At 42.0% G+C, this 144,179-nt stretch overlaps 3 protein-coding genes across 6 annotated transcripts; 1 reads left to right on the top strand and 2 right to left on the bottom strand.

The window, feature by feature from the left end:
* Positions 1-49,027: 49,027 nt before the first annotated feature.
* LOC130355960 (uncharacterized) lies at positions 49,028-100,305 on the bottom strand. Of its 4 annotated transcripts, XM_056556896.1 has the most exons (8): positions 99,770-100,305; positions 93,990-94,047; positions 92,390-92,466; positions 80,280-80,335; positions 79,941-80,069; positions 57,392-57,452; positions 50,926-51,063; positions 49,313-49,436 (listed from the first exon to the last, which is right to left on the bottom strand). In XM_056556896.1, the coding sequence occupies exons 1-7, from the start codon at positions 100,036-100,038 to the stop codon at positions 50,967-50,969; spliced, it is 747 nt and encodes a 248-aa protein (XP_056412871.1). In that variant the 5' UTR covers positions 100,039-100,305; the 3' UTR covers positions 49,313-49,436; positions 50,926-50,966. The 4 variants fall into 4 exon arrangements, with proteins under 4 accessions (XP_056412873.1, XP_056412871.1, XP_056412870.1 ...); XM_056556895.1 differs by lacking the exon at positions 49,313-49,436 and having other exon boundaries at positions 50,576-51,063; XM_056556897.1 differs by lacking the exon at positions 49,313-49,436 and having other exon boundaries at positions 50,576-51,063; positions 57,412-57,452.
* RFLNB (refilin B) lies at positions 66,455-98,210 on the top strand. The gene is made up of 3 exons (XM_056556899.1): positions 66,455-66,859; positions 88,320-88,426; positions 96,474-98,210. Exons 1-3 carry the CDS (start codon positions 66,674-66,676, stop codon positions 96,802-96,804), a joined length of 624 nt encoding a protein of 207 aa, XP_056412874.1. The 5' UTR covers positions 66,455-66,673; the 3' UTR covers positions 96,805-98,210.
* A 17,191-nt stretch (positions 100,306-117,496) lies between the features above and the next one.
* LIAT1 (ligand of ATE1) lies at positions 117,497-143,868 on the bottom strand. The gene is made up of 2 exons (XM_056556900.1): positions 143,321-143,868; positions 117,497-121,943 (listed from the first exon to the last, which is right to left on the bottom strand). Exons 1-2 carry the CDS (start codon positions 143,511-143,513, stop codon positions 121,522-121,524), a joined length of 615 nt encoding a protein of 204 aa, XP_056412875.1. The 5' UTR covers positions 143,514-143,868; the 3' UTR covers positions 117,497-121,521.
* Between the last annotated feature and the right edge of the window lie 311 nt (positions 143,869-144,179).

Here is a 144,179-nt window from a genome sequence, read left to right as displayed (position 1 = left end):
GATGTCACAGTTTATTATGAAGCACAGTGATGTCACAGTTTATTATGAAGCACAGTGATGTCACAGTTTATTATGAAGCACAGTGATGTCACAGTTTATTATGAAGCACAGTGACGTCACAGTTTATTATGAAGCACAGTGACGTCACAGTTTATTATGAAGCACAGTGATGACAGTGATGTCACAGTTTATTATGAAGCACAGTGATGTCACAGTTTATTATGAAGCACAGTGATGTCACAGTTTATTATGAAGCACAGTGATGTCACAGTTTATTATGAAGCACAGTGATGTCACAGTTTATTATGAAGCACAGTGATGTCACAGTTTATTACGAAGCACAGTGACGTCACAGTTTATTACGAAGCACAGTGACGTCACAGTTTATTACGAAGCATAGTGACGTCACAGTTTATTACTAAGCACAGTGACGTCACAGTTTATTATGAAGCACAGTGACGTCACAGTTTATTATGAAGCACAGTGACGTCACAGTTTATTATGAAGCACAGTGACGTCACAGTTTATTATGAAGCACAGTGACGTCACAGTTTATTATGAAGCACAGTGATGACAGTGATGTCACAGTTTATTATGAAGCACAGTGATGTCACAGTTTATTATGAAGCACAGTGATGTCACAGTTTATTATGAAGCACAGTGATGTCACAGTTTATTATGAAGCACAGTGATGTCACAGTTTATTATGAAGCACAGTGATGTCACAGTTTATTACGAAGCACAGTGACGTCACAGTTTATTACGAAGCACAGTGACGTCACAGTTTATTACGAAGCACAGTGACGTCACAGTTTATTACGAAGCACAGTGACGTCACAGTTTATTATGAAGCACAGTGACGTCACAGTTTATTATGAAGCACAGTGACGTCACAGTTTATTATGAAGCACAGTGACGTCACAGTTTATTATGAAGCACAGTGACGTCACAGTTTATTATGAAGCACAGTGATGACAGTGATGTCACAGTTTATTATGAAGCACAGTGATGTCAGTTTATTATGAAGCACAGTGATGTCACAGTTTATTATGAAGCACAGTGATGTCACAGTTTATTATGAAGCACAGTGATGTCAGTTTATGATGAAGCACAGTGATGTCACAGTTTATGATGAAGCACAGTGATGTCACAGTTTATTATGAAGCACAGTGATGTCACAGTTTATTATAAAGCACGGTGATGTCACCGTTTATTATGAAGCACAGTGATGTCACAGTTTATTATGAAGCACAGTGATGTCACAGTTTATTAGGAAGCACAGTGATGTCACAGTTTATTATGAAGCACAGTGACGTCACAGTTTATTACGAAGCACAGTGACGTCACAGTTTATTACGAAGCACAGTGACGTCACAGTTTATTATGAAGCACAGTGACGTCACAGTTTATTATGAAGCACAGTGACGTCACAGTTTATTACGAAGCACAGTGACGTCACAGTTTATTATGAAGCACAGTGATGACAGTGATGTCACAGTTTATTATGAAGCACAGTGATGTCACAGTTTATTATGAAGCACAGTGATGTCACAGTTTATTATGAAGCACAGTGATGTCACAGTTTATTATGAAGCACAGTGATGTCACAGTTTATTATGAAGCACAGTGATGTCACAGTTTATTACGAAGCACAGTGACGTCACAGTTTATTACGAAGCACAGTGACGTCACAGTTTATTACGAAGCACAGTGACGTCACAGTTTATTACGAAGCACAGTGACGTCACAGTTTATTATGAAGCACAGTGACGTCACAGTTTATTATGAAGCACAGTGACGTCACAGTTTATTATGAAGCACAGTGACGTCACAGTTTATTATGAAGCACAGTGACGTCACAGTTTATTATGAAGCACAGTGATGACAGTGATGTCACAGTTTATTATGAAGCACAGTGATGTCAGTTTATTATGAAGCACAGTGATGTCACAGTTTATTATGAAGCACAGTGATGTCACAGTTTATTATGAAGCACAGTGATGTCAGTTTATGATGAAGCACAGTGATGTCACAGTTTATGATGAAGCACAGTGATGTCACAGTTTATTATGAAGCACAGTGATGTCACAGTTTATTATAAAGCACGGTGATGTCACCGTTTATTATGAAGCACAGTGATGTCACAGTTTATTATGAAGCACAGTGATGTCACAGTTTATTAGGAAGCACAGTGATGTCACAGTTTATTATGAAGCACAATGATGTCACAGTTTATTATGAAGCAGAGTGATGTCACAGTTTATTATGAAGCAGAGTGATGTCACAGTTTATTATGAAGCACAGTGATGTCACAGTTTATTATGAAGCACAGTGATGTCACAGTTTATTATGAAGCAGAGTGATGTCACAGTTTATTATGAAGCACAGTGATGTCACAGTTTATTATGAAGCACAGTGATGTCACAGTTTATTATGAAGCACAGTGATGTCACAGTTTATTATGAAGCACAGTGATGTCACAGTTTATTATGAAGCACAGTGATGTCACAGTTTATTATGAAGCACAGTGATGTCACAGTTTATTATGAAGCACAGTGATGTCACAGTTTATTATGAAGCACAGTGATGTCACAGTTTATTATGAAACACAGTGATGTCACAGTTTATTATGAAGCAGTGATGTCACAGTTTATTATGAAGCACAGTGATGTCACAGTTTATTATGAAGCACAGTGATGTCACAGTTTATTATGAAGCACAGTGATGACAGTGACGTCACAGTTTATTATGAAGCACAGTGACGTCAGTTTATTATGAAGCACAGTGACGTCACAGTTTATTATGAAGCACAGTGATGTCACAGTTTATTATGAAGCACAGTGATGTCACAGTTTATTATGAAGCACAGTGATGACAGTGATGATTATGAAGCACAGTGATGTCACACTTTATTATGAAGCACAGTGATGTCACACTTTATTATGAAGCACAGTGATGTCACACTTTATTATGAAGCACAGTGATGTCACAGTTTATTATGAAGCACAGTGATGTCACAGTTTATTATGAAGCACAGTGATGTCAGTTTATTATGAAGCGCAGTAATGTCACAGTTTATTATGAAGCACAGTGACGTCACAGTTTATTATGAAGCACAGTGACGTCACAGTTTATTATGAAGCACAGTGATGTCACAGTTTATTATGAAGCACAGTGATGTCACAGTTTATTATGAAGCACAGTGATGACAGTGATGTCACAGTTTATTATGAAGCACAGTGATGTCACAGTTTATTATGAAGCACAGTGATGTCACACTTTATTATGAAGCACAGTGATGTCTCAGTTTATTATGAAGCACAGTGATGTCACAGTTTATTATGAAGCACAGTGATGTCACAGTTTATTATGAAGCACAGTGATGTCACAGTTTATTATGAAGCGCAGTGATGTCACAGTTTATTATGAAGCGCAGTGATGTCACAGTTTATTATGAAGCGCAGTGATGTCACAGTTTATTATGAAGCACAGTGATGTCACAGTTTATTATGAAGCACAGTGATGTCACAGTTTATTATGAAGCGCAGTGATGTCACAGTTTATTATGAAGCGCAGTGATGTCACAGTTTATTATGAAGCGCAGTGATGTCACAGTTTATTATGAAGCGCAGTGATGTCACAGTTTATTATGAAGCGCAGTGATGTCACAGTTTATTATGAAGCGCAGTGATGTCACAGTTTATTATGAAGCACAGTGATGTCACAGTTTATTATGAAGCACAGTGATGTCACAGTTTATTATGAAGCACAGTGATGTCACAGTTTATTATGAAGCACAGTGATGTCACAGTTTATTATGAAGCACAGTGATGTCACAGTTTACTATGAAGCACAGTGATGACAGTGATGTCACAGTTTATTATGAAGCACAGTGATGTCACAGTTTATTATGAAGCACAGTGATGTCACACTTTATTATGAAGCACAGTGATGTCACAGTTTATTATGAAGCACAGTGATGTCACAGTTTATTATGAAGCACAGTGACGTCACAGTTTATTATGAAGCACAGTGACGTCACAGTTTATTATGAAGCACAGTGATGACAGTGATGTCACAGTTTATTATGAAGCACAGTGATGTCACAGTTTATTATGAAGCACAGTGATGTCACAGTTTATTATGAAGCACAGTGATGTCACAGTTTATTATGAAGCACAGTGATGTCACAGTTTATTATGAAGCACAGTGATGTCACAGTTTATTACGAAGCACAGTGACGTCACAGTTTATTACGAAGCACAGTGACGTCACAGTTTATTACGAAGCACAGTGACGTCACAGTTTATTACGAAGCACAGTGACGTCACAGTTTATTATGAAGCACAGTGACGTCACAGTTTATTATGAAGCACAGTGACGTCACAGTTTATTATGAAGCACAGTGATGACAGTGATGTCACAGTTTATTATGAAGCACAGTGATGTCAGTTTATGATGAAGCACAGTGATGTCACAGTTTATGATGAAGCACAGTGATGTCACAGTTTATTATGAAGCACAGTGATGTCAGTTTATTATGAAGCACAGTGATGTCACACTTTATTATGAAGCACAGTGACGTCACAGTTTATTATGAAGCACAGTGATGTCACAGTTTATTATGAAGCACAGTGACGTCACAGTTTATTATGAAGCACAGTGACGTCACAGTTTATTATGAAGCACAGTGATGACAGTGATGTCACAGTTTATTATGAAGCACAGTGATGTCACAGTTTATTATGAAGCACAGTGATGTCACAGTTTATTATGAAGCACAGTGATGTCACAGTTTATTATGAAGCACAGTGATGTCACAGTTTATTATGAAGCACAGTGATGTCACAGTTTATTACGAAGCACAGTGACGTCACAGTTTATTACGAAGCACAGTGACGTCACAGTTTATTACGAAGCACAGTGACGTCACAGTTTATTACGAAGCACAGTGACGTCACAGTTTATTACGAAGCACAGTGACGTCACAGTTTATTATGAAGCACAGTGACGTCACAGTTTATTATGAAGCACAGTGACGTCACAGTTTATTATGAAGCACAGTGACGTCACAGTTTATTATGAAGCACAGTGATGACAGTGATGTCACAGTTTATTATGAAGCACAGTGATGTCACAGTTTATTATGAAGCACAGTGATGTCACAGTTTATTATGAAGCACAGTGATGTCAGTTTATGATGAAGCACAGTGATGTCACAGTTTATGATGAAGCACAGTGATGTCACAGTTTATTATGAAGCACAGTGATGTCACAGTTTATTATAAAGCACGGTGATGTCACTGTTTATAATGAAGCACAGTGATGTCACACTTTATTATGAAGCACAGTGATGTCAGTTTATGATGAAGCACAGTGATGTCACAGTTTATTATGAAGCACAGTGATGTCAGTTTATTATGAAGCACAGTGATGTCAGTTTATGATGAAGCACAGTGATGTCACAGTTTATGATGAAGCACAGTGATGTCACAGTTTATTATGAAGCACAGTGATGTCAGTTTATTATGAAGCACAGTGATGTCACAGTTTATTATGAAGCACAGTGATGTCACACTTTATTATGAAGCACAGTGATGTCACAGTTTATTATGAAGCACAGTGATGTCAGTTTATTATGAAGCACAGTGATGTCACACTTTATTATGAAGCACAGTGATGTCACACTTTATTATGAAGCACAGTGATGTCACAGTTTATTATGAAGCACAGTGATGTCACAGTTTATTATGAAGCACAGTGATGTCACAGTTTATTATGAAGCACAGTGATGTCACAGTTTATTATGAAGCACAGTGATGTCACAGTTTATTATGAAGCACAGTGATGTCATAGAGACTACAGAATGTACAACTGTACGTATGATGAAGATGGCGGGATGCTATCGAAACGTCACACATACATGGGGGAATAAAACACTTTGTTTTTGCACCTTATCTGGGAGTGCCGCTGGATCTTTAGTTTTGTAGATAGATAGATACATAGATAGATATGAGATATGAGATAGATAGATAGATAGATATGAGATAGATAGATAGATAGATCAGTGTATCCCAACCAGGGGGCCTTTAGCTATTCCAAAACGACAACTCCCAGCATGTCTTTGGCTTTATGAGCATACTGGGAGTTGTAGTTTTGCATCAGCTGGAGGCCCCCTGGTTGGGAAACACTGCTCTATCTATCTTTCAATCATCTATCTATCCATCTATATCCTATCTATCTATCTATCTATCTATATCATATCTATCTATCATCTATCTATCTATCTCATATCTACCTATCATCTATTAATCTATCTTTCTATCTATCTCGTGTCTATCTCATATCTATCTATATATCATCTATCTATCATCTATTAATCTCTCTTTCTATCTATCTCATATCTATCTATATCCATCTATTTATGTATCTATCTATCTATCTCTCATATCTGTCTATCTTTCATCTCTCTCTCATCTATCTGAGATAGATATAAGATAGATAGATAAATAGAAAGATACATAAATAGATGGATATAGATAGATGGATAGATATATAGATATGAGATAGATAGATATGAGATAGATAGATATGAGATAGATAGATAGATATGAGATAGATAGATATGAGATAGATAGATAGATAGATATGAGATAGATAGATATGAGATAGATAGATATGAGATAGATAGATATGAGATAGATAGATATGAGATAGATAGATATGAGATAGATAGATAGATATGAGATAGATAGATATGAGATAGATAGATAGATAGATAGATATGAGATAGATAGATAGATATGAGATAGATAGATAGATAGATAGATAGATATGAGATAGATAGATAGGAGATAGATGGATAGATAGATAATTAAAAAAAAACTCCAGAAGAGCAGCACAACAAAACTAAGAAAACCAATGCAATGGTGCACGCTGGGTATGGACCTTGGTGAGAGCTTCACTTGTACTAGAAAAAATCAAGAGACCAGCAGCACACAGAAAAATTACTGCAAAAAAGGTGGAGATTTATTGCATTATCCCAGTGTACAAGCTCCTTGAGAACGGCGACGAGAGGTCGCTGAAACGTCGCTTCTCTTGTACACTGGGATAATGCAATAAATCTCCACCTTTTTTGCACTAATTTTTCTGTGTGCTGCTGGTCTCTTGATTTTTTTTTTTTTTTTGATAGATAATAGATAGATGATTGATATAGATCAGTGTTTCCCAACTAGGGGGGCCTCCAGCTGTTGCAAAACTACAACTCCCAGTATGCTCATAAAGCCAAAGGAATGCTGAGAGTTGTAGTTTTGCAACAGCTGGAGGCCCCCTGGTTGGGAAACTGATCTATCTATCTATATCATATAAATGTATCTATATCATATCCATCTATCTCCTATCTATCTATCTATCTATCTATCTATCTAATCTATCTATCTGTCTATATCATATCTATCTATCATCTATCTATCTATATCATATCTATGTATCTATCATCTATCTATTGATCTGTCTATCATCTATCTATTTATGTATCTTTCTATATATCATCTCTCTATCTATATATCATCTATTTATCTATCTTTCTATCTATCTCATATCTATATATATATATATATATATATATATATATATATATATATATGTATCTATCTATATATCATCCATCTACCTATCTATCTCTCATATCTATTTATCTATCTATCTCTCATCTATCTGAGTTAGATAGATAGATAGATAGATAGATATGAGATAGATAGATATGAGATAGATAGATAGATATGAGATAGATAGATAGATAGATAGATAGATAGATAGATATGAGATAGATCGATAGATAGATATGAGATAGATCGATAGATAGATATGAGAGATAGATAGATAGATAGATATGAGATAGATAGATAGATAGATAGATGTGAGATAGATAAATATATAGATAGATATGAGATAGATATGAGATAGATAGATAGATATGAGATAGATAGATAGATATGAGATAGATAGATAGATATGAGAGAGATAGATAGGTAGATAGATAGATATGAGATAGATATGAGGATAGATAGATAGATATGAGATAGATAGATGCATAAATAGATGGATATAGATAGATGGATGGATGGATAGATATGAGATAGATAGATAGATAGATAGGAGATAGATATATAATAGATAGATAGATAGATAGATAGATCAGTGTTTCCCAACCTGGGGGCCTCCAGCTGTTGCAAAACTACAACTCCCAGTATGCTCATAAAGCCAAAGGAATGCTGGGAGTTGTAGTTTTGCAACAGCTGGAGGCCCCCTGGTTGGGAAATACTGAACTACCTCCCACTGTCTCCTACAACTTCCCCCCTCTCCCCCAAGCAAGTTACTTACTTTAAAAGGGCAGCATCAGCAGTGGGCACTGGGCAGGTAAGTCTTCCATACTGGTGGTGTCCGGGCCTGTATACACACAGCGGGCCTGCTCCACAAGGTCCAGCATACAGGGGAGTGAGAGAGGGGGAGGAGCTTCCTGTCTGCTCTTCCCAGTCTGCATAGCGCGGCCCCTGCGTGGTGACAGGGCTACAGGCTGAAGATTTATTTAAAAAAAGGCCGGAGTAGATGGCTCCGGGGGGCGGGGGGTGCAGCGGGGGCTCGGGCCCCTTACTGGTGGCAATGAGATGTGCTAGTGACCTACTGCTGCTAGGGGGGCACAAGGGGGGTGGGGCAATCATGATGTAGGGGGGCCCTCCGTGGCCCCCCTAACACCGCCCCCCCCCCCCCCCCCCCAGAGACGTCATTGGCTGCAGGGGTGGTTGAACGCAGCGTCCATCCGGGTGCTGTCAAACTTGCTGTGGTCGGGGAGTATGCGGTGGTATGTGGCCTAATGCTCGCCTCTGGGGCCAGACCTGGAGAGGGCAGCGGGCCCCCTCTCACGCTGGGCCCCTGTGCAGCTGAACCGGCTGCACAGGCGATATGTCCGCCCCTGGTTGGCACCCCTGAAATTTTTCGAGAAAATTAAGTATTTCTCTCAGAGAAGGATTGCAGTAACACATGTTTTGCTATACACATGTTTATTCCCTTTGTGTGTATTGGAACTAAATCAAAAAAGGGAGAAAAAAAAAGCTAATTGGACATAATGTCACATCAAACTCAAAAAATGGGTTGGACAAAAATCTTGGCACCCTTTCAAAATTGTGGAAAAATAAGATTGTTTCAAGCATGTGATGCTCCTTTAAACTCACCTGGTGCAAGTAACAGGTGTGGGCAATATAAAAATAACACCTGAAAGCAGATAAAAAAGGAGAGAAGTTCACTTAGTCTTTGCTTTGTGTGTCTGTGTGTGCCACAGTAAGCATGGACAACAGAAAGAGGAGAAGTGAACTGTCTGAGGACTTGAGAACCAAAATTTTGAAAAAATATCAACAATCTCAAGGTTACAAGTCCATCTCCAGAGATCTAGATTTGCCTTTGTCCACAGTGTGCAACATTATCAAGAAGTTTGCAACCCATGGCACTGTAGCTAATCTCCCTGGGCGTGGGTGGGAGAGAAAAATTTATGAAAGGTGTCAATGCAGGATAGTCCAGATGGTGGATAAGCAGCCCCAAACAAAGTTCCAAAGATATTCAAGCTGTCCTGCAGTCTCAGGGAGCATCAGTGTCAGCGCGAACTATCTGTCGACATTTAAATGAAATAAAAACCCTATGGCAGGAGACCCAGGAGGACCCCATTGCTAACACAGAGACATAAAAAGCAAGACTACATTTTGCCAAAATGAACTTGAGTAAGCCAAAATCCTTCTGGAAAAACATCTTGTGGACAGATGAGACCAAGATAGAGCTTTTTGGTAAAGCACATCATTCTACTGTATACTGAAAAAGGAATGAGTCCTACAAAGAAAAGAACACAGTACCTACAGTGAAATATGGTGGAGGTTCAATGATGTTTTGGGGTTGTTTTGTTGCCTCTGGCACTGGGTGCCTTGAATGTGTGCAAGGCATCATGAAATCTGAGGATTACCAACGGATTTTGGGTCGCACTGTACAGCCCAGTGTCAGAAAGCTGGGTTTGCATCTGAGATCTTGGGTCTTCCAGCAGAACAATGACCCTAAACATACGTCAAAAAGCACCAGAAATGGATGGCAACAAAGCGCTGGAGAGTTCTGAAGTGGCCAACAATGAGCCCAGATCTAAATCCCATTGAACATCTGTGGAGAGATCTTAAAATTGTTGTTGGGAAAAGGCGAGCTGGAGCAGTTTTCAAAGGAAGAGTGGTCCAACATTCTGGCTGAGAGGTGTAAGAAGCTTATTGATGGTTATAGGAAGTGACTGATTTAAGTTATTAAGTTAAGGGTGCCAATAATTTTGTCCACACTATTATTGGACATTATGTCTAATTAGCTTTTTTTCCTAACTTTTTTCGTTTAGTTCCAAAACACAAAGGGGGAGATCTGTACAGAAGAAAAGTTGCCCAGTTGCCCATAACAACCAATCAGATCACTTCTTTCATTTTTTAACAAGGCCTATGCAAAATGAAAGAAGCGATCTGATTGGTTGCTATGGGCAACTGGGCAACTTTTACTCTGCACAGGTTTTGATAAATCTTCCCCAAAAGGATTAAACATGTGTATAGCAAAACATGTGTGTCACGATGCCGGCTGGCAGGAGGTGGATCCTCTGTGCCAGAGAGGGATTGGCGTGGACCGTGCTAGTGGACCGGTTCTAAGTTACTACTGGTGTTCACCAGAGCCCGCCGCAAAGCGGGATGGTCTTGCTGCGGCGGTAGTAACCAGGTCGTATCCACTAGCAACGGCTCAACCTCTCTGACTGCTGAAGATAGGCGCGGTACAAGGGAGTAGACAAAAGCAAGGTCGGACGTAGCAGAAGGTCGGGGCAGGCAGCAAGGATCGTAGTCAGGGGCAACGGCAGGAGGTCTGGAACACAGGCTAGGAACACACAAGGGAACGCTTTCACTAGGCACAAGGGCAACAAGATCCGGCGAGGGAGTGCAGGGGAAGTGAGGTATACATAGGGAGTGCACAGGTGAAGACACTAATTGGAACCACTGCGCCAATCAGTGGCGCAGTGGCCCTTTAAATCGCAGAGACCCGGCGCGCGCGCGCCCTAGGGAGCGGGGCCGCGCGCGCCGGGACAGGACCGAGGGAGAGCGAGTCAGGTACGGAAGCCGGGGTGCGCATCGCGAGCGGGCGCCACCCGCATCGCGAATCGCATCCCGGCTGGAGGCGGTATCGCAGCGCACCCGGTCAGTGGATCTGACCGGGGCGCTGCCGTAGCGAGGATGTTGCGAGCGCTCCGGGGAGGAGCGGGGACCCGGAGCGCTCGGCGTAACAATGTGTTACTGCAATCCTTTTCTGTGAGAAATACTTAATTTTCTAGAAAAATTTCAGGGGTGCCAACATTTACGGCCATGACTGTATATATATATATATATATATAAATATATATATATATATATATATATATATATATATATTAAATTTCTAAAGAAAAAATATATAAAATACAGTGCATTTTAAGTAACCATTCATTATGTGTTTTAGAATTTTAAATTCCAAGATGTAGGTAAAATTAGGAAGACAGAATATAAAGAAGAGAGTAACCATGTGTTTAACTGCTTCAATTGAACTTGAACTACGCAAAGTTACTTTAGTTTCCTAGCAATTATCCAAATCCAAAGGGAACTAAATTCCCTAAGGCAAAGAGCTGTTACAGCTCTACAGGAAAGCTGACCATTTGGAGGAGATTTACCACGGTTCTCAGATAGCAACTATTGGTTTCTAAATTTAAATTCAAGAAGTTCACAGCAGATTAATATCAATGAACTATTGTTTGCTGTGAGGAGTGGGCATTTGTGAAGCTAATAATAATGGTAATCCAGCAGCTCCGCTCCATCTCAACACTCATCAGATAGTAGTAAAACAGAAGTTCAGTGCTTGTAAATCACATCAATGATCATCTGTTAGGCTAATTGTTGGATGACTCCGAGCAAAAGGGGAATAATAAGAAGTTCTCTGTGAAATCAGCTAAATAACACCAATCTGAATCATCAAAGTAATAGAAACAGACTCACTGACAAACAGCTCAACACATGTGACTGAGCAATACACTAACCATATATTTATACTCATCGCAACAGATCTATAGAACTTCTGCAATTCAGATATAAGCTACATTACAATAGCCACATTTTTCAAAAACTTTTATTCAACAATATCACAAAGGGGTTTCCAAAGAAAAACATTTTTTATCATTTTATTGAGCAGCCCAGGCACAATAGTGAAAAAACATTAAACTCCCCTTCCTCACTCCCTTGTAGCCTCTGATATCCGGACGCTCTGTCTGTGGCCGGTGACACTGGCTTTCCCTGAGCTGCAGATCCCCGCTGTGGTCAGTGATTGGCAATGCAAAGCTGTGACATCACATTACAACTTTGGGAAGCCAAAGACAAACAGAGACATGGCCACAGACAGATAGCTCTGATACAGGATACCATGCTACTCTAACACTCAGCTCAATCCTGTAATAGAAGGGCACAAGAGATCGAACAACAAAACAATACAATCTGTGATCGGGATAGGGCTGTGGGTGACTATGTGGGGATGGGGAGGGGGTGGATCACAGGGCCAAACTGCTGGGCTGTATCTTCAGGGAGACATGGGAGAAGGAGAGGGGTCTTCACTCCTCTTCTTCCTCATCAACGGCCGGGCTGTCCAAGATGGAATAGTCTCTAAGCAGGTTCTTGATTAACCTGCGGCAGTCCCGGACGGACATGTTTTCCCTGTTGATCACGAGGCGGTTCCTGGCAAGCCACACTGCATCCTTAAAACAGTTCATAAGGCGCCAGGCCTCCTGAATGGCCTCCACGTCGTGGGTCCCAGGGAACAGACCGTAAAGCACCGAATGGCACGATAGGCAGCTCCTGGGTACAGAGTCTCTGAGTTCATGTTCTAGTGCATCCAACAGACCCTGTGCAAAGGGGCACTGCCAAAACACGTGAAAAGATGTTTCCTCCACGTAGGGGCACCGGGGGCAGTACCGGGTTTTGCACAGGTTGCGGGCATGCATGAATGACCTGAGTGAGAGACCTCCCTTGATGGCCATCCACGACAAGTCCTTGTGTCCATTGGTAAGCCGCTTTGAGGCCACATTATTCCAAACTGTCTCTGCAGTGGCTGCGGGGAGTCCCGGAACCAGCTCGGTCAAGTCCTTAGCTCGGATGAGCTTGTGGATTGTCTTCGGCTTCCATAGGTCGGGTTTCAGACCTTCCAGCTGGTGCTCCCTCACAAACCGGACAACATCCCCATAGAACCAGGGAGTGCTCCAGTTGTAAGGGATGGAGCTGTCCCACTTGTCCCAGCCCAGCTGTCTCCAGAGGGGCATGAGAAACAAGCGAGACATGGACTTGCCCGCTGAGCCAGTCTTTTCAACAAGAGTCCGCTGCACGATGACACATGCAAAGGAGGCCCTCAGCAGAGTGGGGATATCGGGTATTCCCTTCCCACCCTTGCGGGGCTCCTTGTACATCACAGTCGTCTTGACTCTGTCCATTTTGCCCCAGATGAAGCAAAACACTGTCCGGGTGATGGTCTTGCAAACGGTGGTATGGGGAGGCCAGGCCTGTGCGGTGTATTGGAGCACAGGCAAAACTTCACTCCGCAGGACAAGTGCCTTAAAGGAAAACGGTCATATTTTTCACCCACGCTAAACCCAATACACTGGGTTATAGTGTTGACCAGCAACAATGAATATACAAATTAGGCTGACGGGGCCCGTCTCTAGCACACAATTCAGAGAAGATAGAAGTAGATCTTCGATGGGACAAATCTCTGGTCCTAAGGTACGTATTTTAGTCAGTGACCCCTCATCAGACTCCTGTTCACCCACTCTATATCCCAGTGTATTGGGTTTAGTGTGGGTGAACAGGATGACCGTTTTGCTTTAAGGACTCTTTTACACACATTTTTCCAAATCTGCATAACATGATTTTGCCTATGTTTCAATGCACAGGACAAGCCTGGCCCCTTACATCATTGTCCGCCGGGGCCATTAAAAGAACCAGATTTCCCTTTATCTGGGGCATCATCAATGCATCCAAAATAGAGTAAAGTGTTTGGTCGTGTACAAGCCCCTGCTGTATCCCCATTCAGTAGTAGGCCCCTCACACTACCTCATATAGTAGTAGGCCCCCCTCTCACAGCCCCAGAGAATGTCTGTGCATGACTGTCGTAGGATGGTCTGATGGACAGTCCAGATGTTGATGAAGAAGAGAAACAAAGCCGTCTCTTCCCCCGAATTGTCTTTCTTTCTTTCAATAAAGCTTCGGGTCCCTCTCTTTTCCACTACCCTTCTCCTTATGGCCAGTCAATTATGCTTGTTGTTTGACATGAGCTTTATTAGAATGTTGTAGGGCAGTGTGTGGTGTTGTAGTGCAGCTTGTGTTGCTATTTATTGCACTGTTTTATTAGCCTTTTTGTTACAGTTCACAGTATGTATATATTTTTTAAACAACTTGTAAATAAAGCTATTTTCAGCTAAAATATAGAGGACCTGAACATCCATTCAATACATGGCCAATGCCAGTGATTGTTGTGTAATATTGTACTGCAGCCTTACTTCTTCCTGTCATAGCATTGGGTTTGTCTGTCTACCCTAAGGAGATTTGAAAAAGATTTCAAAAACAAATATAAAATGACCTTCCCTAAAAAAAAAAAATATATATATATATATATATATCAATAAATTCTCCCCTCATCTTTTTCCCATTTTATAAATGATAAAAATCTAACTTAAAAAAACAAAACAACATATGTGATTTTACTGTGTGAAATGTCCAAACTATTATCACATAATGTTACTGATGGTGGTTGCCATAAATGGAAAAAATGCCAGAATTGCCAATATTTTTTGTCACATCACATACCAAATTTTTTTTTATAAATAGCGATCAAAAAGTCACATCTATCCCAAAATGGTACAGATAAAAACCTCACAAGCACAAGAAAGAGCCCTCACACAGCTCAGTAGAAAAAAAAAAATAAAGTTATACGGGTAGGAACATAGAAATGCAAAGATTTTATTTATTTTAATATTTTTTAAAAGTAGTAAAACATAAAAAGTATCAAAATGTTGTATTGTTGTAAGTGAACTGACCAAAAGAATAAAGTTCACAAAGTACTGTATAGAAATTTTGTATCGCTGTAAGGGAACTGTTTTACCATATGGGGAATTTAGAAAAAATGATTGCCCTCCAAAATTGAGCATTTTTTTAATTTTATTTAACAATTTTTTAAAAAGTTAAATAAAGGGTGCCAATGAAAAGTATATCTTAATATGACAGGAGTGCTTTAATGATAGATTGGCGTCTGACATACCCCTTCCTGCAGATAGGAGATCCATTTTAGATTGCAGGGGTCCGACCGCTGGAACCCCACGCCAGCTTCATATATCTCTATGGGAGAGCCATCGGCTATCTTCAGCTCTCCCATTGAGATATCTGGAGGGGGCGTGTCGGCCAACGCATCGTGCAGGGGTGGACACGTCCCATTTCCGGAGATAGCTGGGCCCCGTACAGGAGTTTGCAGGGGTCCCAGCGGCAGGACCCCCTGCATTTTAAAATGTATCCCCTCTCTTGCGGATAGGAAATACGTTTTTGGGCATGATACTTCTCCTTTAACTGTATGATATTATGATTTTCATTATTATTATTGTTATTATTTTTATCTTATTTTAGCCTCGTGGCCATTTCTGCTCATCTGTGCAGTAATTCACAGCTGACACTAGGACAACATTACAGAACAAGTTGGCATATGCCCCTTAACTTAAAAGCCTTTATATTCAAGACATCTTAAAAAAATAAAACCTTTCAGAATCAATTATGCAACCAAAATTCTGCACACAGCCACATGTGTATGAATGAATGCTCCCTTGTGTTATATGGAGGGAAACAACAAAACAAGCAAAGAAAATGTCCTTAGAGCAGTGCATGATGAGTTACTCATGTCAATGTCTGTATAGGAAATACAAAATAAACACATTACAGCTATATTAATATGCATATGGGAGTAAAAATCAGACGCATGCTTTTACCAAAGTGGAAAGTAACATTCCAAGGTCCCTTTTTCATTGAAAATTTATAAAGTGTACAAACTCTAAAAAAGTAATAGTAAATAACATCTGGATGTGAGGTAGCCATATGACTTTGTTACCAAGTCTTAAGAACTAACCTCAATTAAGTTAAACTTAACTAAGAATTGGCACAAGTGATGTGCGCCAAATTTATAAAAGATGTGCACCATTTTTAATCCAGTACTGTAGCATTCCAACAGATTTGAAAAAAGATTCATTAAAGGATTGTAGAAAATACTTATGAACTAGCATCATTTTTTGGGGTAAAATACTAGCATACATGTACAGTGCTTTTGTAAAGTCTTTAGACCTGTTTACTTTAGCACAAGCTGGCAACGTAACAAATTGTGAACAAACTAAATAAAAAATCTAATATTCTTACATAATTCTTTTCTCAAAACCCCACAATGACAACGTGAAAACAGAATGTTACAAATTTGTGCTAATTTATTGAAAAGGAAAACTTAAAATAGTGCAGTGACATAAGTATTCAGGTCCTAAATTCAGTACTTAGTTAAAGGGGTACTCCATTTTTTTTAAATCAACTGGCTCCAGTAAGTTAAACAGAATTGTATATTACTTCTACTTAAAAATCTTAATCCTTCCAGTACTTATCAGCTGTTGTATGCTCCACAGGAAGTTATTTTCTTTTTGAATTTATTTTCTGTCTGACCACAGTGCTCTCTGCTGACACCTCTGTCCCTGTCAGGAACTGTCCAGAGCAGGATAGGTTTTCTATGAGGATTTGCTCCTGCTCTGGACAATTCCTGACATGGACAGAGGTGTCAGCAGAGAGTGGTCAGACTGAAAAGAAATTCAAAAAGAAAAGAACATCCTCTGTAGTATACAGCAGCTGAGAAGTACTGGAAGGATTAAGATTTTTTAAATAGAAGCAATTTACAAACCTGTTTACATTTCTGGCACCAGTTGAATTTAAAACATTTTTATCCACTGGAGCCTCCAGTCCTCTTGAGTATGATAACACAAGGTTTTCACAACTGGATTTGGAGATTTTCAAAGCCAGTATACTGAGACCAATATTGCCAATAATACTAGTATACAAGGAGGAATATTATCATCATATATATTACCATCATACTGTTACTGACCAAATCCTATATATTTAGACCAATAATACCAGTATACAAAGAGGAGGAATATTATCATCATACATATTACCATCATACTGTTACTGACCAAATCCTGTATAATGAGACTGATATTACCAATAATACCAGCAAACAAGGAGAAATATTATTACTATAAATATTACCATCATATTGTAACTGACCAAATCCTGTATACTGACACCAATATTAACAATAATCCCAGTATACAATAAGAAATATTATTACCATACCTATTACCATCATACTGGTACTGAACAAATCCTGTATACTGAGACCAATATTACAAATGAAGTTAGTATACAAGAAATATTAACACCATACATATTACCATCATACTGTTACTAAACAAATCCTGTATACTGAGAGAGATATTACCAATAATACCAGCATACAAGGAGAAATATTATCACTATAAATATTACCATCATACTGTAACTGACCAAATCCTGTATACTGAGACTAATATTACCAATAATCCCATTATACAATAAGAAATATTATCACCATACATATTACCATCCTACCATTACTGACCAAATCCTGCATACTGAGACCAACATCACCAATAATCCCAGTGTACAATGAGGAATAATATTACCATACATATTACTATCATACTGTTACTGACCAAACCCTGTATACTGAGACTAATATTACCAATAATACCAGTATATAAGGAGGAATATTATCACCATACATATTACCATCATACTGTTACTGAACAAATTCTGTATACTGAGACTAATATTACCAATAATACCAGTATACAAGAAGGAATATTATTACCATACATATTACTATCATACTGTTACTGACCAAACCCTGTATACTGAGACCAATATTACAATATACATGGAAGAATAATGTCGCCATACATATTACTATCATGCTGTTACTGACCAAATCCTGTATACTAAGGCAATATTACCAAAAATAACAGTATACAAGAAGGAATATTATTACCATATACCGTATATTACCATCATACTGTCCCTGACCAAACCCTGTATACTGGGACTAATATTACCAATAATATCAGTATACTAGGAGGAATATTATCACCATACATATTACCATCATACTGTTACTGAACAATCCTGTATACTGAGACCAATATTACCAATTATATTAGTATACAAGAAGGAATATTAACACCAAACATATTACCATCATACTGTTACTGACCAAACCCTGTATACTGAGACCAATACTTCAATATACATGGAGGAATATTATTGCCATACATATTACCAACATATTGTTACTGAACAAATTGTGTGTACTGAGACCAATAACACCCCTCATACAGTGACCATATAGTGGTAAATACTAGCACTGCCCAAGCTCTGCAGACCATATAAGTGACTACAGTGCAGTTACATCTGGTCAAATACAGTCAACAATTCTCCCATTTCTCCTTCATCCAGCATCATAATGATTACTTCCAGCTACAACTCATCTCCACAGAACCTGCCAGATAAATATTTTAGTCTCCACACTTTTCCAATACCAAACATTTTAGTCTCCACACTTTTCCAATACCTATAACACTGGAGAAAAGTAGGTTGTAACCAGGGGCGGACTGACCAGCTGGTCCAATCGGACGTGGTCTGAGGGCTCGGCTAGGGAAAGCGCCCACTGCTGCTATTGGGGAACCAGGACACCTGTCCTGGATCCCCAGGCAGGTGAGCACTGCTTTAAGCTGTATGCGCAGCTAAATAGCTACCTATCTACTTACATACCTGGCTACCTAACTACCTAGCTACCTGGATACCTACATACCTGGCTACCTAACTACCTAATTACATACCTACATGCCTGGCTACCTAATTACCCAGCTAGCTACCTACCTACATGACTTGCTACCTACCTACCTACCTACCTGGCTTGTTACCTACCAAGATAACTGGCTACCTAACTACCTAGTCAGCTACCTACCTGGCTAACAACCTACCTGCCCTTTTACTGTGCAGGACACCAAGGGGGGGGGGGGGTCAATATTGCAGTTTGGAGGCCTATAGATGGGGATATTGTTTAGAGGAGGGGAGGGCACTGGAAAAATGTGGAATCTCACATGTTTTTCCTGCAGATGTTTTGGATGATGAGTTTTGGCTGGAAGAAGTGAACATGGCGGTCTGATCCAGACAGAGAAGAAAAGGAAAGAGGACACCACCGATCAGAAAATAATTGTAATCCGGGTGCTGGAAATATGGTGAACCTGGTGCTGGATCATGTGCACGAACTGGAGCAGGAGCAGGAAAGGCAGATAAGAGTAATTGGAAGACATCGACAAGTTTCTTGAGGTATTTGAGCCATAATGTAGAAAAGGGGATGAGTCTGGAGCTGGATGAGTGAATGTCAATGCTAGTGAGAAAGCTTGCCTTCCTAGCATGGACTGCCTATCTTTCGGTTATTTTTGAAAAGAGACACATAAGGTGCAGTATTGCAGTTATAACATCTGGACTGTGCTTGGTTTTACTGAAGACAGATTTGCAGGAAATGCTGGAAGTTGTAGTTTCACCACATATCACTGCTTTCCACAATATGTACAAAACTGGGTTTACAGCCTTTCCTTAATTCTGATTAGCTCCTTGGAGGTCAGACGATGGAAATGATGGTTTTGATTGGTCTTGATATACAGCAGCTTAAACCTACATCTGCTCTAAAACCAATCATTTTAGTGAAAGTCCTAAAAAATAAACATGTGCATTTTCTTCCGTTCTTGAAAAATCAAAGTGAATCCCATTTCCTCTAATTTTAGGAACCAATAAAGATGATTTTGTTTACCATACCATAGATTTCCACATATGATTACAAATGGAGGAAACCAGTAATCAGTATATATAAGTATATATAAAAAAGCATTAAAGGGGTTGCCCGAGAAGGTCAACCTTCTCTATATACCCAATTAAGGCATATGGATGTGAAAAAAACAGACGCATCTTACAGATACTGCTAATAAGACACATCTCTTGCACGAACAACTGAAGTCTGGATTGATAAGATGTAATACTACATTTCTCGGAGACTTTCTACTCAGTATATCTGCTGCAAAAGCAACTCTTAAAGGGACAGTGACCAAATATTTACTCTGCTTAAAAAGTATAACATTCCACGCTGTGCTGAGTTATAATTGGATTTGTACATTCTGGTAAAATAAAGGTGTCATTATAAGGTACAATTGGTCGCACAAAAAAAACAAGCCCTCATATGTGTCTGTAGAAAAAAATTTGAAAAAGTTATGTTAAAAGTATAGGAGGAAAAAAATTAAATGCAAAAATGAAAATTGGCTGGGTCCTTAACCTCTTAGACGGAGCCCATTATGACCCTAAGGACGGGAGAATTTTTTTTCCAATCTGACCTCTATCACTTTATGCATTAATAACTCAGGGATGCTTTTACTCATAAATTTGATTCAGAGATTGTTTTTTCATGACATATTCTACTTTATGTTAGTGGTAAATTTTCGTCGATACTTGCATAATTTCTTGGTGAAAAATTCCAAAATTTCAGGAAAAATTAGAATATTTTGCATTTGTCTATCTTTGAAGCTCTCTGCTTGAAAGGAAAAGGGAGACTGGAGGGCTCAGAAAGGAAGGAGCGACATTTGGCTTTTGGAGAGCGAATTTTGCTGAAATTTTGCCTTTGGCTGTCTGGGCATGCTTGGAGTTGTAGTTTAGCAACTTTTAGAAGGCCACAGTGAAGCTCAGTTACTGGTCATCTTCACTGCAGCCTCCTCCACCCGATGGTCTCTCCCGCCGCCAATGATGCCGCTTCGGTAAGCCAATGACCCCCCCCTTGTTTCTCCCCCACTCTGCCCAAACTTCGATCGGTGGGCAGACCAGGGGGAAATGAACTTTAACCCTCCCCCCCTCAACTGCCATTGGTCGTCAGCCTGATTGACTAATGGCAGGGGATAGGAGGAGGTGGCAGCACTGCAACCTTGCTCCTATCCTTTAGCATGGTCGGAGCTGTCTGTGACAGCTCCGATCACTGTTATTTTCCGGGCGATGGGGCCAGTGACTCCATTGGCCCGGAATGGCCGCAAATCGCCTGTCTGTCTCAGGACCGCCCTAAGCCTTGACACAGGGCGTACCTGTACACCCTTTGTCCCATACAGATTAAGGGGTTTAACTGTACCTATTGTTTAAAAAAAAGTGTAAGACCCTGCATGGTATTATCAGATTAACCCTTTGAAGTGGTAACATGGTGATTTTAGTGCTCTCTCTGCTATTTTTGGGCCCCCGGAGAGTCCGCCATTGTGCATTGCCATTGTGCATTGCTATTTCTTATTCTCTCTATTTTAGGGGCAAGAGCTGAGCTGTTTACCAGCAGTATTCACAGACCCTTCCTTTCCCTTGCTTTTCTAGGCAACATTAAAACACATACTTCTCTCTGCTATGCCAGAACATAATGCTAAGTTTAAGAAAGCTGTGATTGAGTCTAACAGAATGGGTCCTATAAAATAGATCATTATAGATCCGGCCGGATGACCGAGCAGTATATCTGCATTCACTTATTTATTTTTTTTGTCACTGTATCATTTTACGTGTTTGCTTTTGTACACAGGATTGGCAGGATGCGGTAGCCCTTCTGGGTGTCCCTCCTGGCGGTCTAGGGGAGGTGTGTGTGGCCATTAGGTTCCTCACCTCCCTGCAACCCCATGGCACCTTGGCTTCGGTCGAGATGCCATCAGTATGCGGCTCCTTGGCTGATAACTTGGTTAAAGCCTAGGTTGAAGCCAAGTGCATTTATGGCCCCTGAGTAGCTTCAGCAAAAAGGGGCATCGAACCTGGATCCTTGCAGGTGCCTTTTGGCCTGGAGGTGAAGGGCAAGTTTTTTGGTTGCTCTCTCCTGTTGAATCACAACAACAAAATTTCCCCAGGGATTCCAGGGCAAATTATATATAACAACAACCTTTAGGGGTCGCCCCCAAGGGGTTAACCCTAAACTAGAAACCCCCCTTAAAACTAAATTTTATTAAATCATTTAAAATATGTGAGCTCCGGTGTTGTAATCTAAAAACACAGCTAGTAGTTGCTTGAATGATATGTTAGCATCCTATAACTTCTTTGGTAGTGATATTGTGCTTTTATAGCACTAATCTACGGATGCCACTATATTAATGGAAAAGCACTGATAGCTGCTAGTTAAAATGTGAATAGCCCTCCGCTTCCCGACGTTTCGTTGGATAAACCAACTTTATCAAGGTACGTCGGGAAGCGGAGGGCTATTCACATTTTAACTAGCAGCTATCAGTGCTTTTCCATTAATATAGTGGCATCCGTAGATTAGTGCTATAAAAGCACAATATCACTACCAAAGAAGTTATAGGATGCTAACATATCATTCAAGCAACTACTAGCTGTGTTTTTAGATTACAACACATATTTTAAATGATTTAATAAAATTTAGTTTTAAGGGGGGTTTCTAGTTTAGGGTTAACCCCTTGGGGGGCGACCCCTAAAGGTTGTTGTTATATGCTCTCTCCTGTTGGACATAAAAGCATCATTTTATTAGTATATAATTTAAAAAGTTAGCACATATTTAGTAGTGATAAACGAGATTCAAGAATTATACAGTTTAATCAAACACAGCTATTCCTAGGTGCTAGGTAGGTCACCAGGGTTTGGGCTGCACCTGCCCTTCTAGTCCACTAGGACCCCCTACCTGTTACTGCGGGGAGGTCCTCCTAGAGAGTGCCAACCTGCAACAGGAACCTCCTATCTCTCCCTGATGCTGGAGGCACCGAGTACAGTAGGTACAGCAAGCCACCAGTAACAAACTAGCTGGTTTGCAAAGCCTCCGCAATTAATTCGGTGAGTATATAGTTTGCAAGTACATAGGTATCAGTAAAACACTTGCATACAATATTGATACAAATCAAGCCACATATTTCCAACGCGTTTTGTTGTGACGCATTTTTTATGGCGGCACAACTCTTCAGGGACAAGTGTATTTAGGCAGGAACGTAGTATTTCCTGTCACTTATCTCACTGAATACATATATCTAATCGTGATACGACGAACAGAGGTATAAATAATATGTAGATGTGCTAGGATAAATATTTATCTTTTTCTTGCACTTTGGGTGATAGAGAGCACTTGCCTTGGCTCATATAAAGACTCAAAACACAAATTCAAAAACACATAAGAAAGGTTAAGAGGGAAACCCAGTATAAAATGATCATGCGCTGGTATCACACTCCTGAGCTCCTAAATAGATTGAACCCTAACATTCCTCCCCAATGCTGGCGTTGTGGGGTGGGCTTGGGTACGGTGTTTCACATTTTTTGGTCCTGCCCTTTTATAGGGGACTACTGGAAACTGGTTCAGGGACTGATATCTGAAGCCCTAGCTTGTTTCGATCCCTCTGGACCCCCGTGTATACCTTCTTCATCTTTCCTACCCCGCCCCATCTAAAAAACATTTTGGTATAGGTTGTTGTGGATACCTGTTTGCCTATCTTGCTTTTATATGGATGTTATTTTGGTGGAATTTGCCCATACCTGGTATTGTAGGCACATGTCTTGTTGGGTTGCTTCCCTGACTTCGTGCCTCCCCTTCCCTACTCCCCTTCCTCCCCCCCCCCCCCCCCTTGATTACTTGTACCTTTGTTCTTGATTATTACCGGTTAGGTCCTGACCCTTCCCACTGTTATTCACTTGCTATGTTATGGTTTTTGACTTGTATTTTTGAAAAATCTTCAATAAAAAAATAAATAAATAAAAAAAGAAAGGTTAAGAAGGAAAATATGGATTGTTTTAAAGTTGGCAATAATGAGTCCTGATTGCATTTTAACTGAAAATCTTTTGTAAAATGTTGAAATTTGCTATTTTGTTAAACAGCCATTATGTTTCTTAGGCACCTAGATTAACCCCTGAAGGACATTGGACATAAATGTACATCCTGACGCACTGGGACTTAGCTGTGATAGCTATAAATAGTCCCCTATGGGGACATAAAAAGTGTGAAAAAAAGTTTAAAAAAAAACAAAACAAACATATTTGGTATCACTGTGTGCGTAAATGTCCGAACTATCAAAATATAAAAGATCCCGTGCAGTGAACAGTGTAAACGTTAAAAAAAAGTCCAAAATAGCTGCGTTTTGGTCACATAACATTCCAAATAAAAATAATAAAATGCGATCAAATAGTAACATATATGCAAAAGTGGTACTGAAAAAACTACAGATCACGGTGCAAAAAAAATTATCCCTCATACAGTTATATGTGGTCAAAATAGGGCAATTTTAAACATACTTATTTTGTGAACAAGAGTTTTTTTGAGTATGTAAACATAGATATAAATGTATTCATACTGAGCAACAGAATAAAGAAAACATGTTATTTTTAGTGTAAAATGTACAGCGTGAAAACGAAACCCTCAAAAATTTTCGGTTTTCTTTTCAATTTCTTCACACTAATAATTATTTTTTGGGTTCGCCGTGCATTTTATGGTAAAAGTAGTGACGTCATTACAAAACACAATTGTCCACGCAAAAAACAAGCCGTCATATGGGTCTGTGGAAATATAAAATTGTTATGGCTCTTAGAAGGCGAAAAGGAAAAAACAAAAACGTATTATAAAATGGGCTGTGTCCTTAAAGGGGTACTCCCCCCTTAGACATCGTATCCCCTATCCAAAGGATAGGGGATAAGATGTCAGATCGCCGCGGTCCCGCTGCTGGGGACCCCGGGGATGGCTTCTGCAGGACCCCGCTATCATTACTGCGCAGAGCGAGATCGCTCTGCACGTAATGACGGGCAATACAGGGGCCGGAGCATCGTTACGTCATGGCTCCTCCCCTCGTGACGTCACGGTCCGCCCCCGTCAATACAAGTCTATGGGAGGGGGCGTGGCGGTCATCACGCCCCCTGCCATAGACTTGCATTAAGGGGATGGGCCGTGATGTCATGAGGGGCGGAGCCATGACATCACGCTGCTCCGGCCCCTGTATCGCCCGTCATTACGCACAGAGCGAACTCGCTCTGTGCAGTAATGATGGCAGGGTGCCGCAGCGGCGATCCCCGAGGTCCCCAGCAGCGGGACCGCGGCGATCTAACATCTTATCCCCTATCCTTTGTATAGGGGATAAGATGTCAGGGGCGGAGTACCCCTTTAAGGGGTTAAATCATTTTTTATGAACTTATACATGTTAAATGAAACCTTATTGATGTTGGGCTAAGAACATTGTTTAGAAGGCTTATTCCTCTTTTAAACTATAATCTGAGACTTCCTGGTCAGTAGTCTCATCATTATACCCACCACAGGCAAGATTACAATGAAAGGAAAGACCAGTATATAGATAACAGGGAATTAGGCCATTCCCAATTGGTGATGGTTACAGCTTTACTCTCCACACACTGCTCCGTGAAAAAGTCACAAAACATTCCTAGAAAACTTTTTCATAATAGTCTTTTCTTTCTTGCTTCACTGTAGGGATGTTATTGGGCAGATGATGAGCAGGACCTGGTTTCCTCCAGGCATGACGCTTAGAGTTGAGGCCAAAACGTTCAATCTTGGTTTCATCAGACCAGAAAATCTTGTTTCCCCAGACCTTTGGGTGCTCATTTGCAAACTCCATATGGGCTTTCAAGTCAAGTCTAATACTGAGGAGAGACTTTTTTTTTTTTAACCTCTCTGCCATAAGCCCAGATTGAGTGCTACAGTGATGGTTGACCTTCTATGAGTTTTTCCTAGCTGCACAAAAGATCATTAAAGCTCAGCCAGAGCGACTTGGTCATCTCTTTTATCAAGGTCCTTCTTCTCTGATTACCTAATTTGGTGGGGTGGAAAGCTCTAGGAAGAGTCTAGGTTGTTCAAAGCTTCTTCCATTTAAAAATTACCGAGGCCACTGCGATCTTGGGAGCTTTCAGTGAATCAGAATTTATTTTTTGTATCCTTCAGATCTGTGCCTCCACGCAATCCTATCTGTGAGCTCTACAGGCTTTTTTTCCCCCACCCCATGGCTTGGTTTTTGCTCTGATATGCATTGTCCGCTATTAGTGGAAGCCTTTAAGAGCCACAGCAACTCAGCCATGGTGCATAAAAGTCACTAAAACACTTTGCTGACTCAATAGCTGCAAAGTCCAAAACCTTATTTGGCAATGAAGTTAACACACACAGTTTGTGCCGGGAACTTCCCAGCATTAGTTTCTATTGCCGAGCAACTGCATGCAAGCCTTACATTATCAAGCATTGGATAGAGTGGTTTAAAGCACATTGCCAATAGACTCCACTGCACAGTGATAGATAATTCAGGCTTTTCTATTTGGCAGTCTGATGGATGAGTCTGGGTTTGGTGAATGCCAGGAGAATGTTGCCTGACTGACTGCATTGTGTCAACTGTAAAGTTTGGTAGTGGAGGGACAACACTGTGAGTTTTCTTCTCAGGGTTTGGCCTAAACCACTTAGTTTCAGTAAACAATACCTCAGCAAGAAATTTTGTCCAATTGTATACTTCCAACTTTGTAGGAAGAGTTTGGTGAAGGCCCTTTTGTGTTCTAGCATGCATGTATCAAATAATACAAAGTAAGGTACATGAAGGCATGGTTGAATGAGGTTGCTGCAGAAAAACTTGACTGGCCCACACAAAGCCCTGACCTAGGAACATAAAAAAACAAAACATAGAAAGTGTTGGCAGATAAAAAAAAAACATCCGGCCCTTCTAGTCTGCCTAATACCTCAACCTCATTGACTGCTTTTCAGACAAACACAAATGCTCTTCTGGTTCAATGGGCACAAATTTCCACAGACATACCCCAAAGTATTGTAAAAACCTGTTATATCTGCAGAAGTATTAAAATGGAATATCCTATCAATATTTTTACATTTTGTCTGTACAATATATATTAAGGATTTCTCCCTGGGCATAGCTCTGGGATTGTCCTTGACACCGCCACAGGACATGTTTCCAATTCAACCAGCAGGCAAACAACAGTACTTTATGCAAGTCTGGCTCCTCGTCCCCTTTTTAAGATAGATTGCAGGATAAATAAAAACATAACACAGGTTCAAAACAAAACCCTAGACCGTCCGGTCACTAGCTAAACAATCCAGCATGCCCTGTCTATCAACTGGTGGGCTTTTCCTGGCCAGTTAAACTTATGCCTCCTGCAACCTTCCACTCACTATTCACAAATAGTGTTGCTCGCGAATATTCGCAATTCGAATATTATTCGCGAATATCGCATATTCGCGAATTCGCGAATTTCGCGAATATAGCGCTATATATCCGTAATTACGAATATTCGTTTTTTTTTTTTTTTTCTTCACAGTACACATCACAGTGATCACCCCTCTCTGCTTCCAGCTTGTGTGGTGTAAAGAAGGCTGTAATACTACTGTGTGAGACTGGCGTGCGAAATTTCGCATATGCGAAAATTAGCATATGCTAATTTTCGCATATGCGAATCTTCGTGTGTGCTAATTTTGTATTTGCTAATATTCACATATGCTAATTTTCGCATACTTGAATATTCGCATATGCGAAAATAAAACGCGAATATAACGAATATGCGAATATTCGCGAATATATGACGAATATTCGTCCATATATTGGCGAATATTCGCGAATTCGAATATGGCCTATGCCGCTCAACACTATTCACAAACAGCATTTGCAACGTCTTGCTGTGTGTCTCGTCCACACTTGGGGCCACTCACAGCTCGGGCTGGGTGTTCCTCAGCAGGACCCAGACTTCCCCTTTCTGCTATCTCATTAATTAGGCCACAGGTGGAGGTTTCTCCAGGGTTAGCAAGGGAAATACACCCTTTCCTTGTCACACTGTCACTATATATATATATATATATATATATATATATATATATATACAATAAAAACAGCACCTCCAGAAATGTATAGAAAAAAAGAAATCGGGGTGCCCGCATATTTTGAACCTCGGTCCACTGGTTCCTCAATGCATACAAAAATATAGAAGCAGCACACCACAGGTAGACTTCAAAGGAAAGGTGAATTTATTCCATGATGTGAGAGACTACGTTTCTCCAGCCTCACGCTGGAGAAAGCCAGCGTGAGGCTGGAGAAACGTAGTCTCTCACATCATGGAATAAATTCACCTTTCCTTTGAAGTCTACCTGTGGTGTGCTGCTTCTATATTTTAGTATATATATATATATATATATATATATATATATATATATATGTACACACACACACACACACACACACACACCAGGAAACCATAAGATAGTTAACCGGCTTCAGCAGTGCACAATGGGCTGGTATAGCGCCTCTAACATTAGGATCAAAGATTCAGAAATCTTGAATTGACATGATCCTTGTGTAGGAGCAGCGTCAAGTTTTCGGTCTTAAGGATGTGCAGTCTAAAAGACTGTCAGTGGTTCTTGAAAGAATGTAAATTCCTTTAGGAAGTATCAGCAGTTACTGTCAGAACATAACTGCAGACCGCAGACGCCCGGGGCCACAGTCTGCTTTTCATTTTGGTTGCAGAGGAATTATTTTTTTTTTCTTCCTGAGGATTTTCAGTTCTCTGGTGCTGGACAGATCAAGCCACCTTCTTGTGTGTAGATAGATATGTTATAGTTCAGTCAAATGTTTGTTTTGGCTCGGGGTTTTACTGTAACAAAGGATGCAAGGTCTCAGTCATTCTAAAATAGCTGTACTTGCAACTATTACGAAGGTGAGCTGCTTTGTTAAATGTAACAAAAGGAACACGTTTATATAGAAAGTCACAAAATACCATTTCATACAATGTGACAAGTAAATGTCATTGAGTATATTTAGAAATGAGTAAACAAAACAGTGGACAGAAAGAAGATATAGGGCGTAAGTGGACCTGAACATATAACCCTTTGCTTCTATAAAGGATTAAAAAAAAACTATGACTGCATAAGAATATTGAATTGTCTTATTTTAAATAACATTTTGTTGCACTTAAAAAAAAAATATATATATATATATGGGGTAAGTATTATAAAAACCTTTATGGCATTAGTATCAAACTTCTGGTACATGCACAGGATCAACAGAAACATTGCCAGTATTAGAAATCAGTTATAGGGAACCTGTCATCAGATTTTACTATATATAACCAGGGCCGTCTTTAATTTTAATTTGACCCCGGGAAAGCAATGTTTTTGACCCAGAACTCCCCCCATCGCCCGCCCCGCTCCCCCCCCTCCCTGCCTGACACACACACACACACTCTACAGACATACACTTACAGACACACACTACAGACACACACTACAGACACACACTACAGACAGATACACTTACAGACACACACTACGGACAGATACACTACAGACACACACTACAGACACACACTACAGACAGATACACTGACAGACACACACTTACAGACACACACTACAGACACACACTACAGACACACACTACAGACAGATACACTTACAGACACACACTACGGACAGATACACTACAGACACACACTACAGACACACACTACAGACACACACTACAGACAGATACACTTACAGACACACACTACGGACAGATACACTACAGACACACACTACAGACAGATACACTTACAGACATACACTACGGACACACTTACAGACACACACTACAGACATACACTACGGACACACACTACAGACACACACTACAGACACACACTACAGACAGATACACTTACAGACACACACTACAGACAGATACACTTACAGACATACACTACGGACACACTTACAGACACACACTACAGACATACACTACGGACACACTTACAGACACACACTACAGACAGATACACTACAGACACACACTACAGACAGATACACTTAGAGATACACTACAGACACACACTACAGACAGATACACTACAGACACACACTACAGACAGATACACTTACAGACACACACTACAGACAGATACACTTACAGACACACACTACAGACAGATACACTACAGACACACACTACAGACAGATACACTTACAGACACACACTACAGACATACACTACGGACACACACTACAGACACACACTACAGACACACACTACAGACAGATACACTTACAGACACACACTACAGACAGATACACTTACAGACATACACTACGGACACACTTACAGACACACACTACAGACATACACTACGGACACACTTACAGACACACACTACAGACAGATACACTACAGACACACACTACAGACAGATACACTTAGACACACACTACAGACAGATACACTACAGACACACACTACAGACAGATACACTACAGACACACACTACAGACAGATACACTTACAGACACACACTACAGACAGATACACTTACAGACATACACTACGGACACACTTACAGACACACACTACAGACATACACTACGGACACACTTACAGACACACACTACAGACAGATACACTACAGACACACACTACAGACAGATACACTTAGACACACACTACAGACAGATACACTACAGACACACACTACAGACAGATACACTACAGACACACACTACAGACAGATACACTTACAGACACACACTACAGACAGATACACTTACAGACACACACTACAGACAGATACACTTACAGACACACACTACAGACATACACTTACAGACACACACTACAGACAGACACACACTACAGACAGATACACTTACAGACACACACTACAGACAGATACACTTACAGACATACACTACGGACAGATACACTACAGACACACACTACAGACAGATACACTTACAGACACACACTACAGACAGATACACTTACAGACACACACTACAGACAGATACACTTACAGACACACACTACAGACATACACTTACAGACACACACTACAGACAGACACACACTACAGACAGATACACTTACAGACACACACTACAGACAGATACACTTACAGACATACACTACGGACAGATACACTACAGACACACACTACAGACAGATACACTTACAGACACACACTACAGACAGATACACTTACAGACACACACTACAGACAGATACACTTACAGACACACACTACGGACAGATACACTTACAGACACACACTACAGACATACACTTACAGACACACACTACAGACAGACACACACTACAGACACACACTACAGACAGATACACTTACAGACACACACTACAGACAGATACACTTACAGACATACACTACGGACAGATACACTACAGACACACACTACAGACAGATACACTTACAGACACACACTACAGACAGATACACTTACAGACACACACTACAGACAGATACACTTACAGACACACACTACAGACAGATACACTTACAGACACACACTACGGACAGATACACTTACAGACACACACTACAGACATACACTTACAGACACACACTACAGACAGACACACACTACAGACACACACTACAGACAGATACACTTACAGACACACACTACAGACAGATACACTTACAGACATACACTACGGACACACTTACAGACACACACTACAGACATACACTACAGACACACTTACAGACACACACTACAGACAGATACACTACAGACACACACTGCAGACAGATACACTTACAGACACACACTACAGACAGATACACTACAGACACACACTACAGACAGATACACTACAGACACACACTACAGACAGATACACTTACAGACACACACTACAGACAGATACACTTACAGACACACACTACAGACAGATACACTTACAGACACACACTACGGACAGATACACTTACAGGCACACACTACAGACAGATACACTTACAGACACACACTACAGACAGATACACTTACAGACACACTCTACAGACAGATACACTTACAGACATACACTACGGACACACTTACAGACACACACTACAGACAGATACACTTACAGACACACACTACAGACAGATACACTACAGACACACACTACAGACAGATACACTACAGACACACACTACAGACAGATACACTTACAGACACACACTACAGACAGATACACTTACAGACACACACTACAGACAGATACACTTACAGACACACACTACAGACAGATACACTTACAGACACACACTACAGACAGATACACTACAGACACACACTACAGACAGATACACTTACAGACACACACTACAGACAGATACACTTACAGACACACACTACAGACAGATACACTTACAGACACACACTACGGACAGATACACTTACAGGCACACACTACAGACAGATACACTTACAGACACACACTACAGACAGATACACTTACAGACACACACTACAGACAGATACACTTACAGACACACACTACAGACAGATACACTACAGACACACACTACAGACAGATACACTTACAGACACACACTACAGACAGATACACTTACAGACACACACTACAGACAGATACACTTACAGACATACACTACGGACAGATACACTTACAGACACACACTACAGACAGATACACTTACAGACACACACTACAGACAGATACACTTACAGACACACACTACAGACAGATACACTTACAGACACACACTACAGACAGATACACTACAGACACACACTACAGACAGATACACTACAGACACACACTACAGACAGATACACTTACAGACACACACTACAGACAGATACACTTACAGACACACACTACAGACAGATACACTTACAGACACACACTACGGACAGATACACTTACAGGCACACACTACAGACAGATACACTTACAGACACACACTACAGACAGATACACTTACAGACACACTCTACAGACAGATACACTTACAGACATACACTACAGACAGATACACTACAGACACACACTACAGACAGATACACTACAGACAGATACACTTACAGACACACACTACAGACAGATACACTTACAGACACACACTACAGACAGATACACTTACAGACACACACTACAGACAGATACACTTACAGACATACACTACGGACACACTTACAGACACACACTACAGACAGATACACTTACAGACACACACTACAGACAGATACACTTACAGACACACACTACAGACAGATACACTACAGACACACACTACAGACAGATACACTTACAGACACACACTACAGACAGATACACTTACAGACACACACTACAGACAGATACACTTACAGACATACACTACGGACAGATACACTTACAGACACACACTACAGACAGATACACTTACAGACACACACTACAGACAGATACACTTACAGACACACACTACAGACAGATACACTTACAGACACACACTACAGACAGATACACTACAGACACACACTACAGACAGATACACTACAGACACACACTACAGACAGATACACTACAGACACACACTACAGACAGATACACTTACAGACACACACTACAGACAGATACACTTACAGACACACACTACAGACAGATACACTTACAGACACACACTACGGACAGATACACTTACAGGCACACACTACAGACAGATACACTTACAGACACACACTACAGACAGATACACTTACAGACACACTCTACAGACAGATACACTTACAGACATACACTACGGACACACTTACAGACACACACTACAGACAGATACACTTACAGACACACACTACAGACAGATACACTTACAGACATACACTACGGACAGATACACTTACAGACACACACTACGGACAGATACACTTACAGACACACACTACAGACAGATACACTACAGACACACACTACAGACAGATACACTACAGACACACACTACAGACAGATACACTTACAGACACACACTACAGACAGATACACTTACAGACACACACTACAGACAGATACACTTACAGACACACACTACAGACAGATACACTACAGACACACACTACAGACAGATACACTTACAGGCACACACTACAGACAGATACACTACAGACACACACTACAGACAGATACACTTACAGGCACACACTACAGACAGATACACTTACAGGCACACACTACAGACAGACACACTTACAGACATACACTACAGACAGATACACTACAGACAGATACACTTACAGGCACACACTACAGACAGATACACTTACAGACACACACTACAGACATACACTTACAGACAGATACACTTACAGACACACACACTACAGACATAAACTTACAGACACACACTACAGACACACACTACATACAGATACACTTACAGACACACACTACAGACAGATACACTACAGACACACACTACAGACAGATACACTACAGACACACACTACAGACAGATACACTTACAGGCACACACTACAGACAGATACACTTGCAGGCACACACTACAGACAGATACACTTACAGGCACACACTACAGACAGATACACTTGCAGGCACACACTACAGACAGATACACTACAGACAGATACACTTACAGACACACACTACAGACATACACTTACAGACAGATACACTTACAGACACACACTACAGACAGATACACTACAGACAGATACACTTACAGACACACACTGCAGACATACACTTACAGACAGATACACTTACAGACACACACTACAGACAGATACACTACAGACAGATGCACTTACAGACACACACTACAGACACACACTACATACAGATACACTTACAGACACACACTACAGACAGATACACTTACAGACACACACTACAGACAGATACACTACAGACAGATACACTTACAGACACACACTACAGACACACACTACAGACAGATACACTTACAGAAACACACTACAGACATACACTTACAGACAGATACACTTACAGACACACACTACAGACAGATACACTTACAGACACACACTACAGACATACACTACAGACAGATACACTTACAGACACACACTACAGACAGATACACTTACAGACACACACTACAGACAGATACACTTACAGACACACACTACAGACATACACTACAGACAGATACACTTACAGGCACACACTACAGACAGATACACTACAGACAGATACACTTACAGACACACACTACAGACATACACTACAGACAGATACACTTACAGGCACACACTACAGACAGATACACTTACAGGCACACACTACAGACAGATACACTTACAGACACACACTACAGACAGATACACTTACAGACACACACTACAGACAGATACACTTACAGACACACACTACAGACATACACTACAGACAGATACACTTACAGGCACACACTACAGACAGATACACTACAGACAGATACACTTACAGACACACACTACAGACATACACTACAGACAGATACACTTACAGACACACACTACAGACAGATACACTTACAGACACACACTACAGACATACACTACAGACAGATACACTTACAGGCACACACTACAGACAGATACACTACAGACAGATACACTTAAAGACACACACTACAGACATGCACTACAGACAGATACACTTACAGGCACACACTACAGACAGATACACTTACAGACACACACTACAGACATACACTACAGACAGATACACTTACAGGCACACACTACAGACAGATACACTACAGACAGATACACTTACAGACACACACTACAGACATACACTACAGACAGATACACTTACAGGCACACACTACAGACAGATACACTTACAGACAGATACACTACAGACAGATACACTTACAGGCACACACTACAGACAGATACACTTACAGACAGATACACTACAGACATACACTTACAGACACACACTACAGACATACACTACAGACAGATACACTTACAGGCACACACTACAGACAGATACACTACAGACAGATACACTTACAGACACACACTACAGACATGCACTACAGACAGATACACACTACAGACATACACTTACAGACACACACTACAGACATCACTTATAGACACACACTACAGACATACACTTACAGACACACACTACAGACATACACTACAGACATACACTTATAGAGACACACTGCAGACATACACATACAGGCACACATTACAAAAATCAGGTACACTTACAGACACACACTACAGACAGATACACACTACAGACAAATACACTTACAAACACACTCACCTGGCCATCTGTGGTTTCTTCTTTCCTGCGGCGGCAAGGACCAACATGTGACATCGCTGATGTCCTACTGTGCGGGTCTGTGGAGCAACATCACTTGTGCGGCATCCCCCGTCAGTCTTGACCGCAGGCTCACTGTTTTAAAGGCCGCGCCGCCGCCGCGGGTAGCCATTGGCATTGCTAGGTTTGGTGTCACCACCCCCCCCCCCCCCCCATCCTTCGCAGAAAAATATTTCCAGTATTATGATCAAATATACCAATTGCCACATAAAGGTAAAGTTTTTACCATGTGATTGACAGCTCTCTGTATGATCTAAGCTGTGGTTATGGGATGCTGAGAGTTGTAGTTTTGTAACAGCTGGAGGCACCCTGGTTGGGAAACCCTGAGAAAGATAGATAGCTATATAGGTAGCTAGGACATAGATCAGTGTTTCCTGACCAGAGTGCCTTCAGTGGTTGCAAAAAAAATTTGAAAAATACAACTCCCAGCATGCTGGGAGTTGTAGGTTTTCAACAGCTGGAGGCACGCTGGTTGGGAAACACTGACATAGATAGATAGGGAATATAGGACATAGAGCAATATTTTCTAACCAGGTTGACTCCAGCTCCAAAACTACAACTCCCAGCATGCTGGGAGTTGTGTTATTGCAACAGCTGGAGGCACCCTGTTCAGGAAACACTGATCTACATCCTATCTATCTATTTATCTACCCATTTCAGTGTTTCCCAACCAGGGTGCGTCCAGCTCTTACAAAACTACAAGAAAAGCTGTTGCAAAACTCCCAGCATGCTCGCCTTTGGCTGTCCGAGCATGCTGGGAGTTGTAGTTTTGCTAGAGCTGGAGGCACCCTGTTCAGGAAACACTTATCTATGTCCTATCTATCTATCTATTTATCTCAGTGCTTCCCAACCAGTGTGCCTCCAGCAGTTACAAAACTACAACACCCAGCAGAAATTTACAGCCAAAGGCTGTCCAAGCATGCTGGGAGTTGTAGTTTTGCTAGAGCTGGAGGCAACCTGGTTGGGAAACACTTATCTTTCTTTGTTTCCCATCCCTCCAGCTGTTGCAAAACTACAAATCCCAGCATGCTAGGAGTTGTAGTTTTGCAACAACTGGGGGCACCCTGGTAAGGAAAGGGGGGTGTTTGGACAAAGAGTGCCCCCCAGTTTACCTGCCTCAGATGTCTTCCTGCACTTGCACTACTGAGCTCCAGTATTCTCCATACTGCTGCTCTTCCTGTGTGCTGTTTTTTTTGGATATTATGATGTCACATAGCAGAGGAGCTGCAGAGGAGGAAGAGGAGCAGGGTAAGTCCCCCGCGAGAGCTCTATCCTCCACAGGGGTCCGACCACTAGCTGTTTTTGTAAGAGGTCGCTGTGTACTGCAGATTGAGCTCACAAAAACAGCTAGTGATAGGGATGGCAACGCCGCTTCGGCTTGCTGCTTTAGCGTGGGGCTAAAGGGCTAGCTGCTTTGGGTCCCGAGGAATGACAGGGCCCAGGGCTGCTGCCCCTTTTGCCCCGTGTTAAAGATGGCCCAGTATATAACACATGGCAACACGTTATGTACGGTAAAATCTTTTTTCTAACCATGCCCGGTAGACATTCCTGCTGGCAGCCATGGTGAAGACATGAAGTTTGGTGTCTCAGCCAGTAAGTAGTCCCTTGGGCAGAAGCTATCCCCTTGTAATCCATTCTGCTCGGTCTGTAATCACTCCCCCCCCCCCCCCCTCGTTAAGCTTGCGTCATTGCTCTGCTCCTTCTGAAGGAGCAGACTGGACTAGAAGAGAATGGTTTCTGCCCAGGGGACTACTTACGGGCCAACTGGGGACGCCTTTCAAACTTCACATCTTGACTCTCACTGCCAGCAGAAACGTCTCCCGTGCATAGTAAGGAAGACGATTTTACCGTATATAACGAGTTGTCATGTGTTTTATATGGTAAAATCAGATGACAAGTTCACTTTTATTTTAAAAAAAGCTATAAACACTAGAGCCAAGTCATATATGACATCTACTGTATATGACATCAATCTTCTCAACATGTTACATAATGAATTTGTTTATAGACATTTTTAGTCATCAGATCAGAAATTTTCAAAACTTTTATAACATGCAGCATAGAACAATGATTGTCAACCTAATAAGCAAAGCCAACATCTTGCTGCAGGCATGGAAATGAAACGAAACATGAGCCCAAACACTTAGGAGGAGATTTATCAAAACCTGTGTCGAGGAAGAGTGGTGCAGTTGCCCATGGCAACCAATCTTGTAGAGGACAAGTGGTGCAGTTGCCCATGGCAACCAATCTTGACTCTCATTTTTCACAGGCCTCTTTAAAAATAGAAGAAGCAATCTTATTGGTTGCTATGGGTAACTGCACCACTCTTCCTCTACACATGTTTTGATAAATCTCTCCCTTATTTGTCTGAAAAAGCACTGTAAGAATTCCAAACATTTACAACCATGCACAAATACAATCCAGGGACAGTACAAAAGTTTGTTAGTGGCCAGTAATTTCTAGAAAAGAATATGAACAATTGATGGCTAAAAGTCTACAGTCAAAAATATTTCCATGGTTTTCTCTTGTCTGTAGCTTTAGTCAATGAGATCCATTTTATATACAGAATGGGCGAGATTTATCAAAACCTGTCCAGAGGAAAAGTTGCTGAGTTGCCAATAGCAACCAGTCAAATCATTTCTTTTATTTTTAACAAGGCCTTTGCAAAATGAATGAAGTGATCTCATTCGTTGCTATGGGCAACTTTTCCTTTGCACAGGTTTTGATAAATCTCCCCCAATAACCCTGGAGTGTACAGAGCTGTGATTTTAAAGAACTTCTGTATTTGATTTCTAACAAATTTCAAAACCACTTTTTTTTTTTTTACCAAAACTGACACCTTACCCCATTAGGTGTCCGACTTCTCCGCAGCCTGTTGTTAGGGTCAGTCCAACCCTAGTATAGAAAAAAATAATAGACCAAAAAAGAACACTGGAAGCGGAGATGGGGTTTAGCCACTGATATGCACAGGAGAGAGGGAAAGATCTGGGGATGTGTACCTGTATGTGAGCTTGTATGCCTCCTCAGGAGGGTCCATGTTATGCCTGGAAAGTATATCAAGGCTTTCTTCTCATCTGTCACCACCAATACTTTTCTAGGCAGCTGTCCCATGTGTAAATACTTGTTTTCCTACTGCTGTATGTTCACAGTGATGCCTCCTAATTGTAATCTCCCCATCCATTTAGTCTGCCAACATATCATCATCATCATCATCATCATCATCAACAGCAATAGTACACTGCTTACTGGGTAACCCCTTTCTTGCTGTGCTGCTGTTGTTTCTTTATGCTTAAATAGCACCTTGAAAGCCTAATGCATTGATAACACCCTTCTTTCCCTTGCACATGCCACCTATAGTAGTGTACTGTAACTGACCCTCTAGAAGAGTGCCAGCATGTTCAGTCCAGTGCATTTTTATCAGCTTTATGTCTAGAGGAGTAGGAAGTCCCTGTGTGAGTTCTGCTGTCAAACACCCCAGCTCTAGTTTTAACCCCTGAACTGACTGTTTGACTTGTGGCAGGGAACAGAACAGAGCCACCTAGTGGCTGTTTTTTCACATTAAAGGGGTACTCCGGCCCTATGACATCTCATCCCCTATTCAAAGGATAGGGATAACATGTCTGATCGCGGGGGTCCCGCCAACAGGGACCCCCGCAATCTCTCATCCCGCACCCACCTTTGTGAGCTCTCCACAGCGCTGGAGGCTCCAAGTGTGAAGCGTTACGACCACGGGGCCGGAGTATCGTGATGTCACGACTCTGCCCCCGTGTGACGTTATACCCCGAACCCTCAATGCAAGTCTATGGGAGTAAATAGCAAAGTGTCTTATAATTACATAAGGAACAATAAATTAAAAGTTTAGTTTAGTGACAGGTACTCTTCAATCCCTTAAGGATCACGGGCATATGGATACGCCCTTGATCACTGGTAGTTAAGAACCAAGGGCGTACCTGTACGTCTGTGGGAATTCCGGTCCCCACCGCGTGTCGGGCAGGGTCCGGACTGGGATGCCTGCCGAAATAATTCAGCAGGCATCCCATGCATATGCCCAGGGGGTCCTTAGATCGGTGATCGATTAATTCACACCGGTGATCTGCGGCTATTCCGGTGATACGGGTCACGTGTGACCTACTGACCCCGAGATACTTGGTGATTGGGGGTGTAGAATACACCCCCAATCACCTCCTGTATCTATGGGGAGGTGGCGATTTCGTCCCCCCCCCCAGGAGTGCTACTATTGGCCGGGTTAATGACCTCTTCTCGCCACTCTGCCGACTTACTGAGTTCAGTCAGCGGGCAGAGCTGCGAGAAGGAGCCAGGGACCCCCCTCAGCCGAGATCTATGCCCCTCAGGGCTGAAGAGAACCAGTATAGTGCAGGGTGAGATTGCTTGTAAAAGGAAAGGTAGGAGGTAAAAAAAGTGAAAAATTTACCCCCGGACCGCCTAATAGGTTCTCAAAGGTCCGCCACACATTTTTCAGCGTGACCCGGGCCCTATTTGGGGTTCAGGGAGCTGCATTTGGCCCCTACTTATTTTTTCGCCGCAGCGCTTTTTTCCCCCTAGCGCTTTTTCCCCCCTATATAACGGTGTGTGATTTTTAATCACAGCAGAAATGAGGACATTTTGGGGCCTCGTGCTGCTTATGGGCCTGGTCAAAAAGTCTAGTGTCAGACAGTACTGCAACTGGGACATCCTATACAAGACTCCGCTTTACAGTATGGTCATGACACAGAGGCGGTTCGAGGCCATTCGGAAATGCCTGCATTATGCAGATAATGTGACATGTCTCCCCCCCCCCGAAGTGATCCCACCTATGACCAGCTTTACAAATTGAGGCCGGTCATAGATCACTTTGGGGCCAAATTTTTGGAGGCCTACATACCCCTCAGGGAGCTCTCGGTACATGAGTCTCTTATCGGTTTTAAGGGGAGACTCATCTTCCGGCAGTATATTCCCCCGAACTTTGTGAGAGTACCTCCGGGTACACTTACAGGTTTAGAGTATATGAGGGACGAGATTCCCGTATTGAACTCCCAGAATGTCCCCCCACTCTGGGTGTTAGCGGGAAACTCGTTTGGGACCTTGTGCACCTATTGCTGGTTAAGGGTTAACACGTGTACGTGGACAACTTTTATATCAGCATCCCTCTTTTCACATCCCTTGCCGCCAGATCCCCATCCGCTTGTGGGACCATGCAGAAGAACCAGAGAGGCCTCCCTCTAAATTTTGTTCAGACACCTATGCCCAAGGGTGAGTCCCGTGCCCTTAACCATGAAAACCTGTTGCTGGTCAGGTATAAGGATAAGAGCGATGTCCTTATGCTGACCACAATTCATGGTAATGGCAGCTCATCTGTCCCTGTGCGAGGTACCACAACAACGGTCCTCAAGCCTGATTGTATTCTGGACTACAATCAGCATTTGTGGGGAGTTGATCTTTCTGATCAAGTCCTCAAGCCATATAACGCCATGCCGAAAACACAGGCATGGTACAAAAAAGTTGCGGTCTACTTGGTACAGGTTGCCATGTACAACTCTTTTGTATTGTCCCAGTGCGCTGGCAACACAGGGACATTCCTCCGGTTCCAAGAAGAAGTCCTAAAAGTCCTGATCTTTGGCGACCGGGAAAGAGCAGGCCGGACTTCCCAAGGAACTGAAGTTATAGGTGCCAGCATTGTCCCAGTCCAACACTTTCAAGGTGAAGTCCCCCACATTGAAAAGAAGGGACTATCCCAGAAAAAATGCAGAGTGTGTCACAAGAGGGGGATACGGAAGGACACCATCACTCAATGTGACACTTGCCCCGATCATCCAGGCCTCTGCATTAAGGACTGCTTCAGAAGAGTATCACACTTCCATGGAGTACTAAATTTTCCCTTTTCATTTTAATTTTCCATAATTTGACCCCAATGTCCAGAGTACATTCCAAGTTTTAACCCCATAAACCACTAAAATGCCCAAAATACTCTTTTATAAAAAAATAAAAAAACTGGGCCTATTTTTTCCAAAAATGGGTAATGGGTCACTGAGTCACTATCATCGGGGACTTTTTTTGTTGCCTCAAATGCGCAGCGCTCTCTTTCCACCTGAGCGGGGTGCGCATTTGAGGCAACAGGTTAGGGACGGCCACACACATCACATTCCCAGGTGAGGATTCAGAGCATAGGGTTAGGGGTGGGCATATTTTTTAGTTTTGGCTATGCTCTGGGTCATCATTCTGGGAATATAACCTGTTTTATAATTTTATGTCCCACTGTAACCCTGGTTAGTAATTTACCCCATGTAATGCTCCTTGAGGGGGGGTCCCGCTGTTCTGGCTCCATAGGCCCCTGACTGCACTCCTGCTCTTCCAAGACCAGTGTGCACCTGCAGAGCTGTATACGCCAAGATATGAGGTATGTCCTTACTCCAAAGAAATGTATTTACAAATTTACGGTGACATTTTCTCCTGTTACCACTTGAGAAAATGAAAAATTTGGGGTAACCCCAGCATTTTAATGTAAAAAAAAAAAATCAAATGTTTCCTTTTCACATCCCACTTTAATGAACATTTATCAAACACTTAAGTGGTGTTAAGGCTCACTGTACCCATTGTTACATTCCTTGGTGGTGTAGTTTCCAAAATAGTATGCCATGTGTTTTTTTTTTTGTTTGTTTTTTTGCTGTCCTGGCACCATAGGGGCTTCCCAAATGGGACATGCCCCCAAAAACCATTTCAGCAAAATTTGCTTTCCAGAAGCCAGATGTGACTCCTTCTCTCCTGAGCATTGTAGTGCGACAGCAGAGCACTTGACATCCACACATGGGGCATTTTCATATATTACCCCTTGTAAAAATGTAAAATTTGAGGGAAAACCAGCATTTTAGTGAAATTTTTTTATTCATTTACACATCCAATTTTAACGAAAAGCCGTCAAAGACCTGTGGGGTGTTAAGGCTCACTGTACCCCTTGTTACGTTCCTTGAGGGGTGTAGTTTCCAAAATAGTATGCCATGTTTTTTGTTTTTTTGCTGTTCTGGCACCATATGGGCTTCTTAAATGTGACATGCCCCCCAAAAACCATTTCAGAAAAACTCACTCTCCAAAATCCCATTGTCGCTCCTTCCCTTCTGAGCCCTCTAGTGCACCCACAGAGCACTTGACATACACATATGAGGTATTTCCTTACTCGAGAGAAATTGGGTTACAAATTTTAGGAAGATTTCTCTCCTTTTACCCCTTGTAAAAAAAAAAAAAAAAAAAAAACTGGGTCCACAACAACATGCGAGTGTAAAAAATGTAGATTTAGAATTTTCTCCTTCACTTTGCTGCTATTGCTGTAAAACACCTAAAGGGTTAACACACTTACTGAATGTCATTTTGAATACTTTGAGGGGTTCGGTTTTTATAATGGGGTCATTTATGGGGTATTTCTAATCTGAAGGCCCTTTAAATCCACTTAAAAACTGAACTAGTCCCTGAAAAATTCAGATTTTGAACATTTTGTGGAAAATTGCTGCTTAACTTTGAAGCCCTCTGATGTCTTCCAAAAGTAAAAACATGTCAACTTTATGATGCAACATAAAGTAGAAATATTGGCCCTCATTTACTAACAGGATCCCGACACTTTTTGTCGGGTTTTGCGCCAGAATTCTGTCTGCGCCAGAATTTGCACCAGAATCTGGCGCACAAACCGACAAAATCAAAATCACTCAGAGTGAAAAAAAAACTACAAAAGGGGCGTTTTTCCTGACAAAAACACAGAAACCAGACAGCTCCGAGCTGTCGGGAAATTACTCAAAATGGAGTAAATCCTGCTACCCGCAGCATGGAACAGGATCTGTTCCATGTTGGGGGTAGTAGTACAGGGGCTGAGGGATTGAATGCACCGGGTCTCACTTCTGAGACCCGATCTGATCAAAAGTTATTAAGCAGGGGAGCGGGCGGCATGTTCCGATCCCCTGCAATATACAGTAAACTTTTATTTTTAAATTCCCCACCAGAAGCCCTGAATGTCCGGGATCGAGGAGCCAATCAGGGCTCCTGGCAGAGTTTTAATATAGAAGCGCTGTGGTGGGCAAAGATGTATAGAATCGCTGGGGGGGTATATATCTGGCTCCTCCAGCGTTTCTATATATCTTTCCCCCTGCTGCGCTATATCAAACGTACTGCCCCCCAGTGCTATTATATATCTATACTGACCCCCGCTGCGCATATACTGACCCCCGCTGCGCATATTTATATATATACTGCCCCTCCCAAGCTGCGCATATTAAAGGGGTACTCCACCCCTAGACATCTTATCCCCTATCCAAAGGATAGGGGATAAGATGTCAGATTGCCACGGTCCCGCTGCTGGGTAGCCCTGGGATCCCCGCTGCGGCACCGCGCTCCCGCTGCTGGGGAGCCCTGGGATCCCCGCTGCGGCACCGCGCTCTCATTACAGCACAGAGTGAGTTCGCTCTGTGCGTAATGACGGGTGATACGGGGGAAGGAGAAGCGTGACATCAGGGCTCCGCCCCTCGTGATATCACGGTCCGTCCCCTTAAAGGAAAACTGTCACATGTTTTGTACCTGTGGATAGTGCGGGAGACGCTGAACAATTTGAGTCCTACCTTGCCCGGATCCGCTGCGCCGTTTGCCCGTTACAGGTCTTTTTCTGTGTATTAAAATTAGCACTTAACTGGCAAAGGCGGGGTTACTGCCTTCAACTGCCACTGTGTTGTAACCGCCGCCCTGCCCGCAGCACCGCCCGGCTAATGAATATTCATATATTGCCTTACTATGTTGTCTCATATCGGCCGAGTCTCAAACTGCCTACACCCTTACTTCAGCGCTGCTCCGGACGAATGAAGCAGCGCTGAAGACCGCTTCCGGGTGTAGTGAGAAATCCCGCACATGTGCAGTAGCGTCCGGGACTCGGCCGATAGTAACCCCGCCTTTGTCAGTTAAGTGCAAATTTTAATACACAGAAAAAGACCTGTAATGGGCAAACGGCGCAGCGGATCCGGGCAAGGTAGGACTCAAATTGTTCAGCGTCTCCCGCACTATCCACAGGTAACTGTGGATAGTGCGGGACAAAACATGTGACAGTTTTCCTTTAATGCAAGTCTATGGGAGGGGGCGTGACGACCGCCACGCCCCCTCCCATAGACTTGTATTGAAAGGGGTGGGCCGTGACGTCCGGCCCCTGTACTGCCCGTCATTATGTGCAGAGCGAACTTGCTCTGTGCTGTAATGAGAGCGCGGTGCCACAGCGGGGATCCCGGGGCTCCTTTGGATAGGGGATAAGATGTCTAGGGGCGGAGTACCCCTTTAATCTTCATGTTCTCCCTCCCCTGGCTGCCAATGAATGAAAACTCTATTAACGGGGGAGCGGAGGGCTGCTGCCCGCTCTTGCTGCTAAGAGTTTGTCATTCATAACGGGCAGCAGCTGCATATCATGCTGTGGGGGACAGACATATGGATATATGTTTGACCCTCACATCATACATATACAAATGCCGTCTCACCACTATGAATGACAAGTAAGCTATTGGCAGCAGCAGCGCGAGCCTCCACTCCCTGCACTGCTTTACTTGTCATTCATAGCAGTGAGCCGGCACCTGTATATATAGATGCGCGGTAGGGGTCAGACATATGGATATTGTCTGACCCTCACAGCATCTATATATACAGGTGCCGGCTCACCGCTATGAATGACAAGTAAAGCAGTGCAGGGAGTGGAGGCTCGCGCTGCTGCTGCCAATAGCTTACTAGTCATTCATAGCGGTGAGCCGGCATTTGTATATGTATGCTGCGAGGGTCAGACATATATCCATATGTCTGTCCCCCACAGCATGATATGCAGCTGCTGCCCACTATGAATGACAAACTCTTAGCAGTGAGAGCAGGCAGCAGCCCTCCGCTCCCCCGCTAATAGAGTTTTCATTCATTGGCAGCCAGGGGAGAGAGAACATTAAGATTAATATGGGCAGCTTGAGGGGGGGCAGTATATATATAAATATGTGCAGTGGGGGTCAGTATATGCGCAGCGGGGGTCAGTATAGATATATAATAGCGCTGGGGGGGGCAGTACATTTATTCAAGCGCAGCGGGCACTAAGTTTGATATGGCGCAGCAGGGGGAAAGATATATAGAAACGCTGGAGGGGCCAGATATATACCCCCCCAGTGATTCTATACATCTTTGCCCACCACAGCGCTTCTATATTAAAACTCTGCCAGGAGCCCTGATTGGCTCCTCGGTCCCGGCCATTCAGGGCTCCTGGTGGACTGGTGGGGAATTTAAAAATTAAAGTTTACAGTACATTGCAGGGGATCGGAACATGCCGCCCGCTTCCCTGCTTAATAACATCTGATCGGATCGGGTCTCAGAAGTGAGACCCGGTGCGATCAATCCCTCGGCCCCTGTACTACTTACCCCCAACATGGAACAGACCCTGTTCCATGATGGGGGTAGTAGTACAAGCACTAATGTAGTCAGAATTTGCAGAGGCTTTTTTCCGTCGCATAGAATACATTTTGTGCGACAGAAAAAAAAACCTGCAACAGAAAGAAAGGGAAATTGGGCGACAGATTAGTAAATCACAAGGAAAAAAAAGACGAGTACACTGAAAAAAAAAACCTAACCGACACTCCAGTCTTTGTAAATGAGGGCCATTCTATATGTGAATCAATATATAATTTATTTGGAATATCTATTTTCCTTACAAGTAGAGAGCTTCAAAGTAAGGAAAATGCTAAATTTTCATTTTTTCATCAAATTTTAGCATTTTTCACCAATAAATGATGCAAGTATCGACAAAAATTTACCACTAACATAAACTAGAATATGTCACGAAAAAACTATCTCGGAATCAGAATGAAAAATAAAAGCATCCCAGAGTTATTAATGCTTAAAGTGACAGTGGTCAGATGTGCAAAAAACGCTCTGGTCCTTAAGGTTCAAATAGGCTTGGTCCTTAAGGGGTTAAGAATCTGTTCACATCTGTGTCTAAGTTCCAGTTCTCTGTCTCAGAAATTATAATTTCACAGGGAAATTTTTGGACATCTCGGCTTAATAAGATGGACTCCATTATAAGTCAGAGAAGTCCACTAGGCACCAGAATTTTTCATTATAAACAGTGGTATAATTTTACATCCATATCGAATCCGCCAGTTCCAGCTCAACTGCAGGTCCAATGATCTTGACTAACAGCTTCTAATTCAGATTATCAGACCTGCAGTTAGGCCAGAACTTGTAGTTGTAATATGGATTTAAAAATTGTTCATATTCGGCCAGTGTGAACCCAGTCTTATACTCCATTTCTATTAGGGTATAATAACAATACTATTAGGTTATGTTCACACAGGGGAAAATCTCCATGCAGGCTTTCTACTGACAGCGGAGTGCCAGCATACCATGCCAGTGCTAGGACCCCTTGGAAATGTACGGTCTCATACATGGCATTGCATTTCTGTGCTGAGTCCACAGAAAGAATATGTAGAATATAGGTCTATTCTTTCTGCAGACAATGACATTTATATTTCCATGCTGGATGTTTCCAGTGGAGAAATTCTGCTATGTGAACAGAACAGAAGAATCCCATGGAAATCAATACAGAATCTCTGTGCAAAATTCCAATGCGGAAATTCTGCAGTGTGAACATAGCCTTAGGGTGTTCTAACTCAGTATGCCACAGAAACAATCCTATGCAGATGTATTAAATAGATTTTTGGCTGTAAAAAAGTCTGAAAACAGATCTGCCATGTGTGTAAAATTCTATTCTCTTCTTTAAGTAAATAATGTATTTTCGATTTTTCTTGATGGGTTTTTATTAACCAGAAGAAATAATTCTACAATTGTTTTAGTTTACAGGGGCCCAGTGTGCGAGGAGGCCTGCCGCCCTTCGCTGTGCCGCTGCTGCTCACTGTTCTAAAGCGGCAGCGGTGCATAATAGCGCAGCGGGCACTTTAGACTGCAGCCGGCCGACCCAGGTCTGACGAGGGACACTGTGTGAGTGACGTCCCTATGCAGACCCGTGCAGGAGGAAGTGAGTGACGTCACTCATTAGGCCACCGCCGGAGAGGAGAAGGGATACGCAGGCCAGGTAAGTGTGTCTATGTGTGTGCCTCTGTGTGTGTCTGTGTGTTGGGGGGGGGGGCTCTGCTACCTAATGTGGAGAAACTGCTACCTAATGTGGGGAATCTATGCTACCTAATGTGAGGAAACTGCTACCTAATGTGGGAAATCTATGCTACCTAATGTGGAGAATCTATGCTACCTAATGCGGCGAATCTATGCTACCTAATGTGGGGAAACTATGCTACCTAATGTGCAGAATCTATGCTACCTAATGTGGGGAATCTATGCTACCTAATGTGGGGAAACTGTTCGGGGAAATATAAAACCACCCCATTAACTTGAATGATTATATGTTGAAATTGTTGATCGCTGGGTGCGCTGTTATGTCCACCAATCATGACCAAGCATGTCCTCCAAATAGGCCATAACATTGTATAGTATACTTTTAGGAACTGCAATCCTACATATTGTGAAGGTTTTTTGTTGTTGTTTTTTTTTTTTTTTTAAAGGATATTGTTTGACCATTCTTTGTATTACACATATCTGCATATCATGATCCCAGAATCTTAAATTATAATTGTATTCCGTTTTATCACATGTGATCTTAAAGTGTACCTGTCATATATCACAAAAAAAGTTACATTTTACTCAGTAATTCTGGTCAAGTACATATAATGATTTTGTGTCTAGCACCTATTTCTCTAACAAATACCTTCTAACTGTTGTTCACTTGGTTTGTCATTCTGTGCTTTGGAGGGGGCGTGTCCTCACTCTGCATGACTCATCTTCCTCTCTGAGCCCGCTGTGCTGGATGTATTCATCTAATTACTGCAGGCTGTTCTGTAACATCATCCTCTGTTTTCATACTGCAGTCTGATATGACAGGAGTGAGCACAGAGGAGTGCTAGTCACTCACTTACTGGACTTTGTCCATGCCTGTGCTTCAGCTAAGACAAAAATGATGCTGCAGCCAGGCAGGATTATGTTCTGGATTGTGTGAGGACCCCTAGTGGTGTTTTTTTTTCTTTCAGATTTTTCATGATTTCTGGAAGAGGGGAATAAAATGTTATTGTGACGTATGTTAGAAAGGTTAATGTTTTGTCAAGATTTACAACATAAAAAAAGTTTTGTAATCTGACAGTGCCCATTTGAAGTGCAAAATCATGCTATTTAAACTGGCCACACAGAAAACAGGCAGTGTAGATGTATATTTTAGTTATACCTTTGTTATTTTCAACAGTCTTGGGGCCGTTTTAAGCTCCTTTTTTGGCTGGGCTGCAAAAAGTAACAAAACAAACATTAACTCAACTTCCGCTGTTGCCCTGTTGCGCTGCTATCTGTCTTCAGTCCTCCGTTCCCAGTCTCCTTTCCTACTTCCGTGTGACTGGATCATCACACTGCGGTCAGCGTATTGCCGGCCGCAGTGAGTTCCCGCCTCAGCCGGTGATAGGCGCTCAGCCTATCACCGGCTGAGGCGGGACCTCATTGTGGCTGGCAATACGCTGACCGCAGTGTGACGATCCAGTCACACGGTCTCCACATGGGATCGTCACACTGCGGTCAGCGTATTGCCGGCCGCAGCGATGTTCAACCTCGGTCAGTGATAGGCTGAGCGCACTGTCATGAAAGAAGCCTGGGCCCCGCCTCGGCCTTTAGCTCGGGCTCCTTACATGACAGTGCGCTCATCACTGTCATGTAAGGACCCCGAGCTAAAGGTCGAGGCGGGGCCCAGGCTTCTTTCATGACAGTGCGCTCAGCCTATCACTGACCGAGGTGGAACATCGTTGTGGCTGGCAATGCGCTGACCGCAGTGTGACGATCCCATCTGGAGACCGGGACCGGAGGACCGAAGACCAATAGTGGAGCAACAGGGGAACGGCGGAAGGTGAGTAAATGTTTGTTTTGTTACTTTTTGCAGGCCAGGCACAATAGGAGCTTAAAAAGTCCGGCAACAATACTACTTTAACTAACGATAGATTAACAAGTAATAAAGACTGAAGTGAAAATATTAAAGGTGCCTCCAATTCTATAGTCAACATATCCTTTAGCACTTTGCTGAGATGGCCATATACAAAAAATACAAAAAACTTAAATATGCAGAAAACAATAGTCCTTAGAAAAACTGATATAGAATCGGAACAGATTATACACTCTAGGAAAATGTATGTTATGTCCCTATTCAATTATTTATTTATTCATTCATTTATTTTTTCATTTTACTTAGATAGAAACATATTCTACAGCAACTTGTAATTCTACAGAAGTCCAACTAAAGTAAATGCTATGGATAACAAAATCTTAGCACATAATAGATGAACATTTTCTTTAAGCAACACCCTATTATAGAGGATGCTCTAAACATGTGGTTTGCAATTTAACTCAAATGCAAATGAGAGTTCTGGTATTTATTACTTTACCATTAGACATTGTTAAGAGAGTTGATAAAACAAACAGGGATGTATAAACACCAAAGGCAAACTAGGCAGAACCTTTATGACAGCTAAATTAAGCAGAATCACAAATAAGTCAAAGACCTTTTAAAGAACAAAGCCTATTATTATGCAGTTGATGCCAGCTATAGTGAAGAACAGAAGAGCTCATTCAGGAACATTAGACGTTCGTTGCCAAACCTGAATTTCCAAACTTTTTGACCTTCTTCCAAAAGCATAGCACTAAAACAAAAAGATATAAAGGAATTACGATGAAATTGTTGGGGTTTATTTGGCGGTTGTGGAAATTCTGTTTGGATGTGGTAGAAAATCTGTTTGGACGTGGTAGAAATTTTCTGCTGCAAAAGCTACAAGTTAAATATGGATTTTACATCAGATTTCACCCATTGTGCTGCACTGACAAGTATTGAACATGCTTTAAAGGGGTACTCCGGTGAAAACCTTTTTTCTTTTAAATCAACTGGTGACAGAAAGTTAAACATATTTGTAAATTACTTCTATAAAAAAATCTTAATCCTTCGGGTACTTATTAGCTGCTGAATGCTACAGAGGAAATTCCTTTCTTTTTGGAACACTGATGACATCACGAGCACAGTGCTCTCTGCTGACATCTCTGTCCATTTTAGCAACCATGCATAGCAGATGTATGCTAAGGGCAGCATGGTGGCTCAGTGGTTAGCACTGCTGCCTTGCAGTGCTGGGGACTTGGGTTCAAATTCCACTAAGGACAACAATAAATAAAGCGTTATTATTATTATAATAACGTCAGCAGAGAGAACTGTGCTCGTGATGTCATCAGAGAGCATTCCAAAAAGAAAAGAATTTCCTCTGTAGTATTCAGCAGCTAATAAGTACAGGAAGGATTAAGATTTTTTAATAGAAGTAATTTACAAATATGTTTAACTTTCTGCCACCAGTTGATTTAAAAGAAAAAAGGTTTTCACCAGAGTACCCCTTTAATTTTGAAAAAGTGAGTGTATGATGTTTTGTAAAAGCTCATTTATTTGCACTATATTATACTTTGTTGTGGATTTCCAGAATGGAATTCACACTGAATATTCTGTGAGATAAGGGTCTTAGCTGGAAAAACACAAACATGCTGGCTGTGTACGGAATGAAACATGATGAACGTGTGGATCTTTCAGTGGTCATCATAGGTTTTAGCTGCTGGACCTTCAAAGATCAGCTGACTGTCCGCAGATTCTCGACAAATAATAAAGGCTATTTCCCACATGTACACATTTATTTTGTGAAGCTCAAAGGCCCAATCAGCTGTGATTCACACTAAACCAGTCAATTTTGATTCACACTAAATAAATGCATAAATGCAGGATATGGACTGGTAGTATGTTGGGGCCATTAAATTGAATAGGGCCCTGCAGCTAAGCTGCGCTCTATGTTGACATGCCTTTTTGGAAGGTATGCAAGCAATGTACTGATATTGTAATGTGCAATACAGCCTTAGGATCAGGGGCGAATCCAGATTCTAGGCTCGGGAGGGGCACTATTAGGCTAGGTTCACACAACGGGATTTCCGCCTGCAATTCCGCTGATAAAATGTATAGTGTAGTGAATGGGTTTCCGTTCACAAATTCACACTTTGGAATTTGTGAAGCGGAATTTGTGAACGGAAAATTTCCGCCTGAAGAATGGCGTTTCTCATTCTTCAGACGGAAATACTGGTGGAACACATTGCAGTCTATTGGAGTCTACTGCAGTGTCTGCGTGGCCCTAGCGCCGACTGATTCAGTCAGCGCTGGCCACACTCGGAATCTCCGGGTGGAAATTTTCTGCCCATAGATTCCGCAGTATGAAACTAGCATTAGAATATTTTGTGTTTTCAGAAAGAAAATAAGGTGTTGCTTAAGGAACTTACAATATTATAACCTTGTTTAAGACTCATAGGCCATGTTCACACGACAGAATTTCCAATGCGAAATTTGGCACGGAAATTGCGCTGCAGCAGAGTCCCGTTGAATTCAACAGGATTCTGCTGCTCCGCAGAATATCCATGCCAGATGTTTCCAGCATGGAAATTCAGTTTTCTTAATCACGTTCATTCTTCTGCAGGCACCTTGCAGACATTCTGTAGTGTGAACATGGCCTTACATTACAAACAGATAGGATATGTTTAAACAGATATTTCACTATTTCAAAGATAAGACATTTTAAGCAGTTTATGTATAATATATAAGAATGTTTACATAAACAGGACTACACATAGGACACATTGTCACACATTTACACTGGAAGAAAGGAGATTTTGTTTAAGGCAAAGGAAAGAGTTTTTTACACTAAGAACAATAAGGATGTGGAGTCCTCTGCCTGCAGATTTGGTTTTATTAGAGTCTGTACAGACATTTAAATAGCAACTGGATGAATACTTGCAAAAACATAACATTTAAGGCTAGGTTCAGACTACGGAATTTCCTCTTGCAATTCCGCTTTGAAATTGCAGGCGGAAATTCCGCTTGCTAAAATGTATAGTGTAGTGAATGGGTTTCCATTCACAAATTCACACTTTGGAATTTGTGAAGCGGAATTTGTGAACGGAAAATCCGCTTGGAAATTTCCGCCTGAAGAATGGCGTTGCGGAACACATTGCAGTCTATTGAAGACTGCCGTGTCCGCGCGGTCCTAGCGCTGACTGATTCAGTCGGTGCTGGCCGCACTTAGAATCTCCTGGTGGAAATTTTCTGCCCGGAGATTCCGTAGTCTGAACCTAGCCTTAGGGATATAGGCCCTGATTTTTAGCATGTTGTGATACCCGTGGTGTAGCATGTTGCAGAAAATTATTTCCAGTATAATAATCAAATATACCAATTGCCATAGAATGGGAAAGTACTAAAGAAACATTTTTCTTTTAAAACTGCAGCTCCCAGTATGACCTTAAGTATGTGGTAAGAGTATGTTGGGAGTTGTTGTTTCACCCATTATTACTGAAAAACTTACAAGAGACTCCAGCACTGATGTGACAGTCAGGCAGTATACACAATGATATCAGTGACTACAGGTGATGTCTTCTCTATAGTGAGGAGAATACACAATAATATCAGTGACTACAGGTGACGTCTTTTCTATAGTGAGAATACACAATGATATCAGTGATTACAGGTGACGTCTTCTCTATAGTGAGGAGTATACACAATGATATCAGTGACTACAGGTGACATCTTCTCTATACTGAGGAGAATAAACAATGATATCAATGATTGCAGATGACGTCATCTCTATAGTGAGGAGAATACACAATGATATCAGTGACTACAGGTGACATCTCTATAGTGAGGAGAATACAGAATGATATCAGTGACTACAGGTGACATCTCTATAGTGAGGAGAATACAGAATGATATCAGTGACTACAGGTGACATCTTCTCTATAGTGAGGAGAATACACAATGATATCAGTGACTACAGGTGACATCTTCTCTATACTGAGGAGAATACACAATGATATCAGTGACTACAGGTGACTTCTTCTCTATAGTGAGGAAAATACACAATGATATCAGTAACTACATGTGACATCTTCTCTATAATGAGGAGAATACAGAATGATATCAGTGATTGCAGGTGACACCTTCTCTATAGTGAGGAGAATACACAATGATATCAGTGACTACAGGTGACATCTTCTCTATAGTGAAGAGAATGTACAATAATATCAGTGACTACAGGTGACGTCTTCTCTATAGTGAGGAGAATACACAATGATATCAGTGATTACAGGTGACATCTTCTCTATAGTGAGGAGAATACACAATGATATCAGTGACTACAAGTGACATCTTCTCTATAGTGAGGAGAATACACAATGATATCAGTGACTACAGGTGACATCTTCTCTATAGTGAGGAGAATACACAATGATATCAGCAGGGGCGTAGCTAGAAACCACAGGGCCCCGATGCTAAAAATTGTCCTGGGCCCCCCAACCCATATCCCCCCACAGCCCCCCCCCCCCTCCGACGACCTGCTTTCCCAATCCCTGACGACCCCCTTACTCGGCCTAAGCTGCACAAAGATACCAATTAATATGGAAAAAAAAAAAACAGGAGGTGCGCCCCTCGTGAAGACCGTTTACCAGTTGTGACAAAGTGAAAAAAAGAATAACATCACTCCCCTATACCACCAATATACAGTCCCATGTAAATAACATCACTCCTATACCACCAATATACAGTCCCATGTAAATAACATCACTCCTATACCACCAACATACAGTCCCATGTAAATAACATCACTCCCCTACACCAATATACAGTCCCATGTAAATGTCATCACTCCCCTACACCAATATATAGTCCCATGTAAATAACATCACACCAATGCTTGTCTCCATTCCTGTTGCTTTTTCATGGCAAGAATAATGGGGGAGATTTATCCAACCTTGTGCAGAGGAACAATAGAGCAGTCGCCCATAGCAACCAATCACATTTCAGCTTTCCTTTTTCAGAGACCTTTTTTTTAAATGAAAGCTGGAATCTTATTGGTTGCTATGGGCGACTGCTCCAGTGTTCCTCCAGCATGCCCGGACAGCCCTTCAGCTGTTGCAAAACTATAACTCTCAGCATGCCCAAGCAGCCATTGACTGTCTGGGCTTGCTGGGAGTTGTAGTTTTGCAACATCTGGATATCTGGTGTACTAGTTTGCCTCAGTATTGGAGGAAGGCATTTTGTATAGTAAAAGCCCCCCACACACTCCATCCTCAGTCTCCTCATTATCACCGGTCCCCCCCTCATCATTACACACACACACACACACACACACACACCCACCCCCTGTCCTCGGTCTCCTACTCCTAATTAACATTACTCCACATCCCAACCCCCACCCCGTCCTTCTCATCAACATTACACCCCCCACCAATCCCGGCTCGGCTCTACTCACCTTCCTGAAGATGAGCGGTGCGAGGCTGGAGAGTCTGCTTCTCCTGTCACTGCCGGCTGCCTGGGATAGATCTTGCGGGGTCAGAGGCTGTGACAGGTCACGTGCATGCCTGCGCTGCTCTCCCACCAGCCCTCTGCCTGTCTGTTGACCCTGCTGCAGCAACAGGGCCCGGGCAGTTTTAAAAAAGTGCTGGCAGTGGCGGACCCGGGACCTGTTGCTGCAATATATAGTTTAGTAAAGTGGCAGTGGGGCCCTGCGACCCTTGCGACCTCTATAGCTACGCCACTGGATATCAGTGACTACAGGTGACGTCTTCTCTATAGTGAGGAGAATATACAATGATATCAGTGACTACAGGTGATGTCTTCTCTATAGTGAGGAGAATACACAATAATATCAGTGATTTCAGGTGACGTCTTCTCTATAGTGAGGAGAATACATAATGATATCATTAACTATAGGTGATGTCTTCTCTATAGTGAGGAGAATACAAAAAGATATCAGTGACTACAGGTGACGTCTTCTCTATAGTGAGGAGAATACACAATAATATCAGTGATTTCAGGTGACGTCTTCTCTATAGTGAGGAGAATACATAATGATATCATTGACTATAGGTGATGTCTTCTCTATAGTGAGGAGAATACAAAAAGATATCAGTGACTACAGGTGACGTCTTCTCTATAGTGAGGAGAATACACAATGATATCAGTGACTACAGGTGATGTCTTCTCTATAGGGGCTATAACATTGCATACACTGATTTCCAGCACTGTTTACTGCAAAGCCATAGCTTTGCATTGTTCATTGTTATCGGTGGTCGATTGCTCAAGCCTGAATCTCAGGCTTGGAGCAATCAATCGTCAATCGGACGAGCCGGAGGGAGGTGAGTGACCCTCTGCTCGCGCCCTAGCTGATCGGGACAGCGCATTTTCACTGTGGTGGTCCCGATCAGCTCCACTGAGCAGCCGGGAAGGTTTTACTTTCGTTTTAGATGCAGCGTTCAACTTCAACCGCGATCGCTGCTGCGCGCTATTAGCCCCGGGTCCCCGCATTTACATGCCGGGACCGACCAGATATGACACGAGGTCACTGCGTGACCGCGCATTATATTGTGGGAGCCGGCCACGGACGTAACTATACGTCCGTGGTCGTTAAGGGGTTAATAAGATGGACAGAGAGGGTAGAAATCACTCACCATACTCCATCTATGCTGTAGAAACATGAGGACGCCGATCTAAGGCGTCTTCCGATGGTGAGAAAGTGAAACTGGATGTTACACTCCGGGTTGTATCACATGACTGGTTGTCCCAACAACGTGTTATCTGTGGCCACCGCATGTGCAGTGCTGAGCAAAGAAACAGCGGACGCCATCTTACTCTCACTATGTTATAATGTGAAACGGGTGCACAGCAATCTCCTATACAGAGCTCTATTTGCAGAAGGGGTTAACCAAGGTGCAGCGCATGGCGTCGCACACTTACATCCCCATACCATCTCGGTAGGCGGCTTTATATAGGCAACTCCACTGGTACTAGATGAGTGCTCACCGTCTCATTTCTGGAGAAGTGCATCCAATACATAAGGTGCAACATATTTGTGACCTGTGTACTTAATTATAAATTATATCAAGCTATAGATGTACAAAAAACATTACTTATGCATAAGATGTTGTACATTGCATTTTTGGTGAGTGATTCTCCTGATCTCAGCTCTGTCTGAAAAATTAAAGGAAAAAGGAAAAAAAGTAGAAATTAGTACCTAAAATTGAGATTAATCCAAAGTATACATATATGAAGCCAACATTCTTATGCCTTATAAATTTCCTGTGAGATTTTAAAATTGACATTTAAACCATGTGATTCTAGCATATTTAATTCATAAATCCACCACAATTCCCGGCGTTTGAGAACTGTGGTGCGATTTCCACCCCTTTTTGGTGGGGGTACATGATCTACTATAGTAAACATCAGATCCTTCTCATTATGACCACATTCCATAAAGTGACTTGGGACCGGTAGGCCCATGCGTTTTTTAAGTATTGAGTAACGATGTTGGTTCATTCTTGTTTTTACACTTACAGTAGTTTCTCCTACATAAAGTAGGTTGCATGGACATTTAAGTATATAGATCACATGAGCCGCATCACATGTAAGATGAAAATTAATTCTGTACTTTTTCAAAGTTGTGGGATGGACAAATTCAGTACCTTTTTGCATGTAGGAACAATTGATACAGGAAAGACATGGAAATGACCCTTTCCTGATGGTAGAAATATAGCGCTGTGTAGATTTTTTAACAGACACATCTGCATTTACAATTTTATCTCTTAGATTTGTTGTACGACAATATGACATCAAAGGAAAATTGGCAAACTCTGGGATGTGGTTTAGACAACTGTTCAGAATATGCCAATGTTTCATTACAATATTTGTGATTTTATTAGACACCTCAGAGTATGTACTTACAAAGGCAATGTGTTTTTCTTGGCCTTTTTATGTTTGGTTTCCAATGGGGCAGATCTCTCCAGAGACAAAACTTTTTGTTTGCAATTGTACACCACCCTATGTGGATACCCACATTTCTTGAAATTACACATCATTGTGTTTAATGCTGGTTTTATTCTGTCCTCCTCACTGATGATTCTCTTTCCACAAATCATCTGACTGATGGGCAAGGAACAAATGATGTTACGAGGATGATGGCTATCGTATCTCAATGTTGATTTGCAGTCTGTTGGCTTTCTATATATGTCTGATGTTAATTTGTGCCAAGAAACAGAGATTACAGTGTCAAGAAATTGTATGGAGGATGAAGATGTGGTGAGAGTGAACTGGAAACTTGCAAGCATAGAGTTCAGTTGTAGATGAAACTCATTAAGCTGATCCAGGGTACCAGTCCACAATAAGAAGATGTCATCTATGTATCTCACCCACTTCAGCACAAGGCCAAAGTGGGGAGACACATAGATGAGCAATTCCTCCATGTGGGTGACAAACAAATTCACACAGGTGGGCGTCTTGTTTGTCCCCATGACTGTTACCACCAGTTGAACATAATAGTGTCATTGAATGTGAAATAGTTGTTAGTAAGGACCATCATGAGTAGATCAATAATGAACTGTTGTTTTTTCTGGTGAAAAATCTTGCTGAATTGCTGTTTTGACAGCCTGTATTCCTCCATCATGTGGGATGGAGGTGTACAGGCTAACCACATCTAATGTGGTCAAAATGCCCCCCTCTGGGACAAACAGGTCACAAATTTTCCATAAAAAAATTACCTGTATCTCTAATGTAAGATTTTGATGCATATACATAAGGTCTAAGTATGGAATAAAGGAAAATAGAAATGTGGCTGGGTAACGAGTATCGTCCAGGCACTATAGGCCTGCCAGGCAGGTTATGAAGTGTCTTATGTATTTTAGGTAACAAGTATAGTTGTGGTGTAACTGGGTGTTTAACTATTAGATAGTCCATTAGGGGTTTGCCAATTAGATTATTGTCAAATGCATTTTTCACGAGAGTTTAAATATGGTGTCCTATTTCCCATTTGGGATCTGTTGTCAGCTTTTTGTAAGTATAAGTGTCACTCAGTTGTCTATTAGCCTCTTGTATATATTTCAAATGGTCCATGACCACAACAGCACCCCCTTTGTCTGCGGTTTCACCACTAGGTTGTGGTCATGGACTAATTCGTTGAGTGCAAGTATTTGATCATGTGTCATATTGGGATGGGAAAGTGAATTAGTAGATTGGTTCAATTTCTCAACATCTTTTTTGACTAATGCAGCAAAAGTGTCAATGGCAGGAAATGATGCATTTGGTGTAAAATCACTAACCATTTTAATGTTGGTATCACTTACCATCAAATATTTCAACATTAGTTCTAGGTACAGTCATAGTCTGGTTACTTTTGTCAAAAAAACACAGTTTCAACCTTAGTCTCCTGACAAATTGTTGCATATCCAACTCTAATTGAAACCAATCAGGGACAAAAATTAAGTCCTCTTGATTATAATTCAGTCTGCGTCACAGAGGGATTAGTAGAAGATATATTTACCACTAATTTTTCTTCTTGGCAGTCGTCAATTTTTGCTGTGCTGGGCCCTTGGCTGAATGTCGTTGGCCCCCTGGTGCATGTCTGTCCGCTGGCGACTATTGTCCTTCAATAGTCTCTCAAGTTCACAAACTTTTCCTTTAGCAACCTCTATATCTCGCTGTAGGAACTCCAAGTTTAGTAAAATAAGATCTAGAGCAGTGGTTCTTAACCTTGTTGGAGGTACTGAGCCCCACCAGTTTCATATGCGCATTCACCGAACCCCTCTTAATTGGAAAAATAAAATATGATTTTTTCAAATTCAAAACATAGGAGGTATATATTTAAGTATATATTTATACATAGGTGCACAAAATGAACAAAACCATTAAAGAACAAAACCATTAAGATACATTAGGCGCAGACAGTGTTCCTCCCACATTAGGCACAGGCAGGCAGTGTTCCCCCACACATTAGGCACAGGCAGTGTTCCAACACACATTAGGCAGGCAGTGTTCCCCCACATTAGGCAGGCAGTGTTCCCCCACATTAGGCAGGCAGTGTTCCCCCACATTAGGCAGGCAGTGTTCCCCCACATGAGGTAAGCAGTGTTCCCCCACATTAGGCAAGCAGTGTTCCCCCACATTATGTAGGCCAGTGGTCTTCAACCTGCGAACCTCCAGATTTTGCAAAACTACAACTCCCAGCATGTCTGGAAAGCCGACGGCTGTCCGGGCATGGTGGGAGTTGTAGTTTTGCAGCATCTGAAGGTCCACAAGTTGAAGACCACTGATGTAGGCAGTGTTCCCACATCAGACATACAGCCTCCACCCATATACAGTGTATGGCTGGAGGCTGTATGCCTGTGTATTGCCCACTTCAGTGCTTTGACCACCGCTCCGGCTATAGCAGTAGGTCTCGGGACCGGTGGTCAAAGCACCAAAGATGACGTGCCGCTGGTCACTTACCAAGCTGGCCAGCGAGCATCTTCATCCTTCTCTATCCTCCGGTCCTCGGCGCCTTCGTTTCCATGGGCGCACGCACAGGACGTCAGTGACGTCCTGGCGTGTGATATGTCCCAGCGGCCCTGCGTTTTTAAACTTAACGCGGGGCCGCAGGGAGTTAATAGTGATGGGGGGAATTGCCCAGTCGCTACAGGACAGGCAAACACCGGCTCTGCTCGAGGCCCCAAGCAATTGCTTGGTTTGCCTGTCCTGTTGCAACCTCCCCCGCCGAACCCCCGGGACTGACTCTCCGAACCCCTGGGGTTCGATCGAACCCAGGTTAAGAACCACTGATCTAGAGAATATTTGTTGGAAATTTGCTTGTACTTTAATCTATAGTTCATGACATGCATGAAGGAATTCTTGTGCGGCTGGATTCTCATGCCACGTGGTATATGTTGGTTTTTAAAATATTCCCCCAATGTAGTCCTATGTAATTCTAAGGATAACAGACGTTTGGTTTCAGCATCGTACCTTCTTTGAAAATAAGTGATAGATGGAGCGTGAATAAATGATGGATCACCTTGCATAAGGCCCATGATCCTGTTGGCATCTGTCTCCGTATAAGAAAACATATTGATAGTGGACAAAGACCGAAACGAAAATCCATTAAATCACATGATGTAGAGTGGATGCAGGCTCCTCAGCCAAGCGACACAGATATCCAAAAGGGGCAGCACTCCATAAGCTAAAGATGCACGGCTGCAGTAGGGTCCTGGCTATGGACCCAGTGTAGATACTCCAAAAATGAACAGCGGGAACTCCAATACGGTGAAAAAAGTGCTGGTCTTTATTCACACAATGTGATGCGACGTTTCACCAAGCCATTTTCAAGCAGCAAATAAGTGAAAAAGGTGCTTATTTATGGTCACGCAGGACCATTACAGTGATTAAACAATCAATATAAATATTGATGACCAGAGAGGACGCATTGTCAGGACAACCAGTCATGTGATACAAGCCAGAGTGTAACATCCGGTTTCACTATCTCACCACCGGAAGACGCCTCGGATCGGCATCCTCATGTTTCTACAGCATAGATACAGTATGGTGAGTGATTCCTACCCTCTCCGCCCATCTTATTAACCCCTTAACGACACAGGATGTACATTTACGTCCTGCGCCGGCTCCCGCGATATGCCGCGGTGTCCCTGCGTCGTATCGGGTCGGTCCTGGCGGCTATCAACGGCCGGGACCCACGGCTAATACAGGACATCACCGATCGCGGTGATTCCCTGTATTAACCCTTCAGACGCGGCGATCAAAGCTGACCGCCGCGTCTGAAGTGAAAGTGAAAGTATCCCGGCTGCTCAGTCGGGCTGTTCGGGACCGCCGCGGTGAAATCGCGGCGTCCCGAACAGCTTACAGGACACCAGGAGGGACCTTACCTGCCTCCTCGGTGTCCGATCGACGAATGACTGCTCTGTGCCTGAGATCCAGGCAGGAGCAGTCAAGCGCCGATAACACTGATCACAGGCGTGTTAATACACGCCAGTGATCTGTGTAAAATATCAGTGTGCAGTGTTATAGGTCCCTATGGGTCCTATAACACTGCAAAAAAAAAGTTTAAAAAAAGTGTTAATAAAGGTCATTTAACCCCTTCCCTAATAAAAGTGTGAATCACCCCCCTTTTCCCATAAAAAAAATAAAACAGTGTAAAAAAATAAATAAATAAACATATGTGGTATCGCCGTGTGCGTAAATGTCCGAACTATAAAAATATATCATTAATTAGACCGCACGGTCAATGGCGTACGCGCAAAAAAATTCCAAAGTCCAAAAAAGCATATTTTTGGTCACTTTTTATACCATTAAAAAATTAATAAAAAGTGATTAAAAAAGTCCGATTAAAACAAACATCATACCGATAAAAACTTCAGATCACGGCGCAAAAAATGAGCCCTCATACCGCCCTGTACGTGGAAAAATAAAAAAGTTATAGGGGTCAGAAGAGGACATTTTTAAACGTATAAAGTTTCCCGCATGTAGTTATGATTTTTTCCAGAAGTAATACAAAATCAAACCTATATAAGTAGGGTATCATTTTAACCGTATGGACCTACAGAATAATGATAAGGTGTCATTTTTACCGAAATATGCACTGCGTAGTAACGGAAGCCCCCAAAAATTACAAAATGGCGTTTTTTCTTCGATTTTGTAGCACTATGATTTTTTTTTCCATTTCACCGTTAATTTTTGGGTAAAATTACTAATATCACTGCAAAGTAGAATTGGTGATGCAAAAAATAAGCCATAATATGGATTTTTAGGTGGAAAATTGAAAGGGTTATGATTTTTAAAAGGTAAGGAGGAAAAAACGAAAGTGCAAAAACTGAAAAACCCTGAGTCCTTATGGGGTTAATGAACATATTTATTACACATGTGCACTCCTTTGATGATAACACAATTTGAGCATTATATATGTATGTATTAATATGTACAGCACGGAATATGAAAGACATATACTCCATGAGAATGCACTAATCACTTTATTGTGTGGATCATATGATATTTTATATATTTGCACTTATATTTATATTGATTGTTTAATTACTGTAATGGTCCTGCGTGACTATAAATAAGCACCTTGTTCACTTATTTGCTGCTTGAGAATGACTTGGTGAGCAAGCCGAAACGTCTCCTCTTGTGTGAATAAAGACCATCACTTTTTTCACCGTATTGGAGTTGCCGCTGTTCATTTTTGGAATAGTTAGATAGATCGATAGAACGAAAGACATAAGAATTAGATCAAAGTTAGAGCCCTGCTTTAAAGTTCATGGTCCCAGATAGTTACATATTTCTTCCACATATTACACTGTAGGTTATCACAGTACATTGCACTTTCTTTTCTACTATGTATAGAAGGTTTTTGTTCTCATAGAAGCTTTTATTTTTCAGAGATATATTTATGAAGGAAGTATTGTCAGTTTGTTTGTATTGAAGACTTTATTGAAGGTGAGTAAAGACAAGCGTTCTGCCATCATTACCACCATTCATAGGAGGGTATTTAGCATCACAGAATGGTTTATTTGTATTGCCCTAATTGGGTTGTTTATAAATGCAGCAATTGTAGTGACAACAACTAGCCTCCAAGCCTTCACATTTCTTTGGCCAGCCTTACATGTGATGCTGCTCTAGTAGTTGGTGAGTAAACGTGACCTAGATATTCCGTACAATATACTGGGTTTTATGTAATGCCCCTTGTATATCCTAAGCAGTGGCGAATCCAGGTGGGGGCAATTGCCACATCCCCCCCAGGCCATAAATAAGCACCTTGTTTACTCATTTGCTGCTTGAGAATGGCTTGGTGAGCAAGCCAAAATGTCGCATCACATTGTGTGAATAATGACCATCACTTTTTTCACCCAATTGGAGTTGCTGCTGTTTATTTTTGGAGTATCTACACTGGGTCCATAGCCAGGACCCTACTGCAGCTGGCACCCGTGCATCTTTAGCTTATGGAGTGCTGCCCCTTTTGGATATCTATCTATCTAGTATTCCAGAGAACCGCAGCACACAAAAAAAAGTGGTGTAAAAAAGTGAAGGTTTATTCCATCAATCCAGTGTAGTAACATAGTTCATAAGGTTGAAAAAAGACCAGAGTCCATCAAGTTCAACCTATAACGCTAATGAGTCCCTACTGAGTTGATCCAGAGAAAGGCAAAAAACCCTCATACTAGAGGGAAAAATTCCTTCCTGACTCCAAATATGTCATCAGAATAAATCCCTGGATCAAAGTTCTGTCCCTATCAATCTAGTATACTGCTTGAGAATGGCGACATGAGGTCGCAGAAACATTGTTCTGTACTACACTGGATTGATGGAATAAACCTTTACTTTTTTACACCACTTTTTTTGTGTGCTGCAGTGCTCTGGAATACTATTGAAGAATGGAGAAACTGACCAGAGCTCCCATATGGCTTGCACCTATTATACCGATTACCTTTATTTGGTTGTGCTGCTCTCCTGGAGTTTTCAATCTATATATTTATCTATCTCATATCTATCAATCAATCTATATAGACAGGAGAATACAGCAGCACACTGCTAGCACAAAGATACAGATAAAACATGAAATGCTATATTGCTACAATGCAAAAAATGAAAAAAATGGAGGTACTTTGCTCATCATTTGACCAAATAGTTTGGACCATCCCACCACGATAACGTGACCTCATTGGGACGGACCCTACACTGTGAATGTGCCTCTGTGTAATCAGTTAGCAGGCTTGCAAGGTCTGAAACATCCAGCACCTTACAAAATGGGTGAGGCGCAGGAGACAACATGGAGGGAGCCACTCCCCTATATGTATAACATAAACAAGGATAAGTTGGTCAGCGTGCACCTGTATGCCGGGTCCATGCAGTAGTTTGGTACCAGTGTGTGCTGGCCAACTTATCCTTGTTTGTATCTATCAATCTATCCCATATTTATCTCATATCTATCTATCTATCTATCTATGAAATAATCAAGCTGTGTCTTTATTCAGCCCATGTGCGAAAACAGTGCGATGTTTCAATGGCCTCACAAGCATGATACTTGAGAAAAATGGCGTTGAGGCCATTGAAATGTTGCACTGTTTTTCGCACATGGGCTGAATAAAGACACAGCTTGATTATTTCATTGGTGGGCTGCTGGACCGCTTTTGTGGATTTCTATGCACCTTTTAGTCTGCGACTGGGACTAGTATTTGGTCTGCTTGCACCCATCCGCACTTGTTGTTTGGATCTGAGGTTGTGCTGCTCCCCCTGTGATTTTGCTATCTATCTATCTCATATCTATCTATCTATCTATCTATCTCATATCTATCTCATATCTATCTATCTATCTATCTATCTATCTAATGTCTATATGTCTATCTATCTCATATCTATCTATCTATCTATCTATCTATCTAATGTCTATATGTCTATCTATCTCATATCTATCTCATATCTATCTATCTATCTATCTCATATCTATCTATCTATCTATCTATCTATCTAATGTCTATCTATCTATCTCATATCTATCTCATATCTATCTATCTATCTATCTCATATCTATCTATCTCATGTCTATATGTCTATCTATCTATCTCATATCCATCTATATCATATCTATCTATTTATCTATCTATGTATCTCATATCTATCTATCTCATATCTATCTAATATCTATCTATCTATCTCATATCTATCTAATATCTATCTATCTATCTATCTCTCATATCTATCTATCTAATATCTCTCTATCTATCTCATATCTATCTATCTATCTATCGATCTATCTCATATCTATCTATCTATCTATCTAATATCTATCTATCTATCTATCTATCTATCTCATATCTCTATCTATCTATCTATCTCATATCTATCTATCTATCTATCTATCTATCTATCTATCTATCTATGTATCTAATATCTATCTATCTCATATCTCTATCTATCTAATATCTATCCATCTGAAGAGAAATATGCCTGAGAAAGTCCTTGTTACAGGGCCCAGAAGCTTTCCAGTAGATAGTAAGTCGAGTAGAAAGAAGGGGGTATATAGTGTCAGTGTCCTGAGGCGTGAGAATTCTCATGCCTGCATATTAACAATTAACTGAGGCTTAATAATAAACCCTGAACCCATCCAGCTGGAGGGGAGGGGAGGCATGTGGGGGCGGTCCATCCCATACTGTGCTAATGCTCCTCTTACTACTGCTTCACAAGTTCCTTCTCGCAGAACTCCAGTCCTGGTGGCTCCTCAGAAGGTGACTGTGCTTCCAGAGCTGCTCCAGACATTGCTGTGTGCCTGATTCATTCCTGCTGGGGGAGGCTGTGCACATTGGCTCGTACTGCCCCTTGCATACTTGGAGGTGTCTGGTGGCATTACACTTCATAGTTATCATCTGCCCATCCAGTAAGCAGCTATGGTGGGGAGGCTCAACCTGCAGGATGTCCCCGATCTGCTAGACATGAAGAAGAAGAGTGACAGGGTCCTGGACAGTCCTGACTCGGGACTTCCTCCAAGTCCTTGTCCCAGCAACTGGCTCCTGAATTCAGTCTCAACTGAGAAGTCATCTGACCAAGACATCTCCGGCCATTCCCTGCAGGTGGTGAGTACAGTCCTGACATGAAAGGGTCACTGACCAGAGCTCGGGCTGCATCACAACATACAGCAGTGTTTCCCAACCAGGGGGCATCCAGCAAGGAGTAGCTGTAGTTTTACAACAGCTGGAGACACCCTGGTTGGGAAACACTGACATACAGACTGACTGTCACCTAGGCATTACTATGATGCTGAACTGCAGCCACACGAATGGTAGGAAGTAGATATGTAAATATGGTGAATCTATTATATTTGTAAATATACTGTAAATAATAACATGTCATGTTTACCGTGTGTATGTTGTTAAATGTGCATACACACTGTAATAAAGTGTGTAGATACTGTATGTATATTTTATATTATACAGAAAAGAATATGATTTATATTTGCATATTATATAATGTACAGTCTATACTGTATCATCTACCTGGACATGTTTCACAACATGTATATATTCTGTGTTTTTATGTACCGTGGTGTATGGTATATTTGTATATACTATTGTATATGTATATTATAATGTCTATATATATTTATATTATTACAAAATGCATATCTGTACATTATATGCTATATGAACATGTATATATTCTGTGTTTTATGTACCGAGGTGTATGGTATATTTGTATATACTATTATATATGTATATTATAATGTGTATATATATTTATATTATTAGAAAATGCATATCTGTACATTATATGCTATATGAACATGTATATATTCTGTGTTTTATGTACCGTGGTGTATGGTATATTTGTATATACTATTATATGTGTATATTATAATGTATGTATATATATATTATAATTTTTTATATTATTAGAAAATGCATAAATATGGTATATTTATATATACTATTATATATGTATATTATAATGTATATATATTTATATTATTAGAAAATGCATATCTGTACATTATATGCTATATGAACATGTATATATTCTGTGTTTTTATGTATTGTGGTGTATGGTATATTTGTATATACTATTATATATGTATATTATAATATATATTAATTTATATATATATATATATTTTTTTTTTTAAATATTATTAGAAAATTCACATCTGTACATTATATGCTATATGAACATATTTTATTTTGTATATATACATGTATTGTGTATAGCCTATACTCTATATCAGTGGTCTTCAACCTGCAGACCTCCAGATGTTGCAAAACTACAACTCCCAGCATGCACGGACAGCCAACGGCTGTCCGTGCATGCTGGGAGTTGTAGTTTTGCAACATCTGGAGGTCCGCAGGTTGAAGACCATTGCTCTATATTATGCCTATATTCTATATTATGCATATATATATATATATATATATATATATATATATATATATTAGGATACTTTATATTACAAAGTTATATAATAGTCTTAAAACAAGAGAAATGGTTCTCCACCAGTCACCTGACCCGAAATGTCCTCAGACCCCTTTATCTCACAGCACTAGACAGGAAGGAGCGCACAGTTACTTGTTATTACAAGTGCAGCACATACTGTATAGCAATGTTGAGCTCTGCAGCTGCAGGTTTATAAAGGTTCCCTGTATAATCCATCTGTCTCATCTGGCGAATTTTAACAATGTATTAATTTGTCAGTGTGTTACGTACAAATCACATCTGTCTCTGGTTGTTTGGGTTTCCTTTCACATTTAAGTCTATGTTGTCTTCAGTATAATCTTATATATTGGCAGGCAAGAGGGGACATGTGCACAGCAGGAGACAAAGTACTGTATATTTATGGTCATATTTTGATAACCACTTGTATGCTCAGTTGTAGAACTAATGCTAGCAAAATAACAATTTACTTGTCAGTATCTTCTAACTCAATCCAAGTATATACTAAAAACAACACTTATCCTATCTTAACTCTTGCTTCTTAAGATGCCTTGTAAAACTGATATGGAACAGATCCTTCCTGTGCAAATAGCTTGTCGGCTCCTGCAGCTGCATCAACATGACTAGTGACTGACAATACAGTGATCCCTCAACTTACAATGGCCTCAACATACAATGGTCGTCCTGAAACCAATTAATATTGTAACTTGAGGGACCACTGTACATATATCAGTGTATATGAATGAAAGTGTCTGTAGGGGATTCACTATGTTGTACACTCTCTGTCATGTTTTGTGTACATAAAGCATTTTGCGTCCTTCCTGTATGCTGGCCATTCTGTTTAGTTATTGTCATAAAGTAGTTTTAGTTGAATACAGTGGCCCCTCAACATACGATGGTAATCCGTTCCAAATGAACCATTGTTTGTTGAAACCATCGTATGTTGAGGGATCCGTGCAATGGAAAGAATAGGAAGTTGTACTCACCTGTCCCCGCCGCTCTGGACCTGTCACCGCTCATCACTGCTGTCCTAGATGTCGCCCTCCATCGCTGTCGCCGCGTCCCCATGGTGTCCCTGACGCTCCGGAACGTCTCTGCTTCCCCGAGATCCTCGCTCTCACGTCGCCGCCATCACCTCACTACGCACGCCGCTCCTATTGGAGGACGGGACGGCATGCGTGGCGACGTGATGACGACGATGGAGAGTGCCGGCGATGCAGGGAATCCCGAAGAGGATGCTCCGGAGCCCTGAGGACAGGTAGAAGACCATCACCGTACCACACGGGACACCGTAAACGGCTATCCGGCGGCAGCTGAAGCATGCGATGGCCCCGACATACAAAAGCATTGGATGTTGATGCTGCCTTCAACATGCGATGGCCTCTGAGAGGCCATCGCATGTTGAAATTATCGTATGTCGGGGCCATCGTAGGTCAGGGGGTCACTGTAGTTTATAAAGATTAATGGGGTGCATTGTGATATAGACTGTCAAAATCATAGCAACCCCAATATCATTTGTGATGATAGAGCTGAGGGTGTAGTGTGGGAGGAAACTGGAGAAAATCCATGTAAACACAGGGAGAACATACAAACTCAGTGCAGATGTGTTTGTTGGTCAGATTCAAATCCAGGACCCTAGTGTTGCAAGACAACAATGCTAAATACTGAGCCAACAGGCTGTCCCTGCATGGTGGATAAGTGGTTTATTGACCTAAAAGTCATTTGTTATTTTGCACATGTCATAGAGATGGATAAGTAGTTGTGTCTGGTTAGGGCCCAAGAGCTGAGAGCAGCCAATCAATAGAATTTAAAGAGTGTTCCAAGGAGTATGTTTTCATATTTTCTTCTGTTCAGACTGCTGTACAATAGATAAAACAACTATACTTACCTTCCTTGCTCCTTTGCTGCCACAGTTCTTACTGAACCTTGTCCCCCTGCACAGCACTTCCTGCTGTTGGTGTCGGCATAAAGACTTACCTGCTCAGCCATTCAGGGGCAGAGGTGAGTCCTGAGTCCGTCAGAGCAAAAGCCACTGTTTGTTAGCAACTCTTCCTTCTAACTCATAGAGTTTGGTTCTGAGCGAGATACCTACCTCTATGACATTCATATGCCCTAAGAAGGTTGTCTGGTTTTTCCCCCTGTACATTTGCTCCTGGATTGCTTGCTTTTGGATTTCAATGGATGTTGTGGGTTCTTCAGAGTTATGTGGCTCTGGGATCTAGCTAGAAGAGCGGGGTTGAGTGAGGGATGGTCTCATATCATATATAGACTTGTCTACGGCAACAGGTAGCAGTAAAGCTGTAGTCCTATTGATCAGTCCTATTATTCCTGAGCTCTGATTTTGGGGACTACAGTAGTGGAACATATTCTTATTCATACACATAGGATTCATCCATTCATATAGACAAGGGTGTATAAATGGATAATCTGACAGGCATAATCCCTCTAGAATAATGGCGTTCCTCTACAAGGCATACTTTAATAGTTTCCTTGTTTTTTCTACCGTAATTTTTGCTTGTTCATCATCACTAACTAAACTTTGGCTAGTAGAAAAAACTTTTTACCAGTAATAACTTTTATCATGTTTTTAAAATATGACCATTTTGTTTGCTCTGTCTCATTCCAGATGTAATTTCCATACATCCTATATATACATTATAGTCTATGGGATTTTTCTAATAGCCATTTTAACCCATTATCGCCGTTATTAATAACGGCTGCTATTTTGTGACGGGCGATAGTAACGGGAGAATTAGTGCATGCAATGTGTTAAAACGGCTATTAGAGAAGTCCCATAGACTATAATGGGATTTTCTAACGGCCATTAGTGATTTTGTATCGGCCGTATAACTGCCGATTTCCTAACGGGCGTTCATAACGGAAGTGTTTTTAAAGTGTGAAAGGGGCCTTCGGTTCACGGTATTACCCTGAGTGCCGAGTCAACAACATTGTATTTCCAAAGTATAATAGATGTTAATAAAGTAATAAAATATTTTGCTATTTGTAGAGGGAAAGTCAGATTCTCTCATACTGTAAGAAAAAAAAAACCATACCTTCAAGTCACTTGGTCTTGTGGCGTGATCTGGAGATTTCAGAATCTAGGGTCATTCTGTAGTTTTCATTTTGCACAGAGCCATAAGGCTTCCATAGTGGTGCTCGAAGCCTCTGCTGTACATCTGTTTGTCTCCAATTTGATGGCCATGGATTTTTTTGTAAGATTTTGTACAAATATGGCAGATAAAAAAGCCAAGCCTGCTTTATTGCAGTGCTTCTCACTGTGAGGGCAGCTTCATCACTAAGGCACCACCTAGTTGTTGGTACGGCACAGCTGAGGAGGCCGATTTCATACAATTGACTATAAACTACACAGCCTTTTCCCTGGCTGCAGCAACCTTTGGGTTAGAAACACTAAGGGGGAGATTTATCAAAACCTGTCCAGAGGAAAAGTTGCTGAGTTGCCCATAGCAACCAATCAGATCGCTTCTTTCATTTTTAAAAAGGCCTCTGAGAAATAACAGAAGTGATCTGATTGGTTGCTATGGGCAACTCAGCAACTTTTCCTCTGCAAAGGTTTTGATGAATCTCCCCTAAGGGCATCACTTTTGGCTATCCTTTGAAACATATGCTTGTTTGTTTGTTTTTTCAAGCAGCTCCATTTACAGATCCATTGGTTCTCAATGGGGTGTCCGTCATGGTTAAAAGTATCAAGTTGACCAATTTCTGACTGAATCTCCATGTACTAATGGAGAGTCTTTTTTTCTATCCTGTCACAAAAAATGGATTCTGACATATGCATTTTTGTGCATAGATACTGCAGGTTAGGCTAGGTTCATATTGAAGGAGATTCATCAAGCTCCGTAGTAGAATTTTTTTGCGTAAAAACGTCGCATGTATTTGCGCACGTGTGACTTTTCTATATATGCTGCAACTTTTAGATTTTTGCTTATTCCAAAGCACATTTCTGAAATCTGCTCACATAGTAATTATTATATATTTTTTACTTTTTTGCAGTGGTCATGTATTTATCAAATGCGATAGTCGCTATTTATGAAGAAAAAAAAAGGCGCATCTCCATTTAACCCCTTAAGGACCGGGGTTTTTTCTGTTTTTGCATTTTCGTTTTTTGCTCCTTGCCTTTAAAAAATATTAACTCTTTCAATTTTGCACCTAAAAATCCATATGGTTGCTTATTTTTTGCGCCACCAATTCTACTTTGTAATGACGTCAGTCATTTTGCCCAAAAATCTACGGTGAAACGGAAAAAAAAATCATTGTGCGACAAAATAAAAAAAAACGCCGTTTTGTAACTTTTGGGGGCTTCCGTTTCTACGTAGTATATTTTTCGGTAAAAATGACAACTTATCTTTATTCTGTAGGTCCATACGATTAAAATGATACCCTACTTATATAGGTTTGATTTTGTCGTACTTCTGGAAAAAATCATAACTACATGCAGGAAAATTTATACGTTTAAAATTGTCATCTTCTGACCTCTATAACTTTTTTATTTTTCCGTGTATGGGGCGGTATGAGGGCTCATTTTTTGCACCGTGATCTGAAGTTTTTAACGGTACCATTTTTGCATTGATAGGACTTATTGATTGACTTTTTATTCATTTTTAAATGATATAAAAAGTGACCAAAAATGCACTATTTTGGACTTTGGAACTTTTTTGCGCGCACGCCATTGACCGAGCGGTTTAATTAATTATATATTTTTATAATTCGGACATTTACGCACGCGGTGATACCATATATGTTTATTTTTATTTACACTGTGTTTTTTTTTATGGGAAAAGGGGGTTGAACTTTTAATAGGGGAGGAGTTAAGTGATCTTTATTCACTTTTTTTTGCAGTGTTATAGCTCCCATAGGGACCTATAACACTGCACACACTGATCTTTATCATTGATCACTGGTTTCTCATAGGAAACCAGTGATCGACGATTCTGCCGCATGACTGCTCATGCCTGGATCTCAGGCACTGAGCAGTCATTCGGCGATCGGACAGTGAGGAGGCAGGTAGGGGCCCTCCCGCTGTCCTGTAAGCTGTTCGGGATGCCGCTATTTCGCTGCGGCTATCCCGAACAGCCCACTGAGTTAACTCCTTAAGGACTCAGCCCATTTTGGCCTTAAGGACTCAGACAATTTAATTTTTACGTTTTCATTTTTTCCTCCTCGCCTTCTAAAAATCATAACTCTTTTATATTTTCATCCACAGACTAGTATGAGGGCTTGTTTTTTGCGCGACCTGTTGTCCTTTGTAATGACATCAGTCATCATAAAATGTATTTTTTTTACTTTTACTTTTACATTTTTTTACATTTTTTTACATTTTTTTTTTTTTTTACACTTGAATAGTCCCCATAGGGGACTATTCATAGCAATACCATGATTGCTAATACTGATCTGTTCTATGTATAGGACATAGAACAGATCAGTATTATCGGTCATCTCCTGCTCTGGTCTGCTCGATCACAGACCAGAGCAGGAGACGCCAGGAGCCGCACGGAGGAAGGAGAGGGGACCTCCGTGCAGCGTTATGAATGATCGGATCCCCGCAGCAGCGCTGCGGGCAATCCGATCATTCATTCAAATCGCGCACTGCCGCAGATGCCGGGATCTGTATTGATCCCGGCACCTGAGGGGTTAATGGCGGACGCCCGCGAGATCGCGGGCGTCGGCCATTGCCGGCGGGTCCCTGGCTTCGATCAGCAGCCGGGATCAGCCGCGCATGACACGGGCATCGCTCCGATGCCCGCGGTTATGCTTAGGACGTAAATGTACGTATATGCGCGTCCCGGCTTCACTATGACGCCGGGCCCGCCGTGATATGATGCGGGGTTACCGTGTAACCCCGCGTTATATCAGGGGAGCAGGACCAAGGACGTACCAGTACGTCCTTGTTCCTTAAGGGGTTAAAAGTCACATATGTATTCCAGGTCCAACCTGACTTACAGAAAGTGCATACGTCTGCAGAAAAGGAAATTAACACCCACTTTAATAACTGTTCTTGTTCTGCATCAGGAAACAAAGCTACTACATTAATGTTAATGTTAATTAGAGAAAAAATGAATTATTTAACTATTAACTCTTAATTTTAAAGGGGTCCTCTGGTGAAAAACTTTTTTTTTTTTTAAATTAACTGGTGCAAGAAAGTTAAACAGATTTGTAAATTACTTCTATTAAAAAATCTTAATCCTTCCTGTACTTATAGCTGCTGAATACTACAACAGAAATTCTTTTCTTTTTGAAACACAGAACTGTCTGCTGAATCATGAGCACAGTGCTCTCTGCTGACATCTCTCTCCATTTTATGAACTGTCCAGAACAGCATATGTTTGCTATGGGGATTTCCTTTTATCCTGGACAGTTCCTAAAAATGGACAGAGATGTCAGCAGAGAGCACTGTGCTCGTGATTCAGCAGAGAGCTCTGTGTTTCAAACGGAAAATAATTTCCACTGTAGTATTCAGCAGCTAATAAGTACAGGAAGGATTAAGATTTTTTAATAGAAGTAATTTACAAATCTGTTTAACTTTCTGGCACCAGTTGATTTAAAAAAAAAAAAAGTTTTTCACCAGAGTACCCCTTTAAAGGGGTAGTCCAGTGGTGAAAAACTTATCCCCTATCCTAAGGATAGGGGATAAGTTTGAGATCGCGGGGGGTCCGACCGCTGGGGCCCCCTGCGATCTCTCTGTACGGGGCCCCGGCTCTCCGCCCAGATAGCGGGTGTCGACCCCCGCACGAAGCGGTGGCCGACACGCCCCCTCAATACATCTCAATGGCAGAGCCGGAGATTGCAGAAGGCAGCGCTTCGGCTCTGCCATAGAGTTGTATTGAGGGGGCGTGTCGGCCGCCGCCTCGTGCGGAGGTCGACACACCCCCTTTCCGCGGGCTGTCGGGGCTCCGTACAGGAGATCGCAGGGGGCCCAAGCGGTCGGACCCCCCGCGATCTGCAACTTATCCCCTATCCTTAGGATAGGGGATAAGTTGCTCACCACTGAATCACCACTGGACTACTCCTTTAAGGTTGAAAATACACACTGCACACCTTGTTAATTTTAGGACACGTACATGCTGGCGTATAAGCACAAAATAATTGTGTAAGAATTTTTACAGACTACGTAAATAACCCATATGTGGCACTAAAAATTTTCCTTAAAAAAAAAAAAGAAACATCCATAGTAATACAGCTTCATGTACATTTTGGGTAACGTACCGAGCCGTTTTTTTATTTTTTATTTGTGGCTTCACTATTGTTTATGTGCCTGTTGGTGCTGCGCTGTCTTCCTTCCTGATGTAATCTCCGGCCTCAGCGCAGCGACACAAGACTCCTCCCACCAACGTCACAAAATGCGGGCTCAAAATTAAACAAAAAAAGCCTCCAGAGTACGGATATTCACGGTGCGGCATAGTATGTTTTTAATATTTTTTAATTTCTGAGGAGGGTGGATGGGTTGTTGCGGGATAGTTGGAGTGCAGCTATTTAGTGCCAGGTAGGCCAGTCAAGGTGTCACCCGATGCGGGACGCCCCCCTCCCCGTCACTCTCTAGCAACGCTACTGGTAATAAAGAGTAGATAAAGAACTTTGGCTATTAAAGGAGTTCTCCAACTGAAATCTTTTATCCCCCGCTGTCCCAGGGCTGTAAAACTATACATAATAAACTTTCACTTACCTGCCTATGATCCCCCGTTGTTCCGATATCGCCGCCCGTGCTCCGGTCTCAGTCAGCTTCCTCTTTCTGCGGGTCGGTGACTTCACTCTGTGCTCTGCCTATCAGCGGCCGCGACGGGGCATTGCTGCGGCCGCTGATAGGCTGAGCGCAGAGTGAATTCACCGACCCACAGGAAGTGGAAGAGACCGGGACCGGAGAACGGGACGGTGATATCGGAACAACGGGGGATCGTAGGCAGGTAAGTGAAAGTTTATTATGTATAGTTTTACAGCCCGGGCACAGCAGGGGATAAAAGTTTTAGCTTAGAGAACTCCTTTAACATAAGGGAAAACTTTTCTGCTTTAAAAAATGCTCTTGTAAGCGGGTTTCCTGGGTTTTGCTTAAGTGTGATTTATTTATCAAGGTCGTGCGACTATTGGTTAAATGGGTCACATATATATACTGTATATATATCTATATATATATATATATATATATATATATATATATATGTCATGGCAAGAAGGTAGACATTTACTGCTCCAGCAACAATTATCAGGAGCAGAGCTGTGCTTTGCTCCCAGCAGTTAGCCCTGTAGATGCCGCAGTCAGCCCAACTGCTCTATTTACAGGGCTGGCAGGAAAAGGGGCTCTCCCTGTACCCCTTAGGGAACCCTGTGATGCCATGAAAGCTGGTTTCCAAATCATGGCCTCCAGTCTGCCAGCTTTGGAAGCCTGCAAGACCCAGCTACATGCTAAATGTCAGTGCTGTTCTGACAGTGTATAGTACATATCAAATGTACTGCTGTGTACTATACTAGCAATCTTACACTTGCAGTTTCAAGTTCCCTCAAGGGAAAAAAAACAGCAAAAGGGTAAAAAAAAAATGATTAAAGTAAATAAAATAAACGACTTTATAAATAAAAATGAAAAAATAAAAAAATACATACATAATGGAAATGAACACGTTCATACCAACAGATACTATAAAATAGGTATGTTATTAAACCCATACAGTGAACACTATAGGAAAAAAAAAATGATGAAAATAGATGATTTTGGTCACCTTGCCTCCAAAAAGTTAAATAAAAATGACCCAAAAGTGGCATGTACAACAAATGTACACTTACCAAAAGCCCACACACAAGGCCATTGGGTGAAAAATAAAAAAAGTTATGGTGTTCAGAATGGTGACAGGTGCTGGTTCCGGTTGCTATCAGTAGGACACAAAGCTAATGTCAGACATCGGCCCGATCCCATTAACCCATTAAATGCTGCGATACTGTATGTGATGCTGTAGTAATGGAGTTATGTTCTATGGAACAGCATTGTTTAGTGTTTTCAGATTACATACAATGGTCCCCTATGGGAACTTAAAATAGTGGAAGAAATGTGTAAAAAAATATTCATTGTTGTGAATAAACCCCTTTCCTAATAAAAGTTTGAATCACTCCCCTTTTTTAAATTTTTTAATTAAATATTGTGAACAAAAATAAACATATGTAGTATTGCCGCTTGCGTTAATATCCAAACTATTAAGATATAATGTTAATTAAACTGCACAGTCAATGGCGTAGATGTTAAAATATCAGAATTGCTGATTTTTGGTCACTTCATATGCTAGAAACATTTTCATATAAACGGTTGTCATTTTTTAAAAGTAGGTGTGTAGGTGTGCAGGCAGGTGAGTAAGTAGGCAGGTAGGAGTGCAGACAGGTAGGTAGGTGTGCAGGCAGGCAAGTAGGCAGGGATGCAGGCAGGTGGGTTGATAGATGTTCAGGCAGGCAGGTAGGTATACAGGCAGGTATGTAGGTAGGTGTGCAGGCAGGTAAGTAGGTAGGTGTGCAGGCACGTAGGTAGATGTGCAGACAGATAGGTTGGTAGATATGAAGGCAGATAGGTAGGTAGGTGTGTAGGCAGGTATGTAAGTAGGTGGGCAGGCATACAGGTATGTAAGTAGGTGTGCAGGCAGGTATGTAGGTAGTTGTGCAGGCAGACAGGATGTTAAGTGTGCAGTCAGGCAGAAAGTCTAGCTAGAGAGGCAATCCCACACCCACCCCCCTATTAAAAATCCCACTTACCTTTCCGTATGCTCCCAGGCTGACACCAGGGCCTCCTCTTCCTCATAGCCGTCTGTGTACTACAGTACAGGAGGGATTCCTGTTCCCTGTTCCTGTATAGTAATGAGTGGCAATGCGTCCCTAGTACGCATTGCCACTCATTTAACTTTATTGGGAATAAGTAATCTCTATCCCCAGCAAGACCAGTGGCTGGGGATTCGAATTCATCTGCCAACGGCACTGTTCGCTGCATTTATATTATTGGGGAGGCACATGAGTGAGCATGGGGTATGTAGGGGGGGGGGTGTCTATGCCCCCCCCTTAGCGATGCCAGTGCCCTGGGCTACAGGAACCTTACAGTGATATAGGATTGAGTAGCGTGCCGTTATGATCCAGCTCCTGGTACAGGCTGAATTAAAGATGTGTGTGGGCCACTTTTGTAGCATGGTGATGCAGAGGATAATAATGTTCTAGAAGGGTTCAATACCAAAATTACAGAGTTGCCTATGGGGGACAATACAGAGTGGCAAAGTTTGGAAGGTCCCATTATCTTGGGTGCATCCTAAGAATGGTTCCTGAGGAGCAAACCAGGATTAGATTAAATAAACCTTTACTCACCTAGACCCCTAGAGACTCTACTATTAACACCTTTGTTATTTAATATTGTATGGCAGTATTATATAGACACTGAATGACGGTATTGTGTGGAAAATGTTGGCAATGTAATGTGAGCACTATATGGCAGCATCATTTCGATGTAGCATATAATTTGACACTTGTGACACTTTGTATGAATGTATTATTTGGCACCATATGGTCTTATCTTCTACTATGACAACAGCTTATTGATAGCACAGTATAGGGTCAGCATCAAAACATGGCGGAATAGAAGGATAGAAGATGAGGAATGTAAATCTCAAAGTCCCATGAGATGCATGGAGGAATAGACCAGATGAGATACATAGATATATAGATATGATAAATAGATAGATACATGATAGCTAGATGTGCAATTGCATCACAACTTCAAAACTATTGAGGTTGCAATTATTCTGATGGATTGCAACTAAGGGGAACCAAGCTCCAACCTAAAGATATGTGGTGGCCCAGCACAGTATTTCCAGCTGCTACACATCAGTGTAGTTGGGTGGCTGAGACAATTCTGTATTTCAGGTACTGAAAGCCTAACTAATTGTATTGATTGAATGGCACATTTAGTTGTCTGCCATTTTATGCATACATTGAGCTCTGCTGCATGGAGAGGGTTACTGCTTGCACATTGCACTACATTATTTGTACAGATGAATGATTGATATGGTTCAGTTCAGTAAACTTACAAGTTGTTTCACAGAACCTTGTCTTCAGAGGTCTCATTCCTATGTGCTGTGTTTGGGAACAACTTATTTAAAAAAAAAAAAGAAGTAATTTGTCAGATAACGGGGAGGTACATAGGACATAGGGTTGCCATCACTCAGCTACACTTCAGGGACTACTACCTTCATCATAGCCCTCACTGGCACCCGGATGTCTGCATAGATATCTGATGGATGACACACATCTAGCGGACCTAGCACTGAGTTTTCTAGAAGGATCTGTGTTGAGATGTGACGTTTGATTTATTCTACAATGGAGTCACAAAGAAGCCGATAATCTTCAGTACATCCAGCACACAACATGTTACTTACAGAGCAGTAGGTCCCCAATGGTCACTAAGGCTGTGGCCAGTCTCACATGGCACATACAGTGCCTGCTAAAACTTTCTTTATATCAGTTATATATATATATATATATATATATAAGTTTGGCAAAGGTTATAAACTGCAGCACAGAAGAGAGCCGATCCTGTGCCGATCCTGTGGGGCAGTGGATTGGATTTCACCTCAAACATAAACAGAAATATAAATGTTATCAATGAGGGCGTCATGGAAATTGTAGAATGCAGTCCCTTAGGAGCTAAGGGTGTAGAGAAGTGATACAGGGGCAGAAATACACAGTATATACAACCCAATAACTTACAGAATATACTGCATTTATTGCTGTTCCAATGCAGATGATCTATGGAATAGTATAAAGGATCCTCTGGCAGATTATATAACGCATAGCGAATTACCATGAATTTATACTCGATGTGAGCGACACCAACTCCTAAAATAGACAATACATGTTATCAGCCACAGGTTTCCATAGATGATTCCTACTGACACTTGTAAGACCCTCCAAGATCCAGTGATGGTTGTAATCGCCAATGATGGACGCCGGTCAGCACTAAATAATGATCAGAGATTTATCGTCATCACTGAGCACCCAAGCCACTGATCTCTAGATCATCCTACCTCCCTTTAGGCATTCACTTACCTAGGATGGTCATCACCAAGTAGACAACCACTGTATACCCCAGTATTCCTGTGTCACTGTAAAAGAAAATACTGAAACTGAGATGAAATTATCTCATTTTACAGACTAGAAAATGTTTTGCACCTTTGCCTGAACCACTATATAGTCCCCCCCAATGATTTTCAAGCAGAGAAACTTGGTAAAATATATTAAGAAGATAATAGTAATTATAATTAGGACTATAGTTATTATTACTATTTTCCCTCCATCTGAATTCTGACATTTACAATCCATACATTACATTATGAACTTATAGCCAGTGTGAAATTTTCATCCATTATAAGATAGACCTTATTATTACTATTAGTTATTTTTTAATAATACAGTACTATTTCTATTAATAAAATAGCAATACTACTACTTCTACTACTAATAATAATAAAAATAATATATATCATTATTATGAAATAATAAAATAATGATAAAATAATATTAATAACAATATTATTATAATTAATAACATATCATTTTTAAAGGTGGCTCTGAACACAATGATGTCATTGATGTGACATCACACTTGCCTATTGCAAATCTGTCTATTGATAAATCACCTCCTCCTAATATATAGTTTTCCCAGAAACATTTAAGTACAGCAGTTACGGCTGAATCCACTATAACCAAGAGCCTCTTCTGTATTTATTGAGGATTTTGAACCCAAAATTGTCCCCAAAGTACAGTACAATGACATAATGCAAAACCTCATTTACATGTAGCAGAAATAAATCGGTCATTTATTGTAACCATGCTGAAAAAAATCGGAGTTCAGACAACACCTTCAATATAAACATACAAATCTTTATTAAGAATGCTTTTAGTAAAAACAAATACATAATGCAAGGATGAAGGAAAATGTAATGATCGTCCAATGCAGACAAATTGGGGCAAAGCTAGTTCTATACAAGTGTCAATGATAAAATGCTACATATACAAATTGGCGCTGACTTCTGGCATGATTGGCAGAGAACACTTTCAGAAAACACCCTCGCGCTGCATTCATTTTGGAGGGTGGAAGGACGGCTGGTGTGGCGCAGAAGAGGTGCCAGGTATCTGTTCATAATTCGGAGACTTGCATCATAATTTATGCCCACCCACAGCTGGCAGATCTGTGTCAGTGACATCATACAGTCATTGAGAAGGCACCTGCCCCCAATAGACGCTGTGAAGAACGACTGTCTCTGAGAAGGAAGCAGCTCAGATGATTACATAGTCTAATTATCCATGTGGCTTTTGGGGCCCTAATCATCCAAAGCCTCATGGTCCCCTTCCTAATTACCAGCACCTCTCTTGCACCATATTACAGATTTTGTGGGGTACGAACTATTGACTTTTGCTTTGGCTAAAAGATTTTGAAGATTTTACTACCTCTACATTTGAATTGAACATGAATGTAAACACCTATTTAACCCATCCACTTTTCCATCAGGATCTGTGACTATATACGCTTCATCTGTCTCTACATCCTGAGGATGTGACTATAGTTGATGGAGGTGTTTAGACGGGGATCTAGGCCAAAATCATCTGCAAACACCATCCTTACAGTGCCACGCTGTTTCTACACACTCACATGAAGACTATGCGGTAGATTTATCAAGACCTGTGCTGAGGAAAAGTTGACCAGGTGTCCATAGCAACCAATCGGATCGCTTCTTTTATTTTTCAGAGGCCATTTTGAAGTAAAAGAAGAAATTTGATTGGTTGCTATGGGTAACTGGTCAACTTTTCCTCAGCACAGGTTTTGCTGTGCTGTGCTATGAGACTATAAAAATGGCAATAATTGTATTGTCCAGCCATTGTTTTTTTAGTAAGGTGCCCAGACTGTGTTGTAAGTTAAAAAGAGGCCTTGCATCCTGGATGCCCTGAACGAGCGCCACTTTAAACATTGTGTGCACCTGTAAGACACACAAGCCCTGATTTACTAATGTCAACCCGACTCTTTTTGTCGGGTTGTGCGACCAAATTAATGTCGCATAGCCCATGCAACACAAATTTGGTCGCGCAACCCGACAAAAGATATCATCACTCCGAGTGTTTTTTTTTAACCCCTTAAGGACGCAGCCCTTTTTCGCAATTCTGACCACCGTCGCTTTACGAATTAATAACGCGAAAATGCTTTAACCGAATATTCTGATTCTGAGATTGTTTTCTCTACTTTATTTTGGTGGTAAAATTTCGGCGTTACTTGTATACTTTTTTGGTGAAAAATCCCAAAATTTCATGAAAATTTAGCATTTTTCTAACTTTGAAGCTCTCTACTTGTAAGGAAAATGGATAATCCCAATAAATTTTATTTTTATTCACAAATTCAATATGTCTATTTTATGTTGGCATCATTTAATGGACATATTTTTGCTTTTTGAAAAAATTAGAGGGCCTCAAAGTAGAGCAGCAATTTTCAAAAATGTCATGAAAATTGCTAAATCTGAAGGGACAGATGTTACAGAACTACAACTCCCAGCATGTCTGGGCAGTGCTGAGAGTTGTAGTTTGGCAACATCTGGAGGGCTAACATTTGACCACTGTAACAGTGGTCTCCAAACTGTGACGCTCCAGATGTTGCAAAACTACAACTCCCAGCATGCCCAGACAGCCTTTGGCTATCTGGGCATGCTGGGAGTTGCAGTTTGGCCTTCCTATTGGTTGCCACAGTAAAGATCACTTTAGTTTCACTTTCAATTCCCCCCCCCCCCACCGTCGCTTCCCTACCTGAGCCAGGATCCAGCAGTCTCCAGCAAAGATCCGGGGTCCCCAGGCCAATGGCTTGGACCAATGTATGTGAGAGGGCAATATCTGGGGGCAATATATGTGAGGAGGAAATGGCTGAAGGCAATGTATGTGAGGGGTCAGTTTCTTGGGTGAAGATAATTTAACGGGCAATCTCTGGAGACAATGTTAGGGGGCTATGTATTTGAGGGGGGCATCTCTGGGGGCAATGGCTGGGGGCAATGGCTAGTGACAATGTATGTGAATAGGCAATGTATGTGAGGGGGCAATGACTGGGGGCAATGTATGTGAGAGGGCAATGACTGGGGGCAATGTATGTGAGAGGGCAATGGCTGGGGGCAATGTGAAGGGACATGTCTGGGGACACTGTAAGGGGACATGGCTAGGGGCACTTTGAGGGGCGTTTTGAGAACATAGAATTCCTCTGAAATTCTTCCAAAATACTGCTTCAATTTCGGCAGAATTCTGCAAATCTGCAATTTCATTCAGCAACCATTGCGGAAGGAAAATTGTCCAGAATTGCGGAGATACTACCGTCTGAACATGGCCTTAATGGAACCATACACTTTTTTTTCTTCTATATTGATCCCTTACAAAAGAACAATTTTTAATTGGGGGGACATGGACGGGTGGGGGGTGGGGATCGGGGGGGACAGCATGATGTGGGGGCATGGCCCCCCCTTAGTGACACTACTGATTGGTTGTTAGTACTAGTCAATACATTGTGGACCCAAAGTTACGTGTTATTTATAGCTTGCGGGTATTTTCATTGTACCTTATCAGAGGTGTAGCATTGCTTTCCTTTACAAAGCTTGCAGGTGTAGCCCTGACTTCCTGGGTGAGTGCACATACTTATCTAATCTTTGTTCACTTCAGAGGTATAAAACAGAGAGTGTGACTGGTGTAGAAAGGAGTGTACTTTACTAAGTCTCAGGAGTTGTCAGGGTTCTGGCTGAACTTGAGGTGACGATGAATGTTATTTCTGATGAATCTGAAGTTCACAGCTGCTTCTCTGACAGTGGGGTATGTTTCTTGAGCCATATTTCGATACCATTTTACTTTATAATGTAATGGCATAGAGTCAGTACTGTACCCTACAGATTTATGTGTTTGGACTTTCATTACAGTATATGACTGCTGAAGTGCCATCTTTTCAGCCACTTTAGGGATTCTACACACAAACACACATTATCATTTTTTATTTTTAAACTTTAAAACACACCTACAAAAATCCAGTGTTGGATGTTATATGCGTTTTATGTCTTTTTTTCGCCTTGATTATAATGTTATTTTTTAGTACCTGCATTGTGTTGTTTTCACATTATAAATTATATGAGTCGTAGATCATGTGGTTGAAATATACCTTCTTTGAATCATATGATTTGCAATGGTAAAAATGTAACTAAAAAATGCAACACACTTTTATACATAGTATTTTTAAGTTGAAAAAAATGAGATCTGTATGAGTGAAAAGGTACAAAGGGAAGAATGCCATACTTCTTCCAGACTGCATTGCAGTGCATTCAATATTTCCCTGCTGACTTTCAGCTAACATGTGGCTAACGTGTATTTCTCCAAGTTATAGAGTACAGTGAGAGACCAAAGTTAGCTCAGGACATGTTTCTTTGCATTTGTTAGTAAGCAGCACACTGGGCCATATACAGCAGTTGTATGGCCAAATCAGGGAATTGCTTCTCCCCAATTCAGCTGAGATATAATACCCAGCTTGATCCCATCCCTGAATATATTGATATATAAATGGTTTTTTTTCTTAACTAATCTCTAAATTCAACATATGATATGAGATTACCAGCTTTCCACAACAATGTGATTTGGTGACACTCTGTCATGAGAAATATATATATATATTTTTTTTACTAATGTAAATTTACTAATGTTATTTACTAATGTTTTCGATGGTTTTTTTTGTCAGGTTTTGCAGCTGAATTTAGGCCATGAATTTAGGTCATGTGCGCCAATATTTCCGTCCCAAAAAAATCTTTAAACCCAACCATCCCGCCAATCCCGCCAGGGGAAAGGGGTGTGTCCCCGACAAAATAAACATATTTATTAAGGTTTCTAAATAAAATGTGGTGGATTTCAGCTCTGGAAAACCTGACAGTTTAGAACTGTTTAAAAAAAAAAGCAAAATGTAGGGAAAAGCAAAAGGTAGGGAAAAATTTGTAAATACAGTTGGAAAACATCTGGAAAAAAGTCCACACAAAAAAAACTAAACTCCATTCTTAGTAAATCAACCCCATTGTGTTTGTCTATAGGTGGACACTCAGAGATCGCTGTGTAAATGAAGTCTTTTGAGTGTTCTGAATAGTTCTAGTATTTCCTGAAATTGTGTTGACTTGGTTTCATGGGAAATTGGAATCCTTAACCAAATTAGAGGTAAGGAAATTGTACGATAAAAAAATACATTGTAAGGGTACGTTCACACGTACAGGATCCTGCGCAGATTTGATGCACAGGATTTGTAACTGCAGATTAGAAGCTGCGCTCAGTCATTTAGTTTACATTGAAATCTGCAGCAGAAAAAAAAACTCTGATCGCAGGGGTGAGGGGTATGACCACTTCGATATGCGGCCCATCCTACTTACCTGTCCTCAGCCCCCACCATACTGTACGTGGGAAATGACGGCCCACTCAGCCAATCACTGGAGACAGCAGTCCAGGATGGCAGGGGCCGGAGCGCAACGAGAATGAGTAAGTAGGACATGTTCCATACAGGAGCTCGTGTGGCGGCCCCAGAGGTCTGATCACCCCAGTATCGCCCAAACTATCACCCACGTGCGCTCAGACACTTTTCCCTATTCTGAGGATAGGGGAAAGGTTTAGTTCCCCCGCAATCTCCCCTGCAGCCCCCCGAGTCATTACTGCACGGAGCAAAATTTGCTCCGTGCGTGATGAATCATGATACAGGGGCTGGAGTATTGTGATGTCACAGCTCCGCCCCTTGTGACGTCATGCTCCACCCCCTCAATGCAAGCCTATGGGAGGGGGCTCCATGCAGGGATGACTCAGTGAGCTGCAGGAGAGTATGCAGGGGTCCTCAGCAGGGGGACCCCCCCGTGATCAGTCATCTTATCCCCTATACTTTGGATAGGGAATAAGATGTCTAGGGCAGAGTACCCCTTTAATGTAGAATGTGCCTTAACTTTCATCAAATATAATTTGTTGAGATACCAGTGTAAGCTTGACCAGGCCTGTATGCAGTTCTCGTCACCCTAGAAAAAATGATCCAGTTTGCCAAAAATATAAAGGAAAAAGAAGAAAAAGAGACCATCCCTTTTCAGATCCCTGCTAAGTTTTCCCGCTGCTGCATTTTAGGTTACTTCCTAAAAATAATGAAGCTTCTAGGAAACATATGTTAGTGTTTTAAGGATATCGACCCTTGATCATTAGCTAGTTATTTCTTACTATTGCAACTTGAAGGGAAATCCTTCAATTGTGTCCATTATGAATTATTTATATTACTTTTTTTTAACATGAGAATATATTACTTTCAATAGTTGCTGCTTAGAAGCCTTGGACAGTGCACTGAATTTTCTCCTTTATGACGTTGCTTTCTGGGGAAAGATGTTATCTGTTTTTATGACTGAAAAAAATGTTGTCTGTCATATAATCATTATTACTGGTATTTTGAGTAAAAAGACTTGCCGTGGGCAAAGTAAAATGTTCAAACTGATAAACATTATGGCTAATAATGGCCTTGGAGCACATCGGAATACCAAACAGGGGGAATGGCTAAAAGAAGATAAAAAAAAAGTCTGGTATACATGCTAACTAAAAAAAAGCAGACCTAGGCATTTTTCATTCTGTAGATATAAATATGTGTGATGTTGTCTCCATACTGTGTCATACTGTCATAACTACTGTCATTACCACTTAGCTGTCATGGTTACATGCTGTGTATAGGACCAGTGTAAATCTTTAAGGGGTGCTCCGGCCCTGATCCCCTATCCAAAGTATCGTGACGTCACGGTACTGCGGCCCCGTGGTCGCCACCCGGCTGTTTGTGAGCTGGCACCGCGGCATGCAGCTCAAACAAGTGGGTAGCGAATACAAGATTGCGGGTGTCCCCAGCGGTTGGACTCCTGTGGATAGGGGATAAGATGTCTCAGGGCAGGAGTACCCCTTCAAGGGCAATTGCCAGTTTTTTGGCAGAAAAAAAAAAGTTGCTAAGTTTCATTTTGCTCAGAAACTAGCAACATTTCTGTGTTTTTGTCTCTTTTGCACCTCATCCTTCACATGGGCATGGTTTTGGTATAAAAGGGTATGGCTTAAAGGAGTAGTCCAGTGGTGAACAACTTATCCCCTATCCTAAGGATAGGGGATAAGTTTGAGATCGCGGGGGGTCCGACCACTGGGGCCCCCTACGATCTCCTGAACGGAGCCCCGACAACCCGCGAAAAGGGGGCGTGTCGACCTCCGCACGAAGCGGCGGCCGACACGCCCCCTCAATACAACTCTATGGCAGAGCCGAAGCGCTGCCTTCGGCAATCTCCGGCTCTGCCATAGAGATGTATTGAGGGGGCATGTCGGCCGCCACTTCATGCGGAGGTCGACACCTGCTATCTGACCGGAGAGCCGGGGCCCCGTACAGAGAGATCGCAGGGGGCCCCAGCGGTCGGACCCCCTGCGATCTCAAACTTATCCCCTATCCTTAGGATAAGGGATACGTTTTTCACCACTGGACTACCCCTTTAAGTGTCGGGATTTATTATATGGAATAAAAAAAATTCCACTCAATAGGTGGCATACAAACCACACGTCGAAAAACTGCACAACTGACGCTAGTGAGTGAAACCCTTTGTATGATCTCAGAATCTCATGACCTTTTCTTTTTTCATAACTGATTTATGTTTAAATGTGTGCTATTTTTCATAGGAAAAATGTAAAATCATTCAAATAAACATTTATATATAAAAAAGAAACTGCACACATTCATCATACAGTGCAAGACAAATACATTTCGAAACTGGCGTGAAGAACTAGGTGCATGCTTAAAAAGATGTGAGAAATTAGCATATTATAAATTAGGGGCATAGGTGAAAGAAATCTTATTATATCTCAGTTAACATTTTTGTATTTGATTTGAAAGCGAATTAAATTTTTTTTAATTAAAAACCATTTTATTAGGGTTTTGAGATTAGCACACAAGAAGTATGTACAAATAAACAACCAGAGATACAGAAACACATGCATAAAACATTAATGAATTGAAAGACTTTTTGCAATGTTTGGCATAATACTATTTATGTTTTTTTGTAGAGTACATCACCATCCCTGAGCCTGTCAAGCAGCTACACCCCACGGCTTTGTCCTCTGTCATTTGGAGAAGGTGTGGAGTTGGACCCATTGCCACCCAAGGAGATAAGGTAAGATTGTAGCATTCCATTGCACATTATTCCAAAAGAAATGTATTTCAATTTATAGGTTATTTATTTATTTTAGCTAAATTTAAAAAGCATGGGTTTTTACACACACGTTGCAAAACTAAAAAGCTATAATATAAAAAATATGCCTTTTTTGCCTTCTTAGCCCAGAATGTGGTTAATGGGGTACTTCGGTGGAAAACAAATGTTTTCAAATCAACTGGTGCCAGAAAGTTAAACAGATTTATAAATGACTTCTATTTAAAATCTCAATCCTTCCAGTACTTATCAGCTGCTGTATACTACAGATAAAGTTGTAAAGTTCTTTCAGTCTGACTACAGTGCTCTTTACTGACACCTCTGTCCATGTCTGGAACTGTCCAGAGTAAAAGCAAATCCCCATAGAAAACCTCTCCTGCTCTGCACAGTTCCTGACATGAACAGAGGTGTCAGCAGAGAGCACTGTGGTCAGACTGAAAAGAACTACACAACTTTCTCTGGAGTATACAGCACCTGATAAGTACTGGAAGGATTAAGATTCTTAAATAGAAGTGATTTACAAATCTGTATAACTTTCTGGCATCAGTTAATTTGAAGACATTTGTTTTCCACAAACCCTTTAGTGAATCCTGACTACAGACTACAGTCTCCTCTGCAGTCAGGTATTAGTAGATAATGGGGGAGATTTATCCAAACCTGTGCAGAGGAAGAGTGGTGCAGTTGCCCATAGCAACCAATCAGATTGCTTCTTTCATTTTCCACAGGCCTCTAAAGAGGCCTGTGGAAAATGAAAGAAGCAATCTGATTGGTTGCTATGGGCAACTGCACCACTCTTCCTCTGCACAGGTTTTGATAAATCTCCCCCAATATCTGTAGGTTCCTTTGCACACAGACTGTTCTTCTTAATAATCTGCAGGTTCATCCCCTCTCAAATGTGAGCAGCAGGCCATTAAAGGCCCATGTACTGTATAAAAGAACCATAAATAAACTTTTATGGGTGGCAGAGGCTCTCTTTAGCAAAAAAAATAAAAAAATAAAAACCTGATAGCAATCTCACAAAAAGGATTATTTTCGAACCATTTCTGTGTAGAGATGCATTTGTTGGCCATGGCTTTACATTACCTTGGCAGAGTTTGCTGCCCAGATGTCTTTGGCTATTCCTTTTACCAGCAACCATCCTACTTTATAGACAAACTTCCCATCTGACTTCCCCCTATAAGTTTTCTACTGCTGCAAAAAAATAGTTAGTTAGTAATGGTGCACCCCTTTGCAGTGGCTTAAAATAAATGTGGGTGCCCCCTGCGAGACCTACTAAGGAGGGGCCTAATCTCCACAAGGTATGCCACACCCATACCAATGTATCTTACCCATACCAACTTGATATATGTAATATATAAATTTGCGGTGTTCAATGTGATTATATATATATATATATATATATATATATATATATGCACTTGTATCTGCATCATGAGGAAGAAGACGCTTTTGAAAGTGATGCTTGGGCCCCAGATGCAAAGGGCTTGAGATGCCACTGCTTCTAGGGTTGGTTTTGGTGGAGGTGCCTCTTTTTCCCTAAGTAGTGAAAGCCTCAAAGTATAAGAGTTAAAGACTTATAAGACTTAGTTTAATCCAACTCTGCTACACTTTAATAAGATGTAAAGGAGTTATTTGAGGACCTAAAAAAATAAAATAAAATAAAAAGTACTCCACATAGCATAATTTGTAATTACATAGTTCCCCTGGCGTGTTTCAGGCACCATTCAGTGCTCTCCGATACACCGTCCTCCTCTGCCCACTGTTCCATTTTCTCTCTTTTACTTCCTTCTGCACACCCTATTAAAACTACATTTCCCAGCACTCCACACTGCTGAGAATGTTAGAAAGGGGGCGTGGCTTGCCAATATGACACCAGAAAGGCATGTGGTTTACAAGGCAAGAAAGCTGAAAGCCAGTACAAAGTGTCACATGATCTCTGTCTCTCTTGGGGGGGCAGCAGAGGAGACAAAGTGGAAAGAGGATGGCAGGTTTTTCTTCACTTATACCTGTCACAGCCTATCCCAACAGAGAAAACAGCTCATACAGGTAATATGTGTATATTACAATACAGTTGGTCTGTATGTGAAGGGACAAAGTATGAATAATTTTTCCTATGTATCCCTTTAAGCTGTCAAATATTATATCTTTAACTGCCCTGGAGTGCATTGGAGAAGTAGATGGTCAGTACAGTTGTTGTATTTGCAAAGCCTACCCAGCTGTAATGTACTTATAATAATGGCAGCCAATGTATATTTACAATAGAAAACTATGCTGTAGATATTTTTTAAATAAATATGAATGATTATGATTAATGTAAAAAATACAAAGTGACATGTCTGCGTAAATATATTACAGAGTTGATAGAATTTTGGCAGCACATCAGTTTCTTATACACAGGAAGCCTAATGTCTGTATATAGACATACACATTTAGAACCTTGTGTCTTATAACAACACAGGGGCCGGTAAAGTATTATACTGTGGTATTTGCAGACTGAATATCTCAGGTGAGCAAATATTTTGGATGCATATGTAGGCGTTAGACAAACTGCTGGTGTTGTTAATATTTAGCCGTGCACTACACCATGTCTGGGAGGAAGCCTTTTTTATTGGTGTGTGGCAGTATTTACTTCACTGAGTTGACATTTTCTGACATTTCGATATGCTGTTTCTCTTGTGCTTACAGCAATCTTTTGTACTAAAACAGGATTTAGGGAAATTAATTAATAGGGGTATTGTTAGGAGTATATGTAATCTAAAAATGTGCCCGGCCTAGTGTAAAAAAATACAAATACTTATACAGTACTTACCTTCTTATCACACAGTACTTCTTGTGTTTAAAGGAGTACTCTGCCCCTAGACATCTTATCCCGTATACAAAGGATACTGGAGACCTGGAGTCTCGGCTGCGGCACCCTAGACATCCGGTGCACGAAGCAAACTTTGCTCCGTGCCGGATGACTGGCGATGCCAGGCAGAGGATCAAAACGTCACGGTCACGCCCCGCTCATGACATCACAGCCATGACTGGTGATGCTGGGCGGAGGCTCGTGACGTCACACCCCCCCACCCATAGACTTACGTTGAGGGGGCGTGACCGTGACGTCACGAGCCTCCGGAGCTGCACCCGACACTCTAAACGAACGCCGGGTGCAGCAGGGAGATCGCGTGGCGGGAGCCCCACGATCAGACATCTTATTTCCTACTCTTTGGATAGGGGATAAGATGTCTAGGGACAGAGTACCCCTTTAAGGGTCTGAGTGTTGTATTGCTTGCTCTGACACCATTTTGGCAGAACGGTGGTGGTGGCAGGAGCTTGTAAGGTAAGTATATGTTTTTTGTTTTCCACCAGGCTAAGCACATTTGTAGATAAAGTTTACTTGAAATACTGATAGAGACAGAGCAATTACGTACAAGGAACGATACTTCACACCATTAAAATCGGCATACTTCTCTTTTTCCTGCTGAGGCATAACAGTTCAATAACAAGAACAGTGGCCCCACTTAAATAAGACTTTACTGATATCTTGTTTCTAGTAAACCTTTCCCCTTCTGCTACAAGCAGTTCCAATAGTTTTTGGCGGTCATCTGGATGTATGGAAATAATTCTGCAACTCTTCCTCTTGGATTGATCGTAGACTTTTTTATGGCCCACTAGGACCTGTGGTGTCTCCTCCTATCAATCATCTGGGCTTATTTGGCCCTTGATGAAGTGTTAAGTGAAAATAAAAGGATTATTTTTAGCCTTGTCCTAAATCACTTTTCAATCAATTCAGTTTATTGTAAAATAGTTCTTTAAATAGATAAATATAAAGCAGAGAGACGGAACATGAAGCCTAAGTGTTAAAATAATAGTGTCTTTTCCACCCTAGAAAAGCTGTTAGCAAATGGCTACAGGACGTTTAACACTTTAAGACATTAAAAGTACCTTTCAGATGATTGTAATACCGGATGGTAAAATAAGCACTGGATGTTCAGAGCATATTTCTGGCACTGCTTATCCTCCTGAATATCAAATCAAAGTATTATATTCATGAAATGGTATTTTCTGTGTACTCTTATGTGCTCTGCTCTGTACTTGAATCACATAGTTATTGAATGTACTATACATATCTACTTATCATTGTTAAGAGCAGGGCTTCTCAATTTTTTTCTACTGGGTCCAACTGACTAGTATATGGTGACATCTGGACCTCAGCAGTGGTTCAGGTCAAAATAAAAATTGATAGAATCTTTTGTTGGCCCAAGCCAGTATATTATTATGGAAGCACACAAGAAGTTAGGCTTCTTTCACACTGCCGTTGTGACACGGCAGTGCGACGGACATCAGGGAACACGGAGAGAATAGTGGGAGAAAAAGTACATCGTGCAACGTCTTTTTCTTCCACTACACCCGTCAAAAAACAATGCCACTACACGGACCCCAAAATAGTAAATGGGATCTTTCGGTTGTTGCCTTTTGTGCCCGGTCTGAATAACTGATGTTAGAGGCACAAAAAATAAAAGTGCCTAACGGATCTTTTCCAATGGGGCACAACGGCAGTGTGAAAGGGGCCTTAGTTATATTGCTAAATCAGAGATTGGTTCAACCATAGATGGGCCTGTATGGTATATAGTCACTTCTTCCTAAACTGCCACCCCAGATGCATCTCACTAATATCTGGGTGTGCTTTACCAGTGAGGCCTCACAGTTTGGAAAGCACTAGTTAAGACGAAACACAATTCATGTTTGACTGCACTAATGACCAATAAACATGTCTTCCTGAATCTTTATAGCTTACATTTAACATTTGTCAGCAATATATTATGCGATAAGCATATGCAAGTACACACATTGTGAACTGTAGTGCTTATGTAATGATCTAAGATAAACACAGTGGCCTAGAGCTATTGATATTTCTGATACAGAAATGTGTATCAGACAGATACCAACCAATCACAGCCCCTCTTTAATTTTAAGAGCAATTTGAGAAATGAACAATGAGCTGTAAATGGATGCTATCGGTGTGACATAAAATTTTTTCCCAGACAGATTGAAAAATCTGGGCCAGTAAGTTATCTTACATAATTGACAAGGTTGAAATAAGATAAAGTCCATAAAGTACAACCTATAACCCTACCTATGTCGTACCTATAACTTGTAATATTATATTTTTCAAGAAAGACATCCAGGTTCTTCTTGAATGTGTTTAATGAGTCAACCATCACAACGTAAAAATGGTAAAACAGTAAGGAATCGCTGTCCAGAGGCTTAGCTAAAGTTTCGTTGGCCCTGGTGCAAGAGAAGCACCAGGGCCCTTGCATCCCAATTACGATAAAACCAAAATCTCACCCTGTATGCATTTTAATAGTTCATTGTGTCCCTCTCTCCTCAGCATTTCCACCATCAATTCAGGCAGTGTCCCCCCCCCCACTTAGCTTGTCCCCATCCATGCACATCATTCCCCTCCTTAGCATGTACCCATCCATCCATACCATTTCCCCTGTCTTAAAGGGGTTATCCACCATAAGGTGATTTTAGTACGTACCTGGCAGGCAGTAATGGATATGCTCAGAAAAAATCTGAGACAACAGTCATTTTGTATGCTGTTAAAAAAAAAAATATTGGAGTTAAAATAACAGAATTGTGAGAAAACCGTCACACACAGGTGCAGACACTATATTATGAACTACACTAACTTTACAGCCCCTGTAGCATAGTTAAATAAATAAAAAATCCCCCTTTAAGCAAGCCCCCCATTTATCTACACTATGCAAATCTCAGCCTATACCCCTCCCATCCACACCATGACCCCTCCACCCATCCACACTGACCCTCCACTCCCTAGCATGTCTCCCATCAATATACACTGTACCCTCCCCTCTCTAGCCTTCCTCCTTAGAATAAAAAAATATATATATCAGCCAGGCTTGGGCAGGGGGTGACATACACTAGAGGAAGAAGGCCAGGAAGCTTTTCCACTTCCTGTACCTTGAGTGCCCTGCCCCTCCTCCTTTCCACTGACATGTAATGAGACTCCACTGCATTCAGAAGGCAGGGGGTGGCAATTGAACTCCAGGCAGGGTAGAGCCAGGGTAGAGCACAAGTGATGATGCACCGTCCTCTTCAGGAATCCCTAGCACACCCCAGGGCTAGGGTGCTCACCTTCCAACTCCGGCACTTCAGTTCTTCTCCTTGCGGCACAAGCCATTGCGGCACAAGACTGCATTGATGAGTCTGTGTGACCCAGCGCTGCAGCTACAGGCAACAAGTAGTAGGAAGGCATGTAGTGTGGTGGCAAGGGGCCTTGACACAATTGCATAGCAACCTCTGTAGCTATGCCACTGCCCCTGTCCCTTTGTATGATGAAGGTGAAACCTTCTTTTCTCTAGATGTAGCTGATGCCCCCTGTTCATGTTTACAGGCCTAGGTGTTAAAAAGGTCACTAGAAAAATCTCTGTACTGTCCATTTATATACTGTGTTTGTACACTGTGTATGTTGTTTGCACCTATATTGATAAGATAAATTCCATTCATGGATTAAGCACCTGCGCTCGGACTGGCCAGCAGTGTCCATGGCCTGGATTGCAGACACACAAAGAGGAATGTCCATTGTAGAGAGAGCAGTAGATCAGGAACTCTTTATTAACAGATCATTGGAAATACAAAGGACATAACACCGACGCTTTTCAGATCAAGCAAGATCTTTAATCATAGCATGATGCCATGATGAAATATCTTGCTTGATGCTTGTATCAAATATATTAGTTTGTATACTATTGTTAGGTTATATGAAGCATTGTACAATTTAGGACTATGAACAGGGTCAGATTAAGGCTGCCTACAGCATAGGGCATGTCATTATGATTCCCCCCCCCCCCCCCCTCCATGAAAATATTTTTAAATATGTGAAATTGACAACCTATTATAATTTGTGCCTCACAAAATAGAACTCTATTGTAGGAATATTGTGGCAGTCTTAAGTAAATTGCGTGTCTACGGCTGACTGCGTAAAAAAGTATGATAAAACAGCAGAATAGTAAGTGCAGCTTTGCAGATGACTAAAGTATAAGACATGATGTAAGCAGAATAGTGAGTGTAGATCTGGAAGTGACTGGAGAATAAGACATGATGTTAGAGCAGAACAGTGACTGAGTAGTAGACATGCTACACAAAGACATCACACATACACACTGCTTGGCTGTGCTCTTCATCTGTGCAGTAAGGCTGTTCCGCACTGTCTTGGGGACCTGTGGTCATGTGATTTGGCAGGTCCTAAATTCTTCTACTTTAGTTATGCTCCTGCGCTGACTATTGTGTTGGTCTGAGGCTGTGCACAAACAATTCACAGGCCATGCTCATTGATCTTGAGTGTCAAGTTTTAGAAAGGCAGCAGGGGCCCCCATGTTTAATCAAAAGTGTGGGAGCTTAAGCTCCAATGATAATCCAGCCCTAATGTGAGTGCTGACCTCAAGAACCAATTCTCCAGGAGCTGGCAATGTTCAGAGCATATGCTGGGGACTCATTATATAGACGCATTGGACAATCCCTTTATATTAGGAGGGTACCCCAATGTCAGGCTCATCAGGTAGTGTTCCAGTGCTAGGACTTACAGTGTTCTTCTAGGAGGAACGCAGCAGCATGTGTTCAATTTCCCTGCTTCGCCACCACAGGGTAAATGAAGCATAATAAAGTTCTTATTAAAATCAATGAGCTGCCTATGTAATGCATGTAAGTATCGGGTCCTGCAATTCTACAAACTACAAACATTATTTTGTAGCTGTTCTCTGCCAAAAATAATAGATAAGGGTCCTATTTATTCAGAATTCCCTAATAAGGTATTTGTAAATGGTTTTTTTTCTAAATCATAACCTTTTTACATTCAAGGCGGTATGGTTTACTAATCAGACTGTTAAGAAGTATCAAATGTGAACTATAGAAATATGGTTGTTTGCTATTACAGATAGTGCAGTGCTTCTGGCCTTATTTCAGTGACACATTACTAATACTGAGCTTTCTGTCTTGTTTCCAGGTATACTTCTTCAGTTAAATATGACTCTGACAAGCATTTCATTGACAATATATACATGCCAATAGGACTGGGAGTCTCTTCATGTAGTCAGACTGTGATCTGTGTTCCTAACTGTACATGGCGCAACTACAGAGCTGAAGTTCACTTTGAACCGAAGAACAAACCTCAGAGATTCATGAGCACCACAATTGTGTATCCAAAGCACACAAAAACAGTGTACACTACTACTTTGGATTACAACTGCAAGAAATGTATGAGGCGCTTCCTCTCCAGCGTAGAGCTTGAGGCAACTGAACACGTGGGCAATGAATGCTTTGTGGATGAATATTAATTGCTTGTATGCCCAACTCTCTGCCTTACAAAGAACATGGGGCCTTTGAACAACTTCAGACTGGCAGAACCTACCGAAATTCCTTTAAAGGTTCTGAGATGATAACATATATATGTGAAAGTCTTTGGCCCAGAAAATACAAACTTACCTACAAATACTGAAGCCTAATTTGGGTGACTGTGTATTCCGCAGAATGACTGCTGATACATATTTTTTTTCTTACCCATACTCATAGCACTGAATGCTTGGGACATTTATATGACTGTGAACATAGAAACTATACTCTTAGGGCCAAAACCAAAGGGTATTATGCAATCCGGAACATTGTAGAGGGAAAATACTCTCTAAGCCTTCCTCTTTGAGAAGATCACCCCCTTGTCCAGACTAAATTTTGTGTCACCGATTTTTGGTTACATCATGTATTCTGAATTCTGGTCATCTTCTTTGAGAAGACCATCTCCCTAAAAGGCCACTTTATGTGCAATTTTGGGTGGTCAAAGAGGTTTCACATCTCCCCATACAAATGTATTGGACACTAAAATAAAAGAAAATGTAAAATAATTGCCACATCTTTTTTTTTTATATGAACAGTTATAAAAAGAGGGATATCTAGGTCTTGGCCTATGAACAACATTATATTATCTCCACAGAAGACTATATAAATGACTAAGAGGCATATAATTGGTTCATGTATGGAACTCGTAATTGTAAAATCTGACCAAATTGGTATAAATACACATGGTATATCCAAACCTACAGGGGCAACGTCATTTCTCTGAGAACTTCTATTTGGTTTTTGGGTATTCTGTTTAATTTCATATCCCTTCCCTTTGCATAAATAATAAATCACTTAAATGGGCAAACATGTCAATTTGTTTATTCTTCATGTATATTTGATCTACATCAGTGTTCATAGAAAGCGGGAGTAATGGTAAGTGTGCAATGGTGGTGGGACAAGGAAAGAGAAGTTTCTTTGGAGGATAATCCCAGTATCTGTGGAGAGGCTGCAAACAACTGAGGTGGGAGAGTCTGTCTACAGGACAAATATTAGTTCTGCATTTCACAAATCTGGCCTTTATGAAAGAGTGGTAAGAAGAAAGCAGTGAGCTACTGTTTTGAGTTCGCCACAAGCCATGTCGGAGACACAGCAAACATGTGAAAGATGGTGCTCAGATGGGATCTATACTGAACCATTGTCCTCAAGTGCAAAATACTGTGTGTGTCGGAAACTCAACACTGTGAAACATGGTGGTGTAGCATCATGCTGTGGAGATGCTTTTCTTTAGCAGGTGCAGGTACAAGCTGGTCTGTATTGATGGAAATATGAATATAGGGCAATCCTTGAAGAAAATCTAATGCAGTCAGAGGTTCATCTTTCAGAAGGACAATAGGGGAGATTTATCGGAAAACCTGTGCAAATGAAAAATGGCAACCAATATTTTCCAGAGGCCTTTAAATAATTATGCAAGCAATCTGGTTCGTTGCTGTGTGGAACTGGTTAATTCTCCCCTAATGACCCAAAACATACAGCCAGAGCTACAGTCAATAGCCCAGTCAAAGCCCAGACCTGAATCCAATTGAGAATCTATGATAAGACTTGTATTGGGGGCTACAAAAAGAGGGAGGAGGGAGAGAAGACATTGTGGGGGCAGGGAGAGGGCGTGGCAGCACTGCTGCAGTGAGGACAAGCAGCCTATTACTGCTGGGGCTTCAGGAGACTAAGAAAGCTGGGTGGCATGCAGTATGAGTGCCATCCAGATTTTCCTAGTCTCCTGAAGAGTCTTGCTTTTCCTCTGCCAAAAGGTTAAGGAAAATAGAACGGGCAAAGCCAGGTATTCAGATAGCTGATATATAATTTTACCTACTTAAATGGGTACTCTGGTGGAAATTTTTTTTTTTTTTTAAATCATCTGGTGCCAGAAAGTTAAACTGATTTGTAAATTAATTCTATTTAAAAATCTTAACCCTTCCAGTACTTATGAGCTGCTGTATGGTCCACAAGAAGTTATTTTCTTTTCTTTTTTTCCTGTCTGACCACAGTGCTCTCTGCTGACACCTCTGTCCATGTCAGGAAGTGTCCAGAGCTGGATAGGTTTGCTATGGAGATTTGCTCCTGCTCTGGACAGTTCCTGACATGGACAGAGGTGTCAGCAGAGAGAAAAGAAATTCAAACAGAAAAGAACTTACTGTGCTGCATAGAGCAGCTAATAAGTACTGAAAGGATTAAGATTTTTAAATAGAAGTAATTTACAAATCTGTTTAACTTTCTGGCACCAGTTGATTTAAAAAAAAAAAAAAAAAAAATTTCCACCGGAGTACCCCTTTAAAGCAAAACAACATTCAATATTAACAGCTAACCTCTATTTTTTAATTGTAGTTGGCATAAAGCTAGGGATTTTATATTTAGATTTTTCAATTATCATAACATACTGCAGTAAAGTGAGAGGATAAAGGGAGAAAAAGTAACCAATAAGACTGTAATCTTGAGAAGATAAGACAGAGAAGGAAAACACATGTGAGAGCGTTGCTAGATATTATAGCAACCATTATATGTTCATAAAAACAGATTTTATTCATTCTGAGTAAATACTTGCTTTAACTAGAGAATGGTTGTGGTTTAGGAATTTTGTTTACTGCTATGTCATATAGTGTTATTCCAGCAGGGACCAAGACAGGATTAACCCTCAACAATAATAAAGTGAGCTCCAGAGAAGGCAGGCGGGGTGACCCCTTGATTAATTTCAAGTCCTTCTCATTTTCTTAAACAATTATGTACAGTACTAAAATGAATAATAAATCATATTGATAATATGTTGGATTTATATGAGTGTTACTACAAAACTGGAAAAATGTAGGTATGCTTGAGTACAATTTATGGGTCTTGTACTGATCATAAGGAATCAAAAAAGAAAATATGAGAACACATAATATCCTACACGAGGTTAACCTGTTTAAATCTACTAACCTTATGATATACTTAATATTGTAACAATGCTGGCTTCTCCTCATACACATACAGAGCTTAGATCCCGAGACGACTGCAGGAGCGAGAGGCAACACTGGAGCAGGAGGAGGCTGAGGCTGCTGTGGTTGTTGTTGGGCAGAAAGCAACTGCTGCATCATGGCAGACAATTGGTTTAACTGTTGCGCCTGCTGGGCCAACTGCTGTGACTGGAGAGCCATGATGGAGGTGAGATCCGGATTATCGGGCAAAGGAACCCTAGCGGGATCCATGGCCGGATCTTGCTGTAACGATGCTGGATGTGGATCCTCTGACCTGTGTGGCAGATAACACGGACCGTATCGGGGAGCGGAGTCTAAGGTGCCGCTGGTCTTCACCAGAGCCCACCGCAAGGCAGGATGGGCTTGCTGCGGTAGGCGACACCCAGGTCGCTACCCCCGATACGACTCGACCACACAGGTAGCTGGGCAAGCTGAGGAACAGAAGGATGAGGCAGAGGTGTAGTCGGACTTAGCAGAAAGGTCAAGGCAGGCGGCAAAGGTGCGTAGTCAAAAAACATAGCGGAAGAGTCAAAATACACTGGCAAGGCAACAGACAATAGGTAACACTTAATCTCAGGCAAGGGGCACTGAAGATACAGCAGGGAAGAGGGGGAGGAGCTACCTTAAATAACATAGAGGAAGGACCAGGCACCAATTAGCGGTGCACTGGCCCTTTAAATCTAGAGAAGCTGGTGCGCGCACACCCTAGGAGGCGGGGGCATGCGCGCAGGGAACCAGAGAGCCGGGCAGAAGCTGATAAGGAACAGGCCGCGATTCGCATGCGCGCGTCCCGCAATACGAATCACTGTCCTGGCGGGGGGAACGGGGCAGTGAGCGCTCACTGTCTGAGCGCTGGACCGGAGCGCTCACCGTAACAAATATGATTTACTTTTTAAATAAAATAGTGCTAGAAAGAGGCCTAGGGCAGTGTTTCTCAAGTGCGGTCCTCAAGACCCCCTGCAGATCATGTTTTCTGGATTTCCTCAGTCTTCCACAGGTGATATAGCTGTGGTGATGCCTGATTCACTGACCATAATTATATCACCTGTGACTAAGGAAATCCTGAAAATATTACCTGTTGGGGGTCTTGAGGACCGTGCTTGGGAAACACTGCCCTAAAGAAGTTGTGTAGTCTTTCCAGTTACGACACTGTGCTCTCCTCTGCTACCTCCGTCCATGCCAGGAACTGTCCAGAGCAGATGAAATTTCCAATGGACAGTTCCTGACACAGACTCAGGTGGCAGCAGGGAGCACTGTGTCTGACTGGAAGAAAGCCACTGATAACTACTGAAAGGCTTTAGCTTTTCCAATTAAAGCTATCTGCAACTATTGATTTGAATTTTTTTTTATTTTACTTTGGAGTACCCCCAGGGGCGTACCTAGAGCATTTGGCACCTGGGGCGGACCCTTTGTTTGGCACCCCCCCCCCCTTAACCCCTTAAGGACTCAGCCCATTTTGGCCTTAAGGACTCAGACAATTTAATTTTTACGTTTTCATTTTTTCCTCCTCGCCTTCTAAAAATCATAACTCTTTTATATTTTCATCCACAGACTAGTATGAGGGCTTGTTTTTTGCGCGACCAGTAGTCCTTTGTAATGAAATCACTCATTATATCATAAAATGTATGGCGCAACCAAAAAAACACTATTTTTGTGGGGAAATTAAAACGAAAAACGCAATTTTGCTAATTTTGGAAGGTTTTGTTTTCACGACGTACAATTTATGGTAAAAATGACACGTGTTCTTTATTCTGAGGGTCAATACGATTAAAATGATACCCATTATTATATACTTTTATATTATTGTTGCGCTTAAAAAAAATCACAAACTTTTTAACCAAATTAGTACGTTTATAATCCCTTTATTTTGATGACCTCTAACTTTTTTATTTTTCCGTATAAGCAGCGGTATGGGGGCTCATTTTTTGCGCCATGATCTGTACTTTTTTTTGATACCACATTTGCATATAAAAAACTTTTAATACATTTTTTATAAGTTTTTTTTTATAAAATGTATTAAAAAAAGTAGGAATTTTGGACTTTTTATTATTTTTTTTCGTTCACGCCATTCACCGTACGGGATCATTAACATTTTATTTTAATAGTTCGGACATTTACGCACACGGCGATACCAAATATGTCTATAAAAAAAGTTTTTTACGCTTTTTGGGGGTAAAATAGGAAAAAACGGACGTTTTACTTTTTTATTGGGGGAGGGGATTTTTCACTTTTTTTTTACTTTTACTTTTACATTTTTTAACATTTTTTTTTTACACTTGAATAGTCCCCATAGGGGACTATTCATAGCAATACCATGATTGCTAATACTGATCTGTTCTATGTATAGGACATAGAACAGATCAGTGTTTTCGGTCATCTTCTGCTCTGGTCTGCTCGATCACAGACCAGAGCAGGAGACGCCGGGAGCCGCACGGTGGAAGGAGAGGGGACCTCCGTGCGGCGCTATGAATGATCGGATCCCCGCAGCAGCGCTACGGGCGATCCGATCGTTCATTTAAATCGGCCATTGTCGGCGGGTCCCTGGCTGCGATCAGCAGCCGGGATCAGCCGCGCATGACACGGGCATCGCTCCGATGCCCGCGGTTATGCTTAGGACGTAAATGTACGTCCTGGTGCGTTAAGTACCACCTCACCAGGACGTACATTTACGTCCTGCGTCCTTAAGGGGTTAATTACACCCCCTCCCCTCCCGAAATGTAAGTAAAAAAAAATAAAATGTAAAATAAATGACTTGGACTAAATGCCACATCATCCCCCAACTTTGTTTTCTTCTGCACCTGTTTGGTCCCGTCCCCTCAAGTGCCACATCATTCCTTCCCTTTTATCAGTCCCTGTGCCACATTTACCCCTCTCATCGCCACCCCCCATGTCTCATCATCCCCCCATGTCTCATCATTTCCCCCTGTCATAGACCACCACTAGCCATACAGACTTAAGAATTTAGTGCCTCCCCCCACCATAATTTCCCCCTGTCTCATCATGTCCCCCATCATTCCCCATCATTCGCTCCCCCTCATCATTTCCCAGTCTCATCATCCCCCCATCATGTTCCTCCTATGGCATCCAGTGGTCTTCAACCTGCGGACCTCCAGATGTTGCAAAACTACAACTCCCAGCATGAACGGACAGCCAACTGCTGTCCGAGCATGCTGGGTGTTGTAGTTTTGCAACATCTGGAGGTCCGCAGGTTGAAGACCACTCTTCCCCTTTCCTTACTTGTCTGCGCTTCGGCTGTCTTGCGGGCTGCGGGGTCAGTGAAGCAGATGAGTTATGTCCTCTCCCGGCTTCTCTGTGCGGCATCAGGGATGTCACTTTTCGGCGGCGACTACAGGAAATGAAAAGTGACATCAGTGATGCCACGCAGAGAAGCAGGCAGAGGACGTCCCTCATCTGCTTCACTGACCCCGCAAGACCCTCCGCCTGACCTGACCTGCCGAAGCGCAGCCAGGTAAGGAAAATAAACAAAACTATAAAAAGCAGGAAAAGGGGGAATGATGAGGGAGGGGGAATGATGAGGGAGGGGGGAGGTTCTCCCGCACTATACACAGGTACTGGTGGATAGTGCGGGAGACGCTGTTTCAAAGGTAGGGCAGATCTGGACAAGGTAGGGCTCATTTTAATCAGTGTCTCCCGCACTGTACACCAGTACCTGTGGATAGTGTGGGAGAAAACAAGTGACAGAGCGGGATGGAGACGCCGCTGATCACTGATTTAAAGTGGCCGCGGCCGTGTTGTTAATACTTAACAAGCAGACGCTGCTGCGGCCGCTTTAAATCAGTGACCAGAATACTTATCGGCGTATAACACGCAGGCAGCCATAAATTTAAGTTTCAAAAGTGCGTGTTATACGCTGATAAATACGGTATGTAAGAAACACTTTAAAGTAGGTTAATTTCAATGACCAATAATACTGGTATACAAGGAGTAAATATAGAGTATGTGTACAGAAAATTACAGAGGGAAAAAAGTGCTCAGATCCAAGGCCCACCACCTTTATTAGGAAGGGAGAGGACTCACCCGATGTACGTGGAGCGGCACCTATTTAAAGGTCACCAACCCCACTAACACCCACGAGCCTAGGCAGCAGTCAGATTAATCAACCCAGAACGTAACCTCTTCATAAATCCACAGATCTGGAGAGCGCGTAGTCTTCCGGGGACAAATAAATGCCCGTAGAATACCAGTATGTAAACAAAAAACAAAACTTAAAAAATGACCAGCGTTCAATGAAGTAGGACTGTATAAAATATAGTGAAAAATAAGGAGTTAATGCACCACTCAAAATAAGGAGTTAATGCACCACTCAAAATAAGGAATGATCTTGCATCACTCAGCCCCGATCAGGATACCAATTCACAGCGCCGGGACAGCCAGATATTCAAAGATTCATTTAATAAAATTAATCCTTGAATATCTGGCTGTCCCGGCGCTGTGAATTGGTATCCTGATCGGGGCTGAGTGATGCAAGCTAACGTGGAGGGGGTATCTTTGGTGAAATAACCACCTAGATCCCCCACTGTGGAGTAAGTGCATTAACTCCTTATATTTCACTATATTTTATACAGTCCTACTTCATTGAGCGCTGGTCATTTTTTACGTTTTGTTTTTTGTTTACATACAAGGAGTAAATATATACCACCACACAATAACTAAATAATACCGCCATACTGTACTGAATAAAACCACTATACACAGACCAGTATACTCAGTGGCGTTGCTAGGGTTGGTGTCACCCGGTGCGGTAGAAAATGGTGTCACCCCCATACCTCCCCCCAGTAAGTTTTTAGCCCCTTTGTGAAAGACACCACTGTTGTAGCGCATTGTGAGAAATTCCAGTATAATAATCAGATATACCAGTTGCCACAGAATGGGAAAGTGTTAAAGAAGTTTTCACCATTTAAATATACAGCTCCCAGAATTACTTAAAGGGGTACTCCACTGGAAAACATTTACTTTTATATCAACTGGTGCCAGAAAGTTAAACAGATTTTTAAATTACTTCTATTTAAAATCGTAATACTTACAGTACTTATAAGCTGGTGTATGCTCCACAGGAAGTTGTGTAGTTCTTTCCAATCTGACCACAGTGCTATTTGCTGACACCTCTGTCCATGTCAGGAACTGTCCAGAGCAGGATAGGTTTGCTATGGGGATTTGCTCCTACTATGGACAGTTCTTGACATGGACAGAGGTGTCAGCACAGAGCACTGTGGTCAGACAGAAAAGAAATTAAAAAAGAAAATAACTTCCTGTGAATCACTTATACAGCAGCTAATAAGTACTGGAAGGATTAAGATTTTTAAATAGAAGTAATTTACAAATCTGTTTAACTTTGTAGCACCAGTTGATTAAAAAAATGTTTTCCAGTAGAGTACCCCTTTATGCAGTGGTGAAGTTATGCTGGGAGTTGTAGTTTCACTCACCATAACTGTAGAACTGACAAGTGACTACAGCTCTGATAGGACATAGTGAGGAGAATGTAAAATGATATCAGTGGCTACAGGTGACGTCTTCTCTATAGTGAGGAGAATTCACAATGATATCAGTGACTACAGGTGACGTCTTCTCTATAGTGAGGAGAATTCACAATGATATCAGTGACTACAGGTGACGTCTTCTCTATAGTCTTTCCTTATCTAATTCAGATGGTACATACCACCGGGTCCAGCTAAAACTTCTGTCTGTAGAATGTGACGCCCAGACGTCTCCTCACTATGTCAGCGCATTCTCATCCTCTATATGAAAACAAGTATTATTATAAACCTGCCAGACACTGTATCCTCTAAATATAATACTACTATACACTATACTCTCTGATTATAAACCTTCCATACACCATACCCACTGAATATAATACTACCACACACTGTACATTCTGAATATAATACCATCACATACTGTACCCTCTGAATATAATACCATCACATACTGTACCCTCTGAATATAAATCTGCCACATACTGTACCCCTGAATATAATACTATCACATACTGTACACTCTGAATATAAATCTGCCACATACTGTACCCTCTGAATATAATACCAACACATACTGTACACTCTGAATATATTACTACCACCCACTGCGCCCTCTGAATATAATACTTAGAGATGAGCAAACTACAGTAAATTCAACTCGTCACAAACTTCTCGGCTCGGCAGTTGATGGTTTTCCTGCATAAGTTAGTTCAGCTTTCAGGTGCTCCCGTGGGCTGGAAAAGGTGGATATTGTCCTAGGAGAATCTTTCCTATGAATATATCCACCTTCCAGCCCACCGGAGCACCTGAAGGCTGAACTAATTTACGCAGGATAAGTCATCAACTGCTGAGCCGAGAAGTTCGTGACGAATCGAATTTACTGTAAGTTCGCTCATCTCTAATAATACTACCACAAACAGCGCCCTCTGAATCTACCACCCACTGTGCCCTCTGAATATAATACTACCACAAACTGCGCCCTCTGAATATAACGTTGCCATACAGCGCACCCTCTGAATATAATACCACAACCGCAGTAACACCCCTCAACATCCATTAGCTGATGCTATTACCACGGGAGGGGGGTATTGGTGGTGTTGCTAGTGGATGATCGGGGTGCTACTACTGGGGGAGGGTGTTGCTGAAGGATGATGAGGGTGCTACTGGCCATCCCCCCTGGCAGTATCACCCCCATCATCCATCGGCAGGATCATCCTCCTGGCAGGAGCACCGCCATCATCCACCATCAGGATCTGCTGATGGAGGTGCTGCTGCTGGGGGGGGGTAGTTGCTGGCGGATGATGAGGGTGCTACTGCCAGGGGGGGAGCATTAGGTAGGCAGCAGTTCCCCCACATTAGGTAGCATCTTTTCTCCACATTAGGCAGCATAGATTCCCCACATTTGGTACCAGTTTCCCCACATTAGGTAGGTACCAGTTACCCCACATTAGGTAGCAATTTCCCCACATTAGGTAGCAGTTTCCCCACATTCGGTAGCACAGATTCCCCACATTAGCTAGCATAGACTCCGCACATTAGGTAGCATAGACTCCGCACATTATGTAGCATAGACTCCGCACATTAGGTAGCATAGACTCCCCACATTAGGTAGCATAGACTCCCCACATTAGGTAGCATAGACTCCCCACATTAGGTAGCATAGACTCCCCACATTAGGTAGCATAGACTCCCCACATTAGGCCGCAGGTTCCCTTGCAGGTTCCCCACAATGCGTCAAAGTCTCCCCACACACACACACACACATATAAAAAAAAAACACATACAACACAGAGAGACACACACACAAATACACACAGTCAGAGAGACACACACTCACAGACAGACACACAGAGTCACACAGTCACACACACACAGAGTCACACACAAACACACAGTCACACACACACACACAGAGTCACACAAACACACAGTCACACACAGAGTCACACAAATACAGAGTCACACAGTCACACACACAGTCACACACACACAGTCACACACACACACAGAGTCACACACACACACAGTCACACACAGAGTCACACACAGAGTCACACACACACACAGAGTCACACAAACACACAGTCACACACAGAGTCACACAAATACAGAGTCACACAGTCACACACACACAGAGTCACACACACACAGAGTCACACAAACACACACACAGAGTCACACACACACAAACATAGATAGAGACACACACACACACTCACCCATCCAGCGCAGCGATCCTTCTCACCGGGCGCAATGCGAGTGACGTAACTAACGTCCCCCTGCGCGGCCATGCGGTGTGACGTCAGGCCGGCGCAGACGTGGGAGCGGAGGCCGGGGGCACAGTACTGGTGAAGGTGAGGGGGGGGGGGGGCGTGATGACGGACGGGCGCACTGAAAGGGGGGGGTGCTAACGGACGGGCGCACCGCACACACAGCATAGGCGGGGGGTGCTGACGGATGGGAGGCCGGTCGGGCACATAGGGGGGGGTGTGGGTGCTGCGGAGCGTCTTGGTGTCACCCCATTAGGTTGGTGTCACCCGGTGCGGGCCGCACCCCCCGCACCCGGGTCGCAACGCCACTGAGTATACTATAATCTGTATTCAATGTAAGTGATTATATACAGGACCATACAGCGGTAGATATCAGGTATACACAGGATGTGTATACCATATAAGTGATTACAGTTACATTTTGGGACTCACAATTACGTCTTTTCTGATCAGTGGCGTCCTCTTTCCTTTTCTTCTCCACCCGGAAAAGACCGCCATGTGGATCTCTTAACATCTGCAGGAAAAACATGTCAGACTCTGCATATATTCAGTGCCCTCCCCTCCTCTACACAATCTGCCCATCTATAGGCCCACAAACTGTAATAATGCCCTCCTTGGTGTCCTGCACAGTAAAAGGGCAGGTAGGTAGGTAGCCAGGTAACCCCCTCTTTCTCATAGGTATATGCAGAGTTACACCCCCCCTCTTTCCCATAGGTATATGCAGAGTTACACCCCCCTCTCTTTCCCATAGGTATATGCAGAGCTACGCTACACCCCCCTCTTTCCCATAGGTATATGCAGAGTTACACCCCCCTCTTTCCTATAGGTATATTCAGAGCTACACCCCTCTCTTCCCCATAGGTATATGCAGAGCTACACCCCCCTCTTCCCCATAGGTATATGCCGAGCTACACCCCCTTCTCCCTCCCTTTCCCATAGGTATATGCAGAGCACCCCCCCTTTCCCATAGGTATATACAGAGCACCCCCTCCTCTCCCTCAGTTTCCCATAGGTATATGCAGAGCACCCCCCCTCTCCCTCCCTTTCCCATAGGTATATAAAGAGCACCCCCCTCTCCCTCTCTTTCCCATAGGTATATACAGAGCACCCCCCCCTCTCCCTCCCGTGAGAATGCCAGGGATTTGCAGCAAGGAGAAGATAATCGGGTAAGGTACCACATGTAATCACCCGTCGTATATAGGCAAAAGTTCAGTACAAAACCATACTCCAATTGCGCAAGAATCCCTTAAGTGCTAAAAATGCACCAGTCAGCCAAATGTACTAAAGAGTTGAATTTATTCGTCCATAACAAGCGCTTTCGGAATCCAAATGAACAAGCGCTTTCGGAATCCAAATTACTCCTTCATCAGGTTCAAGGACTATGCCCTATGCATAGCACTGAACAGTATTAGCGATGAACTGATTGCTTTAAATAGTCCCCTATGGTGACATAAAAGTGTAAAAAATAAAGTTAAAAAAAGGAAAAAACATTTGAAAAATCCCCTCCCCAAATGAAAATGTAAATCATCCCTTTTTCCTATTTTACCCCCAAAAAGCGTAAAAATAAATTAATAAACATATTTAGTATTGCTGCGTGCGTAAATGTCTGAACTATCAAAATATAATGTTCATTTTATGGTGAACGGCGTAAACATAAAAAAAAAATTCCAAAATTGCTGCTTTTTTGTCACATTTTATTCCCCCAAAAATGTATAAAAAGTGATTAAAAAGTAAAATATAAGCAAAAGTGGTACCAATAAAAACTATAGATCACAGCACAAATAAAATGAGCCCTCATACTGCCCCGTACATGGAAAAAGTAGAAAGTTATAGGTGGTCAAAATGAGGCAATTTTAAACAAACTAATTTTGTTAAAATGGTTTGAGATTTTTTTTAAGCGGTACAATAATAGAAAAAGCATATAATATGAGTATCATTTTAATCGTATTGACCCACAGAATAAAGAAAACATGTCAATTTTACCATAAAGTGTACAGCTTGAAAACAAAACCATCCAAAATTTCATAAATTGCGTTTTTCTTTTCAATTTCCCCACATAACTAATGTTTTTTTGGTTGCAACGTGATGTCATTACAAAGTAAAACTGATGATGCAAAAAATCAAGCCCTCATATGCATCTGTGTATGAAAATATAAAAGAGTTATGATTTTTAGAAGGTAAGGAAGAAAAAAAGAAAATGCAAAAATAAAATGGGCCTTGTCCTTAAGGTGTTAAAACAGTAATGGTAGCACAAGCCCCGAAATGCTGTTGCTTCCATGGTGGAAAGCGTATGGTATGTGCAGAGACTGCAGCTTGCAGTATCTGTTACTCATCCACATGTTTAATGACAAGATTCAAGTTCAAGCTTATATAAATAAAAGAAAAATCGAAATGCGATGATTACAGAAGCATTAAGAGTTATTACCTTGCTGGAATTTATTCTACATCTCAGCTAATCAGTGAATTATCTTACAACCAGAGTAACAAACCGTGTTTTTTAAAAGTACACTAAATTACTTCTCATGTTCAAGCTAAAAGTATCAGGGAGAACGAAAAGAAACAGTTTTTGTGAAAGCCTCATTTTGCTCAAAAAATTGCTTCTCTTGTATTCTGAGCCAAAAAAAATAAATTTATATTTGAAAGATCACAGGGCAAAATTATGAAAATAGGCCAGACAATTTATTATACACATACAGTCATGGCCGTGAATGTTGGCACCCCTGAAATTTTTCTTGAAAATGAAGTATTTCTCACAGAAAAGGATTGCAGTAACACGTGTTTTGCTATACACATGTTTATTCCCTTTGTGTGTATTGGAACTAAACCAAAAAAGGAGGAAAAAAAGTAAATTGGACATAATGTCACACCAAACTCCAAAAATGGGCTGGACAAAATTATTGGCACCCTTAACTTAATATTTGGTTGTACACCCTTTGGAAAAAAATAACTGAAATCAGTTGCTTCCTATAACCATCAATAAGCTTCTCACACCTCTCAGCCGGAATGTTGGACCACTCTTCCTTTGCAAACTGCGCCAGGTCTCTCTTACTGGAAGGGCACCTTTTCCTAACAGCAATTTTAAGATCTCTCCACAGGTGTTCAATGGGATTTAGATCTGGACTCATTGTTGGCCACTTCAGAACTCTCCAGCGATTTGTTGCCATCCATTTCTGGGTGCTTTTTGACGTATGTTTAGGGTCATTGTTCTGCTGGAAGACCCAAGATCTCAGATGCAAACCCAGCTTTCTGACACTGGGCTGTACAGTGCGACCCAAAATCCGTTGGTAATCCTCAGATTTTATGACGCCTTGCACACATTCAAGGCACCCAGTGCCAGAGGCAACAAAACAACCCCAAAACATCATTGAACATCCACCATATTTCCCTGTAGGTACTGTGTTCTTTTCTTTGTAGGACTCATTCCTTTTTCAGTATACAGTAGAATGATGTGCTTTACCAAAAAGCTCTATCTTGGTCTCATCTGTCCACAAGACATTTTCCCAGAAGGATTTTAGCTTACTCAAGTTCATTTTGTCAAAATGTAGTCTGGCTTTTTTATGTCTCTGTGTCAGCAGTGGGGTCCTCTTGGGTCTCCTTCCATAGCGTTTCATTTCATTTAAATGTCGACAGATAGTTCGTGCTGGCACTGATGCTCACTGAGCCTGCAGGACAGCTTGAATATCTTTAGAACTTGTTTGGGGCTGCTTATCCACCATCCGGACTATCCTGCGTTGACACCTTTCATCATTTTTCTTTTCCGTCCATGCCCAGGAAGATTAGCTACAGGGCCATGGGTTGCAAACTTCTTGATAATGTTGTGCACTGTGGACAAAGGCAAATCTAGATCTCTGGAGATGGACTTGTAACCTTGAGATTGCTGATATTTTTCCACAATTTTGGTTCTCAAGTCCTCAGAGAGTTTTCTTCTCCTCTTTCTGTTGTCCATGCTTAGGGCTCATTCACACAGCTGTCTGCCCCCGGAAATTCATGCCGTTCTGCAATCCGTTTGATAATTTTTAAATGGGTTGCAAATGGCTGTAAAATAATCCCATTGATGTCAGTGGGATTTTTTTTTACAATCCTTTATCACCTGTTTTCACCCGTTTCCTTCCTGTTCCATTTTTTTGACAGGGAAAAGACGTTGCATGCAGTATTTTTTCTCCCGTCAAAAATAATGGAATAGAAGCGGATATAAATTTTTTTACATTGAAGTCTATGGCAAGCGGATGAGCATATAATGTCATCCGTTTGCACCCAGTTTTTAATATCCATTTTTGAACAGTTATTACTTCTGGGCATGCTCAGCAGTAGGGAAATCAGCAAACTCTTGCTGTGCTGCGGGATTACTACTACTCCCATCATGGAACATACATGTTTCCATGATGGGAGTAGTAGCTTCCGGGTTGCGGGAGTCTGGGGAGGCTAGATTAATGCTTGTACTACTACCCTCATCATGGAACAGAGTCTGTTTCATGTTGGGGGTAGTAGTAAAGGGACTGAATGATTGATCGTACCGGGTCTCACATCTGAGACCCAATGCGATCAGAAGTTATTAACCAGGGGAGCGGGCGGCATGCTCCGCAACCCTGCGATATAGATCGTGTGTGTGTTTTACTTTCATTTTCAAATGTTATTAATAACGGACGTTATTTTGTGACGGGCAATAGTAACGGGAGAATTAGTGCATGCACTATTTATTCGCCCGTCACAAAATAACGGGCGATAACGAGTTAAAACGGCTATTAGAGAACCCCCATAGACTATAATGGGATTTTCTAATAGCCATTAGTGATTTTGTACCGGCCGTATAACTGCCGATTTCCCCCCATTTAATGACGTGCGTTCATAATGGGTGCATTTTTATAGTGTGAAAGCACCCTAAGTCTTGTTAATATATAATATACTTTGCTTACCTATGTTTGGTGGCTGGTATTAAAGGGATTATCCAGGAAAAAAAATGTTTTATATATCAACTGGCTCCAGAAAGTTAAACAGATTTGTAAATAACTTCTATTAAAAAATCTTAATCCTTTCAGCACTTATGAGCTGTTGAAGTTGAGTTGTTCTTTTCGGTCTAAGTGCTCTCTGATGACACCTGTCTTGGGAACTGTCCAGAGTAGAAGCAAATCCCCATAGCAAATCCCCTTCTACTCTGTGTAGTTCCCGAGATAAGCAAAGAGGTCAGCAGAGAGCACTGTTGCCAGACTGAAAAGAACAACTCAACTTCAGCAGCTGATAATTATTGATTAAGATTTGTAAATTAAAGTAATTTACAAATATGTTTAACTTTCTGAAGTCAGTTAAGATATATATTAGGGATGCACCGATATATCGGCGGCCGATACATATCGGCCGAAAATAGCTGTTTCGGGGAAATGTCGAAACAACAAAAAATGTGCCGATAATGACCCACCTCCCCTGCCCGCCCACAGCACAAGTTACAAACACTGCCAGTGGCAGAGGCACTCGTGGGGGGTGCAGGGGGGGCCGGGCGCAACATCTGGGGGGGGGGGGGGGGGTGTCGCGCTCTCCGGGATAGGAATACTTCTTTTTATGTGCCCGGGCTGGCTCCCGTGTGTGGCTGCAGGCGGGGGCCGGCCAGAGCATATAAAACCTAATACTGTATACTAAAAACCAGGGGGCCTCCAGCTGTTGTGAAACTACAACTCCCAGCATGCCCTGACCGGCAAAGTCTGTCCGGGCATGCTGGGAGTTGTAGTTTCACAACAGCTGGAGGCCCCCTGGTTTTTAGTATACAGTATTAGGTTTTATATGCTCTCGTCGGCCCCCGCCTGCAGCCACACACGGGAGCCGGCCCGGGCACATAAAAAGAAGTATTCCTAATCCTATCCCGGACATCCCTGTGTCCGGAAAAATCTTTTCGGGACATAAGGATATCCGCTGGTCACTCACCATTCCCCGGCGTCCTCCTGCGATCCTCCTTCGGTCCCTCGCTTCTCCGCCTCTATGGTCGTACGCACGGGACGTCACTAACGTCCCGTGCGTACAACCATAGAGACGCAGGAGGACCACAGGATCGTCGCAGGAGAACGCACGCCGGCCGGGGCCTGCTAAGTGACCGCATCATCTTCTTCAGTGTTCCGGTCACCGCTCCTCCGGTCCCGGCACCTACTGCTATGGTCCATGGGCCATAGCAGTAGATGTGACCCCGGGCCGGAGGAGCGGTGACCGGATCACTGTGGGGGCAGCAGTACAGACATACAGCCTCCAGCCATACACTGTATATGGCTGGAAGCTGTATATCTGTGGGGTGGGGGGAAGCTGCCTACTATTGTGGGGGAGCTGCCTAAGATTGTTGGGGGGCAGTTGCCTACAAATGGGGGGGGGAGCTGCCTGATATTGTTGATAGGCAGCTGCCTACAAATGTGGAGGGAGCTGCCTAATATTGTTGGGGGGCAGCTGCCTACAAATGGGGGGGGGGAGCTGCCTAATATTGTTGGGGGGGGGGGGGAGCTGCCTAATATTGTTGGGGGGGGGGAGCTGCCTAATATTGTGGGGGGAGCTGCCTAATATTGTGGGGGGGGGAGCTGCCTAATATTGTGGGGGGAGCTGCCTAATATTGTGGGGGGAGCTGCCTAATATTGTTGGGGGGGAGCTGCCTAATATTGTGGGGGGGGGGAGCTGCCTAATATTGTGGGGGGAGGAGCTGCCTACAAATGTGGGGGGAGCTGCCTAATATTGTTGTGGGGAGCTGCCTAATATTGTTGTGGGGAGCTGCCTAATATTGTGGGGGAACTGCCTACTATTGTGGGGGAACTGCTGACCTAATGTGGGGGGGAGCTGCCTACTATTGTGGGGGAGCTGCCTAATATTGTGGGGGAACTGCCTAATATTGTGGGGGAAATGCTGACCTAATGTGGGGGAGCTGCCCACTATTGTGGGGGAGCTGCCTATTAATGTGGGGGAGCTGCCTATTAATGTGGGGGAACTCCCGACCTAATGTGGGGGAATCTAATGAGCGGAGTGCTGCATTTTACCAGAAGACAGGGAGAAGTCATTTTCAGTTTCGGCCGGACATTTTTTTTTTTTTTCGGTTTCGTCTCGGTTCTGAAATTTCCATTTCGGTGCACCTCTAATATATATATATATATATATATATATATATATTTATATATATATATATATAAGCTTTTTCCTGGAATACCCCTTTACATTTCTTTGATTTTCTTTTCCCCAGAAGTTAATTTTCTGAAGCCTACAAAATTAGTATTGTCTCAGACCTTTCCCAGCTTGTTGTGTTGCCTGAGACAATACATCATAAGTCAGGGGCTAAAAGGGGGCTTGGCTGCTTTGTCTGTTGTGTGTGCAGCCTCCCGATGCACATGTGCATGCATTTATCATGCAGATCCACAGCTTGTGTGCCAAGTGATATCAGGCTAGTCTTGTGATCAAAGGGAGCCTGGCTGTGCTGAAATGGGTTGGGTGACAGATTTGTGGGAGGGAAATAAGTCACCTCCCATTTTGACACAAAGAATCCTGAGAATTGTTGTTTGAGGGAGGCCACAGAAACATATAGAAACCAGTTTCCAAAAACAAGCCAGCAGCATGATGGGGGACACAGGACATGGCTAATTACCACCAACACAAGCACAGATCCCTGGTAAGCTTGTCCGTTACTGTATAACACTTAATTACTTATGTTGGATAATCCCTTTAAAGACATCCTTAGCTCGGAGCAGCAGCTCAGGCAAGATGGCTGCCTCCATGACCATGTAGAGAAAAACAAATATACAATCATAAAATAAACCAGATTGGAAAAAAATTATGTTTCAGCATATATTTTTAATTAGTAAAATAAATTAGGTGTTATATACCACCTGGTATTTTATTGCAAAATATATATATATATATATATATATATATACTCAAAATAAGAATATGGAACATAAATAACCATTGTAGGTATGTAGACTACATACTTTGCAGACAGCAAAAAGTATATTATTTCCTCAACTAACTATGTTGTAAACGGGAATGAAAGTGTGTGGGGGAAAGACATTTACAAGCCCTATCACGTTTCATCTGATGTGTATAATAATGCTCTTTTGTGCAGAGCTTTCTTGCTCACTTTAGCTTCTCTAGTAAGATGCTGACAAGATGGTAGTTACTGAGTAAATTCCATCTCTACTACGCTTGTGAACTGGACAAATAGACATTCCATCAGTTATATCTGGAAGTGCAGGCCCACATTTTATTTCCTGTGTACATGTGTAAAAATGTGTAACAAAGCATAATGCCATTTATTTCTCAGTAGTAGGCAACTTAATGAGAAATCCAGGATTATATTTTAAACAGATTTTTTTTCCCCCTTTCTTTTCCCAATGAGCACGTTCAGGTCTGATACAGTATTTACTCAAGAAGGCCCTGAGGACAAATGAACAGTGAGATACTGCAGAAGTTGGCTAACTGTTTTACCAGTATGTCTATCCAGGTTAACAGAGGCACAAACAAGAGAAACCTGATTTGGATCCTCAGGAAAGACCACATTACAAGATGTACTATCCGGTTGTTCTTTCAATAAACAAGTCTATTATTAATACATTTGGAATTTTTGTCTGAGTTTAAACACTTTTCGAAAAACATTTAGACTTATATGGGCAACTTGTTATTCTTTAAATCCACATTACCTTGTATTTGTAATATTCAGGTTCTTGGGAAATTGTTCAGGACACAAGGATTGATTGCAGGATGTAACACAAGTAGGAGTGTGGGTTATGGCGGAAATGAGTTCCATCTTTTATTCCAAAGTAGAGAAATCAATATCAGTGAGCTGGTTTAAGGCAGACCTGTCAGCAGGTTTGTGGTGTTATAACTAAACCCATGGCTTTACACGGCTTCTCAACCTAAATTGGGGTATACATTTGTTTTAATGATTGTCCCCTCTGGCACTAAGATATAACGCTGTTTATTAATATGACAATTAGGCACAAGGACCCAGAGGTGTTCCCTTGGGCCACAAGAGGCCAACAAATTTCAGCCTATATACTTCTAATCTGTATGGAGGAGGACGGCACCAGGAACAGGTGCACCGTGCACGTGAATCATATAGATCCAATGATAGAAAGAAGGAATTCCGGCACCAGCGACTAAGATGCAAAAAGGGTTTAATGATAATACAGCATGTATTATACACACACGTTACAAAGACGCATTTCAGCAGTAATAGCCTTTCTCAATCGTGTCACGATTGAGAAAGGCTATCACTGCCGAAACGCGTCTTTGTAACGTGTGTATAATACATTCTGCATTATCATTAAACCCTTTTGCATCTAAGTCGCTGGTGCCGGAATATCTACTTCTAATCACCACCTCTCTGGCTGTCTGTGACCACCACCATCTTCTTGACTGACAGCCCCAGCGTAATTATGGCACCTAGCCAGGCTTCACATGCTTAGCTCTGACTACGTCTTCCTGAGTTGGTCTATATCAGGCTACAGTTTGCCTATGAAAAAGGATTGTTTCTTGCTGCAGGGCTCTGCTTTGCATATTATATGTTTATTATCCTATTTCCTTGTTCTCCTGACCTTTGGCTTGTTCTATGACTTCCCCTTGGCTTACTATATCTACTGCTATGCTCTCCTGTAAAGACTTATCCTGTTAGACCCTGATTTTACATTTCTATGTGCATTCCATGTCTGTTTTCCTGTTTGTGGATAGAGGATGTTGGTTTTTACTGCACAACCCCTTTAATATTATTGCAAATCAACAAATCTGAGTAATTGCAATTTATATATGTGGGTGAATTGTTGATATTTTCTTTGTTTTCTTTACTAGACATATTTACATACATATTTTTCACTAAACAAACAGACATTCCAGACTAGGATTTCTTTTAAGGACTGCATAACATTTTAAATAATGTTGGAATAATGTGACTATGTTGGATTAATAGAATACTTTGCTCGATGAAAAGGAATGATATGCTTCTTTCTTTTAATCAGTTTAGCATAACTTACAATATACAAAAATATCTGTGCAACTGTACAGCATATAAAGAAAGCATAAAAATCTGCATAACATATACATAGCGAGTAAAAAAAAAAACATTTTTAAAACACCAAAATCATGCTAACATTTTCCCAGTTCCCTTTTATTTTTTTAGATGTCATTTAGCCCGCTGTCAATACACAAGAGTTAGACAAAATAACAAGAAGTTCCCTATTTTTACTGATGTAGCTGTGGTTCAAAGTCAAAGCTTGATGCAGGAAACAATACAGTATTTTTTTTTTTTAAATGAGATATTATTTTATTGAAAAAAAAACAACCCACAAGCCGCACCCCCCCCCACCCCTAACAGTACCCAACTCCCACACAAACAGTTTGTCTCAGCCCCCCTTTTGAAAAGACCACAACCAGCATAACAAAGCAAGTAAATATCAAATCTGTACAAAATAGCAAGCATGAAAGACACAGCCTCCTCTCAAACAAGTAGGATCAATCAGAAGGACACTTCCAAACAAACCAGCCATTCCGTAGGGATACTTCCACTACAAAGACAGAATAGGACACACACCTCACACTACACAAGAACCAACTCAGGAAATAGAGGGGAAGAGTGAAACAAGAGCCTACAACACAGCCCCAGGGGGGTCGAACTTTTACACCCAAGGACCCCTTGAACTTACGTTCAACCTTACGCTTAATGTATATCCCCTTTTCCAATCGAACTATGAACTGAACACGAGCAATCAAATCAGCCACTGCTGGAGGGGTAGGCCTAATCCGAGCCAGCGCAATCAGTTTCCAAGCCTGGTACAGAACTCGTAATATACCTATCTCCACCATAGAGGGTTCCTGACCACAGCCGATGAGGCCTAGCAGACACACTTTCGGGATCCAAGACAATGTCACACCATAAACCGTCCTGATAAGATGTAGCACGTCACTCCAATAAGCATCTAAGAGATGGCAGTCCCACAGCATGCACCAAGTGGGCTTCCAACCTACCACCGAGGACAGGCAGAGTCAGATAAAACCCCAATCTTATGTAGGAGTCTTATATACCCTGTGTAGGAGACATAACATAGACAACTTATTAGACTCTGACAATGATAGAGATGGATTAAGCGCTAACACAGTAGACCATTCCTCGTCAATTAAGTCACCAAGATCCCTCTCCCACTTACTACGGACAGTCAAAGGGAACTTCTCATGATGGAAACACAACAGCTCCCCATATAGCCATGAAATGATCCCGGCCGATGCCCGTATCATAACCACTGAGTCCAGGACCCCACTGGAGTGAATGGGCAGCAAATGGGACCTACATTGAGTTTCATACACATACCGTAACTGCAAATACCGATAAAATGTGGCAAGCCAAGCTTCTCCTGTAGGTCCCCAAAAGACCTGACCACACCCTGAGCAGCCAGTTGTTCCAGACTACAGAGTCCTTTTCTCTCCAAAAAGCCTGCATCTACAAAAGAGTAAAAAAATCAGGCAAGCCAGGGTTATGCCACAACGGTTTGACTTTAGTGCAACCTGTAATACCCAACAGCATAGGCGTGTGACCCCAAAGCTTACATAAGAGCAGGGTAGTCGGAGAGGAGTCAGTTCTAGTAAGGGCACCAATCTCCAGCATGTGCAGCGGCACATGACCCCCATGCTTAGCCATAAACAACTGACCTGTAGCTGTGTGAGTATTCGCCCAACCCCTAAGTTGATACAATTGTGAGGCAAGGTAGTACAACCAAGGGTCCGGAAGGGCTAGGCCTCCTGAAGACTTTCCTCTTTGCTGTGTTTCCAATATAATTCTGGCCGACCCCCCACCAGACCAATTTCCGAAAAAGCTCTTGAATTTGCTGAAAATTGGCCATCGCAATCCACACTGGGGAATTTTGGAAAACATACAACAATTGATAACATTTTTTCCAAGTTCGTCCGGCCTACCACCAAGATTGGAAGCTTACACCAGACTGCCACTTTCTGAGAACTCCTGTCCAGGAGAGGGGTCAGGTTGCGAGGAACAAATTCATTAAGGGAGGGGGTAATATATATTCCTAAATATTTAAAGCTAGTGACCCCTTGAAGCTTAAAGGCAGCAATCTGAGGGATATCAGGCAGAGGATCAATACAGCACTTTTACATGAATTGTGACCACAAAATATATCTTTGTGTATTGCAGGCCTTACAGTTTTAACTGATACTGGTACTCTTAAAGGACTAGTGCAGTGAAAAATAACTTATAGAGGATAAGTTATAGATTGCGGGGGTCCGACCGCTGGGACCCCCTGCGATTTATAACTTATGCCCTATCCTTTGGATGGGGGATAAGTTATCTTTCCCTACAGAACTCCGTTAACCTTGCATTCAATTTTTCAGCAGTTTAAGTGGCTTCAGTTTAGTGTTTTTTATTTTGGGCTACAATTCAGCAAATTGTTCTTTTGTCTCTGGCGTCAAGCTTTGATTTTGACCACAGCTACTTCTGCCTGCCGATGTTTTGCATCCTGAGATGTGATCAAGGAAACAGTAGACCTCGATACATCCATCAACTCACACACATACCGTAGTCACAGATGCCCTTTTCAGGTGGGCCCCAGCAACCATTCCCCTCATGTCTGACAGATCATGCCCCTAAAAACAGATTTTTTTTAGAACAGAAGTAATAAAGTTTATCAACAGTGATACAAGCTACATAACTAAGGGGGAAGAAGATGACCTTACCAGTGATGGCAAGTGTATCAGGAAGAGTTAAACTTGACTATGTTCTGTTCTAGTTATTTTGTCCAATCCCTCTAGCATTTATATACAGTTAAGGAGATTATCCTGGAATAAAAAAAACGTGCACTGTCTGTCTCCACTTTGAGTTTGCTATTACAACTTGGCTCTATTCACTTCAATGGAACTGAGCTGTCGAACCAAACCCAACCTGGAGACAGACAGGGAGAGTTTTTTGAAAGAAAAAAGGTCTGTTTTTTATTCCTGGAAAACCCCTTTAAGTACCATTTTTCAATATGTTTTTAAGCAAAGGCAACTGTATTCCTGGAGAGCTCAGCTTTAAGACCCTTGTACATTTCACAGAATTCTCTGTAGTGGCAACATTTCTGCTCTCAACCTTAATGTTATGATTTTGGTTTTGACCAACTGAGAGCGACTTTTCGATATCTACTAAGGTAGACTTCTGGGTGGCCAACAAATAACGTTTTCGCCTGTTGATTTTATATTGATTTTTATAGAGGATAAGTTATAGATTGCGGGGGTCCGACCGCTGGGACCCCCTGCGATTTATAACTTATGCCCTATCCTTTGGATAGGGGATAAGTTATCTTTCACTACAGAACTCTGTTAACCTTGCATTCAATTTTTCAGCAGTTTAAGTGGCTTCAGTTTAGTGTTTTTTTATTTTGGGCTACAATTCAGCAAATTGTTCTTTTGTCTCTGGCGTCAAGCTTTGATTTTGACCACAGCTACTTCTGTCTGCCGATGTTTTGCCTGTATTCGCATCCTAAGATGTGATCAAGGAAACAGTAGACCTCGATACATCCATCAACTCACACACATACCGTAGCCCTTTTCAGGTGGGCCCCAGCAATCATTCCCCTCATGTCTGACAGATCATGCCCCTAAAAACAGATTTTTTTTAGAACAGAAGTAATAAAGTTTATCAACAGTGATACAAGCTACATAACTTAGGGGGAAGAAGATGACCTTACCAGTGATGGCAAGTGTATCAGGAAGAGTTAAACTTGACTATGTTCTGTTCTAGTTATTTTGTCCAATCCCTCTAGCATTTATATACAATTAAGGAGATTATCCCGGAATAAAAAAAAACGCGCACTGTCTGTCTCCACTTTGAGTTTGGTATTACAACTTAGCTCTATTCACTTCAATGGAACTGAGCTGTCGAACCAAACCCAACCTGGAGACAGACAGAGAGAGTTTTTTGAAAGAAAAAAGGTCTGTTTTTTGATTCCTGGAAAACCCTTTTAAGTACCATTTTTCAATATGTTTTTAAGCAATGGCAACTGTATTCCTGGAGAGCTCAGCTTTAAGTCACTTGTACATTTCACAGAATTCTCTGTAGTGGCAACATTTCTGCTCTCAACCTTAATGTTATGATTTTGGTTTTGACCTACTGAGAGCGGCTTTTCGATATCTACCAAGGTAGACTTCTGGGTGGCCAACAAATAACGTTTTCGCCTGTTGATTTTATATTGGCGGATCCTCTCTTCTTCTGCTACAGGATCTTCAAGAGTACCTTCCCACCTCAAGCTCTCATTTACTAGACCATCCTGGACTTTTGTAGATACACAGGCAGATTCAGTTCCTTTTCTGTCTTTTAAGCCACATTTGGTCGCTGCTTGCTGCTCTGATGATGGAGGAATATTTGGTTGACTCTTAGTATTTTCTGAAAAAGTTATATATATATAAAAAAGTTATATGAAACAGAAACTTGATAAAATTGTTGTAAACTATCAGCACCCCATTCTCATCTGCTAGAGAAGTGGCATCAGTGCAAAGACTGTATATCATAAGTTTAATAAAATGGGATTAATGGTATAGCAGCTAAAGAGAATCTTTTCATCACTAACTGCATTGCCAAGCACCAAGGGCCAGACTAGAACTAAAAAGCAGCCCTGGCACACATACCCTACCAGCCCACATCCAATATCGCTCCCCCATTGTAAAAAATAAAAAAATTGCGGCAAATTTAGTTTGACTTTGCAACACTGTTAAATATGTAAACCTCTTTATAAACATAAAATAAAAGTGGTACATAAAACAACTGAGCACAAGGCCAGGGATAGACCCACACTCACTATTTCAGTCAGGGACACTCTACTTCTGTACAAGTACGAATATAACAAAAAACACCGCTATACAATGGCCATAAAGTGGTCAGAAACCAGGTCTACACAGTGACCCAGCAGAATATTATCACCCTGAAGACTATATAGGAGAATTTAGCATTGGTCACTCACAGTCACAGGTAGAAGACACCTGGCACCCCTCCTGACTTATTTTATACTTCCGTATATTACCCATGAAATAACAATTTTGGAGTAATTACTAAAAATATATGAACATATTAGTTACTGGCTGTTACCATTTTCCTACACACTCTGACAGCATTCAGTCATCATTGACCATATGACACTTTTGGACAAACCCTTTTGGGCAATATCCAGGGCTACGCAGGGACTTCTATAGCCACACATTGATTTTAATTATGGAGTGACTGCTGCTGTCTACAAGACTGTATGACACTCAATGTATGGCTGAGAACTGCAGCTGGAGCTTCCTGGTTATTATCAGTTGCATCACAAAAAGGTCTACATGTTGGCCAGGCCTTACTTATACATTTCCAAGAGGAATAACAGAGGAACATTACAACACAGATTTCTATGTAAAGTTAATATTAGGACTTTACTATAACAAAAAGGTCAGTAGAGGTGACAATACCGTTATAAATCCGGAGACTCCCAGGGGATATCTTTTGGTTTTAGACATACTCTTTCCTTTTTTTCTTCATCTGTCCCAGACTGCCATGAAAATTTCTCTGGACCATAACTCATCTGTGCAATTAGCTAATCCTTAAATGTTTTAGTAAGAAAAAAATCCCACCTGAATATAATGGCACACACTGCACTGTACCCCTGAATGTAACAGTGCCACACACTGTACCCCCTAAATGTTATAGTGTACACATTATACTGTGTGTGCTTTACCTTCTGTAACGGGGGTGTGCATACTTAAAGGGGTACTCCGCCCCTAGACATCTTATCCCCGCTGCTGGGGACCCCGGGGATCGCTGCTGCAGCACCCCGCTATCATTACTGCGCAGAGCGAGATCGCTCTGCACGTAATGACGGGCAATACAGGGGCCAGAGCATCGTTACGTCACGGCTACACCCCTCGTGACGTCACGGCCCGCCCCCGTCAATACATAGACTTGCCCGACATAGACTTGCATTAAGGGGACGGGCCGTGATGTCATGAGGGGCGGAGCCATGACGTCACGCTGCTCCGGCCCCTGTATCGTCCGTCATTACGCACAGAGCGAACTCGCTCTGTGCAGTAATGATGGCAGGGTGCTGCAGCAGCGATCCCCGGGGTCCCCAGCAGCGGGACCCCGGCGATCTGACATCTTATCCCCTATCCTTTGCATAGGGGATAAGATGTCAGGGGCGAAGTACCCCTTTAATGGCTGGGATGTGTATTCAGCTCTAGTCAGTGTTCAGAGAACAGAAAAGTGGATTGTGCATTTCACAGGATCCTGCTGTCTGAGCATTGGCTGAAGTTAACTACATGCCCCAGCCATTAAGTATGCACACTGCCCGTCATGGAAGGAACGACAAACAAAGTATAATGCTGTCCCACCCATCTGACGGTATAGCAAGATAGTCAGTTTAGATACTGAGCCCTTTCTACGGGACAGGACTGGGGGGGCGGAGTGGTTGGGTGGGCATCACATTCTATTAAGAGGTATTTGATCAGCTCCCCCTTCCAGCTATCTATACCTGCCCATATCTAAAGAGAGACCACAGGAACCCCTGACCATCACTCTACTAAACTAACAAGTGCTCTTTTGGCTGAAAGGCACACCCTAAAATCTCGCAAAAAGTTTTCCAGTGGAGGTTATTATAGCTGGAAAAAGGAGGTTGTTATAGCTTCAACCTGATAATAATCCCCATGGCTTTATAAGAGGATATGCACCAAGGTCATACGTGCGATGGTCATGTGTCCATGTACTTTTGGTCTCATGTTATCTTTATCACGTTAGAGAAAAAAATGTTGCAATAATTTTATCATGTTGTGTCAGCCATCATATTGTATCTTTATAAAGGATCACCCTGAATCTGGTAATTCCTAGCATTTTCTCTTCCATAACATCCTGTTATTTTTACTTTGCATTCCTTAGTGTCTATACTGAACATTAGCTGGAAAATTGTGTTTGTAAAATGATTCCCTATAGATCTACAATTTTTCATTCCAAATTAAGAGAAAAAAAAACATGTATTCAGGGAGCAACACGGAACAATCATAACCTTTTATGAAGTGCTAAGTGTCTTTAAAATATGCCCAAGTGAGAAATTTCCCTTGAATTACTAACATTAATAATGAAGTGCAATCCTTTAGGGTAGCATTCATAGGAAACAAAAGATTTGAGTGCCACCTGCTGGCCTCACAGAAAACTGTTTTAGAAGATTGCAATGATATAAGGAAATGTAATAGTATATAAATGAGTATTGTTAAAAAGATTTGATCATAATTTACAATGTTTTTATAGATTGGCTATGTTCACACACTGCTTTTTGAGCCCTTATTTTTACAACTCTAAATGAGACCATTTTTCAACCATACTTCACTATTTTTGCAGCAGTCTTAGCTGTATTTTTGGCAGTTTTTTGGGGCTGCAGCAAAAGCTAGAGCCCAGAAAACCTGTTTACGGCCCAAAATATGTCCCAAGGTATGGCTGTATTTTGAGCCATATATGGTTGAATAAAGAGTCCCATTACTGAGACAACAGGTTAGAGCTGCCAAAAGAGGCTCATGGGGTGCAGGTTTAAAGAAAGGGGTAGTCCGGAGGAAAACTTTTTTTTTCATCAACTGGTACCAGAAACAGGTTTGTAAATTACTTCTATTAAAAAATCTTAATCCTTCCAGTACCTATTAGCTGCTGAATACTACAGAGGAAATTCCTTTCTTTTTGGAACACAGAGTTCTCTGTTGACATCATGAGCACAGTGCTCTCTGCTGACATCTCTGTCCATTTTAAGAACTAGGGATAGAAAGACAGGCGCTCCATAGAGTAGTAACGTACAAATCCTGTGGTGAGATAAATATATAAATTTATTGCTCACCTTGGGTGGTTGTGCAACTTCTTACACAACAATGATGTAAGCATAGAGTGGTATACGGTCGTCCGCTGCCCTCCGGTAAATCTTATGGCAGTAAAGGATATGGCTTCAAAGGAACCCGGCTCCACGGCGGTGAACGACCACAACAGGTGAACGGTAAAAAGGAGTTTACTATTTATTTAACTCCTTTTAACCGTGCACCTGTTGTGGTCGTTCAGCGCCGTGGAGCCGGGTTCCTTTGAAGCCATATCCTTTACTGCCATTTTAAGAACTGTCCAGAGTAGGAGAAAATCCCCATAGAAAACATATGCTGTTCTGGATAGTTCCTAAAATGGACAGAGATGTCAGCAGAGAGCACTGTGGTCATGATGTCAGCAGAGAGCTCTGTGTTCCAAAAAGAAAACCATTTCCTCTTTAGTATTCAGCAGCTAATAAGTACTGGAAGGATTAATTTTTTTTTTTTTATAGAAATCTGTTTAACTTTTTGGCACCAGTTGATTTAAAAAAATAAATAAATAAAAGTGTTCCACCGGAGTACCCCTTTAAACAAAGCCCAGATTAAAAGGCAGATACAGTGTTCTTCAAAGTAAATGACAAATCTTTATTCTTTACCATGCAACACATTTTGATGCAGGTCGTTTTCAAGCATTTAGCCATAAGGACACAAGTCCTGCACAGTAAAAGTAGTAAAAAAGTAGTATATAAAAAGTTGTAACAAATAAAGATTGGATTCCCTCCTTGATTTAGCTATCATATATGATAACTTAGCAGGATAAGCTGTGTGTACGTGAGGAGCAGGGCTATTTATGGCCATTATATAGCTGGTATAGGTTTTTGTTTTTTTTATCAGATTTGTGCTCTGCAGGCTCCATTTAAAAATGTCAGCAGTCCTGAGCTAGTGGGTGAAGGCTAGCTGCTATGATTGCTCCCATACATTGTGCACATGGAAACACTGGTCTTAAGTAAACCCCTGAAAGTGTACAATTGTGCTGAATTTATCAAGTGCCGAATGCTAACAGGAGTAAATTGTAGAGGTGCACCGAAATGGAAATTTCAGAACCGAAACGAAACCGAAATTAAAAAAAATATCTCATTAGATTAGATTAGATTCCCCCACATTAGATTGCCAGCTCCCCCACATTAGGTCGGGAGTTCCCCCACATTAGTAGGCAGCTCCCCCACATTAGTAGGCAGCTCCCCCACAATAGTAGGCAGCTCCCCCACAACAGTAGGCAGGTTCCCAAATTAGGTCAGCATTTCCCCCACAATAGTAGGCAGGTTCCCCACAATAGTAGGCAGCTCCCCCCAACAATAGTAGGCAGTTCCCACACAATATTAGGCAGCTCCCCCCAACAATATTAGGCAGCTCCCCCACATTTTTAGGCAGCTCCCCCCCACATTAGGTCAGCAGTTCCCCCACAATAGTAGGCAGTTCCCCCACAATATTAGGCAGCTCCCTCACATTAGGTCAGCATTTCCCCCACAATAGTAGGCAGCTCCCCCCAACAATAGTAGGCAGCTCCCCCCGCATTTGTAGGCAGCTCCCCCCCACATTAGGTCAGCAGTTCCCCCACAATAGTAGGCAGTTCCCCCACAATATTAGGCAGCTCCCCCCACATTTGTAGGCAGCTCCCCCCCCACAATATTAGGCAGCTCCCCCCAACAATATTAGGCAGCTCCCCCCCCCCCCACACACAATATTAGGCAGCTCCCCCCCCCCCACACACACAATATTAGGCAGCTCCCCACCCCCCACACACACAATATTAGGCAGCTCCCCCCCCCACACAATATTAGGCAGCTCCCCCCCCCCACACACAATATTAGGCAGCTCCCCCCCCCCACACACAATATTAGGCAGCTCCCCCCCACAATATTAGGCAGCTCCCCCCCACAATATTAGGCAGCTCCCCCCCACAATATTAGGCAGCTCCCCCCCACAATATTAGGCAGCTCCCCCCCACAATATTAGGCAGCTCCCCCCCACAATATTAGGCAGCTCCCCCCACATTTGTAGGCAGCTCCCCCCCACATTAGGTCAGCAGTTCCCCCACCCCACAGACATACAGCTTCCAGCCATATACAGTGTATGGCTGGAGGCTGTATGTCTGTATTGCTGCCCCCACAGTGATCCGGTCACCGCTCCTCCGGCCCGGGGTCACATCTACTGCTATGGCCCATGGACCATAGCAGTAGGTGCCGGGACCGAAGGAGCGGTGACCGGAACACTGAAGAAGATGACGCGCCGCCGGTCACTTACCAGGCCCCGGTCAGCGCGCGTTCTCCCGAGACGATCCTGTGGTCCTCCTGCGTCTCTATGGTTGTACGCACGGGACGTCAGTGACGTCCCGTGCGTACGACCATAGAGGCGGAGAAGCGAAGGACCGAAGGAGGATCGCGGGAGGACGCCGGGGAATGATGAGTGACCGCCGGACATCCTTATGTCCCGAAAAGATTTTTCGGGACACAGGGATGTCCGGGATAGGATTAGGAATACTTCTTTTAATGTGCCCGGGCCGGCTCCTGTGTGTGGCTGCAGGCGGGGGCCCGGCCAGAGCATATAAAAACTAATACTGTGTACTAAAAACCAGGGGGCCTCCAGCTGTTGTGAAACTACCACTCCCAGCATGCCCGGACAGACTATTTAAAAATCTTAATCCTTCCAGTACTTATCAGCTGCTGTATGCTACATAGGAAGTTCTTTGCTTTTTAAAATTCTTTTCTGTCTGACCACAGTGCTCTCTGCTGACACCTCTGTCTGACTCAGGAACTGTCTCCAGAGCAGGAGAGGTTTGCTCTGGGGATTTGCTCCTGCTATGGACAGTTCCTCAGAGGCAGAAAGAAGCCCATCACTGGAGGCCCAAGACACCGATAACAGCGCAACGGGGGAACGTCGGAAGGTGAGTTAAAGTTTGTTTTGTTACTTTTTGCAGCCCGGATTATAAAAAATGTGTATCACAGATATCCTTTAAATTCAGTGCATGGGAGCCCATCTTTTCTTTGTAATAAACCATGCCCCTCTGTGCTAAGCCCAGCCCACTTGGTGAGCAGGAGGCAGAGCAGCAAAAAGTTGCAACTTTTCTGCACAAACCTGGTGTTTGCGCAAAATGTTGTGACCTTTTGCTGCTCTGCGCTGGGTGCAGACTTTAATAAATCCCTCCTAAGTGCTTCTTATGAGAGCACAGATTTTTATGTAATTGCAAGCGACAGTTTTTTTTTATAAAAAAATAAATACATTTGGTATGTTGAAACATAATGACCTTAATTGGAACTAAAGGGTCTAGGCCAACCCCTAAATAACAATCCTGTAACATTAGCCCTCCTTTACCAAAGTCTACATTTGGCACAATGTAGTCAGACCCACACTAACCCATCAGATTTGCAGACTTAAAACATTATGGGGGAGATTTATCAAAACCTGTACAGAGGAAAAGTTGCCCAGGTGACCATAGCAACCAATCAGATCGCTTCTTTCATTTTTAACAAGGCCTCTGCAAAAAGAAGCAATCGGATTGGTTGCTATGGGCAACTCAGCAACTTTTTACAAATATGTTTAACTAATTTAAACTAATGTTTAAGTAATTTACAAATATGTTTAACTTTCTGCCACCATTTGATTTAAAAGAAAAAAGGTTTTCACCGGAGTACCCCTTTAAAGAAAAATAAGTAGATAACTAATACAGATAAAGAAAGTCCTTACATAGAAAAGTAAGAAAGAGCTGCTGGGAGCTGTAAATCACTGTCTATGTCAGTGTTTCCCAACCAGGGTGCCTCCAGCTGTTGCAAAACTACAACTCCCATCATGCCCGGACAGCCAACGGCTGTCCGGGCATGCTGGGAGTTGTAGTTTTGCAACAGCTGGAGGCACCCTGGTTGGGAAACAATGGTTTATGTAGAGGACAGGAGCTTCTTCAGGGTCCTATACAGTGTCCCAAATGGAGCCACCCTTACTTGGTGTGCAAAAGGAGCAGCTAACCCTGGCACAGGTAAGGAATAGTACAGTACTTGTAGTACCTCCCTGTACTGTAGGGAGGCGCTACCAGACACCAGTCAGTGCATATGCTTCAGTAATAGAGGTGATTTACCAGTAAAATGCCCATTCTGGTTGGTCAGTTCTTCCAGTGATTGACACGTTTCGCAGATCTGGACTGTCTGTACATTGTATGTTGAGTCTGGTTTCAAGTTACGATGGTCCAGAAAAGACCATTGTATGTTGAAACTATTGTATGTTGAGGCCATTGTAAGTTGAGGGATCACTGTACTCTGGCTAGTGTGAGGGGAAGCAGGGACCTGACAGGTTCCTTTTAAGAGGTATGTCCCATTAGTTGTGTCCATTTAGTGAACATTAAAAATAATTGCAGGGAGTGTCATTATGGCTGGAGATTTGGAGCTCTACATCAGAAAACGATAGTTCCAACAATTCTGACTACTGTTTCTTTACAGAAGTGCAAACATTTCTGGGAACCATCCTATAAAAATGTGTTTTACCGTGGACTGTACAGTAAGAGTTAAAGGGGTATTCCAGGCAAAAACTTTTTTCTATACATCAACTGGCTCAGGAAAGTTAAGCGGATTTGTAAATTACTTCTATTAAAAAATCTTAATCCTTCCAATAGTTATTAGCTTCTGAAGTTGAGTTGCTGTTTTCTGTCTAACTGCTTTCTGTTGACTCACGTCCCGGGAGCTGTCCAGCTCCTATGGGGATATTCTCCCATCATGCAAGGGATATTCTCCCATCATGCACAGCTCCCGGGACGTGACATCATCATTGAGCAGTTAGACAGAAAACTTCAGAAGCTAATAACTATTGGAAGGATTAAGATTTTTTAATAGAAGTAATTTACAAATCTGTTTAACTTTCCGGAGCCAGTTGATATATATAAAAAAAGTTTTTGCCTGGAATACCCCTTTAATGTTTTTAACTCATTAAATTATCTTCGTATGGATTTCAGAGGATAGGATCATGACATGCACAAATACACATTAATTGATAAGAGAATTGGGTGTCTTAGACAATGTTTTCACTTTAGTTTCACTCATCATAGCAGCTTTCACAGCCTGTACCTAGCACAGATGGATACTAGACCACATTATTTTAGGACATAACCACTGCCAAAACACCTGTTTATTGGGAACCTATGGGCAAGGGACATATCTTTAAAATGTTGTGCATCAATAGTCCATAAAGATGCATGAAACTCCAGAGGGTATAGAAGTTCAATGAACATCATTATTGGGGAGCCCCCTGGAAGGTGTACAAGTGTTCCGACCTGAAGCTGTTCTAGATTCTTGTGTTTGCCAAACTAACAGCAGGTCCCACAGATTGTGTATACTTAGGCCCCATTCAGCAATGGAATTGGCAAGCGGAATTTCGCACTACAATTTTTCTGCATAAATGTACCATTGGTGTCAGCGGCTCTTCTGTTGACCTGTTCACACTGCAGAATTTCTATGGTGAAAAATTTAGCGGTGATAATTCCTGACCCGACGAAAGAATAAACCTATTCATTCTTTGGAGGAATTCTGCATGGACTGCATTGTGAACAATGGCAGCGGCGCTGGTCTACATGGTCATAGCTGATTAAATGATTGACCGCCTGTAAACAGGCCTAAGTCTACTGTCTGTTTACTTCTTTGTATCTTGTTGTTTTATCAAGTGTTTTATTCTTTTATCAAGTGCACTACATCCATTCCATAATGCGCAGCGGAATCCCACTGACAGACACTGCTGTTTTGGAAATGCCAAGCAAAATTGCAAAATGGAATTTACTTAATAATAATTTATTTATATAGCGCCTACAGATTCCGCAGCGCTTACAATTATGGGGTACAAACAAAGACAAGTATCAGACATAAAATTACACAATAACTATTCAAACAAGAGGTGTGGGGATATATTGAGGATATGTTGGGGATATGTTGAGGATATGTAGGGATATGTTGGGGATATGTTGGGGATATATCGAGGATATGTTGGGGATATGTTGGGGATATGTTGGGGATATGTTGAGGATATGTTGGGGATATGTTGGGGATATGTTGGGGATATGTTGGGGATATGTTGGGGATATGTTGGGGATATGTTGGGGATATGTTGGGGATATGTTGGGGATATGTCGGGGATATGTCGGGGATATGTCGGGGATATGTCGGGGATATGTCGGGGATATGTCGGGGATATGTTGGGGATATGTTGAGGATATGTTGGGGATATATCGAGGATATGTTGGGGATATATCGAGGATATGTTGGGGATATATCGAGGATATGTTGGGGATATGTTGGGGATATGTTGAGGATATGTTGAGGATATGTTGGGGATATGTTGGGGATATGTTGGGGATATGTTGGGGATATGTTGGGGATATGTTGGGGATATGTTGGGGATATGTTGAGGATATGTTGGGGATATGTTGGGGATATGTTGAGGATATGTTGGGGATATGTTGGGGATATGTTGAGGATATGTTGAGGCCATTTAGAGACTGTTATAGGCCTGTCTGAAGAGATGTGTTTTTAGGCCACGTTTGAAACTATGGATGTTGTTGTTGAGTCTGAGGGATTGAGGGATAGCATTCCAGAGAACGGGTGCAGCACGAGTGAAGTCTTGGAGACGGGAGTGAGAAGTTCGGATTATAGAAGATGTTAGTGTGAGGTCATTAGCAGATCGGAGAGAACGTGTAGGATGGTAGACAGAGATGAGAGAGGAGATGTAGGGAGGTGCAGCATTGTGGAGAACTTTGTGTGTGACACTGAGGATTTTGTACTGTATTCTGGACTGAATTGGTAACCAGTGTAGTGACTGGCACAGGGAGGAGGCGTCGGTGTAGCGGCTGGAGAGGAAGATGAGTCTGGCTGCGGCATTAAGGATGGACTGGAGAGGAGAGAGTTTGGAGAAAGGAAGGCCTATTAGTAAAGAGTTACAGTAGTCGAGGCGGGAGTGAATCAAAGCAATAATGAGAGTTTTGGCAGATTCAGTAGTGAGAAACGGGCGGATTTACTTGGATATTCCATGGTATGAAAGTAGCTATCCAGCAGTGTCTGCAGCTCTTAGTTCTGCAACAGCTGGAGGCACTCTGGTTGGGAGACTGATTCAGACAATCTTTAGATAGGTGTGGCAATATTTTGTCAGAAAGCAACAAAGGTTTTCTAATCCTGTACAATCTGTTACATTTTTATGACATCATAAGACAGGATAGTGTGTAGCAACCCTGGTGATGAGATAATGGAGCTTTTGTTACAAGACAAGAAGAATAAAGCAATGGGCCATTCTTGATTCTGTTTTAGTCGATTGCATCATACATAAACCTCCTATGAGCCGGACAGTTACAGATTGTTTGTTTACTGTATTTAAGGAAAGATTTGCCAAATTATGAGCTGTACCTCTAGTACGTGACCATTGTTTATAGCAATTGTAAAGTAGTTAAAGATCTTGTACTGGAGACTGTGGGTTACCTAAGGTTGATCTATTTATTAATGCTGGCTAAGCCTGTCTCAACAAGCCATTCTGATGCACATTGGCAGAGTAAACATCAGACTGCTCTCAGGGATACTTTTTGATCCATGAGATTTGTGATCAAGTTGCACCGTCTCTGCTTTATGACCCCTTGCTTGACTGTCAGGTAATATGATGTTTACTAAACATCTACATTTGCAAAAGGAACCTGTCAGTTTAGATGGTGCTCCCGCTGAGAGTAGCATAACATAGACTTGCTGTTACCAGAGGTCTGTTGCATATTTGGATATAGAGTTGTTTAGGGACACTTACATGCTGACATACGGAACACATGTCTAGCACTTTATGAAGTGCTGTTAGTCCCGCCCACCTGACTGCTGGCCCCACCCACCCGATAATGACTGACAGATTCTACCCTAAATGATCAGTGGGTGGACAGGCCCAGTGGCCAGGTGGGTGAAACTAAAGGTCTTGAATGGCATGAATATCTAGCAGAGGATAGATAATGGTGCATTTAGGCATAACAGGACTGCAGGACAGGAAGTAAAGCTCGCCATACACTTTAGTCAAAAGATGACCCAACCCACCAACCCAACCCTCTTGTGTCATTTCATAGCCCCCCTTGCCATTTCGGAAGTTTATGAGAATGTGTGGGATTTTGCAGGATCCGCTGTATTTTCTGTGACTACCCTCTCCTGCCCTCTCAAGACTAAAAACCACCCACTCCTACAAATTTAATTTCGGGTCCCATAGGACCCACGGGATTCAAATCCCATTGCAGTCCTCTACATCGGACCCTCTAAAGTGTATAGGAGGGGATTTATCCAGACCCCCACCCCAACAGATTTTGTAGGATCAGGCACAATGGATTTAAATTGTCAACAGAGCTATCTGGCAGCAGCCTACTCCTTCTCTCTCCTTTGAGAACAAATGACTGATGAGCCGTGCTGGACATATCTGTGGGCCAAATTTTTTTTGGCTAACAGCTATTAAAGGAATAATTTGGCACCTTTATCAGCAGGCTATAGAGAAGTCTGTAGATACAGTGGGCAGGACACCTTTAATGATAAGAATTCACATTCATTGATAAAGCTCCAGCATGTCTCGGCACAATGAGATCACTGAAAAGGGAAGGTTCACCCACTGTGATTCATTATCAGGGAGACCTGAACATGGTATGTATTCTGAATGGGTAGAGGGCAGAAAGCTGGTTCCGAACACCTTTGGAATTGGCTTCTCTCTCTATTTTTTGCAAGTTGCACAGGACTTTACCAACACTGCCCTGTATGTATGTAAGTTGTGCGAGAATTAGGTGTGAGAATTAGAATTCTGTAAGGACTAGATGTGACTTAGATGTGATGTGCTGTTGTGCGACCTATGTGGCAGCCTGTATTGTGAGCTGTATTTTACAGTTAAAAAGGTTTATATAATTCACACAAAAATCTCTGAAATGTTAAAAAAGGGTCCAATACCTTATACAGCTGTATCAATTCTGACTGTAAAACTAATGTACATGTGCACAAATTGCTGTTTTAATATTGTGTTTCAAAGAACTCAAGGGAAAAAAAAAACAGTTTCTTTTTATGACATACAAAGGTCAGTATGGCCCAAATTACCATGTGTATGCCTGAATGTAAGGCCTTGTGTGCAACTGAAACTAAACTCACATATGTAATGGCATATTACCATACAAAATTATAAAAACGTAAATACTCCTGTTGTTACCCTAGGGGCAGATGCTATTAACCTCTTGTGTTTGTGATGCCAGGGCGTGGTTTAGCCTTAACCACCCGAAGGTATACCATCCCGTACTGGGCCACCATACTCCTATTAAAAAATACTCCAGTTCCTATTTTTCCATAAACCACAATTTTTCATGTTTGTAATTTAATTTTTTCCTCCTGACATTTTAAAATCCATAACTCTTTTAATTTTCCATATAAAGGGTATGTTTTCTTTTACTACTTTAAAAAAAATTCGAACTGTTTGTAAGTAATAAGTATGCTTAAAATTGTTCTCTTCTGACCCCATAACATGTTTACACGTTTATGGAGCTGTATCTTTTGCACCATGATCTGTAGTTTTTATCGGTACTAGTTATGTTTTGATAGGACTTTTTTTTTTTATTGATTTAGGAATCTCTGCAATGGAAATTCATTTACCAAAACAATGATCTTATTTATTCTTTCGGTGGAATCCACATAGAATACATTGTCGTCTATGGGGATGGCAATGTCTGTGTGGGCCTAGCACGGCGCTGGCCATCTACGGAATCTCCTTCCAGAATATTTCCGGCCAGAGATTCCATAATGTGAACATAGTTTAAGGTTGTGTTTACAAGTTTAGGTTTTAAATTGCAGTTATTGGATAGAAAGCCAGAAACAGACCATGAATGGAGGACATTTACAAAAGAAAGACTTCCCCTGCTTTCAAATTCTCCTCTACTTCTGACTTTTTATTGAAAAATTGCAGTCAAAAACCTGAACGTGTGAACACACACTTTAATTGCACCTTTCTCATTAAAGGGGTACTCCGGCGCTAAGACATCACGCCCCCTCCATAGGCTTACATTGAGGGGCGGAGCGTGACGCCACACGGGGGCGGAGCCGTGATGTCACTATTCTCCTTCCCTGTGATTGCCAGTAATCAGACCTGGAGCGAGCACGCTCCGGGGGCTGATTCTAACGGGGTGTGGCGTGGAATATCACGGGGGTACCAAGCAGCGGGACCCTCGTGATCCTTTGGATAGGGGATAAGATGTCTTAGTGCCGGAGTAGCCCTTTAAAGTCATTACAATACTAGGTGGAGTACATAACAACACCACAAAAATGCTTGTCAAGGGATTCTGTATGTTCCATTTGTAAAATTTCTAAATGGGTCACAATCCCTTTGAATAGTAAGCTTTTTACATACAGTATACATAGGTTCAGGAGAGTAATTTAAAGGGGTAATCCGGTGCCAAAGGATAAGGGATAACATGCCTGATCGCGGGGGTCCCGCCATTGGGGACCCCCATGATCTTGCACGCAGCACCCCAGTTAAAATCAGTCCCTGGAGTGTGTTCGCTGTCACACCCCCTCCCATAGGCTTGCATTGAAGGGCGAAGCGTGACGTCACACGGGGGCGGAGGCGTGATGTCACACGCCGCCGACCCTGTGGTCGTCGGTAATTAGACCCGGAGCGAACACACTCCGGGGACTGATTTTAACTGGGGTGCTGCGTGCAAGATCCTTTGGATATGGTATGAGATGTCTAAGCGCCGGAGTACCCCTTTAATAAAAAACTATCCAATCTCTAAGGGCCATTCTTTTACATTAACAGAAACAGAACAATGAACTTGTAATGTAAGAGAACTTCTCCGATTTCTAAAACAAACAAACAAAGCTATCTTACTGTTTCAAGCTGGATTTATGCCTCATATAAAAATGAGATAATATTTGTGTATATAGCTATGTCTATTCCTATCAAAGGGTTTATATCACACAGACTAATCTGCTCAAAAAGAAAAGTTCATTATGTAACAGGAACTGACTTATCCATTCATGAAGTCAGCAGTGTATTACTTTGGAAGATCTTTGCGCTACTTCAGATTCACATAAGTATTATATTTCAAACAAAATATTTTTCAATTATTTTTTTTATTAGAAGACCAGCTATATATTTATATTCCAAATACAACCTCTCATGTCCTACCGCAGACCCCCTGGCCTCCGTAATAAATTGGTCAGAGCTGATATCACTCTAGGTTCCGGTAGTCAACAATCTTTTCTTACAGTACAAAACAAGGGTTCTTATCCTTGTAGGAATTGCGTGAACTGCGCATATATGATTAAGGGCCCCAATTTTGTACAACCAGGCACTGGCCGGGTGTACAAGATTAAATCATATTTGACGTGCATCATGGACCATGTCATTTACGTGCTGAGTTGTCCTTGCAACCTCATCTATGTTGGCGAGACCACCCTCATGTTTAAACATCGAATTAACCAACACTCCAAGTCTCCAAGCATTTTTTGGAGGCTGGTCATGGTGAAAAATATTTGAGGAATATGGATTAGAGAAATATGGTGGAGATCGCGTACACATAAAAAAATACCAGTCCAAAATTGTGAATTTTTGGTCACTTCATATACCATAAAAATATTAATAAAAAGCGATCAAAAAGTGCCATTAAAACAAAAATGGTACTGATATAAACTACAGAAAATGGCACAAAAAATGAGCCCTCATATAGCCCCATACCCAGAAAAATAAAAGTTATAGGGATCAGAAGATGACAATTTTAAACATACTAATTTGGTGCATGTAGTTATGATTTTTGGTAGTAAAATAAATAAAACCTACGGTACATAAATTGGGTATCCCTGTAACCATATGGACCTACAGAATAAAGATAATGTGTCATTTTTACCAAAAAGTGAACTGCGTGGAAACAGAAGCCCTAAAATTAGCAAAATGGCTTTTTTTTCCCATTTAATTTTTTTTTGTTTCGCCACAGATTATGTTAGAAAATAAGTAAAGTACAGTTGGTGACGCAAAAAACAGCCCTTATATCAGTGGTTCTCAACCTTTTTGGTGACTGTGCCCCGAAAGGCTGAAAGTATGTCCGCGGGTACCCCCTCGCGCAAAACTTGCGCACGAGGGGTACCCGCGGACAAACGGCGTGTTCTTACCTTTATACTAATGCATCCCCCTCCATCTTAATCCCCATGTGCTATTATTCCTCTTCCATCTCTATCCCATTTTGCCAATATTCTCCCCTCCCTCTGATCCCCTTTTGCCATTATTCCCCCTCCATCTTAATCCCCCTGTGCCATTATGCCTCCCTCCCTCTGATCCCCTTTTGCCATATCGGATAATAATGGCACAAGCGGATTAATATGGAGGCGGGGAAAATGGCAAAAGGGGATCAGAGGGAGGGGGGAATAATAGCACAAGGGGATTAAGAGGGAGGGATAATCAACCCCCCCCCCCCCTCCATATTAATCCCCTTGTGTCATTATTTCCCACTCCCTCTGATCCCCTTTTGCCATTTCCCCCCCCCCCTCCATATTAATCCCCTTGTGCCATTATTATCCGATATGGCAAAAGGGGATCATGGGAAGGGGGAATGGCGCAAGGGGATTAAGATGGAAGGGGGGAAATGGCGCAAGAGATTAAGATGGAAGGGTAGAGGGGTGGATGGGGAGTAATAAAGCACAAGGCATTAACCCCTTGGGGACGGAGCCCATTATGACCCTAAGGACAGGAGCATTTTTTGCAAATCTGACCACTGTCACTTTAAGCATTAATAACTCTGGGATACTTTTATTTATAAATTTGATTCCGAGAATGTTTTTTCGTGACATATTCTACTTTATGGTAGTGGTAAATTTTTGTCGATACTTAATATTAAAATTCCAAAATTTGATGAAAAATTTGAAAATTTTGCATTTTTTAACTTTGAAGCTCTCTGCTTGTAAGGAAAATAGACATTCCAAATAAATAATATATTAATTCACACATACAATATGTCTACTATATTTGCATTATAAAGTTGACATGTTTTTACTTTTGGAAGACATCAGAGGGCTTCAAAGTTCAGCAGCAATTTTCCAATTTTTCACAACATTTTCAAAATCGGAATTTTTCAGGGACCAGTTCAGTTTTGAAGTGGATTTGAAATGAGAAATACCCCACAAATGACCCAATTATAAAAACTGCACCCCTCAAAGTATCCAAAATGACATTCAGTAAGTTTGTTAACCCTTTAGGTGTTTCACAGGAATAGCAGCAAAGTGAAGGAGAAAATTCTAAATCTTCATTTTTTACACTCGCATGTTCTTGTAGACCCAGTTCTTGAATTTTTACAAGTGGTAATACAGGGATGTGGAATTCCTATCGCACGACGCCCGGGACTAGCAGTTTTGGGCGCTGGGCAGGTGAATTTGTCCGGCCCTTAGCCCGGCTTCGGGCAAGCAGGTCTGGACCTGACAAGTGCGGCGGCGATCTGCAGTCTGTATGGAGCGGGCTCCCGACTCCTGCCCGCTCCATACTCTGCAGCCTGTGTCCTCCGAAGCAGAGCAGGGGAGATGAGAAGCTGTGTATTTGTCTACCCTGCCCTGCTCTGCAGACGTGCGGGGGGAGATGAGGGGGCGTGGCTTATTTCTCCACGGGCAGACCTGCGTCCTCTGCCTTCACTCCCCTCAGCTGTAGCTGAGGGGAGGAGGCACATCTGCACGGGGAGATGCTTGCGGTGCTCACAGGGGAGTATGGAGCGGGCTCGGGATTCCTGCCCACTCCATACTCTGCAGCCCCCGGCTGTTCTCAGTAGCCGGGGGCCACTGCTAATAGCCAGCATGCGGCGATTGACGTGGCTGGCTATTAACCCTTTAGATCGCCGCTGTCAAAGCGGCGTCTAAAGGGACATGTGAATGCTCCCTGGTGGGCTAGTGGGGTGGATCGCCCCCCCCCCCCGCAGCGCGATCGCGGGGGGAGATCCAGTATAGAGGTAGCCGGAGGGCTTACCTCTGTTCCCTGCTGTCCCGCTCTATCATTGATAGAGCCTGGCTGGACCAGGCTCTATCAATGGATCACAGAGCACACAGATTAATAGAGTTCAATAGAACTCTATTAATCTGTCTGAGGAATCTAATGATTCCTCCTATAAGTGTAATAAAGTGTAAAAAAATAAAATAAAAAAGTTTTAATAAAAGTTTGAAAGACACACATTAACCCAGTGGTCTTCAAACTGTGCCCCTCCAGATGTTACAAAACTACAAATCCCAGCATGCCAGGACAGCCGTTGGCCACAGTTTGAAGACCGCTGCATTAACCCCTTCCATGTTAAAAGTTCAAATCACCCCCTTTTCCTATATAAAAACATGCAAACATAATAAAAATAAACATATTTGGTATCGCTTCGTTCATAATTGAACGACCTATTATCTTTTCCTATTTCAATATCACTTCCCTTGATATATATATATATATATATTTTTTTTTTTTTGGTTCGGAGAATATGTTATTGCAAAATTAAAAGGTATCATTATAGTAGGTAGTTATGGCTATTATAGGGCGAGGAGGAAAAGTGTTAAAGCGAAAATTGGCCCGGACAAGTGGATCGTCATGAGGGACAAGTAGATTTTGCTCCATTTTAGTCCCGTGGACAAGTAGTTTTTTATAGAATTTCCACACCCCTGTAATAGGAGAAAAAGCCCCCCAAAATTTGTAACCCAATTTCTCTCGAGTAAGGAAATACCTCATATGTGGATGTCAAGTGTTCGGCGGGCGCAGTAGAGGGCTCAGAAGGGAAGGAGCAACAATGGGATTTTGGAGAGTGAATTTTGCTGAAATGGTTTTTGGGGGGCATGTCACATTTAGGAAGCCCCTATGGTGCCAGAACAGCAGAAAACCCCACATGGCATACCATTTTGGAAACTACACCCCTCAGGGCATGTAACAAGGGGTCCAGTGAGCCTTAACACCACGCAGGTGTTTGACGACGTTTTGTTAAAATCGGATGTGTAAATGAAGAAAAAAATGTTTTCACTAAAATGCAGTTTTTTCGCCAAATTGACCATTTTTACAAAGGGTTATGGGAGAGAATGCCCTCCAAAATTTGTAACCCCATCTCTTCTGAGTATGGAAATACCCCATGTTAGGACATAAAATGCTCTGCGGGCGAACTACAATGCTCAGAAGAGAAGGAGCGCCATTGAGCTTTTGGAAAGAGAATTCGTTTGGAATGGTAGTCAGGGGCCATGTGCGTTTACAAAGCGCTTTTTTCCTATTTTCCCTTGTGAAAATGAAAAATTTTGGGTAACACCAGCATTTTAGTGAAAACATTTTTTTTTTCATTTTTCCATCCAAATTTAATGAAAATTCGTGAAACACCTGTGGGGTGTTCAGGCTCTCTATACCCCTTGTTACATTCCATGGGGGGTGTAGTTTCCAAAATGGGGTCACATGTGGTATTTATGTTTTTGCGTTTATGTCAGAACCACTGTAAAATCAGCCACCCCTGTGCAAATCACCAATTTAGGCCTCAAATGTACATGGTGCGCTCTCACTCCTGAGCCTTGTTGTGTGCCCGCAGAACATTTTACGCCCACATATGGGGTATTTCTGTACTCAGGAGAAATTGTGTTACAAATTTTGGGGGGCTTTTTCTTCCTTTTACTGCTTGTGAAAGTAAAAAGTATGGGGCAACACCAGCATGTTAGTGTAAATTTTTTTTTTTTTTACACTAACAGGCTGGTGTAGCCCCCAACTTTTCCTTTTCATAAGGGACAAAAGGAGAAAAAGCCCCCCAAAATTTGTAGTGCAATTTCTCCCGATTACGGAAATACCCCATATGTGGCCCTAAACTGTTCCCTTGAAATACGACAGGGCTCCAAAATGAGAGAGCCCTGCGCATTTGAGGCCTAAATTGGGGAATTGCATAGGGGTGGACATAGGGGTATCCTACGCCAGTGATTCCCAAACAGGGTGCCTCCAGCTGTTGCTTAACTCCTAGCAAGCCTGGACAGTCAGTGGCTGTCCAGAAATGCTGTGAGTTGTTGTTTTGCAACAGCTGGAGGCTCCGTTTTGGAAACACTGCCGTACAATGTTTTTCATTTTTATTGGGGGGGACAGTGTAAGGGGGTGTATATGTAGTGTTTTACTCTTTATTGTGTGTTATTGTAGTGTAGTGTAGTGTAGTGTTTTTAGGGTACATTCGCACTGGCGTGTTAGGGTGAGTTTCCCGCTAGGAGTTTGAGCTGCGGCGAAAAATTTGCCGCAGACCAAACTTGAAGCAGGAAACTTACTGTAAACCTGCCTGTGTGAATGTACCCTGAACGTTCACATGGGGGGCAAACCTCCAGCTGTTTCAAAACCACAACTCCCAGCATGTACTGACAGACCGTGCATGCTGGGAGTTGTACTTTTGCAACAGCTGGAGGCACACTGGTTGGAAAACCTTCAGTTAGGTTCTGTTACCTAACTCAGTATTTTCCAACCAGTGTGCCTCCAGCTGTTGCAAAACTACAACTCCCAGCATGTACTGACATACCGTGCATGCTGGGAGTTGTACTTTTGCAACAGCTGGAGGCACACTGGTTGGAAAACCTTCAGTTAGGTTCTGTTACCTAACTCAGTATTTTCCAACCAGTGTGCCTCCAGCTGTTGCAAAACTACAACTCCCAGCATGTACTGACATACCGTGCATGCTGGGAGTTGTACTTTTGCAACAGCTGGAGGCACACTGGTTGGAAAACCTTCATTTAGGTTCTGTTACCTAACTCAGTATTTTCCAACCAGTGTGCCTCCAGCTGTTGCAAAACTACAACTCCCAGCATGTACTAATCGCCGAAGGGCATGCTGGGAGATGTAGTTATGCAACAGCTGGAGGTTACGCAACTACAACTCCCAGCATGCTGAGACAGCTGTTTGGGCATGTTGGGATTTGCAGTTTTGCAACATCTGGAGGTTTACAGATTATAGACCACTGCACAGTGATCTCCAAACTGTGACCCTCCAGATGTTGCAAAACTACAAATCCCAGTATGCCCAGACAGCAAAGAGCTCCCTCTACTGAAGATTCATGACTGGCTGGGTCAATAGGAAAAAGTAAGGCTGGGGTCGTGCACACAGCAATGTTCAAGGGAAACCCAGAAGTGGATTAAAAAGAGATTGAAAGCTGGATCCACTTCTGGCTTTCAGTCCCTTAAGGACTCAGCCCATTTTCACCTTAAAGGGGTTCTCCGATGCTTAAACATCTTATCCCCGGCGTGTGACGTCACGCTCCGCCCCTCAATGCAAGCCTACGGGAGGGGGCGTGATAGCTATCCTTTGGATAGGGGATAAGATGTTTAAGCAGCGGAGAACCCCTTTAAGGTGAAAATGGGCTGAGTCCTTAAGGGACTGAAAGCCAGAAGTGGATTTAGCTTTCAATCTCTTTTGAATCCACTTCTGGGTTTCCCTTGAACATTGCTGTGTGCACGACCCCAGCCTTACTTTTTCCCATTGACCCAGCCAGTCATGAATCTTCAGTAGAGGGAGGCAGATTGGGAAGAAAAGCGTACCTATTATGGATGTAACAATAGGATAAAAGAGGCGAAAGTCTAACCCAGTGTTTTCCAATCAGTGTGCCTCCAGCTGTTGCAAAACTACAAACCTCAGCATGCCCGGACAGCCGAAGGCTGTCCGGGCATGCTGGGTGTTGTCGTTTTGCAACAGCTGGAGGCACACTGGTTGGGAAATGCTGATCTAACCTATCAGATCTTTACTGGGACCTTTTTGCCCATATGCATTAGATTTTGATCAATTCCATCAAATTTGATTAGATCTGCTCAACAGTAATGAAAGAAGTGTCAACTAAAAAAAGTTCCCCAAAATACATATATGTAAAAATAAAGAGCAATCCTAAACCTAAATACAGTACAACCTCCAAGATATGAACCTAATATCAGAGAAGTGGAATGAGCAGAGACTGAGATCCCTCACCCGCTTCATCTGCAGTGGATGGAGTGCTGGAGACGTGACCTCTCTTCTTGCTAGGTGTACGGGAGATCTTCTCCTTCTTCTTGGCTAGTTTGCCTTCTTCTTGGCTAGAAGCCGCTCTCAGTTTGGACGTGTCCTTCTCTTGTTTGCTCCGCGGTTTTGCTCTGCTGCGCTGACTGTTCCGCGATCCCTCCATAGCGCCGCGTGCGCTCAGTGAATAGAACTCTATGGCTGGAGGTGGTCATCCATGCTGCTCCCGACCGCACCGCAGTAAATGAAACACGTGGAGTAGCTGGACGCGTCTCCTAGGTAACCGGGCGGGGCGCTGCGGTGTCTACAGTTCCCACAGTGACAATCAGAACCGGGGGGAGGCGCGGTGTGCCAGGGTGGGTACTGCCGACATTCCACAGACACTCTCACCACATAAAATATGTCAGACTGAACCAAAGGCATCCAAAAGAAGGTTATTCACACACTAAGATCTATTGCTTTATATTATCAGTGCTGGTCCACAAGAATTAGATTGGTCTTTCTTCTTTCAGGTGAAAGAAAACTTCTTGGGCATCATGTGATTATTATGTTTTACATGATAATAAGGCTATGTTCACACTAGGAGAAAATTCTGAGCGCAATACTGCTTAGAAATAAATAACTTTTGGAAAGTCCTATTGCTGCCAATGGGATTTCACAGCACAAATATTTCTCAGTATGAACTTAGCCTAAGGGTCTATTCACACGGGTGGAATTTCCGCACCAATTCCGCTTCCTTGAGTGGTTTCTGGCTTGTGCGGATTTTGTGTGGAGTTGGTGCGGAATTTGTGCGGAAATTCCACATGCGGAAATTCAGAAGTGTGGAATCCCA

The sequence above is a fragment of the Hyla sarda genome, chromosome 2 (genome assembly GCF_029499605.1).
Source record: "Hyla sarda isolate aHylSar1 chromosome 2, aHylSar1.hap1, whole genome shotgun sequence".
Taxonomy (NCBI): Eukaryota; Metazoa; Chordata; class Amphibia; order Anura; family Hylidae; genus Hyla; species Hyla sarda.
Note: the sequence above shows the minus strand (reverse complement) of the source record. Positions and strands in the feature narration are given on the sequence as shown.

Bases quoted from the DNA above. Each gene is read 5' to 3' on its own strand.
- RFLNB (XM_056556899.1), top strand. From the start codon at position 66,674: ATGGTGGGGAGGCTCAACCTGCAGGATGTCCCCGATCTGCTAGACATG. The intron at 66,860-88,319 runs GTGAGTACAGTC...GTTTTTTTGTAG, and splicing joins CCGGCCATTCCCTGCAGGTG to AGTACATCACCATCCCTGAG. The intron at 88,427-96,473 runs GTAAGATTGTAG...TCTTGTTTCCAG, and splicing joins TTGCCACCCAAGGAGATAAG to GTATACTTCTTCAGTTAAAT.
- LIAT1 (XM_056556900.1), bottom strand. From the start codon at position 143,513: ATGGAGGGATCGCGGAACAGTCAGCGCAGCAGAGCAAAACCGCGGAGC. The intron at 121,944-143,320 runs GTGAGGGATCTC...TAACTTTTTCAG, and splicing joins ATCCACTGCAGATGAAGCGG to AAAATACTAAGAGTCAACCA.
- LOC130355960 (XM_056556896.1), bottom strand. From the start codon at position 100,038: ATGGATCCCGCTAGGGTTCCTTTGCCCGATAATCCGGATCTCACCTCC. The intron at 94,048-99,769 runs GTTAGTAGATTT...TTTTTTTAACAG, and splicing joins AATATTAAGTATATCATAAG to CATACAAAATGACTGTTGTC. The intron at 51,064-57,391 runs GTAATGTTTTTT...TTTTTGTTTTAG, and splicing joins GTACAACATCTTATGCATAA to TGCTATGCTTTTGGAAGAAG.